This window comes from Etheostoma cragini, chromosome 10, assembly GCF_013103735.1.
Source record: "Etheostoma cragini isolate CJK2018 chromosome 10, CSU_Ecrag_1.0, whole genome shotgun sequence".
NCBI lineage: Eukaryota > Metazoa > Chordata > Actinopteri > Perciformes > Percidae > Etheostoma > Etheostoma cragini.
Genome location: NC_048416.1, coordinates 18844350 through 18988528, shown reverse-complemented (window position 1 = coordinate 18988528; position 144179 = coordinate 18844350). Strand labels below are relative to the sequence as shown.

The following is a 144179-nucleotide window of genomic DNA, read 5'->3' as shown; positions in this document are numbered from 1 at the left end:
GTTGATAGCAACACTGCAACACTAGATGGATCGATTGTAGGTGTGTTGACATTCTTTAATTTAGTTAGTTACATTGGGCAGCACACATACTCATAGAACTGAACTAACATCCAGGTAACTCTGTTCCCATTTTTACTGAAAAGGAGACAAATATCGGGCAATAATAACTGTGTTATTGTTCTTTAACAGATAGTCAGACAGAAAGCATCGATCAAGGTGAGCAGAAGGTTTACAGTGGAAAAGGCTTTTCTATTATGTGAATCAAGTGTGCCACTTTAGTTCTGATCTGGCTTAACATGAGGAAGATTTGCTTAATCCCTAGCTCAAAACACTGTAAAAGCTGGTGATATAATGAGGCCCAGAAAAATATAACTACGTTAGTGGGGTTTCAGGTTGTCCCAGCAACTATCTTTAACACAACACAACTTAATTGTTCACACTGGAAAGAGAATTGTGTATCGATGTCGTGCAAGTGAGCGACACCTTCAGGGAGGGACAGTGTGAGATGAAGGAAAGGGCCAGTTGTGGATGATCCCCGTGTGAAAATGGATCTGTAACTGAAAACCGCTTGTTACCCTGCCACACTGTTCCAGAACCTTCTACACTACAAGGCCAGTCGAGCAGCTGGTAAACCACACCAAAATGCTCTGTTTCAAGTTTACCTCTAATTTCCTCTTTTTGTGAGATAAATGATTTCATTCATTTATTCATTCATTGATGGATTGCTGATGGATGAATAAATCACTGACAGTACTTGCATTCTCTTCCACCTGCAGAGAGAGAGTCTTGTGTTCTTCCCTCATTACTGTTGCCACAGCTGTTTGTGTGTGCGTATTTGTGTGTTTATATGAACAGCTAACACTGACGAGCAGAAGTCAAGGCCACAAAGCACTAAACTGCTTCACGTTGGAGATAATTACCATGACAACATCCACGGCTTGAAAGGAGAAACGCTACAGAATGGCTGATATACAAACACAGCAATGTTACAGAAATCTTACAAATGAGGCAGTATTTCCCATGGGAAACGGGCTATTAGTGTTGTCGATACCTGTTTAATGAGGAACAATTGTAACAATTAAACATTAATTGCTTCATCATACTTATCTGCTCTAATGCCTACATGTTGTAAATTGTGAGTGGGCTTCACCTGCTGATTCATGTAAGAGTTGATCCTCTTCCAAACACAGCCGCCCATCATTCAAAACATGCAGTGGTGATTCAGTATTCACGTCAGGCTCCATGCTGTCAACATGAGCAAAGTGTGTATGCTCTTGTCTATTCTGCTGTCTTGGATTTTGCACTGTTGTTCAAAACAAATCATGGGAGTCACTTCAGCAAACAGTCTAAAATAAAAGACGTTTATCTACTGCACCTCTGCAGTAAAAACCCTTGTCAACTATGAACTATGTTACATATGTCATGGCCATATATATGCAGCAAATGGCTATTTAAAGCATGCAAGGCTGGCTTTGGCTCAATCACTGCAAAGTGCATTTTTGTTAGATAGATAGATGTTATAGATGTTATTTGCAATACAATGCAATGGCAGCAGAAATTGTATTGATGTTCAAATGTTGATAAGCACACTAAGACCCACAGTTCATTCTAAAACTAACAATAATACACTGAAAAAGTCCTACTGCTTCCTCACTCCTCATTAAACACTGATAATTACTGCCCAGTCTAAACAAAATCACACTTTACAATTATAAACTTATGTATCTTTGCATCCATTTGTCAGTTTTATAGGTCAGTTTGTAATAACACCGATGCCCTTTTCTTTACAACACAAAACCAAGCAGCACACTGGAAAGAAAATGCCACACTGCTGTACTAGACCAAATGAAATTGCACCGAGAGAGAGATTTTTGATACAGCATCCATTTTCTCATGCTATTATAGTTGTATTGCTATAGGGCCAGATGTCCTATTCAACTGAGATGAAGAGATACTAATAATAAACCCAATATCCTTAGTGCTTCATAATATTACAGAATGCAATGCGGATTGCAGCATTTGAAATCATGCAGCATGGCTCACATGACATGATGATAGCAGCAGCTCTTGTCTTAAATCACAGCCAGACTATGACCTCATCCATGGCACATGATGCAGTTCACTGGAAGTCAATATCATCTCCAGATCCATCATGGTCAGACTATGCCTCCTTTTTTGTGAAGGATTCCACAACCACCTCGATAGTCTTTGCATTTTACATAGGTACAGAAAGACAACTGTTTTCACAAGCCAAGTAGTACTCCACATAACAAGTAAACTCGAATCAGTGGAGTGCCCCTTTAACATGTTTTTTTCTTCATGAATTACATAAGATAGCACATTTGAATCCTCAAAGCTTACATTTGTGTGGATTTATGAGTTATTACAGACAGGAAGTCCTCTTCACTGCAGGCATATACTGTGTCATTATTCATCATAATGATGGTTGCAGTACACCAGTGCCCCAAATTATGTTTCAGTTGTTGTAGGTTTCTTATTCTAAATGATACATTTGAAAAAGGAGAGCTTAAAGGCCAGGTGTCCCACTTTCACATCACAGCTGTTTGCCAGAAATCTGGGGTCATGGATCCATTGTTTTGGTTGAAGGTTGTTGTTTTTTCTGCTGTTACATATGTGAAGGTTTTACTGTACATTCACACTCACACTTTGGAAAGGAAATTTGCTTTCACAGTCTGTACACAATCAAACACTTAAGTAACACTCAGAAACAGAGTATAAACAAGAACAACACAAGTCTGTGACAGTAATGGCTGAGGGCACAAACATCACAGCACGTATTAATGTCAGGACAATAGAACTTAACCAGCAAATATAAACATGCTACCACTCACAACATTTATGGAGGAGCTTAAAACTGTACCCATCATGCTCACAGACTCTCCCCACTCCATCAAGTTGTAATCGAATGCAGACTGGACTAGCCTTTGTCCTTTATATGACCTAACCTCAAACACTTTATTGTGGCTTGAAGCCATAAAACCCAGAGGGACCATACTTCCGTACATTATGCACCTCTGGTCCTGCACAATTCCCTTATCGAACTTTTCTGGCATAACTCTGATTACCAGGGTACGTCAAAAAGCCATTAGGGTCAAGTAGCCATTCTACGCAGTGAGCTTTTTGTGTGCTTCTGTCTAGTTTGCAATGTCAGTGAGCAGACAGAACCCTATACCCCTGGTAAGCTGTTGATTACTTTTTTTTATTGCTGGGCAGCAATTAAAATTTTGATTGGCGATTAATCGCATAATTTCCCTGATTAATCGCGTATAATCGCAAAATGATATAATGAATTAAAAGTAGTGTATATAGTGCAATTTTTTTATTAATGTTCTGCCATATGAACAAAAGTGCCGTAACATTTGTTCTGCAAAAACTTACCAGCATTTTGTTTATAAAGTAGCAGTTAAATAAAATGTTTTGTGTACATCTCAACTTAAACAATGTATTTATCATATCCAGAGTTGAATTCCATCTGGTTGGAACGTCTTGCATAAGCGACTCCTTCTTATGTCCACGTTCATCATTTGTTGCTCTAACTCTGCAGCCCTTACTGGACTAGGTTTAAAGTGCCCCATTATGGTTACCCAGTGAGTCGAGTAGTCCAGATCGACTCAGATCGATGTCCTCCACAACCCTACTGAGCCTGCAGTCTGTAGCTATCCACGTCGCTATGGCATTTGTTAGCGTCTCTTGCCTTTGTTTATCTAAACTTACCCACACGTTGCATCTAACATAGCATGCCGAAGCCTCGCGCCGCTGTGCGTTTCGTTGAATGCTTTGCTGGTATCAACTGTCAAGGTGATATTTCAGAATGGAAGTATTCCGGTGATAGGAAAATTCAACTTTGCAGTATTTATAAAGTCTGTGAGCAACACACTTTTACAATAATAAAGAAATAATAAAAACTGCGTTAATGCGCCATGAAAAGATTGTCTCCATTAATTAATTAATTAGTTAACGCGACAATAATGTCCAACTTGCCCAGCCCTACTTTTTTTTAATGTGTGTACGGGATTAAACTTCGTTATTTTAGGTAAAACAAGCGGATGAACAGACAGACATAAAACGAAGACACACACCAACAACACTGACACACATTCACACCTACACATACTTTAATGCTATAGTAAGCTTGCTGAAGGATGTGACTTTTGTGAAAATTAAAACTGAGAGGAGCTGTAGCAGTAAGACATAAGACATTATTGTTTCAGTTCTTCATCAGTCTATGTATATGAATTAGACATATAGATAATTATATAGATTAAAGTTAGTTAGGGACATTGTCTGGTGTGCCGTTGCTGGCTGCTGCAGAAGCATGGACCCGGCCCCAAACTTTAATCTCAGGGGACATCGTGTTTTTGGGGGGAAATTTGTGACACATTCAACATCAACACACACACACAACACATGGACAGACAACACATTTGGAGAATTTAGAGATGTTTATTTTTTCATCCAACTTAATTGAAACAATGTTTTATAACATATTTTAAAAAGATCAAAAGCTAATCAAGTTAGAGGAAAATACAGTCATTGTAACAAATGATGAATAGCACCAACAAGTCAGAATAGCTCATTTTATCTAATGATTTTGTAAACATTCTACTTCTGATATAAATACTAAACTTAAGGTTCCAGTTAATACTACTCGAAATGTTTAGTTTTAGCTTGTGTAAAAAGTTACAGTTTCATATTAATACTACTCAACATGTTTAGTTTCAGCTTGTTTAAAAAAAAGTGGGACAAGGCAACGGGTTTCCATGTGATTTGCGAGTAAAGTGAGTTAAAAGTGTACAACACACAGTGGGGCTCAAAAGTTTGGGCACTCCGTGTACAAATTTGTATTAATGTGCATAAAGAAGCCAAGAAAAGATGGAAAAATCTCCAAAAGGCATCAAACGACAGATTTGACATTCATACAATATGTCACAAAAAGTTAGATTTTATTTCCATCATTTACACTTTCAAAATAACAGAAAACAAAAAAATGGCATCTGCAAAAGTCTGGGCACCCTGTAAAGTTAATACCTTGTACTGCCCCCTTTGGCAAGTATCACAGCTTCTAAACGTTTGTTGTAGCCAGCCAAGGGTCTTTTAATTATTGTTTGAGGTATCTTCACCCATTCTTCCTTCCTTTTTTGTCACGCACTGCTCTTTTTAGGTCTATCCATAGATTTTCAATTATGTTGAGGTCAGGAGATTGTGAAGGCCATGGCAAAACCTTCAGTTTACGCCTCTTGATGTAATCCATTGTGGATTTTGAGGTGTGTTTAGGATCATTATCCATTTGTAGAAGCCATCCTCTCTTTAACTACCGCTTTTTCACGGATGACATCAAGTTAGCGTCCAAAATTTGCTGAAATTTTTTTGAATCCATTTTTCCTTGGACTCGTAAAATATTCCCTGTGCCACTGGCTGCAATACAACCCCAAAGCATGATCGATTAACCCCCATGCTTAACAGTTGGACAGAGGTTCTTTTCATTAAATTCTGTGTCCTTTCTTCTCCAAATGTACCTTTGCTCATTCGGGCCAACAAGTTCTATTTTAACCTCATTGCGCCACAGAACTTGTTTCCACAATGCATCAACCTTGTCTATATGTTCATTTGCAAACATCAAACGCTGATTTTTGTGGTGAGGACATAGAAGAAGTTTTCTTTTGATGACTCTTCCATGAAGACCATATTTGTACAAGTATCTTTTCATAGTGGAATGGTGTACCACAACTCCAGTGTCTGCCAGGTCTTCCTGGATGGATCGTGCAGTCAAACGTGGGTTTTCACTTGCTTTCTTCAGAATCTCAGAGCTGTTCTGTCTGATATTTTTCTTGGTCTTCCAGATCTCTCTTTAACTTCCACTGTTCCCGATGACATTTCTTAATTACATTCCGTAAAGAGGATATTGGCATCTGAAAACGCTTTTCTATCTTCTTATAGCCTTCTCCTGCTTTGTGAGCGTCAACTATTTTCAGTTTCAGTTTTTCACCTGCTTAGACGAACCATGGTGCTGATTGTTGGGGCAAGGTCTGATAAGTCTCGGCATTTAAAACCTTAAGATTGACATCACCTGGTCTTTCCAGATGAAGATTGAGAACAATCCATGACACTGTCAGGTCTCAGCTTTCCAAAGGGGGCGGTGCATGCTAGAAACTCTGTAGGGTGTCCAAACTTTTGCAGACATCATTTTTTTGTTTTCTGTTATTTTGAAAGTGTAAATGTTGAAAATAAAATATAACTTTTTGTGACATATTATACAAATGTTTAATCTGTCATTTGGTGCCTTTTGGAGATTTTTCCTTTATTTCTTGGCTTCTTTATGCACATTAATACATTTTTTTTTTCCTGAGGTGCCCAAACTTTTGAGCCCCACTGTAACAGAGTAGGCTTAGCAGCAAGGTTTAATGATGTAGGTTAGAAACACTAATCAAAAAAGGAACCAGTGGTTTGCTATGACTTTTGCTTTTGCTGGCCTGCGGTGTCATTATCCACAGGGGATTGTGGGTAACGCAGCTAGAGTTGATGGGAGGTGTCTTTCAGGATTGCACCTTTATGAGGAAGATGCCAAAGACATAAAATATTCATCTAATGTTTGTCACGTATCGCTCCATCTACTGCAACTGTTGCAAATTCACATTTATTATTTTAAAAAACAATATTTAAAAGATTGTGTTTCTTACAAACAAATGACTTTTGGCTGCAAAAGAGGGCTAAATATAGCACTGTCAGGCTATGTAACCACAAGGACCGTATTCCTTTGATGTCAAAGCGCAGAATGCTCTTCTTTATCCTTCCACCCGTAACCAAACCCTGACACCTAAGATTTTTCAGCATGATAATCAGATTAGGCAAAAAACACTGGAGCAATCACCACTACATCCAGCATCCTTCTCCTCTTCCCCGGCATACCTTCATAACTTCTCAGTGCCCTGCCCCCTGACCTGTGTTGTAAACAGGTCTAATGACACTCTGTAGGAGCAAAACTGTGAACATGGCACGCCAAGGCTAAGAGCAATTGACAGTTTAGCAACCATTCAATTCCTTAAATCAAATAAATCTGGAGTACAACAACTGACTACAACCTTGGGTTTGATAGATTAAATGGATGGTGGACTTTGACTGGTGGCACCCACAGAGCTGACCTTACTCCTGGCCAAAGGGAATATGTGCGCTGAAAAGATTGCTGCAATTTAGCTTCTGACCTTGCAAAAGTGTTAATGTATAGAGGCAAAAAAGATACATAGTGTGTGTGGTCCTAATGTTGAAAAATGTCTTATGCACTGGATTGTCTTTTGTATTATGTTTTCTGCTATGTATTTACCTTGTTTCATAGAATTTCTAAATCCCCCTGCACTGCTGTCGTTGTCCCACTGTCAGTATAAGTCCCTCCGTCATATCAGGGTAAAATCTGGACTGCTATGTGTTATAATTGCATTTGATAGGGTGCCAAGCTAGAAACTATTTGAATTTGAATTTAACCTCTACCAGAATGCTGCTGTGCCATCTGGGCCCCTGAACATTATTTTAAAATATTTTTTTAGTTTATGAATGGTGGAGATTTGCCATTTTAATATGGAAGGAAAATGTTTTTGGCAATCAACAGAAATAAGTCCCTTAAGCCTGTCAATAAAACAGCAATCACAACCAGTGCTTTTGTGCACAACAACCACTTTATATAAAACAGATGGAATTTCTATCAATTGCTTTATCTCACTTTCAGTATGTGTTTTCAGAAGGGATGGAAGGGATGGGATAGATGTATGCAGGTTATCTCTGTTCCCCAGGGACTAGATTCACTAAAAGAGGCAGCAATAAAAACATGTCAAATACTTTTTTCAAACCCTTGAAATGTCTTGTCATCCTGCTTAAGACAGCGATCAAATATGTTTTTAATTTGTCAAATAAAGAACAAAGGACACAAAAAACATGGCAACATATTTGAGGGATTTGAGATTTCTTTTTTTATATATTATTCAAATGTGACTATCCAGAAATAGCTCATTGTCAGCCAGTTTAGCACACTGTCATGAATAATTCAGTAAACATTTTACAGGTGAGAATGAGCTCATCCACCCACTCCTACAGTGCTGCATCAGAGACGACAAAGATGCTCGCAAATAAAAGACTATATATAGTCATCTAGGTCCAAAACCACACACAAGCCCCCATGTGCTGCATCACGTAAGCTTGAGTCACAGAGAGAATGGGGCAACCCATGCCGATCCCCCCATTTACAGAAATGCTTGCTGTGTGTGTTACCATGCCTAGAACATACATAGGCTAGCCTATAGCCTACATTATGACCTAGATAGGAGAAAGGGGGTCAGTTAGGAGACTTAAACACTTTTCTCTGTCTGCTGTCTCAGTGGAAGTGTAAGGGCCTCCTTTTCCGACACACTTAGCCACTTAATAGGGCCTAGTTGATGTGTTTGTGTGCGTGTAACATGTTAATCCTAGCTCCCCTGCCACTAGTACCACATCCACCTCAACAGCCATACTAGGTTCAAGTAGAGAGCATGCGCTTTTAAGTCAATTGCAAACATGTGAGCCCTCTAAATGCAGGGCTTCATGGGAAATTGCCTGCTGCACTCAAGCCTTCATAAAATGGGCTGGGGATGCAGGTTTCTGCAGTAGAGAGGATGAGAATCGTCATACCATGTAAAGACACAGTTCGCTGGAATTATTTTTGCTTTGGAAGGTTAAATTGTTTGAGCTTAAGTGGACTGAGTAACTGGGCTAGTCTGAACTGGTCTAATCTGGGGCGGGTTGTTCTGGGTCTTTCTGTTGACTGGCCCCTTCTCAGCTCTGCCAGTCTGTACCCAGAGGGCCTGTTATTTTGGGAGCTCAGCTGAGAAGAGATGACAACATCATGGACTGCTTAAGCTGCTTAGATTTCCTCAAGCACTCCCAGTGCACGCTGGGATCGACACCCTTGTGTTGCTACTGTCTCTGTTGCTCCACCATGCACTCACTGCATGTTAACAGGCATTGTGTTGGATGTGCACACGCAAAGTATTAAAATCTACACAGGCACACGCATGATTAGAAAAACGTTTACACTCTGGGACACAATCATGTGGAGCGATGTCATAGGTAGGCAGGTGACTACCTGATGAATGCGTGCGGATCAAGGACGGTGTAAAACATGAGGACAAGTCAGTAAAGCTTGAACGAGAGAATCCTGGAAGCCAATATAGAGGGGTGAGATGGGGTAACAAAGGAGTGAGGTGATGGGGGGATGTGTGTGTGTGTGTGTGTGTGTGTGTGTGTGTGTGTGTGTGTGTGTGTGTGTGTGTGTGTGTGTGTGTGTGTGTGTGTGTATAACAAGCATAGTTCATGTGCAAGAGCCTAGGCACATTTTTCTAATGCGCAATTAAAATAACAATGAAATGCTGCATTACTGACTTTAGACCAGGTTCTTGATGGTCAATGGCGCAAAATAGCCATAAGCCAAGAATTCACCTGAATGCAGGACGTGCATTTGCTATTTCAGCAACGAGGGCATTACACAGGAAAACTACGGTGTCGGTCTTAAAACAGCAAAGCCACTTGCGTCAGTCATTGCGCCACGCTGCGCCGGTTGCCCCTGTGTGTGTTTCTCTTCATGCATTATTTTGATGTTCAAATTTTCCTGCACTTTAATTTTACTCAGCAGCTATTACTGCTCCCTTTGCTCTCATACAACCAGCCCCTGATGCAGGCAGCAGACGGGCTGCTTTAAAAATTCTGGCCCAGGAAATGACAAGCTTGTTGGCCAGCAGAGAGACATAATATTTGACAACATGATATCTAAGCGTTGCTAAGGGAGGAAGAGGAGGAGTCGTGGCGTCATGTTATTCTCAGTTCAATCTTAAGAGAGTAATTTGAAGTGGAAGTGATGGAAAGGAAGAAGACAGGCAGCGTGATTTAAACCCTTTCTAAAAAAGGACGTACTAACGTGCCGTTAGAAGTAGGTTGAAGTGATGAAAAAGAACTAAGTGGGGTGGACAGATTGAAAAGGTGATGACAATGAGAAGAGTTTTCTGAGGGTTGTAGAAGTGGGCTTGTTACTGAAGCCTTTATATCTTCGGACAGGGTAACCTAAGTGATGATTATTCTCAGTCAATAGCTTATCATTGTAATACACTTGAATGAGACATCAGTCCCTAAATACGGCTACTCCTTTGCCAAAACTGCACTTTGTGTTGTTCTGCACAGCTCGCAAGTTTTATGTTAATAAACTACAAAAACTAAAACAAATAAATAAATAAAATAAAATAAAACTAAATGTGTGTAAACCCCTGCTCACCCAGCTAATGCTGCAAATATGCATGTATTTCTTTCTTTTTTTTAATTTGACTGGCTACACCAGAGTTACATTTGAAGGAAGTCAGACAGTGAGATCAGTCGCAGGTTATCTGTGCAGACATTCATCAGCATTCAGATTGCTGCTGGCTCAGACAGCATCCTACAGCACAGCCCGCTTCAAAGTGGGAGAGACGTAGAGAAGCGGGAGGAGAGCGAGAGAGAATCAGAGAGAAACCCTCCAACCAGAGGAGTCACATGAAGTAACCTTGCAAGACCGCATACACATGCACAGCATTCAGACAGTGTACAGTGAGTGGATTATCACGTGTGAAAAGTTCTGCATTTTAACTTTGGAAAAAAATGCTACCTGGCTTTAGTCTTATCCCTTTACACACAGTTTACTGTCATAAAACGGCAGCTCACTTTTAGTGTCTATAAAACTCTCTTCAAACTTCTCTTCAACATTCAAATGTAAAATGTCTATACTGAATATAAAATCTCACATAACACTCCAATGATGATTACTTGAAATCCTGTTGTCCTATTTTGACAGGATTTACTATTCATTTGTAGCAATCTGAAAGGTAATGCTGTGCCTTGAATGAGAATGAGCGTGTGTAGCTTATTCTGCATGTTACCACACGCTGGGACTTCTTTCGTGCTACAATATTCATGCTACAATGCATTTGCATTCAAATGTTTAATTATATACGTGTACGCCAACATGTGCATGCAGTACACACACGCACAAAGTCTTTGAATACTATGATCAAAAATTCAATCAGACGTGCACATACTCACACGTTGTCTCCAGTAATGTGTTTAGAATAAACTACAATGATCTTGCTGCTCTCCCTCTCCCTCAATGTAGTGTATCAGATGACATGAAGGCCTCATGTCAGCCTCACACTAGCAGCAGATGGGAAAGCCATTAGGTTTATACTAGCTCACACAACCCCTGCCTCTGATACTAAATGTTTGCTTTTACACAGTTTGATGTTTGGGTTAAAACACTGATCCTAATAAAAAGCTAGGACTTTCCACTGCTATAATAGTCAGACTCAAAATGTGGCCAGCTGGGATAAGCTACCTGTTAGTTTTCTATTTACTACTTACTTCCTTTCACTCTCCCGTTCACTCCTTGTCATTTTGAAAGGCAAATAATGCAGAAATTACTTCTTAGTTTGTAAACACATCATTCAAAGTTGGCCCTTACTCCACCTGGCTCAACGACACCAGAAGTGCACGTCCCCTGACCAGGGTTGCCAGAAAACAGCCCAGTTTACCACCTGCAGCATCACATATGGCAGCAAAAGTGAAAGCCAACCCCAGATTCCCTCTCGTTTCAGAACAAGCTGTTTCCGTTTGGCGTTTCGCCTTGCTATTTTAGCATTTTTTCAGCACTTTTTCTGCCATTTATGTAGCTTCCTCTTGGACGCATGCTTGCACATCCATGGGGGCCACACACCCAGTGCCCAAAGGCTGATCCTCAGAAACGTCCAAACAAATTACATACACCTTTCACATCCCTAATCTATGTGAAACAACAACAGACATACACAAGCACACACATTTAATGCTACAAAAACTGACAAGAATGGAATGTAACCGGGCATGTGCAGAATACCACCAGTGCATTTTGAGGACTGCTTGGTTCAGGACATTTCAACCACACAGAATATAGTCTTGATGTGAAACAGTTAAACTATTAAACATGGCTTTATATAGTTTGGGCCAACACAAAAAACTGCAGCAGTGGTCAGCTTTTTTAGGGAGAAGTTTTTAGGGCAAAAATCTCAACATAATCCACTTTTCCATTGTCTATCTGTGATCTCAGTGTGTTCCAGACTTTGGTTTTCCGAGAAATTAGTCAATACACTGGTTTAGTGTTGCTTTATTGGCCTCCTCAAGCCCTATCAGTATTTAGTAGGTCTAGACAATATGTCCAAAATCTTCTCGTCTATATTCAATAACCACATAGGAAAGGCTATTCTTATACTTATGAAAAATTAATACTTGACAAATGAAATGTACTGAGTATTTTGTCATTTCATTAAAACATGCAGTGCAAAATGAACACGCAAGGATCAGAACGTAAAGTGTCCAAATGATGTAAATATTGCCCTTACACAGTTTGACAGCTGTTATAATAGTGTTATAAAAGCTTTTCTTAAATGTTATTATGTTTTGATCATTTTTTTCACTGTGAAAACTTGCTGTCATGGGAATGCATTGTAATAGACACAAATTCAGGCAACCCATAGTTGCTGTTCTGATAGAAGTAAACTTTTAAAACACTTTTTTTTCAAGCTTATAGGGCATACGTGTTTGATGTAAAAAGAAAGATTTAGAGTAAAGTATCAGCATATTTACTTCTAATAGTATAATTCTAATGAATAAGAAACAACAGTGAACCTTCAGAGCACTAACACAACTGCCTGTTAACGAGCCCAAATTGGCACGATTTTGCGATGGCGTGCACTACAGCCTCTGCACTGCCTTTTAGAAAATCTGACACCATCGGGTCATTTTTCATCCATTTTTCTGCTTTCATCTCCCCTTCAGTCGGCCGGCAGGGTGCCGTAACTAATCATTAGTGAGCTGCGGTGGGCAAACAGAGATCGCTTTGCAAAGACAAACAACTTAATTAGTGGAGGCACAGCTTTAATAAGTTCGGCTCAAAATAGTCGGTTGAAAAAACGGTTGAGAAACATAACATCACCAGTACTGTAATTATGTCTGAGCTAGATTTCACATTTAGAGGGGAGGGCACAATTATTGTGGCTGAGGTTCACTGAAGCTTTTACTGTATTTATGGTGTTCTATTTATGGTGTTCTTCTGGATGTGGTGTCAACAAGCCAATGAGTGAACCAACTGTTTATATTATAATACCGTGATCTTCATTAGCTTTCAATAATATGGCATATTTTTATACTTAGCATGTGTAGCACTGACAACTATTATATGTAAGTCACTTCTGCAAGGAAAGATTTGCTTTAAATAAATCAGTAAATCTGAGGGACAAAGAAGTTGTTTGCACCTGCAATGACAACCCATATCCTCAGCTGAGTTTTGTGTGTGTACTTTTGTGTGTGCTCAGACCGGGAGGAGCAAAGACAGAAAAGCATTGTGCTTCCTGTACACTTTCAGCTTTTTATCTGTCTCAAAATCGGCTACAAAGGAGAGCAAACACAGAGATGATTGAATAAAAACACTTCCGCACCCTTACACAGCTGCACATAATGCAATTACCCCATCCACCAGGGTTATCAGTTTTATTCATAGCTGGATGAGCAGAGCTGGAGCAGCCGTCATCATATCTATCACAAGCTCAGGATGTATGAACTGTTTTTCTACACTGTAAATGGTATATTTTGGGGCCATATTGCCACAGAGCATATTCACCCATCATCTTTCATTCAATTTGCGCTCGCAATCTGCTGGTGATTAGTGCTTAATTATTAAGTAGTAGCAATCAGGGAATGGGACTGCCTTCTAACGTGCTATTTCACTGGGTGAATTAGTTTTTTTGTTTTAAGAACATAAAATTCAGAATAGAACTTATAAAGGAGAGATGCTGCATACAGACACTAATTAAGATTCCAACACATTTACAAAGGTGTGCAATAGGATATAAACATCTAAGTCAGAGGTTTTTAAACTGTGAGGTGGGCAAGTGTTGAAGGAGGACGCAAACGACGAAACATGGCGCAAAGATGAGGAGAAAGGGACAGGGGGATTGTGTTCGACAAAAAACTGGAAGTTAGTTATTGTAGTTTTTCCCACTGTCCAACCCAGTCAGCAGTTACAGGCAGCAGTGGTGGCTTCAAGACATATCTTGTGGAGGCAATTAAGGTTGATAAACTTGTCTTTGATGTTCATTGCAAACCAAGGATCCAAAAATCTGCTCAGAAATCATAGAATAAATTATGCTCCTTAATGTAACAGCAAAACTGGCCTGAGAATCATCACATCATCCCATTCGTTAAGTTTTCTTCTTAACAATATGTAAGTATGAACATTGCAAACAAGAACTACAAAAAGCTCATTTTGCATAGATTTAATGGTGCCAATTTGCCAAAATGTCAACCAATAATGGCTATAAAAAGGGTGCAATGGCTTTTATTGATCGCCTGATAAGACAAAAAAATGCACTGGCATAGTAATTCATAGAAAGTTAAATCCGTTTACTGTACTGAAGAGCAACTCATAATGTGGACACTTTTACTGTTAGTTAGATTAATTTTAAAGTTAATTCCACTGGCTTACGTATGCTTGTAATGTAATCCTGCTGAGCCAGTTGCATGTCACAGCGATAAGCATGTTGCTTTAGATTCCAGCATGGGTCAGGTCACTTTCAGCAGCAGGGTTAGTGGTTATCTCAGAGCAAGCAGCTTGGTTAGCCTGCTAGATTAAAGGAACTTGGAAACTTCCTTGTGTGTGTGTGTGTGTGTGTGGGTGGGGGCGCGGCGTGGTAGCGGGGCGGTACGGTGTGGGTGCGGTGCTACGGCCAAAACAGGATAGAGACCCAGAGCCAAAGGCAGAAACCGGTAAAGCAACTCGCAATTTGACTGAGCAGCCATCTGTCACAAACAGAACAGCGTGGAGCGCTGAGTAACCAACCAACAGAAACACACACAAACCCTACACACATGTAGCTGATGGAGCCTGGGCATTATTTGTAGAGTAGCGTGTTGTAAGCATTGAGCTACACTTCCTGAATCGGCAGAATTGGTCGTAGCTCCAGGTCCTACTCTGAACAAGAAGATCCCTCAGAATCCATGAATGAATAAATGAATGGAAAAATTTGCCAAAGTAGAAAAACTATCCATATTTTCTTTGAATAATAAGAATTTTTGTCATTCTACTACCAAAGTAAAGCATCTGCTTTGTTCATGCATAACAGCCATTTTCATCTACACCAAACAATAAATGTTGGGGGATGGGTGGAGGAATTGTGCTACAAGTTTGTTACAGAAAGATCTCAAACCACCAGTGGTTCAAAGAAAATGAATAAAGTTCAATGACCTGACAGACAAAACTGTTATTTTTCACTTTCTTGTGCTTCACAGCTAAGGAGCCATGCAAGTGCTTTTTTAACTGGTGTGTGAGGACTGATTGTAGAGCAAGTGTGAGAACTGCCGTCACACAATGTTAACAACACATTCTGTTCATCCTACCAAAAATGCCCACAGGGTCCAAATAGGTTCTTAGCAGACCCACAAGTTCACACAATGCATAAAATCATCCTAGAAACTGTTTGAGCGGTATGGATGTGTAGAAGTAATGACGTCGCTCACTGGATTGATATTTTTAGAGGGCTGCTGGTCTCAATGCTTGGTATCAAGAGCCATACTAAAATATCAAATGTCTTGCTTTTGTTACAAGGATGTTCATGTTTGGAAGGCATGCAGTAAAATTATGTGGAAATGTGCAAGTGCACGTGAGTGTCTACAGTTCACATTTCTTAAATTATTCATTCTCCAGTGTGAATTTTTGGTTAGTTTTATTACATAATTATATTTTTATTTAAGAGATATGCAGCATATTCTCACATTTGAAAAGTTGCACCAAGCTAAAGTTTGTCATAGTTTTGTCATTTCATTTTTTTGTTAATCATCTAATTGTTTAAGGGAGTAATTCTTCCTTTTGTAACACATGCTTTCACACTCACACTTGTACAAATAGACTGAATTTATTTTCATATATGCACAGTGCAGCACACAGAAGACTCACAACACAAACAAAAGAAGAAGATACAACATGGGCTATAAACAAACACCAGATGCCTTCCATTGTAATCTATAGAGTACAGCCAAATACAAAGATAGCCCTGTAAAACCCTGAGAATACACTGGCACACCAAAGAGAAAACACATAATCACACAGACACACAGACACACACACACACACACACTCGTCACATAAAGACATTTATACACAGACTATTTTGTGAAAACAAGAGCCACCTCATACTCAAAGTATATTTCTTTTGCTGACAAACTGACTCTTAAGGTTGCCGTGATATAAAGGCCTTTGAGCTATGAATAATACAACAAAGAAAAAAATATATAAAAGATTTAAATAACGTCTGTTGTGTAAGGACGGGGAACACAACTGACCCCTTGAAACATGAAACACAAGGACATGGCATAAAGGTTAGCAGTTCAAGGGCTAAACAACTATTAAGTATTGAGCAGTACTTTATTTCGACCTGGTGTACTGAAGTTCATCTTCTCTCATAAAATGACAGAGTGGAATAGAGTCAAAAATGAGTCAAAGATTAAACTGCTACAGTCAGGATCTGAAATTAACTTTCTGACTCACCGGCCAAATTGGCAGGTAGAAAATCCACTGGCCAAGCATATTTTCTACCAGCCAAAATATTTCAAATGCAGGAAGTAGTTTTTTACATTCTGTACGTCGCAAAACTTTCTGGTTGGGGTTGCAAGTTTTGCGGATTTATCCACCTTTTTCATCGACCCGCAGTTGGCACAAGGTGATTGTTAATTTCAGACCCTAGCTACAGTTACTGTAAAAGGTATTAGTTAAGGACGCACATTAAGGAGGGCAAATTACAATATTTATTGTCACCTTTAAGCAAAGTTGAGGCCTTCTGTGATTATTGCGTGTAACCTTTTCATCTCGCCTACAGCACTGTTCATTTTATTTATGGCAGCCAGATTACTGTTAGATCAGTGACTGTCATTTCTCTCTCTCTCTCTCTCTCTATTTATATATATCTCCCTCTCACACTCCCTCTGTGTCATTCTGCTTCTCTCTCCATGGCTTTATCTCTTCATCTCTCTAAAAGAACACATATTAAGGTTGTGATCTTGGTTGGCAAGAAAATACCAATTCAATGCTGACAGCAGCAGCAATAGATCAGAATGCAACAAGATATTTAAGTATTTAAAAATGTTAGCCTTTTCTCATTCTCATTAAACTCTTCCTTCAGCTTTAGCAGTGCCTCTAATAGGATTGCTGTTGGTATCTTCACACACAAATCATGTACATTGGAGCCTAAATCTTGTTGCAAACCAATCTGGGAAAAGTATAATATAACAAAGGTGAGGGGAAGTGGGTCCACCAAGAAAAAGGACATTACACCTGAACCCATTAAACAGAATACAGTTGATATCTAAAGTTGCAAGACTATGTAAAAAAATACAAATAATAGAATAGAAATAAAGGACTGCTGCCAAACACCTTTTAATCACCAGGCATCAAAAACAGACCAACTTGCTCAGAACAGCAAGCCCACAATGCCCACACACACACACACACGCACACACACACACAGCTCCAAACCCTCTAAAAACACCACCCCAGAGGACCGCCCATTCACAGTTGCTTTCCCACCCTTTATTTTCTAATCAAGTTTGTCTCTCCATTCGGACTCTCGCTCTCAGTCTCAGACCGTATGTTTGCGTGTGTGCATGTGTGACAGCGTTCACAACACTGCAGCCTCCAGCATTATCAAGAGTGTGTGTTGGGGAAGGCACCTTGGTATCCACCCCCCCATGACTGACGACTCCCATGCTTATGGGGGCTTTTCTTGCCGTGGCAGCGTCTCATTATGTAAATGATGTCTCACTGATGAGAAGGAGGCAGGCACAGCCATCATGTTCACTGCTCCAGACTGTGTAAAACTGGCTTCAGGGACCAGCGAAGGATAGTTGCTAAATTTAGCAGTCATCTTAACAATGTCTTTATTCTCAATCCTTTCTCACATCCTTGAGACAGAAGGCCCCTAACATTTACCACTTGCTTTATCATTCTCACACAGTGAGTATTAAAATATTACTGAAATGAATCCACAAGCGCATGTAAAAGCACACGCCCACATTTCATTTGTGAGGTTGACATTTATTACTTCATTTACTGTGATTTTATCCGTCCACCATTTTACGTGAATTTTCTTTTATCTTCTTTTCCCTTTTGAATATTTCACTCCAAATGTATTGACCTTCCATCCTCTGTCCTCATCAATGCTGAATGAAAGAGCTTTCTCTGAGAAATGGTCCTAGTAGCTTTCTGCTATATATCATCATATTTCAGCTCAAGCAAAGCCAATACTAAGTGCCCCGGTCATTCCAGACATAAAACATGGCCCAAAGATGTAAATCTATAGGCTACATATGTAGTATGACTTAGACCTAGTGCAGTTATTTATTTTGTCCCCTTCACAGCATCTATGTTATCTTCCTGAAGTTCATCTTCATTAGCAATCTAATACACACCTATTTTTAGTCTGTGTTGACCCATCCTACCCGTCAGTCAAGACACATGGAAGCTAAAACCAATGCAGCCTTATTTCCTGTATTCTCATCCTTTACTCTGGAGACTGAAAGAGCTATCTTGAGTAAGTGACTGACAGATCAATATGGTCAATAGTATAAACCACTGGAGTGCATGTAACATGAAAAAGGTAGCAGGGGTCAGTCAAGGCCTTAAATAACGAGCAACGACTCAAATTGCTTACTCTTTCTCAGGCCTCTCCAACTACATTTTCTTTTCCACCCAAGTCACCGGCTTGTTGCACAGCAACGCTAAACCCTATCTCTTATAATAATTACTTTAATGCAACTATCTGGCACTGGCAACAACATTTTTGGGAAAGCTTAAAGGTCCAATATGTAATATATTTACTGTAATAAATCCTAAAATTACCCCAATGCGTCATCAGATATAATGGAAAAAATGTTGAGTTGAAAGACTATCTTTTCTGACAACAATGCTAATGCCCGTTTTTATTCCTTTTGAAAATTCCATTCTGTGACGGAATGTCTGTTTGTGTTTTAGTTTGTGTGTTGTTGTCAACTGCCCAATTTGACCGCCAGGCCGGGTTGCCTTAAGCGGAATTTGGCGCTCTCATAATTCATAACCTCCCTTTTCTGCTTTGGGTTTGTCATAATTACTATAGTCACTAGAGAGCGCTGACACTATAAACGTGGATATAAGTCATAATTGCAGCTTGAACTAACTACCTATGTGGTCATTTTCCAGGTGAGGTCAGTCTTGGTGCTTCAGTGTGCACATGATGTACCCACTGTGAAAGTGAGAACAAGGTGGAGGGAAGGCTTACTGACAAATGAGTCAGTGCTGCCACATGCTCAGATGAACAGATGTGCTTTCCTTCATCTTAGATAGGCTAAAAGCATTTGATCAGCAGTGAGCCCATTAGCACTCAGAGTTGGGTTGCCCCACGCCTGGCAAAGGTATTCAGTGGCCATTTGTCATCTCCTGTATACAACGAGTGTATGAAAGGAAACTAGACAACGTCAACGTTAAAGTGTGCTCTCTTCAGAGCAGCAATGGAAAGCAGTCTAGATAAAGATACAATGAAGGACCCTTTTCTGCTGATGCTACCTTTGTCCAATTTAGCAGATAATTCACTGACAAAAACTGCCATGTCCACCACTTCTTCATCCCTGCACCAGATGAAGACTCATTATAAATGTATCATTTAGCGTTTATGAAAAGGGTTAAGTCCCATAAGGATGGTGTCAAGGCTTATGTGACACAGTTTTGAATATGCAGTGAAAAACACAGTCATTCAACTGTGAAAGATGTAATTGTTCTGGCCCTGTGGAGAAACATTATTTATTGTTATCCGGGCAGTTTGACACACACAACCACAATTACTGGGGATTATTTTTTGATGGGATTAACTACTGTGGCATAGACTGCATTACTGAAAGTAAAACTGCAGTAATCCAAAATCCACAGGTAGTAGTCAATGCCACACCTATTTGTCAGAGCACGACGTGTAGAGAAATTACATTATCATCATGAGCAATGAAGCAACATCTTGGGGCAGATGAAAATTTGAGCCAGAAAATAATATTTATTACAGTGCCGAGTCAGTGTTTTTGCGGCAATAAACTCCACTTCAACTCTGAACACTTGACAGAAAACATTGCATACAAAAAATTCTAAAATATGTTTTCTGCATCAATTTTCAGTTCATGGTCTATGGTCACTACACACTTTATAGATGGCTGGTGTGTGAGATTACACCAAACCACGTGTGTTGCTCTGTCTCTGTGTATTCCTATGTTTGCAAAAGAGCAGTGAGATTTGACGGAGAGGCAGATGTTTTAACAGTCATGACCATTTGGGTAACAAGGATTAAAACCCTTCAGTTCCTCTGAGTGACAATATTTAGAGAGGAAGCCAGATGACACGAGCAACTTAATGTCTACCAAGAAGAGTATTACCACATCAAAAAATGACAAGAATAAAAAAAAGATGAGTAAGAAAAACCCAGAGGAACAGAACCAGTGACACCATTGACATGTTTCCACTGGTTCTGCAACCTGGCAAATTAAAACCGGAGGCAGGCATGTCCCAGTAGGCATTGAGGGGACGGCTCACAAAGCCATTCACCTCAAAAGACATGTAGCTCTGTGGATTACTAGCAGCAAGCTGACTAATGCACCAGAACAGTCAGGTATTTAGAGATTGTAAGGGCAGTGCACTTCTGGCAGTGATGACGTAAGACAGAGCATGATTTCTCATTTCAAAGTCAAGAGAAATTAATAGGATGAAAAATGTGGTTTGCCTGAACATGTTGGTAGACAGGCCTATATTTTACCACTCATTGATCCATAACTGACCACTTTAATCTCAAGTTAGCCAACCAAGAATGTGGTTGGCACACTTAAAAAAAACATGAAGATAATTTGTTAACTTAGGTTCGGGAGCAGGGCCACGCCTAAACCACACCTCTAATCACCAGACAAACCTGCATATACCGTGCTGCACAGCCAGGCTTGTGTCTCTGATTGCTTGACCCACCCTCCCTTTCCCTCTCCTTCATCCATCTTCCCCCTAATCCCTTCCTGTTGTATATCTCTCTCATGTCTCCTCTAGGTACCGTCTGGGGGTCTGTAAACTATTTGCGTGAAAACTGCTTCTGAGACGGAACCCCCACTCTCAGTCCCAGACCAGCCATCAAACTACATCCACATCAATATATCTATCTGCACATTCATAATGTTCATCTGCACATCCATAATGTACATTAAATCTTTATCTAACACATGGTTGTGGTGTGGTCCATGCTATTGAAACAACTTTCTTTTTTAAATAAACAAATCCCAGAGAACACAACAGAACCAGAAACAAAAGCACCAGTCACAGGGCACTGTGTGTCACTCAGAAACCTAAATTGACAGAGGACTTAAAGACAGAGGCTTTTCTCATTCCCAAACAGCGATCAGCTTGCATGTCAGCGATGAAGAGTGGCAGATCTCTGATGCGAGGTGAACCAATATCCTCCGGGCAGTGTGGCCGGACCTGCGTCAGTACCAGGAAAGCAGCCGACAGTCAACAACTCCACCACCCTGACACTTCCAGGAGAACATGTCCTCACAAACCCCAGTGATTGATTACATGTGACAAAAGGTTTTTCTTGAGTTTAACATATATCGTTGGGAACATATAAATGACTTGTACTTTAATCGGGTACTTGAACTTGTTATTTATTTTTCTGAATTGCTTGCTTTTAGTTAGATTTTCATCTTAAGCTTGTTTCTGGGTTAACTCTACACCTTCAGTGACTGAGGACATCCATGTCCATTTGTGCTTCTATTGCTTTTGCATTGGGAATATGTGATATACTGTACTATGTTAAAATATAGTTTTTGTAATAAGTGGAGGTCCTAAAAGTTCACTATTGTGATTGTACAGTCACTAAGAAGGATGTAAATGGGAAAAGCCTGAATTTTGTAATAATATATTTGACAAAAGAAAGAATTTTAAACTGACCCTGTCAAAAAGCAGGAAATCCTGGGAGCTTGCTTGTCAACATATGCGCTGTGGGGTGTCTAGATTGACTGCTAGTCGCAGCTAAAACCTGAGACTTTGTCATCTTTTCTCTGTTAACAGTTCCAACGTATTTTAATACTATACGGATATATTTCACACCAGTAACTTTATTTCTGCTAAACAAACATTCCTGCAAAGTTCTACTACTACTGCAGATATCATTGATTGACAGTGTGGTGTAGAGTACTGAGCTGCCTGAATTGTAATTAATGAAGCAGCTTCGAACTCCTCTCTGGGCATCTATGGATTCAATTCTGTGGCTGGCCTCGTGTTGAATTAATCTGCCTGCAAATATGCAAGACTTATGCCTTCTGCTTGGCTCGGCTCTGCATTTTGTGACGGACATGAATTCACTGGCTGACACTGACACCCTAGTGAAGTCTATGAATGCACTGGAATGAAGCGGGAGAAGAGTGACAGATGTGCAGTCATCATTCTTTCCTCACAGGAATTTGGCATTTATGAACTATCTGCAAGAAATGCATACAGTTGGCCTTCTTATCCTTGAACATGTAATATGTGATGGTGACTATTAGATGAGATTGTATATTGTCATTAGGCTAAACAATACGGACATGTCTGCATAATCTATGCACAGTGCATCAACTGGCATAAGCAAGATTTAATCTAGCTGAGTTTTCTGGAAAGTTGTAAAGCTGAGAGAGTGTGTACGTCATGCTTTGACACATCACTGTCTGCACAGCTTAGCTTCACAAGGACAGGGGGAAACTAACACAACGTGATTTCCTAGTGTTGATATTAGAGCTCAGCTGCACACCACCTCCCTCTACCCCACCATGTCTCTCTATCTGTCTCTGCATTCGTGAGTTTTTCACATGTGCTGCTACAGGATGAACTACAGTCTTTTCACAGAGGAAAGAAGAACAGATTACTGTCACAGAAATGAACTGGGAAAATGGAATTCTCTCCTAAGCTACATCAGGTTTTTTTTTATGATTACAACTGGGACCGCTATAGAAAATATGTATATGATTTCAATATAATTTATTTGGAGAGAAGTAACCCCTGAGAGTTTTCTTCCATCAAACTGATTTCTATTGCGCATGTCCTGATCAACTTTTTATAACGAACAATAGATTATTGTGTCAAATAACTTTTTCTTTCTAAACCTGTCATTCAATTTCAAAGATATGCTGAAGTTATGGATTAGCCCATATTTAACCAGTAATCTGCTTTAGTTGGGTGTACATGTTCAAAGAGCTTGATGTGGGGTAAATGAAACAGAAAGCTTCTAAAACGAGTAGAAACAAAGCTAATATAATAGTGATTACATTACATTCATGTGTAATTTTAGCAGCCTTTAAGTTAGCAGAGATAACTGAAACACTCTGGAACAAGACACCGAAACGATGAGAGGATATGGGGATTACTTCAGTCCTGAATAAGCGGAGCAGTCAGGAGCTTCTGTCGGCCAACAGCTTGCAGGAAAAAAAGCTTTGGAGATGGCAGGTGGTTCCGGCTTTAATGGACTGTTTCCCTAAAATAATTTTTGGGACAGGTGGTTGCCAATGTTGGCAGGGTTGGTCTGTGCCTGCTTTTGTGCCGTGCAAAGTCTCTGATGGAGGGCAGCTGGCACCAAGTGACCCTCTCAATGATGCAGATAATGAACTGCAGATTTTTTTGGAAGGTTGCTGAACTACACCAGCTTTTGGATTTCTGGTGTGCATCTAGAAAACTAGACCGCGCTTTTCTGAACATTCTCGGTTAAGGTGAAAGATGTTTTTTAATCTTATCTAAGAGTTTGGTGACTGTGCTGCCCTAGGGCTTAAATGAGTCAGCCGTTCACACATGCCATTGATTTTCAGCAGGACATGAGAGGGAAAATTACTGTGGAGGTTAATCTTAAAATCAATTCTTTTGAGCATATTTTGCACAATGTATTGTCAGCAGAGCATGCCGGGCAATCTCTATCCTGTAACTGGTGTTCTTTTGTTTTGTTTTAGCTTCATCAGTTAGTTTTGTTACATAAACTTTTCGGGCACAACGTGCTAAATCACATACACAGAAAAGGGATGCTCTGTACAAGATTAAGCTATTAATAGCTCTGCAGTCCCAGGGCAGGACATCTAAAAAGAGTATTTTTTAAAATAATCAGGATAGATCAGACAAAATAATTGTTTTCATCTCTAAAATTGAGAGGTTTGACGCAGGTTCTTATAGATGAAAAGGAAATGCATCATCATTGGAATAAAAAAGAAGATATACTGTACATCAAACACTAAGGCCGATTATAAAATGTATGATAATAATATACGTAGCTGAAACAAATTATATATTTCAAGTACTTCATTGTTGTCCAGGCTATATAGGTTGATAATATGTATATTCTTACTGAGTGTGACTTGATATGATGGGGTAAATATTAATATCATAATAGTTCATCATGCATTGATAATAGGTGTCTAAACTGCTAGTATTTTCAAAAGGTTAATAACTAACTCTGCTATGAATTAAATAACTCTGAAGAACAACTGATGGAAAGTTTGTGCACAGTGTAGTGCAGTGGCACCACCATTACTGTATGTAACATTTATAGCAACATCAACAGGCCGACGTCCTCACTTGTAGTGCTGCCAAAATAAACCAATTAGGTTTATTGATTCGTTGTGAACACCTTAAACAGACGGGGGACCCGACAACAAGGGGATTCAATTGAATTGCTGTGCTGTAAATAAACAGGAAGGCTGCAGACGGGCAAGCTACCACAGTGTAGTGCATGTTATGTTGCAAACCATGATTATGCATTGGCCATAGAATATCTTCAGGTTATAGAAAGTCATGATTCAGACAGGGCTACAACGAGCAAGCAGTCTGATTGTTAGGCTATAGCCTATATCTTGAAATACATTTACTGTATTCATTTATTTATATTGGTAATTAGTAATTAGAAAAACGAGCACCAAGACAAGGCACAGTGTGTAATGTGTGTGCCGGTGCGTAAAGTGGCCTGTACATTCCCGGTGTAGATGGAGCGGTTCCAGTGATTCGTTTTGTCAGGTTCCTCTGGCAACCCTGTCTCCACTCCGTGTCCATAGCAATGGATAAGAAGTTTACTTCCCTTGTCGTCCGTGAGAGGAGAATGGAGCTGCTTTTTTACACCATAGGGCATAAGCTCAGGCTACGAGACCGAAAAGGCTCTGCCCCTTCATGGTTATACAGATGTGATGAGAAGGTGCGGATATCACTCTGCAGATAGAAGATGCGAGCGAGAAACACTTAGGGGAATTTCAACATGTTGCCATGGGCACAATGCGACGTCAATGTCATCATTTAAACGTGATCATGTTTACTTTGAATGTAAACATAATTTCTTTTGTTCAGGCTGTGACACTGCAGCCTCCTGCTCTACAACACTGGTACTTCGCTTTGCCCAATTGCCTCTGTTATTGACGATCACCAAGTCAATGCAAGTAAAGCATGTGATCTCAAAGCAACACATCGTGCAGCATGTAGGCCTACAGATCTCAAATAGCATGGATCCACATGCACTGTGCTGGGAAAGGCTCGCCATCCACTGGCTGCTATTGTTTTCAGTCCTAACCTGAATGGGTGATTGGAGCACCATGTAGGGATGAATGGGTGCATGGTCGCGTAACAACCTGTGATTTAGGGTCAAAGCAGTCAGTGCAAGGCAAGGCTCGCGTCTTACCCTTGGAAGCATCCTTGTCTTCTTTAGGCTTCGCCACTTTGCCGCTCATAGATCCCAGTTTGGATGTGTAATTCCCGATTTAGAGAAGAATCGCAATCCTTTTAATTGCTGACTGTCCTCAACGAAGTCCTTGCCACAGGTTGCAGGTGCTGAGATAAGGGTTCTGTAAAAAGAGGAATATTCATCATAAATGTGTCTTTAGTAACACGGTAACAGTAGCGTTTGGTGTTGAAGCAGGGCCAAATAACGAGACAATAGACCGTGGGAGATTCGGCAATTCGATATCAGTGGAAACATCCAACTATTGATGTTCTCCAAACACACTCACACGACAAAGAGGCCATATGGTTTCAATAAACACCAAGAATCCGCCTGCTGATCTTTGCACAGATTGTCTTTCCCAGCGTCTAACACCATGCTTTAACCTACCTTATCTCCTCCACGTTTCCTGCTACATCAATGCACATTTGATGAAAGGAAATGCTCCCACCATGAATCCTGGTATGTTGCATACAAAAAAAAAATCCCGACCTGCTTCAGTGTGACAAAGGAGCGGAGCAAAAAAGCTGAGAAATGGAGCGCAGGATTCCCCCCTCCCTCCCCCCCACAGATCTTAAATCAACATTCAAAAGGAAAAAAATAGAGGTCAAAGCACTCAATCGTCCTATGTGCAAACAAACGGGGGGCGAGATGTCATCCAGCGCAGCTTGAGCGACCAGATTTCCTTGTCTGAGGCTTCCCCTACTGACGACTCTGCTCCGGGATCAACAGGATACACAACGTGAGAGCGCTCTCCCCGTTACAGCGCGTATTCACACCTGGACCTTTGTTTTCTTTTTTTCTTTCTTTTTTTTTACTTCAGTAGCACCGCTGAGATGAAAACGAGTCCCATCCGTAAATGCAGTCAGTGTGTGAGCTGAGTTGTCGTTATGGTGAAGAATTAAAGCAGGAGGTTGTGCTGCATGGTGCACACCATCTTGCTGTTGCTCTCTTTCAGTTGCTTTTGCAGAGCTATGCGTCATTCCATTCAATGAGGCTACAGTTTGCGCACGTAGGCTCCCTCTTCTATGATCTGAGGTGTTGTTTTGACTTTACTAAATGCATGAGATGCCATTTCCAACAAACTGCTCGCTGGAGGCTTTATTATACCAATCAGAAGCTAAATAAAGAAAAATACATTTAGATTTTCAGTACGGGGAATTAAAACGTTTTAACGGGGGAAGATGCCAACATTACATTGAAAACGAAAATAATCAGTAAAATGTTCTGCAATTCAATAGATTCATACTATGTTATGTTAACAAGATCGCCTTAATCACTGCAAATAGATAACAAACCAAACTATGTTGAGAAACTTGTTTTTTGTTTGGGTAAGGCCAAAGCACACTTAGCAGGTGCTGAAAAGTTGTATTGACAATGTGGGACAGCAGATAGGGTTTCAATTTTAACCTCTTGTTAACTTAATTTTGTTAATATAATATTGAGCCCATTTTCTCCAACACAAAAACAAAATACATGGAAATAGGCGATTAAGATTGTTTTTAAATTAAATAATCAAATGTCATTATATAACAGAACAGAGAAATACTTGGGCATGTTGTAAAAGGACCTGTTTTACCCAAATTAAAAAAGACACAAAATGTGTAGGTTCTCCCATTTTTTTCATTATGTCAAGAAGAAAAATCCGGAATATATAATCCATAACATTAAGAGGGGTTCAAGTAGGTGTGTAATAGAAAGCAGCACATCATATCCTCATTTTGAAAACCTTTAACCTTTAGGTTTCTGATTGTGAAAGGTATTCTATACAGCATGTAGGTATAGTGTATTTGATTTTAAAGCTTGTTGGGTCCTTACCTTCAAAGAGTTAAAAGTTAAAAGTCGCACGTCATCCTTCTCTTGGATTTGCAGTAAACTGTCCAGTTCCAAATGTTGAGTGAGCAACACTTAAAGACAAAAACACGAATTTGAATCTTTTAGGATCACTATACTACTTATAATTCTAAGTATTCATTTTATCAGCTGTCCCAGTCCAATTTTTTCAGGCTTCATGTCACATCTCTTGGTTCTGTTGGTCTGTCAGCACTCAGGGGCAGCAGAGGAAAAAGACCTGCAGGTTGAGGGTTACAAGATCTATATGTTGCTATTTTTAGAAGAAACAGGACCCCTTTTAAACTTTCTTCACATGCACAAATCATCCTGAGACGACTGAAGTTTCAATGAGTGGCTCTGCCTCAAATGGTCCAAAGATTTAAAAAAGTTCAGTCATATTATTTATTTCTTTGGGGTTATTAAGACAAATTAAAATCAAGTTAAGATAATTGTAATGCCAGAAGGCTTCCAGTACTTTTCATTTTTTTATATTGTTGCATTGTGACTGTTTCTGTCATACTGTAAGCAAGCTACACTATTAAAATCGTTGAATGCATAAAATTGTCTATCTTTACTATGTATCTGGAATTTTAACTTGAACAAGCTTCAAACACATACAGACTGGTTATTACCCATTTAAAGTTCACAACATGGCATATTGTATTTTACAGTATATAAACATTTTGTTAAGTATCTTTGCATTATCTTTGTTTCTTATAGCTTAACAGATAACAGTCTTCAGTCTTTGGTTGTACACTAATGTGCATTTAGATGGTCCTTGACTATTCCTGACAGTTTTTCCACTTGTCCTGGTGCAATATTGCCATACTTCCTTTATGAAGATAGCTGAGTCCTTGTCCATTTGCCTCTTTATTGTTATTAAACCATAACTTAAAGCTCATTAACGACTTTCAGCCCTCAGAAAATGTACTGATTTATTCATATTTCTTAATCTTGAGATCTGACTGCTTATTAGACTGTGAATTGATAGGAGCTAACCATCTAGTAGCAGAAGGGTCAAGGAAGTGACATTGGGGTTGGGGGAAGGGTGAGGGTAACAATGAATGGATGTCTTCATAAGAGTGAGTGGTTGCATACTTACTTAGCCTACCAAAACTAGCACTATCACTCATACACACAACTCAAATTCAAATCATAAACACATGAGCAAAGAGCCCCATCTCGATGAACAATTTTATAAAGTAATATGAAAATATGAATGAATTTGATTTTCATTATTGTATCATTCACACAAAAAAGTGTGCCCAGTCCAAACAGGCTTACAGGACACCATTATTTTTAGCAAACAACCAGATAACATTATAGCAACATAAATATATATATACTGCATATATATACCACCGATGAAAAAGTTTGGGCTCAGTTAATTTTCACTAGACTCCATTATAGACAAAATACCTCAGATCAGTTGCATTGTTTTTTTTAACCAGGGCAGCAGTTTATTACGTGCTTACATAATTGCAAAAGGGTTCTCTAATGTTTTCTCAGTTTTTTTTTGTTTTTAAATAAAGTCAAATTAGTGAACAGAATGTGCCTTTGGAACACTGGATGAATGGTTGCTGATAATGGGCAATGTAGGTATGGCATTAAAGTTCAGCCAGCCACCCAGATCAGCTGGTATTCTGTCTAGTCTCCCCTTGCCAGATTTCTACAACGCTGTGTCAGCGATAAAGTAGCAATGTATGTTCATTTTAGTTTCTAACTTGCATGTAAACAAGATGGCACCAACATTTGGTCTAATCATAACGGGTCTGGCAACCCAAAGGCCAGTGTTTTGTTTCCAGATTTTGTGCTTATGATTTGGGGGTCTGGGGGTCCATCCTGCATTCTGATAAATTTTTACGCACCTATCATTAATTTATGTTTTACCTTTTTCTGAATCAATTTATGCTGGAAATATCTTCACATAAAGGAAAACATAGATTACAATCCTAATATAAAAACATCGTTAGTCTCCCTTAGATCAATTTTTGTAATTATATCTGAGTCCTCACACATGTAGCCTAGCATAATTTACTATTCCCTCTTTTGCATCTTTTGTTGGAAAAGTAACCTCCTTAAATGTGCATATGAAAATGATTCACCTAAATGACACATGTGCGCTGCCACATCGTTGGTGGAAACCCAAATCTACCTCAGAAATAGGGACACATCTGCCGCAGCATGCCCACAGCAGAGCACGTCCATTATAAACCTGGAGCTGCACAGACCACGGAAGGCACACTGCAGCAGCTCCGTGGCCTTTACCGCCGCTCGGCTCTATTTTTACAGCAAGAGTGGACACTAAAAGTCTGCTTCAAAGCTCCGTGTGTTTGAGTCTGACCCATAGACTGGAAACGTCACATCACAGGATCTTCCAACGTAATCATTAGTTTGAAGTTTTCCTCCAATTAGGAAAATATTGACAATGATCATCAATTCAATCTAATAATCAGGTTGACAAGTAAAGGTGTGGTTGAGGGGGAGCCCTAGTATGATCATGTTTAATGAACATGTTTTATTTTGCTTGTCATTCTAATTCTGTTATTAATGAGAAACAGATCTAAGGGCGAAACTAGAAGGACGCCCTAGCCTAGCCTATCGCCTAGCCCGCCTATAGCAATCACCGGCCCTGGTCCAGATTGTTTAGAAATGTTAATTACAGACCAATATCAAAGGCAAACCTAAGCTACTCTTCAATAGAATGCATAGAGCAATGTTAATGGCTAACAATAATAACTAGAATGCAATGAGCTATCAATTAAAAATTAGCAACACAAGGCATTTGTGTACAGTGCACAGCCTAGAAACAATAGCTATTAGAATATAAAACCCAAAGACTATCACAAGCTACAGGGTAGCTCTGAATCCCATTGTTACCTATCAGAAACCTAAATACATTAACAGCTACTAATAAACACTAACTGTGTGTAACCTAACACAATCAAACTTACCCCTTATTTCCAACAACTGCAGAACGGCTGCAGATTGGCTCTGCTACGTGTTGGCTCTGTGCTCCACTGTTCCTTGATACACGCCAGGTCAGGATTTGTCACGGAACGGCTGCAGCCATAACTGACAGCTGAAGTCACAAGGACCCACAAAATCTCGCAAAGTCACGTATGATTGCTCTACATAACAGGATGTAGTTTCTATCAACAGAACCACAATACCTCTGACCTTTTGACTTCAGGCCTGTCTCCACCATTATGATATTTTCAAGGTGTAGTGCAAGTAAAGATGATCCACCGTGAGCACAGTGTATTTTATTTGGAAAATTAACTGGATATTTTATTTTGTTTCTGTGGTGGACATCCTTTCCCGCACAATCTGCTGTGTGCTGAATTGCTGCGAAGCTCTCCAGCAAAAATAGATGCTCTGCGTATCTGCCTGCGCTGGCACGGAGTTGGAACGCAGCTGTTCCGCAGTCAGTGAAAATGCACCCATTGACTTTAATGGAAACCTATTACCTCTGCCGCCATTCCAGAGCTGTTACACAGCCATTCCACAGTTGGTGGACTAGAGAAGAACTGTCCATCAGAATTCGTCAAAGTCCAGCTGCTCTTCCATGCTTCTCATTTCCTGCTGCGTTCAGGGGTGATGTCAGTGCAGGCACACTAAATGCACATGCAGAGCGCATGATCAGGCACAGCGGCTGCACAATGGGAATGCATGCACAGCACATGGCCTTTTTTACACCTGCCACCAACTTTTGTATTCAAATTCATTATGGTTCAGCAGCATCACAGGGACAGGGGGCAGTCTGATGAGCCACGCAACTGGGCCGGTGTAGGTCTGATCCTTTAGTTGAACCAACTCAGTCCTATCATGGCCATCTGCTCCAGGTATGACGGTCTTCATAGTTCCCGCTTGCCACAGAGCGCTTGGAACCTACTGATCTACAATGAGGACTACAGTCCCAAAGGTGATGTCCTCTTCCTGAATATTCCATTTCTGTTTTGCTAGCAAGGTGGGCAGGAAGTGCTGTATGAAGTGCCTCCAGAAATGATCGGCCAGGACTTGAGTATGTCTCCACCTCTTGCAACTAAACAGTTCAGTTTCTGGGTAGACCACTTGTGGAAGGTAGGGGGGTCCGGGCCGCCTCATCAAAAAGGAGTTGGGTTTGACAGGATTTGTGTCTGCAATGTCCATGGAGACATTGCCCAGAGGCCTAGAGTTGAGGATGCTCTCCACCTCAATCAAAAAAGTCATCAACACTTCCTCTGACACAGTTTGAGCTCCTATTGTGGTGCGGAGGGCTGTCTTTATATATAGCACCTCTCTTTTCCATGACTTACCAAAGTAAGGAGCCCCAGGTGGATTGAAGCGGAACCGGATCTGTTCTGCTGCCAGCTGATCTCTGAGGGAAGGCTCCAGGGTATGCAGCTCTATAGTTCCTCCTTGAAAGTTGGTCAGATGATTGGATAAAAGCTCAAAGGGTTTCCCTTATCAGCTATGAAGCGTCTGAGTGACATTAGAAAGAAATAAGAGTCCATATTTGCCAGCAGGTCTAGGTGGACTGCCCTGGTGGTCAGACACTTGAACAGGATGCCCCATCTTTTTTCAATTTGTCTGCCTATTTTGACAAGCATACTGCCAAAGCAATCCATCCATGTTGAAAAGAAGGCAGGTCAGAAACTCAAACTTGTGGGGGGCAACGAAAACACGTTGAGAGTCCAGGGTAAAGCAACTGCTTATCACATTGCTGGATTAGGAGCTTTCTGACTGGGTGAGTGGGGGCTAGAAGGTTGTAGTGCAGAACATCCTGGCTCAGGCTGTGCTCCAACTCAGATAAGGTCAGAAGACTCATCGTATTCGGGAACAAGGGTAAGCAATCTGCTGCTTGTCGGAATGTCCATTCCTGACTTGATTAGATTCCATTGGTAGCAGGCTGAGTAGTGCTCTTGGCCGCCCCATGGAGCAACTGTGCGGTGGCTTCCAGGTGTTTCCTGACATGTGCTGAACTGCTGAACATCAGATATTGTAGGATTTGTTGTTCCTGTGAGCAGACCACTGAACGTCATCTTCCTCAGCCCATCAACTTCTTCTGTAGGGTCTCCCTCTGGTGCCTTTGACCAGTGAATGAAATGTGGCCCTTTACTCCAGCAATTCTATCCAGCAAACTGAGTCAGTGTCGTCCCTCTTGTAATATCATCAGCAGGATTGGTTGCTGAAGCAATTATAGCGCCAGGCTGCAGGGTCAGACAGCTCTTGTATCTCTGCAACTCTGGTTCCCACACACCCTTAGTAGCTTAGGCCTGGTGGGTCACCATGTTTGTAATACACTTAGCTTGCTTTTTGGAAGGAAGTCTCTGTAAACAGTTGTGAACACAAAACAGCGTTCTATTGACAGACAAGTATCTTCTCCTGGCTCTGTGTGTCTCTGGACCTGAGCTTGTAGTGCAAAGATAGCACAACACGGGCTGCATGTTGTTCCGAAAGGAAGCACCTGCCACTCATAGACCGTTGGTTCTTCATCTACTTTTATCTTGCGCTACAGGAAACGTAGGAATTGTCTGTCTTCTTCCAAGAGACTAACCTGGTGTAACATCCCTTTAGCATCACTGCTGATGGTGATTGGGTGTTCCCTGAATCATGGGAGGACTCAAAAAAGGCTAGCTCTCAATGTGGACCCTGGCAGGAGGTGGTTGTTTAGGTTCTGGCCCTTGTCTGTGAAGGAGCAATTGAAGACTACCCTGTCCTTTACGTTTTTGGTGCACCATGTGTGGGATGAACCACAAGTGGCTGCTCTTAGCCTCTGTCGGGGACATGACTGTGACATAGCCAGCGTCAAGCAACTTGTGGAGCTACTTGGAGTATGTTGCCACTTTTTCCGGATTTCCGGACAGTCGTCTTTCTGCTTCATGCAGCTGAGTCAACACTGCCTCCTTTGGTGCATGGAGCACGGGCATGGCCTTTTTTTACACAGTCTATTTGGTCATCATCAATACTCGAGAATATTTCAGGATTTGGAACAGACACTTCATGTAATATGGGTGTTCTTAACAGATCATTATAAGGACAATTTTTTTTTCTCCTTGTTGAACCAGGAATCCATCCCCATACAAATAGACCAAAATGCAGCAAACTTGAAACTCTTTAAAAAAGCAAGCAGCTCTGTCCTGAGTCTGCTGTTTAGGATCCAAGATGGATGCATCATAAAGTTGCGAATAAGTAGAGTACCCAAGGTCTTTACATACTGTAACTTTGTTTATAACAGACACAAGTGCTCTTCCAGCTGAATTGGCAAGGGTTTTAATAGCAGCTTAAAATATCTTATTTTCAAAAGATCTTCTTTTCATCATTATACTTGAGATGATTAGTAAGAGAGTAATATCATTATAAGGCTCCAGAAGGTTCTGGTGACTTCTAATTTTTCCTAATGAGATGTACGGAAGTGTGGAAGTGAGGTAGATCTCTGACTCACTGACAGGGCATGTGCATGTTGGGATTGAGGTATTGAGAGCAAGGGTTAGAGAGTGTAAATGTCAGTGGGTTGTGTTCCAACTGTGTCCATTGCCTGGGGCCCCCTTTGACCTTTCTAGCTGGGCATTGCTGTACAGGGCTACATTCCCCCCAGCCTGTGTAAAGCAAAGCCCTGCAGCCCGGTTGGTCCAGCACAAACAATCTCTTGACTCAAACTCTGTCACCTCTGATATCACATCACTGGCTGTGTCCGCCAATGCCACACAATAACTCTAAATCACTTCTGTTTGTTTGCTGATTGCAGGATTTCTGCTGGAAAATGCACCATTGCCTCACGAAACATTCATGAGAGGCATGTTACTGTAAGTAATGATTTTTATAGTACCTACTCTCCCTTACACGTTCATGTCAATTCCACAAAGATTGCAAAACCTTTGGTCAAACCCTTTCTTGATTAGTAATAGGTAGATTTTTTTACAAGTTTTTCCAACGACCAATGACATGTCTTTAACCAGAAATGCTATTTTAAGGAAATTATGTACATAGAGCTGGAAGTGTACATTCTTTTTGGAAGTCAGTACAAAATCAATGTTAGGTTGCATGGATAACAGCCATTAGTAGCATAGGATGACAGACTATCAGCCCACCAATAGTGAAGAAGCTGCTTGTAAAACGGCAGGACTAAAAATCCACCCGAGATGAGATTTTTGAGGAGCCACTATGGATGCATGGAAGGATCAGTCCTACAAAATCAGTGTGAGATTAATGCTCCAATATTGAGCTGCAGTGTCACTCGTCTGCCGATTCACAAGTTGTCATCATAAGTGAACATAACGAATATTTGCAGCAAATTCAGCATAGTAAAAGCCAAAAAATGAAAATGAAGACCACGCAAGGGTTGAAAGATGTGACAGGATGTAGTAGTTTGTCACGTCACTCTTTAACACCTCATAATTGACTCGGCTACTCCCCAGATTGCATTTTTATATCCCTCATGTCACAGAGTATAGAGGATATATTTCAGATCTGCATGTGTTTGGTGCAGCTCACACACTGCTATTTACCTCTGCTGATGAGGTCCTCATCAGTCCACTGGCTGGTGAGTTATCAGCACCTGAAACATGTTTACTATGTAAAGATTGCAAAGTTGGAATTGATTTTTTATTATGAAAAATGATTCTGACCCATTTCCACCTCCTTGGCTCTGTCCTGCATAGCTTTTTGCAAACTAATTTTTGACATTCAGCAGGGAAAGCTGTGAGCTTTGTGGGCACTTTCTGACCAGAAGGGATGAGAGCTCCACTTTTCATTAACGGTGGCTGAACATCCCCGAGCCGGCAGCGTCTGTCAGCTTGGCTGCATCATGGCTCACACAACCAGAAGTGGACTTGAGCTCTCATTTCTAAAAGAATTTACAATAGTACTGTGTTTCTGGGACACTATTGCCAATGGCTAAGTACATGTACAAACCCAGGCACTGGCTTGTTATTTTTTTAAGTCATCTTCATTTGTGATGCATGCATCCATAAATTATGCTTTTACTAATTTAGATAAAACTATGAACTAATTAGACCGACAATTACAGGGTCACTTGCCCATTTAATTGGTTAAATAAGTTTAATATGGCGCCTTTCACTGTAATTTCAGCACCACGCTCTTCTTAATCAGTCAAGTTATTTCTTCTTATACTTCAATAAAGGATTTGAGGAAGTTTTCCAGCTTATACAGGAAGTAATCATAATTAATAAATCAACCAAATATTACATTGTATATGCCAGAATAAAACATTTTCAACTACTGCAATTTCTAGTACAAACTACAAATGCATCATTGGTTTAAATATGCTTTCCTGAAAGGATTTCATCTGAAAGTCACATTTTATTAAAGACTATTGGCCTATGGTTGTGTGAGCCTGTATATCCCAACTCTACCTCTTAGACCAATTGTTAAGATGGAGTGTTTGGCTATAGGTACAAATGCAAGTGGGGAGAATGGCTGTGAAGCATCAGGCTTTTAAATTACAGAAATGACTGTACTCTGGTATAATTAACAGAGTGAGACTCTACCAAATATCACATTAATGTCAATGACTTTATCTTGATGAGGGGGTGATGGAGGGCAGCAGTCTTTTGTGGCCCACAGTGCTTCTTTTAACAGCTCACATCACAAGAGCTCCCTGTGGATAGTACTGTACAAGCTCGCAAGACTGAAGTGTAGTGAGGAACGCCTAGTAACTAAGTGTGGATTCAGTCTTTGATTATCAAACGGATGTCACGTTTCTCTTTATTTGCCATTACAGCATAGTTCCCTGGCCAAAACAGAGCTCTTGGTTGTGGCGCTGCTCCAGACAGTTGGAGATCTCATCCTGGATGTTGATAGGTGCGCCATCTTCCCATCCTCTGAGGTCCGCAACCTTGGTGTAATCCAAAAAATATCTCCAGACTCCGGCCATCACTTTATGACTCAGTGAAAGAAACCCTCATTCATGCTCTCATAACCTCCCATTTTGGCTACCGCAATGGGCAGTCCCCGCAGGATTTAGCGACCCAAAATACCTGATTTTGCGGGAACTTTTCCGGTATAGATATTTCAAAAGAAAAAGAAAACTTATTATTATATCACATTAATTATTATTATTATTATAAATTATTCCGGGCTGAGTTTTCCTAATAACCTTACCATAAAGGCTCACAACGCTGCAAATGTTGCTAAAATAAGAAAATGGCTGGTGGGTTTAGGAAAAAAAAAAAGTAGTAATTTATCAACTGAATCAAATTTGAACATGTGTGTCAGTGGTATAAATGGTCGGATACCATTTTTTGCTTCCTGATACCGATTTTAATATCTGAACATGCTTATCAGCCGATACAGAGTACTATTCCGATACCAGTGGTTCATATGTATTATATAATGTTTTAACAACTGCATGCTTCTATCCCTGTATGGCTGTGATATGATTTCCAACTTTGTTGCACAGTCAGGCCCAGGTTAAACTCTTTGTGAAACATGAACAAACAAACAAAAAAATCAACACCACAAAACTTTATTTTACTATCCAGTTTGACAGTCAATTATAACGAAAAAACAACATAAATGAAGATTTTAGGTATGGGATGTGCTACACACCTGCAGAGAATCACACACTAGCAGACAAAACACATAATACAACACGGCACGTGGCACCCACCCCATAAGAAGGAAACTTATGCGCAAGAAAAAGAGATTCTTTTTGACAGGTGGTGTGCAGCATGTAAGGTTGTCTTTTTTGCGTGAGCTGAAACATTTATTCAGCGTTTCTCCTCCACACCCGCCATCTCTGGGCTCTCAGTCACTGAGCTTGTAGATAATTTCAACTGTAAAATTACAAATGTTATTGATGCCATTGTTCCCACCAAGGTCATAGTTGTCCCTGATAAGAAAAGATCTCCATGGAGAAATGTCATACTGGTGAGAACTGAAAAAAGAGAGTGTCAAAAAGCTGAACAAAGCCGGCAAAAAACAAATCTCCTGGTCCATTATAACACCTATTAAGAGACACTTCGCATTTATGATTTGGAACTGAGGAATGCGAGGAGGTCCTTCTTCCCTGACATTATTGCCAGAAACAACAATAATTCACATGCTTTGTTTGCTACTGTTGACAAACCCTCCAGTACCAGTGGCATCTGAACTTTTATCTACCAAGGCCTGCAATGATTTTGCCTCCTTCTACAAAGACAAAATTCAGAAGATTAGACAAACAGTTAGTCCCTCGATATCAAGTACAGCATATGTGTTGTCACAGTGACCAAGCAAAACTAGTTCTAATATGACAGCATTTCATGCAATGAACCATAAAAACCTTAAGGACATTATACAACATCTGAAAACTTCCTCCTGTTGCCTTGAAATTCTACCAACAAGTGTTTTCAAAATTGTTTTGAATTGTTTGGCTTCTGATCTTCTACAGATTGTGAACACGTCTATTCTTTCAGGTATCTTTCCACAGGCCCGGAAAACTGCAGTAATCAAGCCACTCTTAAAAAAGAACAACCTAGACACATCACTAATGAGCAACTATAGGCTGATATCAAACCTTCCGTTTTTAAGTAAAATCATTCAATCAATCAAGCGTTTTTTTCAACAACTCAACCATTTCTAGTCACTAAACAACAGTTATGATAGCTTTCAGTCGGGTTTCCGACCACAACACAGCACTGAGACGCCTCTTGTTAAATCTTTAATGACATCCACCTAACACAGATAGTGGCAAAATTTCAGTTTTAGTATTACTTGATCTCAGTGCTGCATTTGACACGGTTGACAATGACGTATTACTAGACCAATTGGAAAACTGGGTTGGCCTCTCCGGCTCAATACTAAATTGGTTTGAATCCTACTTAAAGAATAGGGACTACTTTGTGACAATAGGTAATTATACATTTGAGCATACAAATATGACGTTCCCCAAGGCTCCAGTTTGGGGCCTCTTCTGTTTAACATCTACATGCTTTCACTGGCTCAGATTATGGAAACAACAAAGTAAGTTACCATAGTTATGCGGACGACACACAAATTGACACAACCTTATCGCCAGGTGACTGTAGTCCAATACAAAAACTAACTAAGTGCATTGAACAAATTAATGGCTGATGTGCCAGAACTTTCCAAAACACAATAATGTTAAAAACAACAGACAAAGCCAGAAATCTTGGTGTAGTCATGGACTCTGACCTGAATTTCAACAGCCACATTAAGACAATTACAAAGTCAGCCTATTATCACCTTAAGAATATTTCAAGGGTTAAAGGACTTGTGTGTCAGCAGGATTTGGAAAAACTTGCCCATGCTTATATCTTCAGTAGACTTGACTACTGTAACAGTGTCTTTACAGGTCTCCCTTAAAAATCTATCAGACAGCTGCAGCTGTTTCAGAACGCTGCTGCTCAAGTCCTCACTAAGACCAAGAGAGTGGATCACATCACTCCAAGTCTGAAGTCTTTTCACTGGGTTCCTGTGCCCCAAAGAATTGATTTCAAAGTACTTTTGCTAATTTATAAATCACTAAATGGTTTAAGGGCCAAAATACATTTCTGATCTTCCACTACACTATGAACCACCCAGACCTCTCAGGTTGTCTGGGACAGGTCTGCTTTCTGTCCCCAGAGTCAGAACTAAACAGGGGAAGCAGCGTTCAGTTTCTATGCTCCTCATATCTTTAACAAGCTTCCAGAAAACCCCAGATCTGCTGCTACTCTCAGTTTTTTTAAATCAAGGCTGAAAACCTTTCTATTTGATGTTGCCTTTCCTTAAATGGTTGTTCATTTCTTTAATGTTTAATTTCTTATACTGCACTGTAACTTTTATTCTTGTGTTTTATCTTTTTTTATTTTTAACTGTTTATGTTATGCTGATGTGGTTGGAGGAGTTTAAAAACTGCGTAACTGAGTGTACTACTGTGTATCTAAACGAGCAGAAAGATTGGCTGATGAGTTTACCCTTACTCATAAGGCCTTTTTTGGTAAATGTGATACGTTGACACATGAAGTTCCCCAAAGTTCAGATCTTCCAATGCGTTATGGCAGCGCTCCCTTGCATCCAAGGTCTAAAAAACTATGCTTCTTCTGTCGTAAGTCCGGTCACTTGGCTGCTAACGTTGACACTTGGAAGCGGAAGCAGCAAGGGTCGTTTCAGTAACAGTCAGGTGTGGGATTGAGTAAAACTTCTCCCAGTCCAGTCCTTAGAATCTTTAGCTGCTGAGGTGCCTGATGACTGTTTTAAACAATTCATCTTTAATGGTTTTTATGTCTCTTTCAGGGAAATCTAAGGATCAGTGTCCAGTGAAAATACCCATTCCTGAGTCAGAAAGCGATGAGCTAGCCCGAGAACATCCTCATGTGTTTGTAGCTAGTGTAACTACTAAAGCGCAGGGTCGTGAGCAGGTTCAAGAGGTTAGTTTGTCTGATTCCTTGTTTGCTTCTGTACTTTCTGGGGAAAGCGGGACCTCTGGTGGTGGATCGGTAAGCTGTACTTCAGGCGAGCTTGGTGAAAAGGCTACAATTATACTTTTTTTTTTTAAATAATATATAATGTGCATTGATCCCCAGTGGGGAAATTACAATTTACAATCTGTTTGGTACTACATACAGGCCTGGAATACACACACATCCTAACAACCTATTCATGCAAAAATGGAGAGATGTCATTAAAGCAGTCATTAAAGCATTGATTAAGTTCTTTACGACATACGTTCTGTCAAAGACCGTAAGTGTTGAAGGTGTTGAAGGAGAAGCTAGTAGGTGATAACTCTTGTGGAAATAACGTATTGGATTTTGCATCTCACTGTAGAGAACGTCTGCTCCATGCTACACGTTTTGCCAAGTAGTCACTCTCTTCCTCTCGGGTCAATTTGAAGAGACGCTTTGACAAGAAGGCAGTTGAGCGACAGTTTGCAGCTGGTGATAAGGTGCTAGTCTTGCTGCCCACAACCGGTTCTCAGGTCCATACGTGGTGAAAGGTTAAGTTACAGATACCAATTATGTTATCCGTACGCCTGAGCATGGACAGAAGACCCGCTTGTGTCACATTAACATGCTGAAATCTTTTCATCCCAGAGAGGCTGACCTGAGAGGGCTAGAGATGTTCCCAGACATTGCTGTGGTATGGGTTTCTTCTCTTGTTGGCACTCAGCCTGAGTTGGAGGCAGACTTGATGACGCCCTGTACAAGTTCATCTGTGTGGTAGGATAGCTAACTCAGAGTTCTTGTCTACAATCAACCAGCAGCTGCCCTATCTCCCTGTGCTTCACAAACAGGATGTGATCAGCTTGCTCGGCAGGTATACTCATATTTTAAAAGATGTACCCTCATGTACAAGAGTGCTGGATGCTTTTAACTCTGCGAAATCTTTCCTCTGTAGTGCTCCTGTGCTGGCTACTCCTGACCTTGCTCAACCTTACCAGCTTGAGGTGAATGTCAGTGCCACTGGAGCTGGTGCTGTGTTCTTGAAAAACAGTGATGGAAATGTGTCATCCTGTTTATTTCTTTTCCATCAAGTTCAAACGTCATCAGCTGAACTACTCCACTATCGAGAAAGAGGCCTTAGCAGTACTCCTTGCCCTACAGAACTTTGACGTGTATGTAGGATCAATTTCATTTACAGCCACTGTATACGCTGACAATAAGTCACTTGTCTTTTCAGCTCAGATGTACAACAACAATCAACACTTGATGCACTGGGCACTCGTGGCCCAGGGTTACAACATCTGTATCAAACACATAAAGGAAGCCGACAACATTGTCGCTAATGCGCTCTCCCGTGGGTGAGACTAGTTTTGGGGTGAGCTTCTGCTGGACAGTAGAGTCTGTGAGGGTGCCGATGAACTGATGGTGAACTTGTAATTTGTGATTTGTGATGATGCTCCGTGGGCGTGCAAAAAGAGGAAGGGGTTCCCTCTAATGGAAGGGGGTGTCACGTGCCATGTTGAAATATGTGCCTGTATTCGTCTTCCGTTGGGAGATTGTTTTAAATTGCCTTGTGTTGTGCAGACACAATAAAATTACCTTATTTACCGTTTGTTTTCTGTCCCGGGTTTATTGTTGTAAACTGTGTGCTTCTTCTAGACTACTTTGACCTACTACTTGACCTAAAGTAGTCTATCTGGTTATTCAGTCTTCAGTTCCTGTAATGTTCCTGACAGCAGCTCCTTTTTCTTAGACTGTCAGTGGACATATTATCCAAACTAGCTCAAAAAAGAGGATCATAAACTAGATAGAAAGGCTTGCATGTCACTCAGCAAATTTACAGATTGCTTAGCTTAGTTATAAATGAGCCCACATGACAATTTTAACATTTAAATGTAATGGCTTGAAGAAGCCCTGAAGGAACGGCTGATCTAAATAAACTCCTTCCCTATTGCCCCAAGATCTTTTCTTATCATTAACTCTGCATCATTCAAATGTCACCATTTAAAAACTCTCCAACACTTTCATTGATTTAATTTTCACATTAAAAGCCCTGTCAGCTTTAAAATAATAATTTTTATTTTGGGTAGTGCAGTTATCCTTTGGGGACTGTATTTAGATCATTGATTGTGCCTTTAAATATCACAAGATTGACTAGAAAGAATTACATTTTAAATGTCTATTTGTCCAGATTTTCCCAAATCACGCTGCTCTTGTTTAAGTTCTACAAACATTTAACTCACAACTCAGAAGGTTTTTGCCACAGGAAAACATAAGCCCTCTGCAAATGACACTGTTTCCCTGGTGAAACGTTGAGGTATGTGATGCCTGCAGCCCAGCTTACTGTGCGGTAACAATCAATAGCACTGAGCAAGCATCAAAGTTTTTACTATGTGCAAGGCCCTGACTTGATACCCCACTGTAGTGACTAATCTAATTGGAGCCGACAGAGCTTCCCCAGCTGTGCAGTGCTGACAGGGAGATCTTCGTACATCAATAGTCAGTCACAGACATATTTACTTCCTTCTATCCATCCATGCATCCAGACCGCTCAACTGTCCATCTCAACAGTCACAACAAATGGCAAAAAACACTGTTGCTTTTTCCTAAGCCCGGCCCCAGGCACACGTCTGCTATGTAGACTGAGAGATTGTGTGGAAAGTATGCCATTTAAGTTATCAAGCCCACAGCCTCCCTACATAACTCAGAGTTATACTTACATTTAGAAATATGACTTAGGGCAGTGCAGTATGTACATAGAGCAGTAGGACTATGGTTGGAATACCTATAAAAATCTTTACCCCAGAAAACTGTTCTACACACTTTAACTACTTTAATTTGAAACTCATCCTGGCTAGAAATGACAGAGAAGCTCTTGTATTGAGCAGACAGTGTTAATTACTCAAGTGAATAAATTATTCAACCTCTGAACGATTCAATGAAATATAAATGCCATATGCGGTTGCCAAACTCGATAAGACTTTGGACTCCCTCTGGGGGGATTTCATTGCCAATGATGGGTTGCATTGCATTCGCCAGATCACAAAAATAGTTCAATCCTGAGCTTGTGCGCTGAATCAGTACAAGCTTCATGTCACCCTTGACCACTCCATCATTTGCGACACTGCCTACATGTATTATTGTCTTGTGAATCACAAGAACTGCGGTTGTTTACGCCCTACCCAGTACAATGTTAAATATAGCCAAATTATTGAAAATATCTAAAATGAACTATAAATACCTGATTCACATTATACTGTACACCGTTTTTGGTACATAACCTCATCACCCATCTCCATTGCTGTCTTGTTGTGTTATGTTAAATGACTGAGGTGTATGTACTCCATCTTGTGGTGCAAAGTGCAAAGTGCATTTTATCCAGACACAACAGCTGGATTCACTGTATCATAAATAGCATGACTTTGTAATTACATGTAAATTTAGAAGTTAATTTAGGTTAATTCATTCCTCAAATATTATCAGACTAATTCAAGCCCAATTTAAACAATCAAGATATCTGCACAGATCACAATAATTCACGTTGAAGATTTAAAGGGACATCCTCAGAGTATCAGACATTAAGGACAGACAATGAAGAATAATCGAATGTATAAAACACTGTTACAAACCAAACCAAATAGTTACATTTACAGATAGAGTGAGGATTTGAAGAAAGAAATATACATGGAAATATTGAGTTCTTGGTTTGCTTGATGCATTTTTTTCTCTCATGTCAATTTGTGAGTGTACATGTGCAAACAGAGCTCTGTACTTTGGAGTGGTGTGTGTGTGTGTGTGTGTGTGTGTGTGTGTGTGTGTGTGTGTGTGTGTGTGTGTCAGGATACCAGAGCTGTTTGAAATGGCACTGGTTTCTTTGTCCGGCTTATGGGTGCTGCTTTTTGACTTTCAGCTCTGCTTTGGAGGTACGTTATGTTTCATCTTTATGATGCTCAAATATGATTTCTCTCTGACTTGAGGTTTATTTTAGTTGTGTAGTTTTTACTTGTGTGTTTACTTGTGTAGTGTTGTCGGTACATGTGCTATACCTCTATACTTTACGTATTTGTTTTTGTGGCGGATGAGATGAAGACAGTTGAACACTAGCTATGTTTAATTATATTTTCTTTTTGCTCACTCTAACCCTAGCTCCAGCCTCAGGCCCAGTTTTCTTGTCCGGTCAGGCAGCGGACAGTGTTCTACAGAGACACAAACGCTACAACAATGGTGTATTTGAGGAGCTGCTGAAAGGCAACTTGGAGAGAGAGTGTATGGAGGAAGTATGTAACCTGGAAGAGGCCAGGGAGATCTTTGAGAATGATAAACAGACAGTGGGTATTTATTTATGTAATTATCTTGTTTTTAATTAATACATTTTCGTGTTTTTGCTGGCTGTTCTCACCAGACTTTCCTCTGTATTTTAGATGGATTTCTGGGAGGAATATGAAGGTAAGAGTGTCTTTAATAACAGACTTCTTCCAAACACAAAGTGACTTTGACAGTGTCTTTGTTTGTCTAATATGTGTGTTACAATTATTTTCTCTCACCACTTCATCTCGTAATGCCGACCTGTGTTTTAGAATTGGTTTTACGTAAAGATGTTTTTCTTTTCACTTTTTTTAAATGAGTAAACATTGCTTTATAAACGTACTATACAAAATGAAGTCATTAGAGTTATTGTGACTGGATTTCTACAGATGGCAATCAGTGTAAATCAAGCCCATGTCTGAACCATGGTTCATGCAAAGACCACCTTGGCTACTACACCTGCACATGTCCGTCCGGCTTCACTGGTATGAACTGTGAGATTGGTAAGTGAAAGTCCCGTGGCTCTATTTATAAATGGGATCAAAATAAATTAGATTCTTTAATGTTACATGATCCAAAGTTTCTGAGAATACAAAATCAGATCAGATAAATAGCTAGACAGCTTTGTTCCTTCTGTTAAATCAATGGCTGGCATCCAGCACCAGTCTTGTTTTAGGTCCCAAAATTAGATTGCTTGTCTTTTAGGATGTTCTAAAAACAGCAGTTAAAGTGCCCTCTCTGTGAAAATGGACTGCATTAACCTTAATCACACATTTATTTGACTGTGTAGTACATTGTTTTGTTTGGCCCTGGACCAATGGTGGCCCTCAGAAACATTTTGTGCGGCCTCTGCACGTGACATGAAATGCATGCATAATATTTTAATTCTCACTGGTCCATTTCAACACTTTCCTATTCAATACACTATTCTGCAACTGTGTTATATTGCACCCCTCAAACAAGCGTGTTAGGTTAAGAATGACGTGTAAAAAAGTTTGGTTTTATGTGTAAACTTTTCCTGTGAAATGTAGTGTAGTATGTCATGAAACATGTCAAAAAAGTAAAGTATGTTGAAAAAAGTCATAGTATAGTATGTTGTAAATTAAAAAAAAAAGTCATATTATTAAATTGCGAAATTTGGGAAAAAAGTCACAATATAGCATATTGAAAAAAGTTGTAGTATAGTATTTTGTAAATTTTGGGGAAAAAAAGTCATAGTATAGTATGTTAAAGATTTTGAAAAAATGTCAGCTCTATAGCGCATCAAACATTTTGGAAAAAGTAATTGTATAGCATCAAAGATTTTGAAACAAAAGTCATAGTATGGTATGTTATGAATTTGAATTGAAAAAACTCATAGCATGGAATGTCAAAAAATTTGAAAAAAAATTATATGTTGAAAACTTTCTATGTCATAAATTTAAAAAGGAGTTGTAGTATAGCATGTTGAAAAAAGTCATAAAATAGCATGTTTTAAATTTAGAAAAAAAAATCATAGCAGTGTCAAAAAGTTCGAAATCAGTCATATAAGGTGCGTCGTAAATAAAAAAAAAAAATTAGAGCGTGTCTTAAATTTTGGATAAAGTTATAGTTTAGTTTGTAAAAAAAAGGCATACCATAGCATGTCAAAAACTTAGAAAAAAAAGTCATATGTGTAGTATGTCAAAAATTTAGAAAAAAAGTCATACATACAGTATGTTGAAAATTTTGGAAAACAGTCACAGTTAAAAAAAAAAAGTTCATTAAATTTCAAACAAATCTACTCAGCGAGAGATTTCTCCATTGTCAGTTGAGATGGATGGCTGTGCGTAGTATGGTATGTCAAACATTTAGAAAAAAAAGTCATGCACAGAGTGTCAAAAATTTGGAAAAGTAATAGTATAGCATGAGTTTTTTTTTTTTAAATGAAGTCGCAGTTAGCATGTCAAAAACTTAGAAAAAAGTCATATAGTTAACTGAAAATTTTGAAAAAAGTCATATACTAGCATGTCTTAAATTGTCTTAAAAATGTCAATTTAAAAAAAAAAGTCATAGTATCAAGTCATACATTTTGAAAAAAAAGGTTCTGTTAAAGCATGGCGAAATGGGGAAAAAAGTCACAGTTTAGAATGAAGAAAGAAAGGCATAGCATAGCATGTCAAAAAAGGTTATAGCATAGCATGTTGACAATTTTGAAAAAAAGTCATGTGTATAGTATGTCAAAAAGTGAAAAAATGTCAAAAAGTGAAAAAATGTCACAATGTAGTATGTTGGGAATTTTGAAAAAATTCGTAGCATAGGATGTCAAATGAATTTTTAAAAAATCACATGTTGAAAATTTAAAAAAAAAAGTCTGGGAATAGTATGTCATAAATTTGAAAAGTAGTCATATCATATATGGCATGTCGAAAAAAGTCATAAAATAGCATGTTTTAAATTTTGAAAAAAAATCATAACATAGTATCAAAAATCTTGAACAAAGTCATAGTATGTTTTATATTTTGAAAAGAAATTAGAGAGTGTCTTAAATTTTGAAAAAAAATTAGAGAGTGTCTTAAATTTTAGACAAAGTCATAGTTGTCATAAAAGTAGTTAGTATGTTGTAAAAAGTCAAAAAATAGTAATAGTGTACTACATTAAAAAAAAAAGTCATAGTATAGCATGTCAAACATTTCGAAAGAAGTCATGGTACCGCATGTTGAAAAAAGTCATACATTGTTACAGTATAGTATGTCATAAAGAGCCATAGAAAGTCATACTACAGTTTGTCATTAAAAGTAATAGTATAGTATGTCGAAAAATCACAAAAAAAATCTTAGTACAGTATGTCACAAAAAATCCTAGTATAGTATGTCGTAAAAAGTCACAAAATGGTAATAGTGTAGGACATCGGATCATCACAATATAGCATATTGAAAAAAGTTGTAGTATAGTATGTTGTAAATTTTGGAGAAAAAAAAAGTCATAGTATAGTATGTTGAATGTTCTGAAATATCATTTAGGTATTTCAGAACCTAAACCTAAGTTTACCTAACCTAACCTAAGTCAAACATTTTGAAAAAGGTATGTTTAGCATGTTGAAAAAAGTCATAGCATAGCATGTCAAACGTTTTGAAAAAATTTCATATGTGTAGTATCTCAAAATGTTTTAAAAAAAAGTCGTTGTACAGCATGTCGAAGATTTTGAAACAAAAGTCATAGTACAGTATGTTGTAAATTAAAAAAAAAACTCATATCAAAGGATGTCAAACAATTTGAAAAGAAATCCTATATTGAAAATTTTGACTAAAAACTCTGGGAATAGTATGTCGTAAATTTAAAAAGGAGTCGTAGTTTAGCATGTCGAAAAAAGTCATAAAATTGAATTTTTTTAATTTAGAAACAAATCACAGCATAGTATCAATAATTTAAAAAAAAAGTCATAGTATAGTATGTCGTAAATTTTGAAACAAAAATTAGAGAGCGTCTTAAATTTTAGATAAAGTCATAGTTGTCATAAAAGTAGTGAAAGTAGTCATAGTATAGCATGTCAAACATTTTGAAAGAAGTCATGATACAGCATGTCGAAAAAAGTCATACATTGTAACAGTATAAGTATGTCCTAAAAAGCCATAGAAAAGTCATACTACAGTTTGTCATTAAAAGTACTAGTATAGTATGTCGAAAAATCACAAAAAATTCTTAGTACAGTATGTCACAAAAAATCATAGTATGGTATGTCATAAAAAGTCACAAAATAGTAATAGTGTAGGACATCGGAAAAAAAGTTATAGTATAGCATGTCAAACATTTTGAAAAAAGTCACAGTATAGCATATTGAAAATTGTTTTAATGTTGTATGTAATGTTTAATTTTTATACATAAACAATAAACAACATTACAATTACAACATGTAAATTAAAAAAAAAAAGTCATAGTATAGTATGTTGAAAATTCTGAAATATCATTGTATGTAAGTCAAACATTTTGAAAAAATTGATGTTTAGTATGTTGAAAAAGGTCATAGTATAGCATGTTGAAGATCTTGAAAAAATGTCATATGTGTAGTATGTCAATTTCTTTTGAAAAAAGTAATTGTATAGCATGTTGAAGATTTTGAAACAAAAGTCATAGTACAGTACGTTGTTAATTTTGAAAAAAAAACTCATAGCATAGGATGTCAAAAAATTTGAAAAAAAATCACTTATTGAAAATTTTGACAAAAAAGTCTGGGAATAGTATGTCGTAAATTTAGAAAGGAGTCGTAGTATAGCATGTCGAAAAAAGTCATAAAATAGCATGTGTTAAATTTAGAAAAAAAATCATAGCATAGTATCAAAAATTTTGAAAAAAGTCACAGTATAGTATGTCGTAAATTTTGAAACTAAAATTAGAGCATGTCTTAAATTTTAGACAAAGTCATAGTTGTCATAAAAGTAGTTAGTATGACGAAAAAAGTCACAAAATAGTAATAGTGTAGTAAATCAAAACAAAAAGTCATAGCATAGCATGTCAAACATTTTGAAAAAAGCCATAGTATAACATGTTGAAGATTTTGAAAAAATGTCATATGTGTAGTATGTCAATTTCTTTTGAAAAAAGAAGTCATGGTACAGCATGTTGAAAAATGTTTTAATGTTGTATGTAATGTTAAATTTTTCCAATAACAACATTATAATTACAATGTGTACATTTTGAAAAAAAAAATCATAGTATAGTATGTCGAGAATTCAGAAATGTCATTGTATAGTAAGTCAAACATTTTAAAAAAAAAGGTATGTTTAGCATGTTGAAAATAGTCAAAGCATAGCATGTCAAACGTTTTGAAAAAAGTCGAAGTATAGCATATTGAAAAAAGTTGTAGTATGGTATGTTGTACATTTTGAAAAAAAAGTCATGGTGTAGTATGTTGAAAACTCAGAAATATCATTCTATGTTAGTCAAACATTTTAAAAAAAGGCATGTTTAGTATGTTGAAAAAAAGTCATAGAATAGCATGTCGAATATTTGGAAAAAATGTCATATGTATAGTATGTCAATTTTTTTTGAAAAAAGTCATGGTATAGCATGTTGAAGATTTTGAAAAAATGTCATATGTCGTATGTCAAAAAGTTTTGAAAAAATTCATTGTATACCATGTTGAAGATTTTGAAACAAAAGTCAAAGTACAGTATGTTGTGAATTTTGAAGAAAAAAACTCGCAGCATAGGATGTCAAAAAATTGGAAAAAGAACCATGTATTGAAAATTTTGACAAAAAAGTCTAGGAATGGTATGTCGTAAATTTAAAAAGGAGTCGTAGTATAGCATGTCGGAAAAAAGTCATAAAATAGCATGTTTTAAATTTAGAAAAAAAATCATGGCATAACATCAACATTTAAAAAAAAGTCATAGTATAGTATGTCGTAAATTTTGAAACAAAAATTAGAGTGTGTCTTAAATTTTGGATGCAAATTTTTGTCATAAAAGTAGTTAGTATCGTAAAAAGTCACAAAATAGTAACAGTGTAGTACATTAAAAAAAAGTCATAGTATAGCATGTCAAACATTTTGAAAAAAGTCACAGTATAGCATATTGAAAAATGTTTTAATGTTGTATGTAATGTTTAATTTTACAATAACAACATAACAATTACAACGTGTACATTTTGAGAAAAAAAGTCATAGTGTGTCAAAGTAAGAAAGGTGGAACTGGAGTGGATGCACGTTTTGGGCTTGCCTCCTGATTAAGTTCATTAGCACGAAAGCTGCATAACAATAATGGCATTTTCAAATATTTATTTAAGTTTGCGTGTCGAAAATTCTGAAATATCATTGTATGTTGTAAAAAGTCAAAAAATAGTAATAGTGTAGTACATGAAAAAAAAGTCATAGTATAGCATGTCAAACATTTTGAAAGAAGTCCTGGTACAGCATGTTGAAAAAAGTCATACATTGTAACAGTATAGCATGTCATAAAAAGCCATAGAAAAGTCATACTACAGTTTGTCATTAAAAGTAATAGTATAGTATGTCACATAAAAATCATAGTATTGTAGTATGTCATGAGAACTCACATAAAGTCATACTAATCTGTAATTAAAGGACACTTATCAAAACCTTGAGATCACTTAGTGTAGTAGGTGTTCTTGAAGGATAGGTTCATATTTTTTTAAGTCTGTTTTTATACAATAGGTATGTGCCCATATGCACATCCACACTTTGTGGTGTTTCCCCTGTCCATAACGGCCATCAAGAGATCCCTTTCAAATGTTCTGTGCAAAAATGCACTCAGTAATCACACAGTTGATGTTTGACATTTGGAAAACAAAACAAACCGGAATTCCTACTTTATGGCAACGAACAACAGTGTGTAATAATTAAAAAGATGGGTTTCAATCAATAATGTGTGTTTATTCTCTTCAGTTTTAGAAAAAAGGTGTGATGTAAATAACGGACACTGCATGCACTTCTGTGAATCAATGGGAACCATGGGAGTAAAATGTTCCTGTGCAAGGGGATACAAGCTGATGCAGGACGGTGTTAAATGTGAACCAGGAGGTATCAATGTAGTTTGTGTACAATTAATTACCTGCTAAATACAATGATAACTACTCTTAACTTCCACAATGTGACTCTTCCTTTCTCACATCACCAGTTGAATTTCCATGTGGCAGAACTGCCCTGACAGAGATTGGTGCAGTATCCAGAAGGTCGTGGTTTGGCAATGGAAATGCAAGCCTGGGGAACACCACTTCACTGACCAACATCACCACAATTGCATCCCCTTCCTCAACTCCAGCCCCAACCTCGGTGCCTTTTCCTCCCACAACTGACTCTGTAAAAAACCAGTCCAGAAAGAAATTACCTCTGTGGGTGGATCGTGACAGTGAAGTCCCCACTGAGGAGCCAATTAGGCCTTTTAAACGCATCGTTGGTGGTGAGGTGGTAATCCCAGGGGAGATCCCATGGCAGGTATTGTGTGGAAGTACAGTATTTGATGCATATGGGGGCTTTGTTGTTGGAAATACATAAGGGAGAAGACACAGCAGCTGAGGTATGCTCACTTTCTTGTAGCTGTTCATAGCATTTCTCTGTCTTTTATTCAGGTAGCCTTGATGGCGCGTCCCAGTGGTGAGATATTCTGTGGGGGCTCCATTGTCAGTGAACAGTGGGTTATCACTGCTGCTCATTGCCTGGTGGAGGCAAAAGGCGCCTACTTCATCAGAGTAGGTAAGATTCACTGCCATAGATCAGTTTTAGCTCTGCCAAAGAATGATGGAGCCGGTTTAAAGTACAATTGAAAAAGATGATTTATGATTAATTGTTTGAGTCAAGCAAAAATAACAAAACCTAAGTGGTTCTAGCTTTTGAGTTGTGAGGAATTGCTGGTTGTCTAAAGTGTAAGTAAACTGATTATGTTTGGGTTTTGGACTGTTGTTTTCTTAAAACAATCAATTTCAAGACATTACCTTTACGTATTGGGTCTTTTTTTTTTAAATAACATTTTCCAAAACGTACGGAACAAATGATTAATGGATTAATCAAGAAAACGATTGTCAGATTAATTTATGATTAAACAATTATTATTGCAGCCACATAGTGTAAACATTTTTTGTATTTCGGTCCTTGAAATATCAAATTTCATGTTATGTTTTAGGCTTCTAAAAAAACTTATTTTGCCATCTGTTTTTAAAAATCCACTGCATGTATTTTATTTTAGACTAAACGTATACAGATCAGTACAATGAGTAAGAAATGTAACATCTCTACCTGCAGGAGAACACAACATCTACATCAACGAGGGCACGGAGCAGGATTATGACGTGTGGAGGGAGCATGTGCACCCTCGCTACAACAGCAGTGTAAGCTTGTACAACCATGACATCGCCCTGCTGTACCTTAAAAGCCCCATCACCTTCTCCACAACTGTCCGACCCATCTGCATCGGACCCAAGGCTTTTATTGAGGCCCTAGTAAAGGAGTCTTCCCCAGCTACTGTCAGTGGCTGGGGGCGAACACGCTTCCTCGGGTTCACAGCTAACACTTTGCAGAAAGTTGAGGTTCCCTTCACAGATCGAACAGAGTGTAAGCGGCGCAGCAGTGCCAGGATCACTAGAGTCATGTTTTGTGCCGGATACTATAATGAGGCCAAAGATGCCTGTCAGGGGGACAGTGGAGGTCCCCACACAAACAGTATTCATGACACTTGGTTCCTTACGGGGCTTGTGAGCTGGGGGGAAGAATGTGCAAAGCAGGGGAAATTTGGTGTGTACACCCGGATGTCCCTTTATTACAGCTGGATGAACCATGTTATGGGCTTAACTAAACACAGGCTAGCATTTGATGTGGAAGACCCTGACCCTGAAATTTAAAGGTTATAGATTTTAAAAATATAACTGATTAACAAATGGTCAAATCTTCTTTTTGCTTTCAACTTCAAAGGATATAAGTTAGATATACATAACTAGAGGAAGCAGTCTGCATTATAAATAATGTACGGGTTAAAACAATTTTATATGGGTATGTTTAAAATGTTTTAAAGACACTCTCATGGTATGTGCTTCTCTATTAAACAAAATGAAACAAATAAATTCTTGCCATAGATACAAGACACTGACTGTGTGCACTGTTACTCCCATTTGCTGGTAAATTTATATTTTACAAGTAGTGGTATTCAGTAGCAACGAAAAGGATCTTTGGAAATCCTTACTTTAAATGATATGTGAACAAAAACTCACAAAAAAGAGAAAAGTCTGCACAACTTTATTATGTTAATTGGCTTCCATAAAAACAAGAACACATAATAAAGAGTACATCAGGGTACATGAAAAGGAACAGCCTTTGTTTACAGCCAAACGTATCACCATGTTAAAACATGTATTGAATTATTTCAATTACCAAAACAGTTATTGCTAAGCATGTTTAAGGGTTAGGGTTAGTGACTGTGACTGTCTAACAATACAAAACCTTGTTCAGTTACCATGCATTTTCACCTTAAAGAAACATTCAGCGATAAGCTCAGGCAACTTGGCTCATCAGGACACACACATATTTTAAGCAGGTTTCTTTGTTTTGTTTTCCAACCAGGAAAATCTGTGCAAAATCTGCAGTATTTTGGATTAAAGTTGCAAAGAAGCCATAGGACTTCATCATATAAGCTAAAAAATAAATAAAATGGGGTTTTGATGTGCTGTCAAGCGTAGCTCCTGTAAAAAATATAGATATGTAATTTCATTCGGAGCTGCAAAACCACATGACAGCAAAATAAATAAACATAGGAAAAGTGCAGTGCAGAGCAGCTCCTGCTGCTTTATAGACTCATTACCATATCAAACACAGCGAATCAAAAGCAGCCCTCCGACCGGGGCCTCGATTTTACGTGGTAAATTCATATAAGTCTGCAATCAATATTTAATTAAGCGTTCGACACAGAGGGTATATTTCATGTTGGCTGTGTGATCGCTTTTAATGGGGAACTTGAGATTAACTGTTCTGTAATGGTGAGTAGGAAGCAATCTGCCTTCGCGAGGGAGGGGTACATGGAGGATAAACTCTCTCTCCCTCTCTGTTTCTTCTACACTGAGGAATACATTACCATCAATCTTCATCATGTCCGCTCATGTCTTACAGTACCTTCACTGACATGTCAACTGCTGCCTGCATGCAGAGGGTTATGTCTCCCTTGTCTTTCTAACACATAATACATTCAATAATAAACAAAGGAAGTAACAGCATGACTGAGAGGAAATACACAGTAAGAGAGGTAAAGCAGCAAGAAAAGCAGACATTCGGTAGACAATAGGTGGATTTTTTGATTTTCACGTCTATCCACCTGATTAAAGTGTCTGTTGGATATCTGTGAGGTCAGGTTAAAGCAATAACAAAGTATTTGATTTTGCAAACAGTACATACAATAGGCTCCAAGAAAGCAGGAATAAAAAAGGCATTATGGCATGGCACATTTTGGCATTCTATCTCCTAGACTATACAGAAGATTGGTGACTTAAGGAATGAGATGTAAGAAAAATACAATGGACAAATGTCAACTAACTACACAAAGATGAAACACTGAGTTACAATAAATGTTAAAATGACACAGTGGGGTGACCTCTAGCTCACCCAGTAAGAGCGTTTACCCCATGTTGGCTGAGTCCTGCAGCAGCCTAGGTTCAAATCCGACTTGCGGCCCTTTACTACATGTCATCCCGCTAATCAACTTTAATAAAGAAAAAAAAAAAAATCCTATCTTAAAAAAAAAGATACAGTATATGTACAAATGTTTTTTTTAAGAAATGTTTCAGGAAAACCCTGGGCTGCTATTTATCCAGCACACAGTAAGACAAACAGGAACACACACACTCGGAGATACTACAATCCCGAACACAAGCTCAAATGAGGAAGGGTTACAATGTTTGAGAAATGACAAACTGGTAGAGCAGCAACCTCACATCCTGACTTTATGTGTGTTACAAATGGAAGATTCTCCACACCAATCAGAAAAGAGGAAGACTAATCAGGGTCCAAAAATCGGCTGTTGATTGTCCAAGAGGGCTAAACAGTTCCTGAGCCTTTGCACTGGTGCCACAGCACACCTTCACAATCAGAAAACTCCAGCCCAGTAGATTGTCAATCATAACCTGGAAGAAAATCAGGTATCTAGATTCCCACACATTTCTCTTTAATGATTGTGCTGGAGAAAGCAGACGTCACCAGGGAGTGAGGAGTGGGTGGCTGATCACTTATGAGACAGCTATGGCTCAACCTTTTCCTTCTGTTTATCCTCCACAGGTACACATTAGAATCACATTCTGTGATTTCTCCTCTACGGGGAGCTGAGCTTTCTCGGCGGCAGGTTCCGTGGGTCTACAAGAAAATATACACACTTTAAAAACAATAATGAAAGTAAAGAAATACTATGGCGCAACATTGTATTGTCATCTTGGAAGTCCATGTCTTTCCTTTACCCCGTAGTCTGGAGAAGTGTGCTCAACTGCTGTCTACTGGAATCAGCTGCAGGGTGGCAGCGGCTATGAAGCCCTCCAGTTGCCGACTCAGGTTTTTCACCAGCCTGAAAGATGAAGGAAAGTCAGGAATAGATAAGAAGGAAAAAGGGGGAGGCATTATAAATAAACTACCTGTTACCATGTTCATTTGCTTTTAAAAGTATAAGCTACATTTGCTTCTTGTACCCTTTCACATGTGGGATAGTTTGGCCGATCACTAAGCCGCATTGTCGGGCTGAGAACTCACCAGTGTCCCTTGTTGTCTTCACACTGCAGTTGGATGACGTCTCCACATTTGATGGTAATGCTGTCTGGTCCATTTTGAAGGCAGTCAGCCAGAGCTCTGTATCTGCCTGGAGACTAGCACAAAAAGAAAAACTGTCAGAAACAAGGTAAGTAATGTTGTATTTATATAGTTAAGACTGCAGGATGTTTGCTGACCTGAGAGACTTTAAAATACTATATTGACACAAAACAATATGTACACTAGTTAGAGACTTTAATGTGTAGAGTCCTTGATAGGTAGCCAGTGAGGAAAGGCCAACACTGAATGAATGTGCTCCCCTGCTGTTAATCTATGTTATCTCAATCTGAAATTGAGCTAAAGCTACTTGGCTTAGGCATAATGTGACTGTATTTATCTCCAGTGGTGTAAAGTACTATTATTTACTCAAGCACTGTACTTGTATTTGAACTTTGAACTTGAGTGTTTCCACTTTCTGATACTTTACTACATTTCAGAAGCAAAAAGGCTATTGTATTATTTTTACTTCACTACCTTGACTTGTTTTTGCATCAATGCATCAATAACTATTAATCCAGTGATATAATATTCATTATTCTAAATATAGAATACATTTGCACCTTTACGTATAAGTGTAATTTTGAATGCAGGACTTCAACTTGTGTCAGTTTTTCTCAAAACTATGGTATTGCTACTTATACTTAAGTCAAAGATCTGAGTACTTCTTCCACCACTGTCTGTCTCACCAGTTGCACCAAAACCTCCTCCTCTGTGTCAGATGGGTGGAAGGTGTCCCGACCTCCAGACCACTTCTCCAGACCCTCGCAGATGTCTACCGAGTGATGAGCTCCTGGCCAACCTGTGAAACACACATTTGGCTGTTACAGGTATTCATGAACGCATTTCTCCAAACACTACACTTTAAAGTCACCATGTAGATACTTAGTTACTATATCGATTATAAAGACCCCTTTGTCACTTACTGGGAAATAAACAAGAACGTAGAATCAAAAGCTAATCTCAGTGGTTGGACCTTTTTCCCCAAAATTCCTTGAAGTACCTGGTTCTTCAGGTTAAAGTACACCTGAACTGCTGAGGGAGGGAAAGTCAAATATCTACATCAGTTAGAGATTATAAATAAAATCAGCAACGGCGGTAAAATTCTGTGCAAAGCATGTATGATTTGCAATAATTCCCATAACATTTTCTGTGATTTAGTTTCTAAGTATCTACAGTACTTGATTGTGGCATAGATGTGTGTGGACTAGATTTACTCACTCTTGCGGTTGTGCTGGTGTTTAGGGGAGTGAGGCTGGGGGTCTGGACTGCTCCTCCCTGACTCAGTGTCCTCCGAGCTCACTGACACCCTCTGCTGCTTGCTATGGGAATAACACAAAATAACACCAAAAGGTCACCAAATGCTTAACACAGTCATCAGCAGACAAGCTCAGGGTAGATGTTATCCTCAGTCACACAATCTAGGGTCAGATTTGATCCACACCTCAAACTACATAGCTGTCCCCAGATGAGTGTTAAGGAAAAACTCTGTCCTGTTTTTGTTTTGTTAACACAGCCTTTTAGGCGCTAGCCAGACAGCAGCACAGAACGCAGATCAGCCATCTGCAAGCTTCTCTGTAAAATTATGAAGAAGGACTCACAGATTCATTGACGTGGTGTTAACACAGCATGTGTCAACACAAGGGAAGCTCTGGTCTTGATTTATCAAGATCCAAATTTAGAGATTCCTGGAAAGCAAATTCTGCTGTAGCTTGAATAGATTTTTTTTTAAACAGCCGTGTGGAAATTAAGAAAAATCATGGGATGAAAACCAAAACTCGTCTTTTTGTCTGCCCGTTGTGTTACATGCAAAATAACAAGAGCAATTGTTTTTTGATTCCATGTAAGAAATGCAATGGAGGAGCTGCTAAGACACAGGCATTTTAACATGGGGAGGGAGCGTGGGGGTCAGTTATGAACCACGATGGAGATTATTAAAAGTGGGTGCAGGTGACGATCAGTATGCAAACACAGCGGCCCTGGGTTTTTGTTCCCAAAGCCAGGCTGGGTTGGTCATGCCAGGACAAGGCGAGGTGAGCCAGGCTGAGTTTACCACTGAGCATTAGGGCAGGTCAGTGGCGCTGGGAGTGGTGGTCGGGGCGTGACCGGGGCCGTTGCCGGGGGCTTCGGGGACGGGGGCTCCGGGAACGCAGGCACAGAAACACATCAGTAGACAGCGAGACAAAGTCTAGCCCCGGCAGACAGCCCCTTGGTACCGCTCTTGACGGCCGCATGCCCCTGCAGGTGGGGGATGGGAGGAGGGGGGATAGGCAACCAGACAGCAGTGGACAGAGTTGGGCCTGCGCCCGTTCTCACACACCACTAATACACAAAGCTTCTACAAGGGCATTGTGAAATGATATCATCACTTTCACTCAAGCTGTGATCAGATAGGAAAACTCAGCAAATGCAGATATTGTGTTTTGCATATGCCTGTGTGTGTTTGTGCAACTATAGCCTACAGTCATGTACCTAACACACAACTGTAAATACAGCATCAGATAACAACCAGTAAACACTGACCTCTCAGAGAGTGGTGGAGAAAGCGGTATGTGTCCAACCATTTGGCCTTGTTGATATGCTTCATCTGTGAGAAGAGAAAGGAGCTAATGTATATTGTTTTCAGTGCAGGTTATCATTGATTTTTAACTTGAATATTAACTTAAGTTTTAAACATGAATGTTTATTCTTTAAAAGTGGCAGAACTAGAGATCATGACCATAATCCAAACTTCACATTGCTTTCATCTGGAGCGTTATCTTTTCTACCATAGCAGACCTAAATAAAATACCTCACTGAATACTATGTATAGATGTGTGTGTGTGTGTTTGTGTGTGTGTGTGTGTGTATACATGAGCATGTGTATTTGTGCGACAGGAAGGGGTTTGAATGATTGTACATGACCATCTTTCCACCATATTTGATTTTTTTGTGAGGTATGCAGATTAGCAGATTCTGAAAACATCTGTCCCCTGTTGAGAATAGTACATTTTCAGAGATTCCAACCACATCTCATGCTCTTGGGCTGTGGGATGCAGTTTAAGCACTCTTATTCCCAGATTAACTTCCGTTGTTCACAGACCTCTGAGCAGCTTCTGCTGGTTAGTCAGGATTCTGCGTAGCTCATTGAGCCAGGCCATCTTCACCTCCAGTGTAGGAGCCTGAGAGACAACAGAAACATTACAACAGACAGTCAGTGGATTACAGCATTGGGTACTGTATATATTTCTATCTACTTTTGCAGCTAAAATGTTGCCATTTCTTTTTGTTAAACCTCTATTTACTGTACAGTTTATACAATGAATATTCATTCTATTGTAGAAGCCAAACGGTACTGCTTATCAAAACCGTTGACAATTAATTTAATTTAATGTGTAAAACTACTGTTAAAGTAATAAACTATCAACGACGTACTGTATTTCAACTACTGGCAATGTTGGCATTAAACTTAAATCGACTCCTTACCTGAACCACATACACTTCCTCCCTGCCACTGTACCAGATCTCAAACTTCTTCACATCTCCCTTGACGTTCTCTGTGATGCCCACAGCAGTCATCTGCCAAGAGACATACAGTGTTTACACCGACACACACACACACACACACACACACACACACACACACACTCAGCATTAGGATGAGCAGGAGAAGACTTACATCATTTAACACATCTGTCCTGTCAGAACACAAAGACTCACACACACCTCCACTGTGCAACTGCTTCCTCCCAACATCCTCAATAATAAATCAAGAGCAGCAGCTGTTGGTGTGACACCTGCTGTGATATCCTCCACACGTCAACACATACAACAAAGAAGTCTTATAACAATACAGTACAACATGTTCAGCTGAGCAACTTACACACGTTCAAAGGTAACAACACAGATGCCGACTACTACTTATTGTCTCCAGTAGATCATTCACTTGATTTAACCTAAGTATAGATCATGTTAGTGACAGGGGTAATGAGTGATTATGTATATATACTATACTATATATATATATATACAGTATGTTATAAGTGTTATGGCAACCATTTTTGGATGTGAAAAATAGGAAACCACCATCATTATCTAGTCGTAGCATTGTGTTTTTTAACTCTACATAAGCCGTGTTTAATGACTTCCTTGTCTTCTTGTTTACTCATTCGTCTACACATTAAATACCCAATAGTGTACTCTATAGTAAGCAGTAAATTGTTTTTTTAAACGATTAAATCATCATTGTGACAGGTGCAATGTTGTATAACTGTAATTTGCACATCAAAGTCAGAAAATGGTACTGTAAAACAGTATGCTATGGACACTACATAGTGCATACATTTCAAAATTAGCATTCTAACACTAAAAATTGCAGGATGTAAGTATAGCTTGATAGGAAGCAAATTAAGACCGATTTCATGCACAACAGTAGTTTGTTCTTACGTAATCAAAACAAGTCTGAGTTTAGGTAGTTTAAACACAAAAGTAGTCCGATTTAATAACCTTCCACATGATATTTTATATTAATTTGACAAACTGACATAACAATACATAAAAATTTAGCAGCAAGAGTACTTGAATAAGTGATCCATCAAGGCCATTTGTTTGATTTTGGTATTATTGGCCAAAACCTAATTTAACATGTTTTATCCAGCAGTGGAAGAAACATTTAGGCTTAAGTAAAACCCAACATTGGCGCATTTCAGATTCATATATATTAAATTACTGGATTATAATTGTTGCTGTATAAATGCCTTTATAACTTTAATGTTGCAGCGGCTGAAATTTGGGCTAATTTGGATTACTTTAAATATTGCTGGGTAACTAAATTTATAATAATACATCATTATGTATTATTTGATTTTTATTTTGTATTAATAATCTAAATCTGCAATGTAACTAGTAACTAAAGCTGTCAAATAAATGTAGTGGAGTACGAAAGTACAATATTTGCCTCCAAAATGTAGTGAAGTTGAAGTATAAGCAGCATACAATGGAAATGTTGAGTAAATGTCCCTGATTATATTCCACCACTGATTTTAATAAATATTGGCTGATGTTCCACAACGGTGTATTCCTCTAAGACGCACACAGACAAAGACACAGACCAACCTTGAGACAGTGCTTGAAGCTGTAGCAGGGGGTTTTGTCGCATCCGTCTCCGTGCTCCTCCCTCCGCTTGCAGAAGAGCAGAACTCTCTCATACAAGAAGAGGTGTCTCTGCATCGGCTTGAAGCGAGCAAGCTCCTTCATGCGTGTGGGCCCTTTCTTATGGCTGATCCACACACTGAACGAACCCTGCATCAACACACGGCCCAGCTCGCAAATGTCACCCTACATAATGGAAAGATGAATTTATGTGTGAGCCTTTGTTGTTAACATATTCGCTTTAAAAATGTACGTTAGAGAATTTTAATTCAAGTTTACAAAATTAGAATGTCCACCTCATATCCTGTGATGGCTATCTGATGCATAGAGTCATTGACTGATTTTAACAGGTCCAGCATTGCTGTTAATGCCCCCTGCAGTTCTGAAGTCCCCTCACAATCAGGACTGTGTTTCAGAAGTTCCTGAACACACAAACAAAAGAACACAAACACAAATTCATGCAAAACCACACAGAAACACAGTAGCAATAACATTGCACTCTAGCGGTGAACACGTAAAATAAAGAGAGGAATCTGAATTAATTGCTGCATTATCGGGAGCTGATCTAATACACGTACCATTTGGGACAGCTGTTCTGAATGTTGATTTTTTTTTATTATTAGTCACAGAGAGGCCTAATAGTAGAATTAAGTATTTTAAATACACTTAAGATATTATTTGCTGTATTTGCTTATTGGAACTACACGTTTAAGGCCAATTTAATGAAAATTATAGCACACAATCTTCTGTCTCACATACTGTACATGATGTAGGCGATCAATTTTGTGCATATGTTTGTGGTATGACACCACCCCCCTTCTCACCTTAAGCAGCAGCTGGTATTTGGTGAGGCGTTGGACTGGTTTCAACAGGTAGGAATCCAGGCACAGTTTTTGCTCCAGCTTTATTTGACACTCCTTCACAGGGAAGACAAATGCAAACACAAATAATAAAAAGTTGGTCAATGACGGCTTTTTAATTGTGACTGTAAAACTACTTATCTGTATTACTCAGTTTCTATTAACAGTAGAAGTTTAGTATACAAACAAACAGTACTTGAAATACTGTACACTAATATTGCATGGCACCAAAACAGTAAACTAATCAGACAAAAATTGCTGTTTGAAAATGAAGTCATGGCAAAACTGACCTGAAAGAAGCCACAGTCTGAGAATTGTCTCCACAGGGCCTCAGAGCGTGGCTTATTCTGACAGTAGCATTCATACATTTGGAAACTCTCTTTCTGGGGAGACAGGAAAGAGAGATCTGTTCAAAAAATATGGAAACAAATGATGCAAGAATAATCAAAATATCAAGAAGCTGCGCAACACAAGAACATTTAACAATTTACCCGCTCTAGAAAACAAGCTCCCACACTTTCAGGAGCCTCCAGGCATCCTTCCAGGTCCTGAAGGAAAACCCTGGATTCCCAGAAAGGTCAAAGGCCAAGAATTAGATCTCAGTCATCTTAAGCTGAACCCTCCCATGCATCAGCCTTAACACAATAACTGGTTGTTAGGACCTTAACCAGCGGTTATTTCATATGACTAATCCTTTCAAGTGTTTTGTATGTACAAACAGTCCTTTGTTGTCATTTGTAAATTTACCTACGACCAGTCCATTCAATAAATAACTTAATTTGAACAAATCCATCTGGTTTTATGTTCTCCTCTTTCCCCTAGAGAGCTTGCTGGTTTGTGACTCTAGATATACACAAGATCTCACTACAGAGACATCAGAAATCAATTACTATCTCTCAGTACCACACACTTATTTCCAGGTGGCATGGTGTATTTGGCTCTAAAAAACCACAAAATGAGCAGGAATGTACACTATGTCAGCAAGTGTAGAAACCCAACACCTAAAAACTCCATTGCACATTTTGCCCATGTTACAAATACCCTGTGGAGTTTTCCTTGTAAACAAGTAAAAATGAAATGAAAACATATTTTATGTTTGAATCTTTTGCATACTTAACAGACATGCTTATCTTTGTATTTCAAAAAGGTACTAGGTGCAAAATCAGAAATCAGAAATAGAGAGACATTGATTACTTGCCTGCTGTGAAAGTTGTAGATCTCAGGCATGTTTCCAAAGAGGATGTCTCTCTTGCTGTGCAGGATCGGGGGCAGAAGTCCTGACAGAGCTGGGTTGTCCATCTCAGCCCTGTAACCCTGCGATATTTAATCATAGCAACACAATTAAGAAAATATAAGGTTTATGCATATTACCAGGAGTAATTTAATCAACAACAAACATACAATAGCCACAGAATTAACCATAAAGTTTGACTATTTGGGTGTGACATAACAAATAGGGAGAAAGGATGTTCTCTCACCAGCAGAACTGACAGCAACTCTTCCACATAGATTCTTTCTGTCTCTATGAGTTCCCTCATGACATGACTGTGACACACACATACAGAAGTAGACAGAGAGAGAGCCAGAAGGCATTATTAGCGCTGAACAAAGAGAATCACAAAGACAACGGCGTCAAGAGCAGTACTGAGGACAGACAGACTGATAGGCCGATGCCTTCTTCTCACCGCTTCAAGAGATCAGGGCTGTCCTCTCCATCCAGATTTTTCGAAACGTAGCTCCAGCTCTCCTGGTAGTCGTGGATCACCTCTATCTGAACACACAAAAGATCGACAAACACTAACTCATCCAATTGGATTTAAAGAAAATGCCAATATGCCAAATTACAATAGAGGGCAATTATTGGACCAAATAGGGAGAGATATATACGGAAATTGTAAGATAATTAACATTTGGGGGGAAGGGGGGGGGGGGGGGGGGTTCAATGCATATGTGATTGAAAATTAAAAAAATAAAAAGCTTTTTATTTTTTCCTTACTTTTCTAGGGTTGGGGCTCTTTCGGGAGGCTCTCTTCCCAGGCAGGGAGAGGTCAAATGTAAACTTCAAACCATCACCTGTAAAAGCCAGATAATCAGCCGCAGCAGCAGCAGCAGTTCATCAAAGCGTATGAGGCCAATTCACATACATTACTATATGATATGATGAGGCATATTGGGGAGATTTAATATATTTAAATTAAGCAGACACTAAATCAAAACAATATTTTTTTTATCGGCCACATGCACAATGCAAACATTATAGCCTCAAAGAGAATTGCTCGCCCTTCTTTTATGACATTTTTCTTCCTCAGTAACTTAAAAAAACATGAATCAGTCATGATTGGCATTTGAGGTAATCAATGCAAACTTTAAAGGCTTGGCCTGGAACCGGTATGTAAAGATCCAAAGCAGCAATTGGCACAACTGTCACAGTGCTTTTGATCCTAGCAGCTGAATCCTCAACTGAGCCCTTGCATGTGCCATGTCACATTCATCAGTGGTATGCATGCAAGTGTGTGCACATACGTACATATGTACATACATAAATACATACATACAAGGAGCAAATAGATCAAAGCTAACCCCTTTTCCCTTCATCTTCTCTCTTAAATGGCTGGTGTCCCTAGTATCACCCAGGGTTCACAATCCCTCTTGTTCTTTTTATTACTCTCATTAGTATGGCTTCATATCATGAAGAAAAAAACCTTAAAGAAATGAATGAACATAGAAAAAGCCCCAATGGGTTGAGACACATTCAATGGCTACAACAGATATGTTCAAATGAAAAGAAAACACGCCAGATAACACATACAGTATTAATTGGGTACCACTGTACTGTATATGGTTAGCTTTGTGCTATGTTCCCTTGAGACACAAAGGGAGATGAAAGGTTCTTTAATGTATAAGAACCACATATGGTTCTATAACAGCAATCCTGACCAATAGAGCCGTCAGGTACTTCCCAAGGGACTGATTATAGATTCTACCATCGCTCCAGCTTGTTTATTAAGGTGGCCTGCTAACCCCAAAGCCTATTCAAGGACACCTTAGGCCTACTGTGATGTGTTAATTTAACCATGGAAAGATGCAAGGGAAGGAGGAATGGTGCTAGGCCATGAGGGCTGGGACAAGACCCCATACTGTGCCCGGGAAACACAGGAGGGTGGTAGGGAGATGGTGAAATTTGAAGTAAGCATACTCTACATGCTACAAGCTAGGGCAGCTAACTAAAGGCAAATGTTGTTTATTCAACTGCGCTTTGGTGATAGGTCTGACAATGCAAGACTAATTCAACTGTAACAAAGATCATTCTTTCTGCAAGTGTACGTGAATGAGTTGACACAATCACTATTTCAAATATTTCTCTTGAGACATGCATGTGTGTGCATCTCTGTTGTACCATGTTTGGGGGAGAAGAGCGGGGACTTGGCACGTGGTGGGTTTTCCGGCCTGGGGGCAACCAGTTGGATCGGTCGCACATGTTTATCAGCCAGCTTTCTTAAAGAAGCCTGTCGGCTCTGGATCATCTGCTGCACTGTCGCATGCTTGTCAAGCGTTTTGCCTATCTGGGCCTACCAGGGAGAGAAGGACACAGAGGTAGGCAATTCAATTGGAATGTAAAATCCAGAAAAAGTGCTGGTATTGAAAAACATAAACACGTAAATAATTGAAGCAAGGTTATTGCGTATGCTCGAAATCTGTAGTTTTATAAACAATTTTATATGTTAGTTTCAAGGAAAAAAAAATTTTTTTTACAAGTTGTATTGCTCAATTGGATGGTCTAAAAATCCAAAACTTATTTTCAGTTAAAAAGTGATTGTTGTGGTAACTGACCTGCAGCTGAGGAGTGATGACAGCCTCGTACTCAATGGCCAGGATGTCAGGTCCTAAGCTAAGCATAGACGGAGCTCCCTCTAGAAACTGTTCTATGTCCCTCAAAGCAGCCTGGGCCCCCTCCTTAGACTGGTACTTATCTATCAGCTGATTGGCCAACAGATACGCTCCATCATCACACCAAGTGTGGGCCTGAAGATGGAGAACACACGTGTATTGCTGAAAAAACAAAATCTGTGAGTGCTTGATGTGTATTTGTGAGGGTGTACAGATACACGACCAAATACCTGTTCAAGACAAAGCAGCAGCTGGTGTGTTTGCAAAAGACGAGTGTGTTTGGTCTTTAGAGCAGCATTGAGTGTATCACAGTAGTGGCGAAGCTCGTTGCAGCGCTGCATTATAAGAGCCATGGCATAGTGGTGACCGGCTGATAGCTGGTGTCCATGAAGGATGATGATCTGAGCTCGAGACATCACCTCCTGATTGACCAACAAACAAATACAAGAAGGAATAAGTCCATTAATTTGGACACAATGTAACCACTATATCACTATATCACTGTATCTGTATAAGTGCTGTTATTTCAAATATTGCTAACACTGACCTGTGCATTTGATTCTAGACTGTCCAACCTTTTGAGAGCCTGTTCTGTTTGGATCAGAGTGTCAACAGATATGGACAGCTCCCTCTCCTGACCCATCAGATGCTCCAGACACAATTCCATCTAGACAAAAAGCACACACTATCAGATACACAGACTAAAAGGTAAAACAACACCAGTCTAAAGCCAACCTGGTGGCTCCTAGAGGCATTAAAACCTACATTAAACCTTGAGCCTGGGAATTGCACAATGCAATAGCTTATCAAATGCCCAAAATGATGATGTCATCCTCTGGGGAGTATGAAAATATGGGCACAAACACACAAAAACATGCAGTACAAACATGTTTACATAATATATGGAGTTCTTACCTCCTGAAAGCTTTGTTCGTATCTAAGTAATTGAAGGTACTGATGGAGTTTCAGATGATGCTTCTCAAAGAAGCCATCAAAGGCTGACTCCATGTCTCTGAGCTGAGCAAGAAGCCTGAAAAATAGGGTGACATTGCCATCATTCACTTTGAAGCCCTAAAGTATTTGAGGTGTACAATACGACTATAGACATGAGCATTTTCTTAAACCAAAGAGGGCAGCCTTACCTCTGTACTGTCTCCCAGTCCAGCCTCACATCCCACTGGGAGTCATCCTCCTTCCCTGAGCTCTCCAGGCTTGCGAGAAGATGTCGACCTTCCTTTGACACGGACCTGATTGCATCCTATCAAACCGAGTAATATTTACATAGCAAATGAGCAGAATTCAAAATAATACTTCACAAAATGCAACTAGTTCTTTTTGCACAACAAAAATTGGTTATCATTGCGGTAATTAAATGAATAATTGCATCTTGTATGAAAACACGTTCAAGCTCACCTTAAGTTTCCTGTACTTGTCAGTGTGAGACTCGAGGAGATACTCAATGGCTTTCCCCTCATCAGACAGCGCCGTCTCTGCCAGCTCTGTGCCAAAGCCCTGCAGCATCTGGGCAATGTCTTTGACTGTGACAGCAAAACTTTCAATAGCCTGTAGGGCAAGCAAAAAATACAGAGACCCGTGAAAGGAGAACAATCTGCGGTTCAGTGTCCTGAACATATAGGGTCCTTGGTGGATTTCTGACAGCAGCAATGCACCAAGACACATCTGTATATAGCATGAAGGTGTAGGAGGGACACACAGCACAAACCTCCAACACAGCAGAAAGGTTTAAAAACTCAGAAGATTTCAAGCAGTAGCTTAATCAAACTGGTAATATATATCCCAGTATATATATACGGAGACCACTGAATGTACAGTATTGGCTCAGTCGAGGTGAAGCTCAACACATGAAATAAAATAACAGGGAGATGGTGAAGAATTATACTGTATATTCAGTGGTCCCGGTATTTTTCAGAATTGATTTGTAGCTTACTGTTCGTAAAACAATCCAGTCACTATGACAATAGTCCAAAGTGCCTCCAAACTCGGAAGTCAGCTGGTTTTCATTGATGTAGTGCAGCAGGTCTGTGACCGAGCTCAGCATCACCACCTAAAGGTGCAGACAAGATCTGAGACCTCAAAAAGAACACTTTTTGCTTTTAGCAAAGTTGCAAGAGTGGCATGATCATGTCTTCCCCTAATTCTTTATCTAGTGTTTTTGAAATACATAATTGATTTATTTTCTTTCTTTCTTTTTCTTGAAAGATAGTTTGGGTACATCTCTTTGCCATAAAGGAGGAGGTACGATTGGTCATTAAGGGGGCATTAGATGTCCATGAGGTTGTTCAAGTTAGTCACAGTCTGCGGAAATGGCTTGACAAACATCAGATATTTTTTTTACCTATAATTCACAAATTAAAGTGCTTAGTTCATCAGAATATTAGAAAAATCCTAGGATAACCTGCTTTGTGATAGTATTTATTCAAAAGTGAAATCAACATGTGTTCTTGGCTGTGTCCACCACAGAACATTTTGACTCATGGAGATCAGGGTTGTAACAAGAACGAGGTGTACCTTGTTGTGATGTGGGACATGTTTGGTAACTGAGGAGGAGCTGCCTTACTGGCATCTTGAGCATGAAGTCCTCTTGGCTGAAGCGAAAGCCAATATCAGTAACAGTGCGGTGGAAGAAGCTGGTGGGTCGAAGCACCAAGACCAAGTGAAGGTTCCCAGGAAAGGAGGCCTTGAAGAGAGAAGAGAGGTTCACTGTCATATTGATGATGCTGCATGTGCAAGCGGATTCAGTATAACACTTTGATTTTAATATCAAGGTGCAGAGGAAGAGCTATGAGTGGAGAAGAAAAAGCATTAACAATCTCTAATCCTCCACATGTAACAGAAGAGACTTCAGGTCTTAACCATTCTGTTACTCAGACGATTACTGTCAGCCTAACAGATCCAATTTCAGTCAGTTCACCATTTACACACATGTCATTTGCTGGATTTAATCTTTAAGTCGTTTGAGGTCCTTGCCTGACTGTGCAGAAATGTCTGCTCAGTTTCCACATCAACAGACTGTATTACAGCAGTATATATCTAATTAAGCCTACTGCAGCTGTATTGCAAAAAAAAATTAAAGAATTTTTAAAAAATTAAGATTTTGATATTGATCTCAATTCAAACTGGCACATTTACATCATAGGTAAAGTGATGTAAAACCATCCTCTGCAGCAGGATTTATATGCAATATTGCCTCTTATGTATTTTGTCTTGTAATATATTGTTTCCTTGTCTTGAAATATCACCAATAATGCATGCATTTGGGTGTGACGCAACTTCTGTAATTTATTTGTCGTGACTTGACCACGAAGGGTCAATAACTCAAGCTTCTGATTTCAGGATAAACATGCATTCAAAAGCCGGACATCAGTCTGTTGAGGTTTCACACAGTCAGTCGCATGACTAAGCAGATGTGCGCTCTGCACCGCAGTGCCACACACCCCACAGCAGTCGGTGTCACTGCCGCATTCACACTGCCCGCCCAAAAACTTCACCCAAAACTCTCCACACCGTGAATCAAACTAATCAGTAGTTCATTACCGGGCTCCGGCGGATCTTCGGCATTCCCTGCCGGTAAAAGCAATCAGACATGGTGGTAGAAGCCATCTTAGTTAAATACAAGTTCCCGCCCGTCCGGTGGAAATCGGTGCAAAGCTGAGGCATGAAGCGGACTCCTGCTGCCTGACCACGGCCGCAGCGCTCCTGCTGCCTCTGGGTGGCAGCGCTGACTGCAATGTTTCCCTCCCGCCCGCCTTCCTCCTCATCCTCAGCACCCCGCGTCATCACACAGTTTTTGCTTACTCATTCATTTGCAGCACTATGCAGTACAAACATTGTTTCCGCTTCTCTTCAAACTACACAGCACATGGAACTATAAGCTAAGCCGAAAAACCCTTTGATAGTACGTACACCAGAAAATAGTAGTTTGATCTGATAGGTGACGTCCAGGTACTGCTCGTTGTTTTCAGTACCATGTACAGCGACTCACAATTAAATCTGTAGCATATGCACACAACTATTTTGCAGCTCATAAGCAACGCTCTGTCATACACATGATGTCTAAACAGATGGCCCTGATGAAATAAAAAATAAAACTCACTGCTATCCTGGCAAGTGCAGTTTTGATAGAGGCCCATGTATCCAGTCTTCGGTCTAAAATGATGATAAATTTGACTCCGGGTTGTCTGGTTCTGCAAAAAAACATTAGGGAATTGTATACAGGTGTAATGTCATTTTGTGCAATTATTGATGATTTGTTAATAAGACCAGGCATAAGACCATTATGTGATTTATAGGTGCTTAAACAACTGCATACATTAGTTATTTATCATTCAAACTTCACTGCAATGGCATGACACAATGCAAACTTTCCAAAATCTATTGGGAGGGAAAAAGAGGTTTGGACATAGAGGGCATCCGTAGGACATTTGACAATATGGAGCAGTAAAGACCAGCTGTGCTCAGAATACAAGTGCTGGGTTTTTGGTGCACTGCAGGCAGACACAGAGAGGGCGAGAATCAGACAGAAATAGACGAAAGAGGACGCACCGAGGGATGAGTGTGAGGTATGTAAAGACTTTGGCTAAAGCTTTCTCGGGAATGTCACTGAAAGCAGAGCACTCTGGGAGGGTGATGATGACACTGGAGTCTTCCCCACGGCCCCCTGGGAAGAAGATATAAACAATCAATTTTATTTTTGAGATTAGTACAGGTAGGACACCACCTGTCAATAAAGAAGATTGAGATATGACTAAACAAGGCCTCACCTGACAGGTATGCCACCTGTTTCTCTATGTAGCCTCCCACCTCCTTCAAGCTTACTGGGACAGTCACCTCTGGAAGAACACACAAATTATGGCTAAGGGAGTGGGTGTGGACTAGAAAACTGAGGGTCTCCACTATAAACCAAATTTTACTTTAATTAAAACAATAAGTTGAAGAATGTCAGTCCAGATAAGATAAATGAATAATTGTGAATCTGAGAGCTGAGTCATAGTCTCTAAAACAAACAAAACCACAGTCTAATGAAATCACTAGGCCTAGACAATGTTTCAAAAGCGTTTCCATGCTGAAGACCACACTGAAGAGTTTGTTGCTGAAGTTTGACATAAAAGTGCTCATATGTTAAAAGCTAGAGACTCATACCTATCAGTTTTAATCTGAAAATAGACTGTTGCTGTTCCATGAAAATAATCAGCAGATACTGTATATAAGCTGCCTTACTGTGCATATGTAAATCCTGCATCTGTTGCCAATTTAACAATGACTTGATTAAAATGCATTAGCTCATTTACTTTACAGCATCTGAAGGGATGTTGATGTAGTGTGAAGTTTGGTGATCTTGTCTGAGTGGCCAATAAATGTACACAGTCTCTTGTAGAGCGAGTCAATGCAGATCAAAAGAGGCTTTCATATGCGCTTTGGTGCATCAAGAATCATTCAACCACATGTGTGGAAAGACTGTTTACATGTGCTCACATTTCATTTACAGTAGATCTAATGCATGTAGGTGCAGATTCTAAGCAGAGTAAGGGACACATTAATATAACTTTCCAGTTTTCTCCCAAACAAGAACTAACAACAGACATACTGTAGGACCGAAAACTAAACAGTATTAGGGGACTTGCTAATTAAAGCCATTTCAAACTAAATGTTCAGCAGTTAATACAACAGATCAACAGGGCTGTCAATTTGCTCACAATTCATTGTTTCCTCATCCATAATAGATTCAGGTGAATTAGAAAAACACAGTCTAAAAAAAGATGACTGAGGCCAAAAGAAAAAGAGAGAGAGGAGAGGTGTTGTTTTCCAGTGTTCGTCAGGCTGTCAGGGAGTACGTAATGAGCTCTACTGATAACTGCTGAATATTTGATAAGCATCTGTAACAGAGACGAGCTGAGCCAAGCTGGGCCAGAGCAGGACCAATGGCAGTAATGTGCACACACAGACGCTGGGTAAAATTACCATCACACTGGAAAGGGTGTATAACCATCTATACCCTGTGCAAAGTTAAGAAGGGTATTAAACAATTAGATGCCATTTTGTTAACATTTTTCATTGTGATAAGTGCAATATATAATGCTTTACATTATTTAAATAAAATAAATTGTGAGCTTGCTAAATATATGTGTTTATGTAATATTAATGAGTAAGTTGCAAGCTCAAAAATAAGAAGCCAATGACTAAACAATTTATTGGAGCAGTTGATGTGAAAAAAAAATAAAAACACTGTTACACAAGCACACACACTGCGGACCTCTACTGTATTTGATCAATGATAGGCAGCCTGTGCTGCCAACTGCAACGTTGTCAATAAACGTGGAGATATTGTACTCTCTCTTCATGCTGCTTCCAGCACAGCCCATGATGGAATTCATTTAAGGACACTGCCAAACAAAATGCCTTGTAGTCTGTCAATCAAACAAGGGAACGTATAAAGTACTGTGTAGCATAAATAACTCACTCATACACAATCATTCTAAACCGTTCTAATGCTTTAGTTTTCTTTGAGCTTGCATCATGACCTTTCCAGATGTCATACAGGATGGTGTGCACAGGCAAAAGTAAAATAACCTCTTTTAGCTCCTTTTGCACTTACACTTGGAGAAAGAAGAATGTTTGCCAGTGTGAATGGAAACAGAGATTTTGTGTCAATCAGTAACAAATCTAGACTCCAATAGCAATCTTTACAGTCTCAATACAAATCAGAAGGCTGGGAGCTTATCTTTGTTGTCCAAACAGTGATAGCCATCTATACTGAATTCATTGCCTACAGCTTCTATAAAAAGCAATCACCCATGTACTTTTTCGCTTTTTATTATTTTACCCCGCTTTTTTAAAAAACATTTCATCAGTTGGGAAAAATACATTGAGGCATGTCAAAGGGGTGTGTATCCATTTTATAGGCACCATAAGACATCAATATAAATACATTGGAAGTATATTAAACCCACACATGTTGAGGCTGTTTGAATGTGAATTCTGTCTGAATATTAACTAAAGTGTTAAGACCTAAAAAGCAGAAACATGTAATCCCTTGCAGAGCAGAAATCCCCTCTTACACATAAACATGTTCATAGTACACAGAGGCCTAGCCTCATAGTGCTTTTAGGTCATGAGATATTTTGCTAAACAAAGCTTTCAATGCTGAAGGGATTAGACTGGTGGGTGGCATTCTGACAGAAAAGGGTAACAGAAAATTGTGGATTTTACCCCCTAGGATACAGGAAAACTAGATTGGTTTTAGACCAGAAAGGCTTAGATAATAAAACCCAAGTCAATAGCTTCACATATATTTGGCTGGGCAACCCATATAAGAGAAATGTGGGTTTAGAAGACATTTGGTAGATTTTACAGTGTTATTTGACACTTATGGATCTAAATATTTTGTGCTGTGAAAGGAGGAATATTTTGATTTCCCACTGCTACTGTGTGAGATATTAGCTTTTGTAGTGTTCATTTATCAACAACTTGGAAATCTTAAAGGCAAATTATGTAATTTATAAAACTCTGTGCTCATTGATGCTAAAACCTGCAGAAGCAAAGAGGGTGAACAGGTTAAAATGTCTCATCAAGTGATGTTTAAGCACTGAAAGGAGTTGAGGTGTCAGTTCTGAGAGCATTTCAAATTTCAGATTCACATTGATTCCTGTAAGCAACTGACGTATAAGGCAAAGAGTTAGTGCTGAAAGCAGTTCAACTGTCAGCTAAAAAGTAAGTGATGGAAGCTACTGAAAAGTACGTTAAAGCATACCCACTGAAAGCAGTTAAACAGTTTAAGTTTAAGAGACAACCATAGTTGAACTGTCATTTGAAAAACAACAAAAATGATTTATGTTGGCGATAGTTGAAGTGTGTGCAATGTGAATAACAGAACTGTTTGAAAGCATACACACCAGTACGTTTAGGTCATTGAAGTTTCAGTAGAAGACTGTCTAGCTAACAAGCAGACACTGAAGACAGAAAATTTCACTTTTATGCTACGGCTTTTGTAATTGACTCATAATGATTCACACGGCTTTCTGTCATACAATATTATCAGACACTGTGGTGTTGACCATACTACTGTCACTGTAGAGAAAATGTTTTTTTGTTCATGGCATACTGTGCCAGCTGAAATACTTGATTAAAGTACAACACAGACTTTAACTGATAAGCAAGGATCACACCAAAAGGGAGATTTAGACTGTACGCTTCTATTGGGTGTTGCCTAACAACACAGTCATAAGGCCCTGTGTCACGAGTAGTGTGTGTATTGTAGTTTTACTTTGCAATGCTAACATTCTTTAAAGCAGCCAAAGAAGGCTCACACACGTGGTGTAGAACGGAGAGGGCAATAGATGAGCTACGTAAAGGATCATGTGTTTTTACTTATGAAGTAAATGCTGAATCTATGGTTATTTTTTCATACAGCAGCATGTTCTTCATGCCTCCCACTGCATCCTCTGCAAGCAGATTAGGACAAACGCAGAGAGTAAGGCTCACATTTCACACAGAGAGAAAAGATAACGTTGCTTATTATGAATAAAAACTAAGCGTGGCCTTGTATCTGTTACCTACACAGCGCAGACCATGTTCAATTAACCCACATTAGACATAAAATGGCAAAGGCCCATCAATTAAACAATAACTCAAGGCTGCCAAGATCCCAAAGTAATCACATTAGCCTCTGGAGGAAGCTCCTCCATGGAGTCGTCAATCACATCAGGTGCTATTTCTGTCAATCATCTTACCTTCATTCTCCGTTTTTTTCTGCCTTTTGCAAGACATAGCTTCGTAAGGGATATGTTGTTTTTGATGATACTTACATAAATTTATCAAAATGACCATAACCCTTTCTCCTTTTTTGTATTGAATTCAGTTGCTGCTTTGGGATAAAAACTATTAATTGGCCTCATAGTTTAAAACATGACACAGCAACATCCAATGAATATTAAAAGTTGCATTATGTGCTTTGTGAAAATCCTATTTTTTTTCCGATCAAATGGGTTATTTACATCAGCAGCATGCATTTTATTTCCATCACTATCCGACTCTGATCTACAACCCACAGTTATTATAGTCAGATATTTAGGCAACAAAATATCGCTATAGATGAATATGTATCCATCTGTGATGGCTTGAAATAGCTGACATAATCCCTGCAATGGCCCAGTGTTGGAGCAAAGCTGCAGGAACTGGTACATCAATAATACTGACTAACCTAGAGGATACAGTTCTCTAGCAACCTTCTCTAATTGTTCAGAAGTTATAAGTGATCACAGTAAATCAAACTCAATGGACTTCTGCTACAGTGCGGTTAGGTTCCACTCTGCTGAAAACATCAAATTTCAAATGTAGTTGTAATGGGAAATAGTTTCAGAGCAGATACAGGATTATTATTTTAGCAGCCAACAGAAGTTAAATGAGGACAGTCAGCATCATGTTAACTCACGCTGCAGAGTGCTCTCCAGCTGGGATCCAGCCTGCAGAAGGCAGCGGTAGCCCTCCATTTCCCCCTTGGACCCTTCCTCCGGCTCTCTCTCCCCCTGCAGTGAGGCTGGGCCCATTCCCTTAGTCTCTGACACAGGATCAGGCTGGGAGAACTGATTCTGTTGTAGAAGGTTTTGACAGTAGTTCAGGCCTCATATCCTCTACAGAGTCCCGTAGCCCTGCATAGTGCTCCTATAATCGAGGAACAGGGAAACTTGTGTCCACCCGCCTCTGTGAGTCCCAAGATCCGGGATCCCGAGACGGGATGGTTCCTGCTGGATCTTCCTGACCTTGAGCTGCACAGAGGGCCTCCACACTGAGCAGCACACTTACAACATGAGATCTGTCCACATAAGCAAAAAACAGGGGGTTGCTGTCCTCCTCCAAGCAGGGTGTAATGAGCTCTTCCCCTCATACACACACACACACACACACAAACAAACACACACACCACACTAGAGCCGACAGACTGTCCTGCTCTTAGCAGCAGCTACTTCAAAACAAACTAGGTTCCATCTGGCTACTGCTGTCTGTCTCTCTCTCTCTGTTGCCCCTCCCCTCCCGGGGCTTTAGTGCGTCAGCTCTGCACCGAGCAGAGCTCAAGTCTGCTCCTGACACACGGCCAACTCCCTCCCAACTTTTCCTTAACTTCACACTACCTCATGCTCCTTTTTGCAGTTTTCAATGCCTTCAGTATAATGCTGACTGTACTACAGAAGACTGGTTTTTATAGGCTGCCATTTTCATGTCCCCACTTTATTCAGCACCACTAACATAAATGCACACAGTTTTGAATAGATCTATTGTAAACAGAAAATGAATCCACACCCTTAGCCAATAACCTTGGCCCATGCTAAGTACAGCCTTTAATACACAACAATCACATTCAAACAGAACAAATATGAAAGGGTGTCATTGTGGACATACTGATACACAAAGCCTTTCTCAACTCAACCCCCCCCCCCCCCCCCCCCCCCCCCCCCCCCCCCCCCCCCCCGCTATGCCCACAACTACTCTGAATGGGTGAGTGTTCATTAACAGCAGCGACTCAAGTGGAGAAAACAGATATATAACTGTATATAAACCTCATCTACAGTGACTCACAGTGCTTGATGTTTTCTTGATGCGAGGCCACACACTGAGCAGCGGGAGAGCAGCAGTATGCCGTCCTGATACGCAGCCATTCAGCTGATCCAGCTTAGCCTCTCTCAGCCATCTCATTACGGCACAGCATCTGCTTATTGTGGTCAAATGCACACAAACACACACTCTCAGCCACCCACACACACACATCCTTACATCAGACATAACCTGCTGACATAACCATGGGTTTAACAAAGCACTCTAAGACGTCGGTTTATCTTTAAAACGTTCTGCTTTATTACAGAAAATCTTCAGGTTTTGAACATACTAGTTTCAAAGAGGTACATTCAGCTTGGAGGTTTGGAGTGTTGAGGCTGGAGACCCAAAGGGCTGGAGGTGGCGAGGTGTACCTGCTGCATGATGCAGGGCTGCTGAGGTGCCTGAAGATGTCCACCTCCACCCCTCACAGACAGGGACAGCGTCTACAACCACAGAGCCTCTCGTGCTTTTTTTTGTGTGGACATTTTGATTTTATTACAAAAGTGGCTGGAAAAAGGTTGCATTAAAAATACAATCCATTACTTTATACTTTTTATTTAGACAGGCAAAACGTTAGATTCCAAGATATTTTTTAGCTCTGAAAATAGCATCTCTGATGTCACTTAAAGGTTTTTACTTTTTTTTTTTAAACAAAGCAGGCAGCCCCTTTTAGTGTATCCTCTAACATCTGGTGTTTCTGGCACAGTGCATGTCACAGAGTAAAGAACAGCCTCCTTTATATTCCTTACATCAGAAAAAAAAAGCTGTCTTAGTAAAAAAATGACACTAAAAGCCATGTACATTTTTCCATTTGTTAGGAATAAATCAACATCAATTTATTTTTTAAATCTCCATTTGGCCTTTGACGGCCATTCTGTAGATCAGATATTTCAGGCTACAGTCAGTAAGGTGAAATACAAGGTCAGTACTAGAAAGTACCAGAGTTATTGTTTCAGCCGGGATCAGTGAAGTAGTTAAAATCAACTTATTGACAGATTATGAAGGTACTCATCATCTTAAACAAAGAATTACGAAAACCTGGTAAAAGGAGTTGTACTGGTTCAGAGGTGGACTGTGAAATTAGGAGTGTGTCGAGGGAGGGGGGGGGGGGGGGGGGGGGGGGGGGGGGGGGGGGGGGGGGGGGGGGGGGGGGGGCTGCCTGTCTTTGCATCTATGACAAAAACTATTAAACAGGATTGGCACGGGCTCACATCAGGGCTGGATTAACACAGGCTAACTCAACTGGCACAAAGCTGACCACTCCACAATAAAAAACAAAAAGATTTGTGTCATAAAAGTAACATTTGTGAGTAAAAGTACACTTAACAATAAATATGCCAAATAGACAATACATGTTTCTGGACACATGAAAACAAAAACAGATATTGGAAAGCGTTTGAAACCATGGCGTGTTTAAATGGAATGTGTGAAGCACACAAGAAGAAGTTAAAGGAAGGAACTAAAGGCCAAACCAGTCCACTCCGTCGTCCTGTCTGTCAACGAATGTGACCAAAAAAAGAAGGGAGGAGATGGCGCATGGAGCCTTACAATGGCATTAATTATGTTAACTCTGCAGGTCTGGAGTTAATCTTCTTTACACGTCAACTGCAGCCTGCCTGAAACAAATGCAAAACTACTGTACATAATGGGTAACGAACATAAATACCTAATTTAGGCTTTAGTGCATGTGCGCATTTATGTGTATGTGTGTTTCTTTTGTGTGTTGCTCTCTTCTATTTGATGTGTGTGTGCGTGCTCAGGCATATATTCATGTGTCTTAGTGACCTTCTATGCAATTAAGAAACCAGCTTCCTTAATTATGCAGGAAAGTAATCAAGTAATCCTGGTTTTCTTGACACGCAGGCATTTCTGGCTATTCTCATCCAGCACGCACTTACGTAACACAGAATCACACACAGACTTGTCACTTTAAGGTCACACTAGTGTGGACAGAATTGTATCGCATTACGTTCATCTTTTTTGGCTTTGAGCAGATGCTATCATACGTCTCTAAGCTTTATATACAGTACAGCACATATATTAATTTACTCATTTTAAATTATCTCTGAGGTTGGAAGATTTAGGTCATGCTCCGAGCAATGTTTCATTGCTTAACATCTCTAATCTATGTCTCAATCTTGCATACACACACAAACTTTTTGGATTGAATGTTAATATGGCCTACATACATCTTCATTCAATAGAGCAGTGGTTCTCAAATTTCTTTCAACAATGCACCCCCTTTGAAATGTAAGTACCCCTGACCAACATAAAACATTTTTGGTAAAAAAGAAATGCCTAGCTACAGTATATTAAGAGGTACAATAAAGTTACTAAACAATATGTTCACATTTAAAAAATAAAATCTCAAGTACTTCCTGCAGTACTCCTTAAAGTATGTAAAACCCCATTTGAGAAACACTGCAATAGAGAATGCAAATTCATCAATTTGGAAACATATAATCATAAAATCATCTATAAACCAGAAAAGCATTCAGTTTTGGAGATTTCAACAATCTGAAATTACCTTCAGTAACTTTTCATCTAGAATCACTTGGACCCGTGGATGAGTGCATTTCCTGATTTAACCATTTATAGAATACCCGTTGAAAAGCACAATAACTGTAAAGTAGAATAACTGCTCATAGAGTAACCGTTGGAGAGAATGATATCGTCATTACTTAATCCAAAACTTTGCAGAAGCTTTCTTGTGAGCGTTCTTTCATGCAGGTGACCCATTCTTGGACTGGATACTATTAGAACTGCTTGTTAAAACACAGCAGTTCAATAGAGCGACTGACAAGGCAGCTGTGTATGCATTCATTTGAAAGCTAGTATTTATAGAAAAAAAAAAGAAAAAAAAGAAGAAGTAAAAGAAATAAAACTCATGCCTGTCATCTAAGTAGCTTTAAAAAAAATAATAATAATAATGCAGAGCGTTGCTCTGCAGGCATGCGTTGGGGTGTCGGGTGCTCCTGGGATTGGGAGAAATAGGACGGAGAGACGCTAGTCAAAAGACTGATAAACCCCTTTTTATGCATTAACCCTCAGTTAGCAAATCTCTCTTTTTCTTCTTTTTTTTTTTTCCTGCTTTTCTTCTCAGATCAGGCATGATGGTAGACGGCTCTGACCTGACTGGTACAGGACCCTGAAAGTGGCTGATGCCACCATTGTTGGGAGTCCTTGCCACCTTTTATTCGCGCTCCTTCAGCTGCTTGTAGGATAGTGGTGTTACCACTGCAATCTGAAAAAACACAAGCAGATGAATTTCACATCAATGTTTTCATTATGAGCTTGTGGAAACAAAAAGAAGGGGACAAAACACCTTCGCAATCTCCATCAATTAAGGGAATAAGCTGTGATTGGCCACGTAGCATGATTCATGAAAAACACTAATATGACATTCTCCCCGCCACCAAAGACAAGCAGAAATTAGTAAAGGCAACGCTCCCAATTTCATCCATGCCTACCAATCGGTTGAAGCTCAGCAGGGAAATTGAACAGACACAGAAAATTAAATTAGGTTTGCTTGCTGTAGTTTACCTGGATGTTTGTAGGAGGCCACCCTCTGGCAGCTATTGGGAGAATAGAAATGCGCGTTAAACAGTGAAAACTCTTGCAAAAGGCCTGCTTTTGTTTAGCAACAGATATTGTGACCCTGGGGGGGGGGTTATAGGGGGGTGTGACATTTCAGACCAACCTTCAGGGGATGGACAAAAAAATGAAAACACCAAAAAGATATTGAGATGCACTTTCACCTCAGAACACCTCCGGTGCTCTTGATATTGCAGCCATACATTAGGACTTTAAAGACATCTAATGTGTTATTTGAACACGTTTTGTGTCTAATTTGACACAATCTACCCAAGTTGTGTGTATATTTGTGACTAAAAGTGTTTAATATTAAATTTATAAAGAAGACATGAGTTTAAAAACACAATCCTATGAATACAGACACAATACATAATAAACCAAACAATTTATGAAAATAATCTGACACATTTTTAAACTTTGCTCCTTATAAAAATGTGATTTCATCCTGCGTCTTCATAATAACAATTTTTCAATTATTTATTAGTCATTTTCAGCAGTTTTTGTTTTATGTTTTTTCCCTAATTGTTCTTCTCAGTGACTGTTTTATTTCATAATGCAACTTTTCATCGCAAAGTCTAACAGGGCCAAGCCAGTTATGTGATATCTAAGCAACAGCCAATCAAATAAGGCATATTCCCTTCCCCACCTGACATATCTCTACTCTACTCTACTAATAGAAGGCAACAACAACAAAAAAGGCCCCCCAAAAAATGAACATTTCAATTTTTTTATTTGTCCATGAAAACTGCTGAAATAAATAACAATGCACTAATGTTTCATATATCCATATTTTCTTTAATCCATAGTGTCTTATTTATTTATTTAATTTTGAGTTTCCATGTTCATCTTCTAACAATTTTTTCCATTTCCACTTATAATTTCCATTAATTTGTTGCCATCCCCTTTATGTAAGGCAGCACCATGGTATAAGGTTAAGGCAATGTCACATCATGCAGTGAGTAAGGCTCAGCCATCACAAATGCATACATTTTTGGCCAGCAAAGTAAGCAGACGACCCCCACCAACACAGGATTGTACGTGCACACAGGACGAAACGACCATGACCAAACCACAACGGTACAAACAACGTACACAAATGTCAGGCTGGAGAAAGTTATAATCACAGACCAGCTCTGTTGTTTCACACTGCAAGATAAATCAATCAATCATCCAATCAAACCAACACCAACCCTTACACTCAGCTATTCCGGATACAAAAATGGACTCAAATTTAAAAACATTGAAAATTAGGGGGTTTAAAAGCACATGCGGAAGGTAATGCAAGCAGGGATTCCAAAGGGCGGCTGAAAGGAGCATGTTTTTAAGATTTGCAACATTAGGCCTAGTATGTAGAGATGCAGTCACATGTTGTGCACTATTTTAACTAAAAATGTTCACACAGGACTTGAGTCTGACATGGAAAAAGTGCATCTTTTCAGCCAGCCAATATCAGCTCACACAACACAGAAGAACAAACTTGGTCTTGTTGACTGTGACCTGTATGCCATCATGCCTTTGATTCCCTTGTTAAAATTTAAGAGTTAGGGACCAGAACTGCTGGAGAGGTTGGCTGGGGGAGCGTGTCTTTGATTGGCTTAAGGTGGGCTGGTACCTGTTTAAATGATAGTATTGGATTCATCTGAAAAGGTTCTCATAAGCAGGGGCCTGGCTGAAGACCGGGGAGACTGGTTGCCCCCCACGCTTGACTGAACCGGCTTCTTCTAGAAGGGTGAGGCAAAAGACACCAATGACATCACTACGCTGACAACCACACACTTTGCCGCTCTCTTGCACACAGACAAACATATATTCACAAACAAACAAACATACAAAAACACTTTAACACTGGACAGGTGGACAAAGAAAGCCCGTCCTGGTGCCTTTTTATCCACCGTTTCCTTGCAAGAACAATTTTGCAGAAATCGTAGATCTCTATACTAATGGCTCCCATTTAATTCAAGGCTGAGACCCCTGCACATTTTTCATAAGCACGTACGATATAACACGCACACAAAATGCAGTGGCTCGCAGGGTTTGTGGTGAGAATCCAGGATGAGGTTGTTGATTTGAGCCTCATGCAGGTAAGTTTGGGTGCTTTGACGTGCTGCATTCACCTGACTCGACATGCGGCGGCAGCAGCAGCAGGCATTGGAGCAGCACAGGCAGCTGACTGATACAGCTGGACAGACAAGAATGAAAAACTGACTGCACGTTTGGACATCTGGTCCTACTCCACACTGCTTAGGCACACACACCAGCCCACTGACCAGCATTCCTCCTAATTTAATAAACATGTATCCAAAGATAAGCACTCAAATCAAGGCTTACAGATGAGGACCTCTAAGGATAACATTCCTTATGTAGCAATTTAATCTGAAATCTGAATTGTCTGACCTAATCTATCCAACCAAGTGGGGACTGTAAAAAGTCACAGAACGCCACCCCGAGTTACTTTAGAGGGTAATAAAGGAGTCAAACAGTGGGAGAGGAAGGACAACATGTAGGAAACAAGCGGACTGGCAAACACAGAAACTCTGCAGGCAGGGCTGACAGAAAGAAAAAGAGACCTCAGTCACTCCACGAGAAGCTGTGAGAGCTAGCAGTCTGCGACAACATGAAGATAGTAGATGTCCCAGATGAAGGAAGGCGATGTTTCATCTTTAGGGAGGCAGGTCCAGAGAGGAAGAGAGAAGAAATAAGAGGGTGAGACAGGGTATGCCTTTTAAGTGCAAAAGCGAGAGTACTTGTTAGGGAAAAAAGTTGAAAAACAGGAAAACAAAAGGTCAAACAAAAAGGTCAAAGGGGCTTTTATAAAATAAAATGATGATAGAAAGTACTAGATAGTAACACTGTACCACTAATATTTACAACTGTCATTCCATTTACATACGTAGACTGCACTGGAATGCCAATTGATTGATACTGTAACGTTAACAACTGACAGATACACACTCAAACAGAAATTTAAAAAAAACTGTCAACAAGTCTAGACACTAATAAAAAAAAAGAGGGAAAAACACGGAAAGCACCCAAAAGCACAGCACATACCACCAAACATTTCCAGCTGCTTGGAAAACACATTAGCCTCATGGGCAGCTAATTGAAACGACAACATATCTGTCTGGGAAAGTTGTCTTCAGGAGGAAATTAAATGAACTAACTGCTAAGGTTATTAAAGCCTGATTTTAAAAATGCAAAAAAAAAAAAAAAACTGTGTCCCTGTGCTAATAGTACCATTATCACTTGGTTTATGCCAAATACAGTATATGTATTACTAAGAAAATCTCGACTCTCTTCCTTTAAAAAAGTAAAAGTATACTATTTGAACAGCATTAGAACATTAGCTCATGTGTTAGTTGCTAGCAGAGGGCTTTAATGGATCAGAGGTGTGTGTTTGGATGTCAGCTTTTTTACATTTCCAAAAAATGTGTTTAAGGTCTGATTTATTCACAGACAAAGCAGTTGTTGGTGGAGGCCAGCAGGCCTCTGCAGTAAACAATTGCTCTGCAAATCCAAAAGCACGCCCGCTTTAGAAATACATCAATCACGGGCTCCATTAACAACGTCAAACCACTGAGAAAAAAAATGGTTAAATTGATGTATGTCATGTTTAACATTGTAAATCCGAGGGGGAGAGAGAGAGAGAGAGAGAGAGAGAGAGAGAGAGGTAAGTAGAGTGCAAATGTGTGTCAGCCCAAGTGTGCGTTTTAGCTCTACCTGTCGAGCGTGGGGCCCACGGGGCTTGCGGAACACCACAAGCAGGATCTCTGGCAGTAGGCTGAGCAGGATGAGCAAGATGATGACCAGCCAGGCGGACACCGAGCTCAGCATGTTGGCAAACACAAAGTACAAACGTTGCTGCCTCAGGAAAGGCCTGCAGGAGAGGGAACACAGTGGTTTACACTGACTAAAAGAGCTTCAGGGGTTGAATAGAAATAAAAATGTACAGGTTAGTTAAAATAATTATGTATGTTATCTTATCCTGGGTTGTGTTCTAACCATATTATTCCTCCCCAGAAGAAGCTGAAAAACATGTAGAAAGCCAGGGAGCCCCAGATTACAAAGTGATTGATCCATGTCCAATGCCGCGTGTCGAGAGCAAGCTAGAATGGCAGAGAAGAGTCAATAAATGGGCATGTTAAATATTCAACAAACTTTGCCAAAGTCAGTGTTCTGCGAGACAATATATCTGCTTCCAACTCTCCTCTGAAACAGCTGCTGTAATGATACACCCTTTCATAAGATAAGATGAAAACAACAGGGGCATGGTTCACCTTTAGCGTGACAGTGAAGACGAGGACAGTGAAGACAATTGTTCCATAAGACCAGTTGCCAAAAACCTGGATTTAAATAAGATAAATTAGCAGGAAACCAAACTTAATCAAGTAATTTAATTATCACACGTATTTAGAGGTTGAATAAAATCTAACCTGGCCATTATCCTGCAGTGCTGGGTTACTGAACAAATATCGAACACCAAAGAAGAAGAGCAAGCCATGAAAGACTCCAAGTAGAGTCCAATAGAGGAATGGTCCCCACCGTAACATGGCGTTCTTAGCAATATCTCTACAGAAAATCATGAAAGAGAAAGTATACTGCTTCATCACATGTAATACAGTACCATGGAAACTGACTTTAGTTGACATCAATTCATTTCTGCATACAAGGGTATACATCTGATCAAAAATGCCAACAATTCAATTGAACATTTAAAAGGGCAATTGTCCAATTAGTATTTACATCAAATAGCTAATGTATGCATGTATGTAAGGCCTATTTTTTGATGTGTTAAGGAAGCAGACATAGTTAACTAAAATGTGGCTTTGGCAGAAAGCCTTTGTGACAATAATCTACAGCTAAAAAGTAATTACATATGGCTTAGCCTTCACCTTTTTAGTCATTGCTACAATTTCTTTTGGTCTTTACTCTGTGACATACTGTTTTACATTTTTACATTTCATCTTTTATTATTTATTTTAACTTGAAGACCAAAATAATAACTAGACATTCAAAAAAGTGACCTCACATGAATAGTACTCTTTTATACTTTAACTAAGCAATTGAACTGCAGATAAGTGAAGGTTCCCAGGTTTACCTGTAGAGGGTAGAATTGTCCAGCAGAACCTCCATGCAGATGTGCTGCTCCAAGAGACTGTAAGCCAGTATGGGCATAGAGGTGAAGCAGATGTTGTACATCGTCAGATAGGCTGCATCATACAAGGGCTGGGGAGGATTGGGGGAAGGCAGGGATGGCGGGGTGACCAGGGGTTAATAACATGGAAGGAAAAAACTCATACACACCATCATCCTAACACATACAGTGTGTCATACTGTATATGCAAGCTCGTAAACATCTTAATTATTATTAATTAATAATAATTAATAATAAGTATTAAGTATTAATTAATGCACTAATATGTATATGTCACAAGCTGCTTTTGAATGAACACAGTACCATAAAACACTGATAAAATACAATTAGGTCTCATTAATAAGAAAGGTGAATTCTTCAATGTGCTCCAAACTGTAATCAGGTCTAATCTATCTAATCCGAACCTAAAATTCTATAATGTATTATTTAGCCAGTGTTTAGCAGTGCCACAAAACACACACACACACACACACACACACACACACACACACACACACACACACACACACACACACACACACACCCACCCACCCACCCACACACACACAAAATTACATAATATCCACATGCAATGAACCATAGTGACAGAACATGACACATGTCTGTACTATTTTAACAGTGCTACAGTATGTAGCCTAACATATCAATCACAGCCCAAACATCCCAGGGTGCAGTGAGGGAGGAGCAATCGGAGGGAAAGAATCCAGCATTCAGGAGGACAAGGAGGTGTGGATTCAAGGGATACTGCCTCCGTTTATTTTGAACCTCAAAGGGCGCCAATGCAAACTTACTTGCTGGGAATAGCCACAGAAGAACTGGTACAAAAACTGAGGTAAGATGAAGCAAAGGTTCTGCAGGCAAAGAGAGAAAAAGGAAATTCTCACATTAATAGACACAAACCACAAAGAACATCAAATGCATTTATAAGTTTCGATGCGCTTGTATTGTAGGGACAAAAACTCATTAAATTAACCTCAGTTAAATCTAAAAAAAAACTTTAAAAAACCGTTTAATTTGTTGAAGAATTGAAGATTGTTAAATCTGTCCCACCCCATTATCGTCAAATCAAGTTAGTTTGTAAGTTTGTTTGGGAAATACAGCCTTTCCTAAACCCAAAACAAGTTGTTAGCCTAAAGAATAACATGAAGTCAATGTGGTGTCTGTTCCTCCCACCTTGTAAAAGAAATATTGCACCAGGTGTGCAATGCGAACATAGTAGAGATGCCCATGAGCCAACAAAAGTTTCTTGAGGTGCTTGAGCTTGGGGAGGGCATAATCACTGTTCCTGACTGCCTGCCGACCCTCTTTACCCTTAATACCTGAAACAACACAAACAAATATCACAAACCATCATCAACATGCTACCCTTTCCTCCAGCTGGAACAGTAGTTACAGATCCGTTAGTCAGTTTCAGCATAACATTTTCTTACCAATGCCAACGTGAGCTTCCAAAATCATACTGACATCATTGGCACCATCTCCAATGGAAAGGGTGATTGGGCTGCCTTTAGAATTCTTCACCATTTTAACTATCTAAAGATGGAGCAAGACAAATATTATAAATATTTTCGAGGAAATAATAAATATTTCCCAACGTTTTAACCAAATGTTCTGACCTGTGCCTTCTGTAGAGGAGCCATGCGGCAGCAGAGCACAGATGTGCAGTTTTGACATATCTGCAGGAACAGGTTCTTGTAGCGACTTGAGTTGGATTCAGAGGAGGGGTTGAGCACCATCGACAGAGTGGCTCCATCTATGATGAAACCATAGTCCTGGGTTGCTGAAGACCAGGTCCTACAAAATAGAACAGGGAAATGGGTTCCAGTTTAATCACAATAAGATTCAGTTTGATTAAATGATCACCCTAGTACAAGAGCAAAGTATCACACCTCTATACACATCATGAAGCTACCAACCTGGTGACGCCGCCCTTAACCGGTGGTGCATCCTGTACAGCTTTCTTGTGGTATTCAAGCAAGAGCTCATGCATCCGTTCCTCCCGCCTCCTCCCTCCATCCTCCAAAGTACGCACAGTCAGCTCCAACAGCTCTGTATTTCTCTGGAACAACCTACAAGCGTAACAGGTGGACTTTGCCGTCTCCATCTTGTCCCCTGTTAGGACCCAAACTTTAATGCCTGCACCCTGCAGAGCCTCCATGGTCTCTGCTGCCTCCTCTTGAAGCCTGGGGGATAAGAACAACTAATTAAGTCATGACACAAGTGAAAGACTATCACACTAACTCTAAAATGGTAATACTTTCACTAGAATCTAAATTTCAAAAATGTCGCCGGTTAAACAAAACCACACAAGGGTTAAATTTCACAGGAGATCTAGTGTATTAAAGCAAACGCTGAACAAATCTGGCATTTTTCTGGGGGGGGGACTGTGGAAAATGTGGGTGAAAAGTGCGACATACACATTAGTACCAACAATACGACTATTCTGACATCAACATTAGTTCTCAAAGAGCAACTTGTTCATTAAAAGAAGTATATGTAACGTAACAGAAGTATTTTTTGATATCCAGATCCTTTAACTCCAATAATTTGAGAACAAAATAATTACACTCCAATAGAAAATGTATTATAAATGAATTTCAGATTAAATGCATGGATGCATGCTAATGCAATAAAGTGTTCCATTGCTTTTTGTTTCAGTTCAAAATTCAATAGCAGTTATAAAACAATAATCTTGGACGGTGGAACGGTATTCAATGTCAACCACTAGATGGCAGTGAGATCTTTCATTTGAAAGATCTACGGAAAAAAGGTAAGACTTTGGGCTGTAAAAGTATATAAGACAAGCCACTCAAACCGGACAAAACACTACCGATATATGGCAAACAGCATGAGGCATGAGGTGTTGAGGTTGCATAAAAAGAACAGGATGTTTACGACATGCTTTTTGGTGGCATCTGCTAACTTTTGGGCTCTCCTATAAATGTTAGGTGTATTCTGAGATTAAGGGCCACTTAAAATCCTTGGTACCGAGCTTTCATGAGAGGGAGGTGAGAGGGAGGGAGGAAATGCAAGACATTTGTTAACTTTAAACGTCAGAAGGTTGATCAGCACCCACCGATCTTCTACAGCAGTAGCTCCTATTAGACTCATGCCAGTCTCCACTTGGTTGTAAACGGTAATGAGCTTCTCCTCTCTGTCCTGCAGAGACAGTCTAGCTTCCCTCAATCCTGCATCTGCCTGGGCATACTCTTCTGCACTGAGATATTTGTAGGCCACACATAGCGTCCGGTAGCCCTCCTAAACAGTAGAACACAGCACCCATTGTAGGAAGAAGAAAACACAAAATAATCTGTCTTGACATCATTGTAATATCATATTAAAACATGTCCAACCCTAAAAGCACAAAATCATTTTCAAACATAACAGAAACTAGTGGATTTGGAGAGGCAATTTGTTTTTCACCCACTGTTGCGTTTCGCTCCACATTCATGCGGATCCGTTCAACCTCCTCCTGTCTGACTCGAGGAAAGATGGAAGAGTCCGCTCCCTTACAGAAGAGCAATGTATCACCTGGACACAAACAAACACACAGCATGGTAAGGGCTGAGAGCCAACACTATTGTAAATCATGGTCAATGCAATACACTTGACAGTGGCTCAAGTTCACCTGATTTGGATCTGACTATTACACTCATTCGCCTTCTCACTGGGTCAAAGTTCAAGACGTGAAGCAGTTCATACCTTTGGGAAGTAAAAATTGGAAATAAAATAAAAAGCTGTAGTGTGAATGCAAATAGAAAAACATATGAATGAAAACTAAAAAATCTGTCTGTAAGATGACTGGCTTACATTTCAACATCATTGCTCCTGGTGAGAATTTTCATGGTTTTACTTTCGAGACCCAGAAATGTGAAGCCATACCTGCAGATAAAAACAAAACACCACAAGTGAGCCATTGTACTCATGTGCTATATGAACGAATGTTGTAATGAGACGTATACCATGTAGGATTCTCAAAATAGATTCTGTGATATTCATATTCAAATGATGTCATTGCTCTTTGTTACGTCAGCTCCGCTAATTGAATCATAACAGACCATTACCTCATGGCACCCTTGACAAGAGCAACTTCATCTGGGGAGGAGGCAATAAAGCCTGTCTGCTCCTGCGGTGAATGGGGCACCTCACTATCCACCCCAAAGCTATCAACCTGGTCTAGTCCGTCCCTTTGGTTTTGCTCCGTAGGCTCCTTCACCTGGACTGTGTGGCACAGACACAGGGCACGCAGAAACAGCTCTTCCCTCTCCTAATAACACAACATGAACATGAGCAGTGAAACAATTTTCAATGAACTATAAACTAAAAAGTTATTAATTTACAGCCACACATTGAGTCATATACAGTAGCTGGGGTTTAGATAAAGCCCTGAATTAACATTCATTGGTCTAAATTGACTTCTTATCAACATGCTTGTTGAAGTGCAACCATCTGCCAAGTGTTATCAGGCACACTTTGTGACATGCGAAGGAGCGATACGTGGGTGACCTATAAAGGGTCTTTCTGAGCAGCAAGCTATGTTCTGGCCATATGTTGCAAAATGTGTGTTACAACAGATGGAGGGACACCACAACACCTACCCTGCCAGCTTTCTGCTGCACTTTGTTCACAGGTCCATCTGTGACACATAATCCATCCAACTCGGAGTTTGCATCCCGGTATTTGTACTGAAAGCCGTCAATGCAGCACTCTATGAACTCCATGTTGTTCTGTGTGAGGGTGCCCGTCTTGTCTGTAAAGACATACTCCACCTGCAGGCAATGTGATAAAAAAAAATACATGACAGACTCCTCCAAACCCATTAAGATTCAGTTTTCCATTCAACAGATTCCAACAATAAGATTAAGCAATTACTCCCAGAAAGAATTGCACTGCATTAATTAGTTTAACGAAGCATCACCATTAATTGAAGTAATCTACTGGCAAACCAAGTGTGACTGATCTATGGCAGCACTGTTTAAGTTAGAAGTGCCATAAAAAACAGAAGTCGGGACAGCATGGCCAATCTGGTGTTATTATAAGCAGCTCATATTTTACAGAAGCAATATACAGATCAGTCTGGAGACCACATTTTAAGGGACTTGATCTTACCTTGGTCTCATCTTGCCTTTTTTTTTTAGTTTCAAGTATTTAAATGGAAAGAAAGATATCTTTTTGAGAGTGATTGAGAGCTACAGTACAAGCAGTGTGACGTATAACAATAAACATTTCACCTGAATCAGGGAAAGTCGTTCATTATGTTGTAGCACTAAATGCTGACTTTTAATGTTTTTGATTGGAGTGAGTTATGTGTAAAAAATATTTTCTTTCATTGGAGGGAACCTGAGCTCTAAGATGTTCATTGCAAACGACTGCTTCTTTGTAATTGTTGAGCACATGACGATAAAGACCTTGAAACTTGGTTCAATCAGTGTTCCCGGACATTTTGTTCTATTCTGTCATTTTGAAAGACGTTTCAATGACTGAAAGGATAGACCTCACCTGTCCCAGCTCCTCATTGAGGTCTGAAGTGTTGACCAGTGCCCCCTCCTTGATTTCAGGGTCAAAGAAGTCCTTGTCCCACGTGATGAAAAAGGATCCCAAAAACTTCTGCATCTCAACCGTCACATACATGGACACCGGAATGATGAAGTTGAAGAGCACCATGAAGGAGAGGAAGTCAGTGAACATCTTTAGGTACTGTTGGAAAAAAAATGAGAAAACAGGCATATTAGGATATTTAGTAGAGAATATTTATTGACCAGCCTACGCAGGAACATTGTCTTGTCGCTCACCAAGGAATATACAGTACTGTGCAAAAGTCTTAGGCAGGTGTGAAAAAATGCTGTAAACTAAGAATGCTTTAAAAAATATAAATAATGGTTGTTTATTTTTATCAATTTACAAAACGCTAAGTAATCGAACAAAAGAAAAATCTAAATCACATCAATATTTGGTGTTACTACACTATCCGACTAAGTTTTTGTGCATAGAGTCGGTTGGCCCTTGCTTCCATGTCGGAGGTATGGGTTTTTGGCTGCAACTCCTCCATGAAGACCACTTCTGGCTCGACTTCTCCGTACAGTAGATGGGTGTACCTGGGTCCCACTGGTTTCTGCCAGTTTAGAGCTGATGTCACTCCTGGACATATTCTGATTTCAAAGGGAAATAAGCTTGATGTGTTTTTCATCTGCTGCACTAAGTTTCCCTGGCCGACCACTGTGTCTACGATCCTCAACGTCGCCCAACATTTTCCAGTGTACCTATATGATTGATGCTGGTTTTAACGCAAACTGTAGTAACTGACTGGGATTTCGATTTTTCTTTTGTTCGCTCACTTTGCATTTTGTAAATTGATAACAAATAAAAAACACTTTTCATTTTTGAAAGCATTTTTAGTTTCCAACATTTTCTCACACCTGCCTAAGACTTTTAAGGGCTAGGGCAGAAGATAATCAGCCTATTAAATGGACCATGTCACAATGTAGGTCTGCAGTGGCCATTTTGCTAAGAGGAGTTTTATTAGTGGGGACGAGAAGAGGTTAGGGCTTGTAAAACACTTAAATACTACAAGCCTCTACATGGTAAGTATTTACCGCATGAAGACAGTTCTTCTAGATACAGTAACATTTGCAATACACATAACACAGTGTACTAATACAATGCTATCAAGACTTAATGGCTGTTCTACACCCAGCAGTGGTAATTCCTGTATGGCTTGGTTTGGGGTGCCTATCAGACCCTTAACTCACAGTTCATTGCTTGCCAACAAAGATAGGCGGGTTGCTAAAATATGCACTCACCAGATTGGTGTCCTTCTCTCTCTGGGTTTTCTCGTTGTACCAAGGCTCATCCTGCCCGGGCTTGCTTTGCCACACATACTTAAGAGTAGTGCACACTAGGGCCTTGCTCACCAATATGCAAAGGTAAACCAGAAGGAAGGCATTGATAGACCTAAAAAACATAAGAACTCAAATGAATCAGTCCCAAAGGTATGTCACATGTTTAACTTATTTACATAATTTCCCTTTTACTTACTTCTCCACAGCAGAGCGTTTCTGAGACTTGCCCTGGTAGTTGAGAGCCATCTTTGTCTCCATGCCAGTATAAACTGCAACACCTTGAGCAAGAAAAGGAGAAGAAGAAGAAGAATTAGTTGATTTTAGATAGTGAGCTATCTGCACTTATGTAAGTTATTGAAATAAAATCAATATCATTTGACTCACCATAGATTTTCTGAGTGTTCTTTAAAGTTGCCCCTTTCAGCAGGAGGTTTTCTGGGCCCAAAGACCTGCACAATCACAACAGTAGATCAAACAGTTGAGTCATACAGAAGCTGTGCAATCCACACACTCTATTCTCCAAATGGAAACCTGGCAGGCTAGCTGGCATCCACTTTAAAATGTGCAGTGACAAAATACAGTATGACTGCAGTCTGGGCTTACACCAATTCCAGTGTTCTTGAGAAGCACATTGGTATTTGTTTATATGGCCATTACAAAGCAGTCAATGATAAATGCCTGTGGGAGTGCTTCAAAAACAGTGGCTGAAGCCATGCCAGCCTGTTTTAATTTGAATGTTGTTCTGCAATAGAGGATCAATGGAATAATGAGTTGTCGATGATGCAAAGGAAAACAAATGAGTGCTTAAGAAACTATGTTTTGATTTAGCTCTTACTTAAAGTGGGCTGAGATGGTTGTGCACGAGCGCTCTCACCTTACTGCAGGCTCCTGTTCATTTTTGTAGATGTGCATACGGCCGACAAACCTGGAGCAAAACAACAAACTCAAACTCATTCAGAAGCTGAAGTTGCTTGTGAAAAAGTACATGATAATTGTTTTAAATACTATACCCAATCTGTTAAAACTAGAGTGGATTTGAACTTGAGGAATCCAAATCTATGCTCAGTTCATTTACTTTACAAAACTGGAAGTACTCAGGTGGAGTAGGGTTTGGTAGCCAGCAAATTAATGGTGGTTAGCCTGCAGCATGCTGTCAGTATTATTGACTCTGAATAGTAAGCATTTGGCGCCATGGCGTACTTAGCCCTGGCACTTCACAAACACCATTCTGATGTCTTGCTAAATGACAATAGTCCTACTCCTTAGCCCAAGGGGGAGCCAAAGGCTGTCTGGTGAATGAGCTGATATCCCTACAAGTGAATAGGCATAGACTCTGTGATGGGAAGAGCAAAGATTACTGAAGTTAACAGACCCACAATCAACAATCCTAATATGAAACAAACAAAAGTACACTATGGTTTGCCAAAACCTCTCCACTTAACAATCTGTATGTTATTATTGGAGTCATTCAGGACATTTTCAAGTGGCATTCAGTCAATCCATTTCACAACAAACCACAAGCAACACATGCTTGGGTGTAAATCTGTTGGGGACACATGATGAGTGCCTACTTGTAAAGGTCAGGCTGTGGCTGTTCACACTCGATGGTGGCGTTGAGAGAGTCCAGATCCTTCTCTGTGTCTGGCACTGTGTAGTGTGTCTGGACAAGTGGAAGAGGTAAGAGAGAGACAAGAGTGTGAGCACTGACTTGCTCAGGTCAATGTTATTTTTTAGCTTTCCCCTATGCCTCACACATGAGAGAAACTCCTTCAAAGCAAGGGTCATAAATACAACATACAACATCATCTTTGAGAAGAACTGATAGAGAGAGAGAGAAAGAAAAAGAGAGTGTCAAATTCCTATTAACTATTTTAAAAAATAAATTAACAGAAGATATAGATATCTTATCCCACTCCCCTTCTCCTAATCCTCCTAATCACATTTATGAAAACCAACAACTTTTAAGTTTATTCTTCAAAGCTAACATTTTGATGAACAAATAATTTGTACTTCACAAAAATTACAACCAAACCGTTCTATTATGAAAAAAAGGGGAAGCCGAGCAGCTAATCTTACCTTATGGTTGGACTCTCCATCCAGACTTGCTGTGGTAACAAAACATGTGTCGTCATCTCGGGTAGACTGCAGCAGTATTAAATCACAGGGAAAGGTCTCATCTTCCTCCACCTCAACAACATCTCCAACCTGATCACAGAAACACAACCAAACACCACAGTTTGCTTTCCTTTTCCTTTTCTGCACCAGATCAGTAGGATTTCCCACAGGTTGAGTGGCAGAAGTTAAACAATCACAGCTTGAAACATTTTCATCACTCGGGAGCAGGAGGACTCCAAAATAAACTTAAATGGCTGACAATTTTCTTTCAAGTTTTTGTAGCTAATTTGTTAGCAAGTAAATACCTACTTTAAGATACTGTATAGCAAGTTTGAGCAACATGTGCATTCCTGCAGGTTCTGACCATTGGTTAATACTCCCCCGTCCTTTTGTTTTTGGTATGTTCTGCCAACTACTAACAAACAAATCTAGTTATTTTGGCTTGCTAAATGTTTGTTTTTAGCTATTGTCCATTTAGCGCTAAGAGGTAGCCTGCAGTGAACATGTGTGAGCTCCTGTGCAGGACGCAGCTGTCCAAAGTTTTAAACAAAGCATCAATGTTTTGGTTTTGACAGCTGGATGTTCTTTCTCAGTGGTGTCAGCAGTACTAGCGTCCCTTTAACATAACCAGTAGTCATTTGGTTCATCTTCCATATTGGAAGATACTGTTTAAACGCATGTTTAAACGTTTGCTCACACAGTATTTTTAAGCATTTATGCGTGTTCAAACAGATGCATTTGGAGAAATAACCTGCAAACACCCTGGATAAATGAATTACCATCACACCTATGTTTGAACATCTAATCAGTTCCGCATACAAAGCATGTTCTCCCCTGTGCATATATACAAAACACAGTCATTCCAAGCTGCCAGCAGCTTCTTCCTGGCCATGTTTCTAAAGAAATATTCATCCAGTAGATGGCTAGGGAAAGGTACCTTGATCTTCTCGCTCTCCTTCCGTATCTTCCGGCCTTCCTCTAGCACTGTCACTGGGTACTTATTCACCTCATAGTCAGCCTTGTGCCGTAGCCAGTCCTCATAACCCTATGGCAACATAACAAGAATATCCGAATTGGGTTATTTGCGTACAACAGTACAACAACAACAAAAACAAAAAGGTATAGCCTGTCTCGGACGGACAGGGGATTGACATCAGTACATATAGAAGGCCCTTTCAATAATCAAAAGGGAAGCATGTAAGACATAAAAGAATGTCTGTGCATACAATATAATATTTACATTTAATATTTCGTGATTATGTGAAAAAGAGTGTGTGCAGCAGCTGAATGGAATAGTGATCATCCAGCAGTGCATTGGAACAGCATGCCATGAAATAACACTGAGTCGAGTAAAAACAAAATCATTCCTGGGGCTGCGGCAGCATAAAGCCTAAAGCAAAGAGTAGACTTCATAAGTACTTTAAGATAGTGATTGAGATAGAGGAGATGGTGCAGAGATGCAGAGGGTAGAGAGTGAAACCAAAGTGTGTGCCAAGGAAGAGCTCAGGCCAAAAAGCGGGATTATCGGGAAAGGTGACAGGAGGAGAGTGTGTCTGGTTAAGTGATGCAGAGAAAATATGCCAGGTGGATGAAAAGGGGGAGACAGGGAGGGGAGGCATTCCACGGTTGGTCAGTCGACCTATACAGTTCACCTAAGCCTGACTAATAGAGTCGGGCAGACCGTCTTGGTGACCCACTTCAAAGCCGGGCTGAAGGGGTCCCAGCGCTATCAGCGTGTCCCATATATCTATTCGGAAGGAAGCCCACCCACTATTGTGAATTTCAAAGGCCCAGCAGTACACTAACTTAAAAAGCCAATCCTAGAACAATACATCTAAAGCTGGGAAATAGAAGCAACAGAGTTAACAAAATGGACCCACCCCCTGATAATTTGTAGCTTTGTAATGGGATCTCTCTTTCTCTCTTATCGTGCTCACATTCCCCTAGAGCCTATTTTGTCTTCTCCCCAAACAGAATTCAGCAGCGGAACACATTAATACAAAACCCAAGAGAGCATTAGTCACATACTTTATACAAAAATCACAGCAAGGGAGTTATGAAGGCAAGGGGACTTATTATGTTATATGGAGAAGGATGAAAGGTATAATACAATGAGGTCCAATATGAGGAAATAAGGACATGTCAATAGTAATCAAAACATTTTATCAACACTCATAACCCTTATTAGAGAGTGTCTTACCTGCTTGATAGCGGTTACTGTAATCACAAAAAATAAGGGTAGGCCACTGGTGACTGGGCTGGTGGGGGTGTCCACTATCACCTATTGGGAAAAAAAAAGAAAAATTTCACTTCAGAAAAATGTGACGTTAATCCTCAACAGTCAATGTGACCTTCAAACTGCTACGCATTGAATACTATACTACAAAACCTCACTTGAGCACATGTGTTTATGGTTACAGAGTGAGGAATGTGTGGTAATGATATAGAAGATGGCGCAAGCCCTCTAAATGCAGGGTGTAGTCTGTTTCCTTGAGGCGATTCTACTGTTCCTCAAATTTGTTCATCAGTGTGAAACACAGGGGAGACATTTACATTTTGGAAGGGAGCGATGGAGGTTCTGGACCACAGAACTTTTAATCAAGTGGGCCAGGAGCAGAGTGCTTAATCTGCAGGCATGCCAACTCTTCTGTGTCTCTGCCAAGGCATGAAAGAAGGCCAACACAAAGCTTTGTTGAACTCTTCTTACCTGCCTGATCTGTGAGTGAGAGAATCTAGGGATACGGTATGTGCGTATGTGTTTCATTTTTATGTGTGGGACCAGTGTTCAGGTAATCCCAAACAACCAGTTTAGGAGCAGCACCTGACCAAGGCTCCCAGCTTAAACCCCAGTACACAAATGGACTTGTGTGTTTCCGTATTCCTTAAAACCATCATAAGATGGATTTGCCCAGGCATTTCTGATCCTGCAGAGCGCAGGCTGGTCTCCCCCTGAGCCGGTGTGCTTATTTCACCACGCACAAACACGACACATCCAGCTTGTTGGTATTCTGACCAAGGAGCATTACAAGCTGTCAAATAGACATCCGCTCTAGAAGCAGTCCCTGGTGTTTTACTCAACTGTGTGTAGATTGAGAATGAAACAACCACACACACACACACACACACACACACACACACACACACACACACACACACACACACACACACACACACACACACACACACACACACACACACACACACACACACACACACACACACACACACACACACACACACACACACACACACACACACACACACACACACACACACACACACACACACACACACACACACACACACACACACACACAGAGCTACTCTCCTACCCAAGCTTTACTGTGATTACAATTAACTGGAGGATAAATCAATTACATGGAAGAAATGGACTAGAGCACATCGACCATTTGGAAAAGTGCAGATTCAGAGGAGAGTTAGCATTATATTTGTAGTGGTTGGCGATTCCAGTGAACTGAGCGAAAGTCAGGATTCTGCCGCAGTAGCCTCAGGTGTACACAGCTAGAGGTGAGAGTGCTCAGTGCTTCAAAAGAGCAGTGTGTGTGCATAAGGATGTTATACTTTGCTTTGCGTTAAAAACACTTTACACCTTGCGCATTTCTATAGGCTGTGTTTCTAGTGGATTATTGGATGCCTCGAGAAAATGTTGCTTTACCCTGGTCACGTCACTGTTTGACACGGCCAGATCCTTAGAGGAAAACACTTCCCACGGATGTGATAAACACTGAAAGAAGAGGATAGAGCGCAGTGTTTTTGCCTATTCATATGACTGGATTGAAGGTTGGACGATCACAGAAATCAAAAACACCTGCAGGAAGGACTGAGGACAGCATGTTCCTTCAATGCAGCAGCCAGACCTGACAAAGGGTGACCACAGCACAGAGAGAATGCAAACTTTCAGCGTGATGTAGTTTGATTTATCTTTGGTACTTCTATGACAATTTTGATGGCTACGGTTTAATAGAGGACTATAAAAGGAAATAAATGATGGTGGTGTCATTTTTAATATCAGTTCATAAATGTTGATAAAAAAATAAAAAAACTCCTGAGAAAACAAAAACCTACAAAAAAAACTTCAGCTACTGTACTTTTGCCAAACAACAAACATTTCTTCCAGAGCTCGCCCTCGCAGTTTATCTGCGCTAATTTGCAACAATCCCGACCAAACTTCCAGATGGCCAAATACCTTTCCTCCTCTGCACCAAATGCCAAGCCAAAACATTCCAGCAATTGAGTGAACTGTTTGATATCAGAGCTGCGGAACGCAGCAGCACCGAGCCCTTCATCTGGGCTGTGAATGTGTCAGAGGGAGCGACCGACAGCAGGTCCCCGGGGGTCCCAGGGCAGCGCCGTCGGCCCTCGCGTCCTTCTACCCTTTTGTTGTTTCGTTCCCTCTCTCTCTCTCTCTTGCTCTCTCCTCACGGTTTCTCTTACCCACTTACTGCGCTCTATTTCCATTCGATCAAATTCAAGCAAAGACATGCAGGGCTATTTATAGCAGAGTGGTGCTTTTTTATCAGCCTGTGTCTATTTGTGGCACTCAGAAGTACAGATGGCTTACTGGCTACTGACGTCAGCAATGCAGCGCTGCAGAGAGATGGGTGGAATAAGAGAGAGAGAAAGGGAAAAAGAACGACAGAAGGAAAGAAATCCGATCACAGAGGAAGAGACAAAAGGCGGGTAGGACAGAGTTGAAGGGTGCATGACATTTGGTTGTTGGTAGAGCATTTTCATGAAGCCTCTCAGGGGAAGTGAGACAGCGTATTTACGTCTGCGCCGCGCAATGCAAGTGCTGAAAGAGTGCACACGGAGTCTGTGCACCTGTTTCTCTCTCATCCTCTCTCTCTGATATAATAGCAGGCTGCATGGGAAAAACAGAGTGGTTGGGATAAGGAGCCCCTCAAGAGAGGCTGGATTAGTGGAAAAACGCCAACCACGCTGCAGCTTGGGTAAACACCGCCACATACCCAGGACACCCACTGAGTCATATATCAACATGCACACGCATAAGCACGTGCACATACTTAGTATGCATTCACACACACAAACAAACACTACACTGCACACATAACACACTGATAATCCTTGTGCGTTTGTGAGAGTTATGCACATGCATGGTGGGTTACTCCCACATAAATGTACTGCATTAGCTCATGGTAATTTCACACATTAGCTCCCTGCTAACTGTTCAAATCAAGCACCTTTATTCATTAGCTAAAAGGTTCATGTGGAATTAAACCAGACAAACTGAAAAATAAAGGCTGTCCCCTGTAAATACAGGTGTAACAAAACTGAAGGACACAATACACACTGTAATTGATCTAGTATTGGCTAAAGAATGATGGAGTTACTTTGCAACAGGAGATATTTCTCAGTTTAGTACAGGGCTGGGCTTCAGGGAGCAGTCACTCTATGAGCTCATTCAGTCAGTAGATAGCACAGACCCAACAGCAGCTCCTGTTTACACTAGAGGGCTGTTTGCAGCCATAGTTTGGGTTACTGCTAAAAAGAGAGAGGTTAGTTTCCATCTCCATGGATCAGAAAACAAGACAGAGAAGGAAATAGAAGAGCAATTGCAGATGCAAGCAACAAATCTTTCTTTTTTTGTTTCCTACACAAATCAAAGATCCCGGAGAGGAGAGGTCACTTAAGAGCCCAGAGCAGGGGAATACGGATGCCAGTCAAAGAATTCTAGTCAGCGTTCTTGTCCAGCTCACAGTTTACACATATGAGGAAAGGGCAGCGCGCGCACAAAACACACACACACACACACACACACACACACACACACACACTTATCACACATCACACACCACACACATATCACACATCACAGAATTTTGAGATCAACATAAGACCAAAACATATCTGGTAAAAAATTGTCTTTTCTATTCAGACAATAAAATAAAAAATAAAAAATAAAAATGCAATGCAATACAAAAAATACTTTTATTTTGGGTTTGCCCAAAATAGAATATCTTTGGGAAGATCTGAGATATTCAAGAGAAAATTCACCTCAAAATTAAATAATCTCAAATACATATTTATCCTTTGAACCTTGTAAGCTAATTCTATGTAAACGGCGTATTCACATGTAAAAAATGCCATCTACATGCTCCTGAGTCCAGGAACTAATAGCTAATTAAAAATCCATTAATTGGTTAACACATGATCTCACAACTCTGAAGAGCTGAGTAGGAGAAGGAGTTTGCGCTTAACAATGGAATTCCTAGTAGAGTGCTAGAAACAAAATGCAATGAGATGTTCCAAAAAATGTAGCACATCTCAGAATTAATTTCAAGGTGGACAAAATACTTCACGCCAAAGAAATATGTAAAAATGTCAGTAATTTGTCCTCCTAAACTTTAAATCTGAGATGTTCTGACCTTTTTTCTGAACATGCTCGTTGGTTGGGATTCGTGTACATTTGTGCCCATGCATGAATGCGTGCAGATACGTTTAATTATTCCTTCCCCTTGATTCATGTATAACTTTTGTTCATACATTGACGTAATTTCTTTCTTTAAGAAATATCTTTCTTAAAAACTCATGTAAGAGAGCAGAATTTTAAGCAATCTGTGGGATTTGAGTCAAGTACTACATCTGTTCTCTCAAGAAAACACAGGTGTACGCTCGCATGCGTGCGCGCGTGCGCACACCCACACCCACACCCACAGGGGACACTAAAGAAATTGTTCTACCTGCTATGACTGCGCACATGTCTCAAATATGCTGTACAGTTCACACATCCAGTATCGGTTTCACACATGCCATGCCCCATGCAAATCGCCACTTTCGCACACTGTGGATGTACACTGTGATCTCAATGTCTACAGAACAAAAGTGTTGAAGCCAAGTTGGATGAGACACATTAACCCATTGAGATTGATCATCAACAGGCTTAAACCTGCTACACAATGTTGTCTGTAAAGGTATCAGAAGGGCCCTCATCACATATTAACTTGTTGCACAACACCACAGTCAGACACAGCCGGGGCCCATTTCAGGAAGGAGGTTTCACAAACTTGAGTCTAACCCTGAACCTTGAGTTGATTTACCATGTAAACTGAAACTCAGAGTTTTCAGGTTCAAAACAGCTGATTTGAGTTTCTTTAATCAACTCAGACTGAGTTCCCTCAGAGTTAAGCGTATGTACCACCACTTTAAAAAGGCAACCTGAATGGAGCCATGATACTACGATTCACAATGGCAACAACCACAAAAAAATCTGTCGCCGTACATTAGCCCTCTGGAACGGACGATGGCTGACGTTAGTGACACGAGGATGGATAAGGTTATGTACATATCTCAAGGAGTGTGAATAAAAATGATACCGCTCAAATAGGATATCTGGAAATGAAAATACATATAAGTACATCTCCCAACGCATATTTAACCCCCTGTGAAGTAATACAGCTTCTTCATCAATAGGTTTGTCGACAAATTGACGTGCCACGTTCGAGAAAACAACTTTTTATAAAGTTATTAAACCTACCCTGTTTTTTCAATTCATGCAGATGACAAAACTGCACCAAATTGCGCCTGATGCAGACTGAATGAATAAGGAAATTAAACAGCGCTGTGTCAGAGGGAGGAGACTGGGCAGTGAGTGTCACTGCCCAATGTAAGTTTAGTGCAGATCTGAGTTGTGCTTGCGTCACTTTGCGACGAGGAGCCTACAAGATGCTAAAGAGAGACTTCTGTAATATCTATACAGTAAAAATGGACCTACTTAAACAAGTTCATTCACTGCTGGCTACAAGTTACCATCAAACACAACAACGGTTGTCCGTTGAATGGCGTTTTGAGCTAACGTTAGCAATCAAACAATCATTGATGGCTAAAACGTTTTTTAAATGATTTCCATCTTTTGTTATTGTTTGTAATTAGAAAAGTTGATTATTTTATGGATTTCACCCATTTCTGTATGCCACGTTACGCCGTAAACATTTTAAATCTGAGAATGCGCAACTCACATCCGCACAGACATAGACCGAGAGAAACTCACGGTTTATGGACCTTTTTCACAGTAGACCGTTTTGACTTGTCATAGTAGGAGAAGGACAGCTGAAATTGATAACCTTAACGATGACTCAGATCCATCAAGTGTCCCAGAATGCTATTATAGTGAGTCAGCAAGCACAAGACCAGGGCCTCTCCTGAGTCGAATGAAGCCATCATCATTGGTTTTAAAACACACCTGTGCTTGTCCTCATATGGCATGTCAACATGTCTGCCATGAAAAAGGTCTATTGAAGAAAACCTGCTCCCAACCAGGTTAGTTTCACAGAGTCAGTTACTATGGTAACTGAGTCTGTGAACCTAACCTGGAGGTTAAGTTACCTCTCTTTCTAAAACAGGCTGGAACTCCTATTTATTAGGTTTCATTTAGCACCCTTTCTGAAACAGAAAACACAGAGTTTCCCTCATTTCAGGGTTAACAAACCCCACTGAACCTGCTTTCTGAAATGGGCCTCTGGCCTCCATAAAGGCATACACACTGACAAGCTTGTCCTTACCTGCACCAGGAAGATGATAAGAAAGTAGAAATTGGCAATTCTTCTAAACTGCTCAAACAGGTTCTTTGGTAGAAAGTTCCAAACTGTATACTGTGGAAGGAAAGAGAAAAACATATGCATGCACGTCACAGAGAAATAAAGTAGGTATTACAGTTTGTGCACTCCTTTTCACTCCTCCTTTCTGTATCTGTTTCCCATTGAGGCATGATGTTTTTCAACAGAACCTAGGGAGGTTAAGAAAGGCTTGGTGAGGGGAGAGATTAGAGGCATTCAATATTCACAGACTCTTGCACATGTGCATTCTGTCTGAGATGGGGATGGGGGAAAGGAAAAGGCAACCTCAATAGCATGCGAGTCTCTGTTGATACCATCGGGTTGAAGTAACATAAAAAGTGACTTAAATTCCAGAGAGAGGGCCCAACAATACGCTGTTTGTAACTTAGTTGCACACAATAAAGCACCGGGGTGAAAAACACAAATGCATGCACCTGCATGCACGCAGGCTTACACACACTCGCAGGGAATCAGCATTAAGGCATCGTTTATGAAGGGGAATGTCTGCATGGGGATAGTGTTGAAATGCAGCGGCAGCAGATTGGCCCATCTCATTTTGCCAGAGAGAAAAGAGAGTGAAAGTAATGAGAAAAGGGGGGTGGCGGCAGCGAGGGTGGTGCAGTAGCAACTAGAGCAGGAGAGGAGAGGCGGAGATTGGTCATTGCAGAGTGCAACAGGATGATGGAGAGCAGAGGCATGGAGGAGCATAAACACTAGAGCCGGGGTAATTAAAGGCTGTTTACCCTGACATACTGGCAGCAGCCAATTGATTGGCCCATCCTCACTGGGACCCACTGCACCACTATAAATCCCACTGCCGTCTTACTCTCACATCGCTTCCTTTTCCTCTTCCCTTTCCCCCTTCATATCCATTGGCCAGCCAGCCAGGATCCTGCCTCAGCCTGCCACTGACACAAGACTGAGGGGTGAGATTTAGGTGAGGGGGAAGGGGAGTGAGGTCAATCAAAGCCCAGGGGGAAATGACCGAATTGCCAACCCTGCCACTAGATTAATAGCAGCCATGTATTTCACTGTCACAGCGAGTGCTCCCCTGACAGACAAATAATCGCCTTCCTTAGGGAGCAAAGACAAGCATGAGGAGAGGCAGTGGGAGGAGGAATAAAAAAAAGAAGACACGGGAATGCTCAAGACTGTTCAGGAGTTCATCACAAGTGTTAGATAAGAGAAGCAAAATGCCAAAAGGCAGGTGAAACCTAATATGCGGAAGAGCTGGGAAACAAACAGAGGAATATGAATTTTTATCTTATAGCCTATCTTGAGCCCTGGCATGCAGGTGTGTTTCTTACCTTGGAGGACACAATCCTGTTATCACAGAACTTGGGTGGGATGAAAGCCTCACTGGGGGAAGATGACCGATGACCAACATAGATAGTCCTACTGTCTACTCTTCTTTCATCGCCGCCAAGCTAGAGAAAGGATGTAAAGAGATCAAAATTGTAAAAGACAGGACACTCTTTATGTGACCATAAAGAGTCTTACAGTCTAATGAGGCCTAAATTACACCCACTGGTCAAGAATTAAAAGATTATAGTTTCTACTGTGGTACAGAAAATAAATCAAATAGGACATGAACTATTGAGTTTGGTACGGTTGAGCACAAGAGAATCACTCAGAGAAAGGACAAAGAACAGTATGGCAAGGGTCAACCATGGGTCAAAATGGCAATTGTGCGAGAACTATGACTTAATTTCTCTCTCTTTGGAGGCCACTCATCGATGATAAAGGAGTCGAGAATACGGACAGCCAGGAGTAAAATGCTGCGCTCAGATTTATAGGTTGAGCTGCGTTGTCTTGAGGCAGAAGGCAGAGTGATATGTACGTACACACACACACACACACACACACACACACACACACCCACACACCCCCACCCACCCACAAACCCACACACACACACCACAGAGGAAAGAGGACAGACTTCTGGAACCGGGTCTGGAGCCAGAGACACGCTGAACTCCCCTCAACATGAGGTGGCAGAGGCATTCCTCTTCCATAAAAGGAAGTGAGGGTGAATCACAGAGGAAAGGCAGGCAAGCCCAGTCATCGCATTACCTTTACTTCCCAGGAGCTCTCCTTATGTAAATGTCACACAAACAACAGTATAAATGATGACCCAGAAAGGAGCTAGGGAAATTGTCAGGTAGGACCATTTCCTTTTTGAATTTCAAATCAGTTTGCCGCAGTGCGTGGAGCTGATTGGGTTCATTCTTCTGTGTGAGAAATAACCTGAGGCTTTAACAATGTCTCGCTTTTTGAGTATAAATGGAGACATTAATACATTAACATTTCCCTGAAATCTTCAAATATTTTGTTCTGGAGAAGGTAGCTTCATGGAGTGCCTTCGTTGCCGAGTGGTAGAGATGTCCCGATACCAGTATTTGTATCGCCTCCAATACTGCCTAAAATTTTGGTATCAGTATTCGGATGTACTGGAGTTTATGCCCAATCTGATACTGTGTAATAAAACCCTAAAGCAAATCTACCTTAATGTAGTCATGTTTTTTTCTGTTATAACGGACTGTCAAACTAGATTAAAATAAAGTTCTACGGCTTTCATTGTTTGTGTGTGTTCATGTTTCATAGTATCTGATCAGTACTCGGTATTGGTCGATACGCAAGTTCAGGTATCTGAATCGGTATCAGAAAGCAAAAAATGATATCGGACCATCTCTAGGTATTGGTAGATGTGTTTTGGTCCATGACTGGCCAGATGATCATCACCATGAGAGTTGAACAAGCTCTACAACCACATCTTGAGCCCACCGTGTTGCAATGATTGGCTACAGAAAGAAGAAGTCCGTTCTTTGAGCTGCTCTGACCATTGTTCTGACCGCTTTGACGGTAATCAGCATGAATGACCATGTGGCCGTCTGCACCACCACCCTCCGACCACAAGAAGCATGAAACTTTTAACTAGAGATTAAATGGGAAAATATGTATTTGTATGTTGAGTGGTGGAGAGAAAGCGCACACACGAACAAATTCCTTTTTTAACAAGCTACACTCCTTTGATGTTAACGTGTATTTCAGTTTTTCTCTTGTTCCTGCACCAAGATTTAAACTACACTGAGAGACTGGGACATGGCAGTGAAGCATCTCAGTCACAGTTAGGCATTTAAGTCAACGTAACTTTCTTCCATCAGCACATTCATGCATGTTTTGCGAATGAGTCCAAACTATTTTAATGGACACTTAGCGCACTACATTTGTATCAACATACATTTGCTAAAATTCAAAATGTTCAATTGTTGATTGTAAAAGTGAATGGTCGATCACACTCAAATAAAGTAAAAAAACTGAAGTCAGAATCTGTGTCTTCAAAACAAGCTTGTGCATCCATGCTTTTCTCTTCTATCAGTCAAAAACCTTTTTAAGTGAGGACCCTTGCAACCAGTTCCTGAATGTAGTTTTGCTCTCAGCTCAAGTACAAGTTGTGCAGCCATTACTATGCATGCACATGAATAAGGTTATGCAGGCAGGGGATCTGCTTCATTGAATACAAAGGCCTCCAACATGTGGGTTGAAGGGGCTGATTACCATGAATATCTGATCATGGATGAGCGCCAGGGAACGTGTGAATCACGGCCACCTGGACAGCAAGCTGCCCCAAAGTCTGTTGTGGACTAGAGTTTAGATCAAAGAATAGCCTCAAATGCTTAGAAGCCTAATTTATAAGTGTGGGGACAAAAACACAGCCTACATAACACAAAGTAAAGGCAGAGTTCCTTGTCTTAAATCAGAAATAATTCCAATTGTCTCTCCAGTCCAGACCAGCCAACAGGCTTATATAATGCTCCCTTATGCATGAGCAGCCATGTTCACACCTCAGTATGGCTGTCAAATCTACTATCCCCTACCCGCTCGACACACACTGACACTCCTTCAGCAGGACCGGACGGACCTGGCTGCCAGAGGATGAAGGGAGAGAGTGGGAGGAGGAAAGAATGTGAGAGAAAGGAAGTACGACAGCATCCAAGGACACAAGCCCATCCAGGTTCTCTTTATCAAACAACAGCCAACCCCCAGGAGGTGCATTTAGCCAAGAACACCCCCATGGACTACTTGGTTCATTTATTTGAATCAGACGCAGTGTTTCTAGCAGTTATCCTTCCTCTGTGTACTCAGAATGTCATCCACATCCCAACATAACTGATCCGCAATACAGAGAAGACCAAATATAACATTAGGAAACAATGTTGTTCCAAGAAAAGCAATCACGTACAAAGGGCTGTGCATGCAAAATATAAAATGCAAGTAAGGAACAATTTACAAACCAAATGAGCCGAGAGTCAAAGGGCTCTGGCTTGTACCTTCAGGGGAACAGGTCAGACTGTCAACAGTGTTAGTTGGCGGGTGTTACGGAAGTGCCAATCTTTCACCTGTGTCCAACTCTTTAGGATTGATTGATTATGCACAAGAGCAATGCTAGTGCGCAGTTTCAAGGTTGCAGGCCTTTTAGAAAACATAACCACTACACACAGTAACAATGTTGCAACAACCTACATAAGCAAGCATTGTGTCACTGAGATGATTCTCAACATTCTCAATGTTGGCACCTTCACACTTGCATAATTCATGCTGTGAATATGACTAAAAATAAATATAAATATAAATTGAGAAATTGGGGGCACTAAAGATAAGGAGAGAACCATTGATTTAGTGGTGAATTCCTTGTAAAATATAATAAGCGTCACACCATAAGACCCACTTCTTTTTTGAGCAGTTACGTGATCGCAATGCTTATCCCAAAAATAGTGAGCTGGCCAAACAAGAAATGCTAATGTAGGTAAAAATAGTACCCATTGCATTATCTATACCTCATTGTCAAAGGTCACACAAAGCCGTTCAATGACAATGATGTTAGCAAGCAAAGCAAAAGTGGCCAAGAGTCAAGTGCCAGTATGTCAATAGCTAGCAGCAGATTAATCCTTGATGAAAAAGCATCAGCTACAAAACGTGAACGGAGATCAATAAAGCAAACATCCCATGCTCAGCTGAGCTGAGATGCAATTGCTCAGTCAGAATGAAATGGTGCCTAAGAGAATTAAGTAAGTCTGAAACTTTACTTTAAATAATGCTATTAATTAAATGATGGTGGGAAAAGGGGGGATATAATACTGCATTCAGCTACAGCCAAACTCTCAATAATGACTCTGGTCTGATGACACTGCGTCCTGTCACACCGTCTCACTATTCAGTGACTATCCTGCTTTGTCACAATCTGCATGCTGATAGCTGAACAGACACAGTACAAGGCCACGTATAGTGTAATACCATCAATCGCAACAGTACAACCTCTGTGGAACGCTTTTAATCATAATTTGTGCTGTAGCCTTTCAGGACTGCATTATAATTCCTTTATATATGTAAACAAGGTTGACAAACAGCCAACAAATCTAAGATAAAATGTAAATTTTAGGTAAGGTCATATTTGTTGTATAAGGAGTAATGGGTAATAGTTGCATTACATTGAACAGGTGTGTGAAGTTCTCAAGTCACATAGTGTAAAGAGCCTGAAAGATGCACCATGTAAACCTGTCAGCACCTCTAATTAGGAAGGCTGTAGTGTACGTAACCACAGTGCAATCCACTCTGTCAAATCTAATCTTAGTTAACTCAACTAATTGGCAATAAAGACCTGGTCTAAGAAAGGTCAATGCAACATCAACTAGGGCTGTAACTAACAATTATTTTCATAAACAAATGAACCTGCGGTGTATTTTCATGATCAATAAATGAATTGTTTAGCCTAACAATTGTCAGACGACGATGGAAGCCCAAAACTGCGAAAAGCAGCAATTCCACACATTTAAGCAAATGTTGAAAAATGACTCCAACAATGTATCAATTATCAAAACTGCCAATCTGTTGTTGAGGTAATCAATTAATCTAATAACTGGTTCTGCTCTAAACAATAACCAAATCAAAAGCAAGTCAGATTGCAGTAGTAAGATTTCTTAGGATTACTCACAAATGTCATGCTATAAAAAGACCCAATACAGCTTCTGTTATATAATAAGGACTACATCAAAAGAAACAGGTTTTATTGCTTTTATTAATGAAGATCACCACTTTTCTAAGAGGAATTGTTCAGTTCTCGTGATTGGTGGAGAGTCCATTGAAGGACCCTCAGGTGACACAAACATGTGAGTCACACAAGAATAAAACAACCCATTCAATTTCCCTTGAAGTAGCCCTTCTTTGATGACATAAACATGTTGCCATTTATGGCCTGTAGGTCTGTCTGAAAGCAACGGGTCTGGCTCTCAGGAGTGCTCTGGACAACAAAGATGCAAGCAGTTGTTAAACTCGGTGTCAAGGTTTAACGGAAGCGTGGTTCTGGCAGCATACACGTGGGTTTCCAGGCAATGAGTGTTTGGTGTCAAGCAAGTTAAAACTGACAAGCGTCCAAATAAAGATAAAGGCAAATAAAGATGCTACCACGATGCAAGAAGGAAAAAGGCCAATGACAGCAGGTGTGACATCGGCACAGGGAGTGTTATTTAACCTGACACAAATGGATTTTGAGGTCAAACTAAATCAATGCTGTAACTTATTCTTACAAAAGGGCTGAAGCCAATTGAAAAAAGTAAGCCCAAAAGAATACAGTAGGTTAAAGGCTGTCTGATCCTTTGATTTTGTAACTTGGGTAAAGGGGAGAAAAACACACAGCTAATTCAGTGTGGAATGCAGGAGCTGTGTCATTAAGCTTAAAAAAAAAAAAAAAAAAAAAAAAAAAAAAAAAAAAAAACTTGTTTCACAATAAACATATTTGAAACTGAATGCAGGCATATTGTATGCTGGACCAACTCCTGTGTTTGTGCTGTCTTTGCATGTGTTTCTATCTCTCTTCATCTCTTCACTGTGTATATTATGTAAACCTAAAGAAAAAAACTAACTAATAGAATACAGGATGGAGGCTCAAAAAAAAAAATCCACTCAGAAAACTACTTAAAACCCATTTAAAGAGGTGTGAGGGAGCTGTGTGAGGAAGAGAGCGCACCGGGGACCTATGCTTGTAATTTTTTATGTCCTGCACATGTACTAATAGCACTCTACACTACACTGAGAACGACAGCTGTGTTGTTAAGTCCTTGTTCCAATTTGACCCCATTTCACGTCATTTTTTGCACAGAAATGAATCAAGCTGCATACAGTCTAATGTCTCAGTCAGTTGTACCAGTACCTGAGAAGAGTGGGCAGAAGAGTGTGGGTGGCTCAAACCTTTATCACATTACTACACTTAACAACATCCGCGTCTTATCTGTCCTATCAGGTTTTATGATGTTGCTCTCAGCTTAAGTAGCTTCATCACAGGTCAACCTTATCTGCCTCGTAATGCAGTACATATTAGCAGTTTTCCCTTTCACCACGTACAGAAAAACACATACCAGGAAAAACCCCAAGAGAAGATGGGTTTTGTTAGCAAAACTAAAATGTGTGTTGTTGTTTTTTTTTTTTTTACACATTTAGAAACGTATCCAGCATTAACAGATCTATGTACACATTTACAAATCTGATTACACACACACACACACACACACACACACACACACACACACACGCATTAAGATACAGTTACACAACTCTCCACACACATTTGCAAATCATTTTTGCTACAGTAATGATCTCATAATTTATAACCTTAGAGTAGTTGAGGCCTAAACATCAAATGATATTCTGAGAATAATGTGATAAATAAATGCCAGAGAAGATGCCTAACCTCCAGTAAACCGTTGAAAGAAATGTTGATGACAACCGTAAAAAGAGCCTAACTGCAACATAAAGTTGGTATTATGAGAGACTGAATAGAGTTGAGTGATGAATGTTTGAATGCAAGGGAAAAGAGGCATGTGTTGAGTCCATGCTGTTAGTCACTGCAGTACTCTATCTGGCAGGCGCCTCTCTTTCATGCTCTCTATCTTGTCAGCCCACTTGCCTGACTTCTTCAACCATTCTCACCCGGTCTCACTAATTGTAACTCTCAGTTTTGATTACACATACAAGTGCGCATTGGATAGGCGGCAGAAGATTTACAAAGGCTACATTATCTTTTGCAAAAAAAAAAGAGAAACATTAAAGTCAAACCAAAATTAAAGCTTTGTCACTACAATGACTTTAGCAAGTATTCACCTCTTTGTAGTTTTGCCGGTGCAACAAACAATTTTTTAAAACAGCTATTTCACACGGGCTAATTGGTCTAATTTCAGCATAACGATTCTTTGTTTTAAGGGTAATGGATAGTCAATAAACATTCAATCACAGAAAACCTGTTGTTTTCCCAGTTTAAGCGATTCAATAGGACCATAATGTCTCACGGGAAAATAATGTTAAACATTTGATACCATTAATTAAACTGCTTATTTAGGTCAGAATAAGACCTTGTGAAATTCTCATTTACATCTTTAGATTTCCCTTTATATATCAAAGAAACATCATGAGCAGGGGTGTGTAAACCATCCTCCATATGTATATTAAAATGTGTTTTAGGGTCAGGTGGCTACAGAGCTTGTCCAAACTTTGAGGATACCAATGGCGTTTTTCCACTGCATGGTACCTGCTCGACACGCCTCAACTCTACTCGCCTTGTTTGGTTTTCCATTGCAAAAAAAAAAAGTCCCTGGTACCTGCTAACAGGTACTATTTTTAGTACCTCCTCAGTCGGGATTCCAAGTGAGCTGAGTTTTCATGTCACCAAAAGGTTACGTGAAAACCTGCAGACTACTGATTGGTCGGAGAGAATCCTCACTGTTCAATGCGTCGTCATTGCTAGCAACAGAAGGGGATGTCCTGCCGTGTTGACGTAGTTAATCCAATGTTGTTGTCTTTTTTGCTGCCTCCAGCTTCTTTGGAAACTAAATTTGTCTTCTGGCTGTGGCAACAGCCACATGACAAGAATCAAAAACAACACGCCTTCGACATTCTGTGCGTGTGTTGCCTTAGGTCACGGCAGTTTCCTGCCATGACGACCAGCCACGCTCGCCTGAGATGGTGTTAATCTGCAACATAAAAAGGAAGACGGGGCACCGCGGCCAAGTCGAGCTGAGCCAAGCAGGTATCGAGTAATGGAAAAACGCCACAAGTCAAGGTAAAACAGAGCAATTGGCCCATAGTGAATCTAAAACAGGTGTTACCTCCATCATGGATCCACCAACACTTGACCTACGGCATAGTCTGCAGAGCACATATCAGAGGCTACTCATTCCTCCGTCCGCTGTTTGCACAGAATGCACATAGTGATGAATAGCCCCACAGAGTAATAATAGTCCAACTTGAACTAAGGGCTGATCCTAAGGAGCTGTTGTGGATAGGCAAAGGCTCATTGTTCTACTAGCAACCCTGCAGCTGTAGGAGACACAGAGTGTACTGTACCATGGGCTGGTACTGGCCTACATTACACTGTTTCCCTCAACAATGGGGAGGAGGGGAAACTCATCTAGACACCGTACTGGGAACTGTTTCCTCAGTCTTTTGGTCACCTCAAAATGCAACCGACTGATCGGTTTCAACTACTTTTGAAACGCTTACGGTCTACTGACAACTTTTTGAGATGTCTATCGCAGAAAAACCACTGACATTTTGTCCACGAGATGGTTTGTGTACAATGGGAATGCAAACTATGCAAACTCACTGGAAATGGCTGCACATGTGACTACAGGAAATATGTAAGAAAGTTACACAATGCTGACAGAGGTCTGCGGTCATTCATGCATGTGAGGGACACTGTTCCTCAAAATCAAACCTTACAGACTAAATAATGGAATGGAATAATGAAATGTAGCTTGAACTTCACAAAAACAAAGTTGGGAACAGGTTCTCATTTGGCAAGTTATTTTTTAACTGGTTTATAGTCTTCAGCATTCCTCTACTGAGGGATTTGGTTTTGCTTCAGAGATTATATGTTACTCCACCTTCTGCATCTTGAACTTTGCCCCTACAGCTACCATCCTCTTAGACAAGGTCAGCTCAATAAGTCCTGGAGAGAATGACAAAAGTGAATATGGCTCTTATGGAGAAAACCTCCACACTTTGTGCTTTACCACCATGAATAGTGAGCACATTTTGTGCATCAGCCTAGTCCCACTTTAATCTATAATTAAAGAGAATTTAAAGTAGTGTAGCCATAAATGGAGGATGGTTTTCCCAGCCAAGTGCACATACGCTGTGTGTCCTGTTTCTGTGTGCGACAAATCACCAGATTCAGCTTTTTAGATGAAGGTGCTTGATCTAGCTGCTTTTTCTCTGTAGGGTATGGGTTGTAACTTAACTGCAAAACACAATAGCTCTCACCCCCACAGCTGGCAGAGAGCCATGCAATACCAACAAAAGCCATTTACAGTATATCCTAATGCTGACGAGCTTTAAAAATCCCCATCTCCGCTACAGCCCCACTGATGACATTATCTTCAATAATGTAGTGAGCTTCACTGGATGTAATTGCTGTTTAATTAATTATCCTTAGAGACTGCATATGAGGGCAACGGACAAAGTACAAATGTGGCTCTTTTCTGCTTCTTCTCAGATGGCATGTTTGATTTGGGGTTGGGTTTTCTCACCAAGCGTCCAACTGACAAAAAGAGAGATTTTTCTCCCTGTGCCTGAGCCAAACCACCTGCCTAGCTGGGGGTTTGCGGTGGAGATAATCATTGTAGGCGGTTGTTTAACCTAGGTGCTCATGCAAGCGTGTGTGGGAGGAGGCACGTTTGTATGTCTTCCAGAACTCATTAAACACTCAGATGGACTTTTCTATTCCTCTTTTTTGTGTCAGTGAGAACCCTGTCATTTCCGGTGATGATTTAAAAAAAAAAAAAAAAAAAAAAACTGGTATAACAAAAACCTCACAGATGCTGGCATCTCACCTCTTCCCTCTCTACTAAGACACAGAGAGTGAGATATAGACGGGAAAAAGAAAAACATCCCCCCACACATCTCAGCATTCTCTTCACATCTCACTGCGAATGCTCTCTGGGTGATGCTAGAGCTGGAGCATGGCACATAAAATCTCTGGGATGATCCTTTATACATGTATGGATGACGGGGATGCATTTTGAGTGCAGCTTGCCTGGCAAGGATACGTGGGTCAGGGAAAGGAGGAGCGATGTGAGGAGAATGCAAAATAAATGAAGCAACCTGAATTATTTAGAGCTACAAACTGAGAATTCAACCTAGCTTTTAAAAGAAAGTGGAAAATTGCCCACAAAAAGCCATCCCTGGTCCCCTTGTATCCAACCTTACCCACCCACTCCCATGTAAGCTACTACAAGAAGCCTAGAAATCTGTCCATTAGGTGAAGAAAGAGATGGAGGTGCAAAGAGGCTAAAGGTCCACCCCCTGGTTTCACTCTAGTTTCTCGGGTTTGAGTCACGCAGGGCTATCCGTACTCTACCATTATACAGTATTTCATCAGCACGCTATCCCACCACCAGCCGTTTATTTCTTCACACTGCCTCCCTCCGCACACTACATATATTTATATTCCTGCTGTGTGTTGCAGATGATCTCCTTTGGCTGGGTTTCCATTACTGGGCAGAGTGCAGGAGACCAGATGGAGAGAGGATGGAAGAGAAAGAAATCAGAGTAAGCAATTCTGTTCACAAGCCAACTCACAGTGCAAGACTAATGGCGGCAAAACTGAGCACAGCTCTAATCCATACGCATCTCTCCTAGTCAAACAGACCTGATAAATCAAATGGCCCTACATGCCTTGTATGGTCTGTGGCCTACAGATGGCCCTCTTAACCCAACTGCTCACCCAAGAGTGACATCTCTGTTGGAGGACTCTTGTATCTCATTGGTTAATAAAAGCCCCTAATACATTTCCAACAGGTGCTGCTAGCGGACATAAAAAAAATAAGATTGACTTGAATGCAATATAAAAATCTTCACCTCTGCCTACCCATAGCCCCACACCCCCTTGCTTCTCATCTGTCCCTGAATCTTGCTTTGTTTGGTTTGGTTTAGTTGTACATTGTTTTTATTATCTTCCTGCCCAGTAAAGCAACTTTGAGTTTGTGAAAATCCCTATATAAATTAAATGTATTATTATTATTATTATCATTATCCAAAAAAACAATAGCTACATTTTACATTAAGTGCTTGAAATCCTACTCATTACCCTAACACTTGCAGGTGTGATGAAGAACTGTAATGTACAGTTGTAAATATCTTCTTTTAGGGAAAAGTGACACCGGGTTCTCAACCGGTTATGTTGTTTACTTCGAATCAAAATCCCCTAAATGGGCAGGTATGCGTAGTGTGGGTGCATTGCAACAGCATAGTTTGTGTGCGTACCCAGGTTTGTGTGAACATTACAGACCTGCGATTGCTCTTTATTGACCTGAGAAACAGGTTTACAGAGCCCTGGGGCCTTCCAAACGCAGCTGGCATGCAATCTTTCAAACATAACAACGTCTCCTGCCAGGTGAGGGCCTGGTTTCTAGTGTTTGGGTCACAGTCAAGTTGAGACAGATCTGAGATTGGCAGGCGTCACTGCATCAGCCTGCTCTAGGATGGTTAGACTGAAGAGAGCTGCAGAGGAGGGCAGAAAGGTGAGGGGGGAGGCCCCACCTAGAGAGGGGAAGCCCTGAGTGGTGCACAGGACCTAAAACAACTACATTAGCATGACAGAAAGCTACATAATGAAGCCACACCCCTAAATGGTGTACAGTACTTTTAAAAAGAGCATAGCATCAATGGTGGAAATAAACTGTGAAACTGTCAGGAGGTCACTAGAGTGTCTATGAATCAAAATCTAAACCACATGGGAAAAACTGTAGGCTAGAATCTCACCAACGTCATTTGATTAAGGTACACTTTCACATGGTATTACTACTACTACTGAGACAATAGACATTACAATACGTTCTACATCTTGTGCCTAAATGACCCAATCTTCAGGCTGCCGTTTAAATGCCGTCTTAGCTTATGGTGCTGAATAAAAAACAATTCTTCACACACTGAATGTGAATCAACAACCATTAAAAAGTCCAGCTGACTTTTCATGCGTTTTAAGTTGTCATTTTTAACTTGTCATTTTTGGATTTAGGGCATAATTATTTTTAGATTAATCATTTTGTAAATTAAGCATCCAAAAATAAAATTCTAAGATATACAGTTTACTTTCATCTAAGAACAGCAATCCTCACAATCGAGCAGGTAGAATTAGAGAATGTTTGCCAATTTTGCCTAAAAAAGGCCTTCAAAATGCTTGCCGTTTAAATAATCAATTAAAAGACTTAATGTTTCAGCACTAAATCCTCTTATTGTTTAATCCAAAACTCAAAGCAATTCCGTTTACATGACCATTTCCTGCCTTTGTGCACAGGGTCAGAACACCTGTCGAGCTTCAGTGTACTGCATTGCTGAGCAGAAGAATATTTGCTAAAGTATTACAACACAGTCAAAATCTAAAACAGAAACTTCACACATGGGAGTTCAACCGAGCTACAAAGTAGGAGGAGGCAGTCTGGTTACCCTGGTGTGAATAGATACTCAGGTGATGCCTGAATGATGGTGTTTTCATGTGTCCGTGCTGTTCTCCTAGCAGTCAAGGCAGGGGAGCTCCCACAATGACCACTATCACATTTCCGCCAGGCTCCACCTCTCTCAGATCATACTGCTGCCTTCAAGGGCTTGAGCGAACATCAAAGGCAACTGTGTGATTTTGCATTCCTGTCAGAGCATCACTACCTCTGGAGCTCCCCCCCTGATGAAAAGCCCAGCCATACTCGTATCCACAGCCATCTTTAATGATTTTCGAAAGACAGACTCAGGGTTTAGTGGCACAGTGCATCATAGTGGGAAAGTCAAGTGATGCACATGTACCCCCCGTGGGTAAGGAGAGGGTAGTGTGAATCAGAAGGCAGAGAGCGAGAGCCTCAGATAACGGCATTGTGTGCATCAATGACAATGTGGCTGGCTGCCGCACACAAAATATTATTTACAGCTTACACTGGAGAGAAATAACAGCAGCAATCATTTCCAGAAGGAGGGAAATCAGCTGACCTGGCAACATTTAAAGAGAGGCCAGGAGGAGGGTCAGGCACTATAATTATTACATTGCTTCCCCTTTTTCACCGTCGGTATCTATACTGCTCACATAGCCAGTGGGGGATTCAACCCGCTGGTGACAACAGGTATGGTGTATAAGAGGATGATAAATAGGCAGTAAAGGCGGTTTAGCATAAACCTGGCCTTGCAGATAGTTCAACTAGCCCACTCATGGCTGATTAACGTATGAGAAGGGCAATGAAAACCAACGGATGAACTTTAAAAGGGTATGCATTAAATTGCCCAATTGTGAAATATGATGTCAAAGCATTTCACGCTGGCAAAATACCAAATTCTTCTACTGAACAAATCCATGGCTGGATGCAAATTAACATTGGAGCAAAGATGGACTGTAGTGCAAATAGAAACCACTATTATGCACTCCAAGGGCTATATATTGATTATTATCAGCATTTATTAATCTGTGGATTCTTGTTTTATGTTAACCAATGATCCAAAATAAAAGATATGAAAACACTGGAGAGCAGCAAATCCTCAAATTTAAGAAGACAGAACTAGTGTATTTAGTTTTTAGCTGGTTTTAAATGTGTTGCTGATTTTCTGTAGCCTATATCCATTCTTTGGCTAATGGTTTCAACTCTAGAGCTAACCATACATTATGAGAAAAGGGAAAGGCGTATCTTTTGATGCAGGTCTTTGTGCCTTTAAATAGAGTGCTTATTTTTAGCTTTTGGGACCCCAGAGAAAAGCAGTCCAGGTCTCTTGAGACAGGTCGATGTTCTCTCAAATAGAGCTTTAGCTCCAGGGCTGTTTTACATATACAGGGGGAACTCACTGTACATTTGATGATACGGTTGTTAAGAAGGTGAGTTTACATGGTGAGATGTAAGACAGCAATTCAAGTCTGTGACCTGAAAGCCTAGCTAGTTTTATGACTCGGAGTTTAGCTAACATCAACTTGCATTTGTCGTGACTTCCTGGCTGGCAACGAACTTACCAAGCAGTTAGCTAACTGTCTCACTTAAAAGAGCAATGAAGTGAGACAACGGCTGTTTCGCGTTGCCAGGCAGTGTGAAGTAACAGTTTGTTATCAGTTTCTCACAAATTCTAGCGAAAATGGGAAAAGGAAATGACTGGAAAGGCCAGCTTAGCTACATTCTTTCAGAGTAGAATCACTGCAATTAAAAAGCTAGCAAGAACAGCAAAATGTCATAAGCTAACAGTGTGTGTGTATGTGTGTGTGGTGCCAGGCACACATACCAAACGGTTCAGTCTTCTCCGTAGCATCTTCTTGTTTTTATCTTCTTTGATTTCGCAACACTGATGAACTCCGCTTCAGCTTCTCCGGGGAATAACTTTACATGTATGTTAGTTAACCTGCTAGCTCCTTAGCTATCTATTCTCTACTCTAACGTTAGTTCTACCTATATGAAATACCGCAGCGACGCTACATCGTTTCCATTTTGTTTGATTTCGGCATCTTCGCACCATTCGCATTCTTTCCCCCTGAATATTTTCCGCGTTGCGGTGTACTAGTCGCGCTTCCCTTTGCTCAAGGCTGAAACAGTCCCTGACATTTCGCTCTGTGCCCTGTTGCTTAGACTCGTACAAATCATTTATAGCTCTCAAGTCGGCCTCCCCGTTGCCTCGCTAACTGCCACAGACACCCTGTAACTAACTTCTGTTTCCAATCCCTGTGCTGAGGTCGCCTCACCTTCCTGTCAAACAAGTATTACTCCAGACCCGCAGCAACCCAGCAGCCAGCAATCCACAAACGTTCCCACGTTCACAAGCTCCACCCGGTGAAGGTGCGGCGATATTCGCTCACAATGTATTATGGGTAATGTGGTCTGAATTGTCTGAACTACAAGCTTTCATATTTTCCTGCATGTTCCATAGAAAAGAGGTAGAAGTTTGTGATTGCACTTCATGGATCATAGTAAAGGGCAAAAGTTTGGAATCACCTTCTCATTCAATAAGTTTTCTTTATTTTCATGACTATTTACATTGTAGATAATCACTGAAGGCATATGGAACACATATGGAATTATGTACTTAACAACAAAGTGTGAAATAACTGAAAACATGTCTTATATTCTAGTTTCTTCAAAGTAGCCACACTTTGCACACTCTTGGCATTCTCTTGATGTGCTTCAAGAGGTAGTCACCTGAAATGGTTTCCCAACCGTCTTGGAGGAGTTCCCACAGATGCTTAGCACTTGTTGGCCCTTTTGCCTTCACTCTGCGGTCCAGCTCTCCCCAAACCATCTTGATTGGGTTAAGATCCGGTGATTGTAGAGACGTTTCACTCCATCACTCTTCTTCTTGGTCAAATAGCCCTTCCACAGCCTGGAGGTGTGTTTGGGGTCATTGTCCTGTTAAAAAATAAATGATGGTCCAACTAAATGCAAACTGGATGGGATGGCATGCCGCTGCAGGATGCTGTGGTAGCCATGCTGGTTCAGTATGTCTTCAATTTGGAATGAATCGCTAACAGTGTCACCAGCAAAGCCCCCCCACATCATCACACCTCCTTCTCCATGCTTCACGGTGGGAACCAGGCATGTAGAAACCATCCGGTCAGTTTTTCTCCGTCGTGTAAAGACCCGGCGGTTGGAACCAAAGATCTCAAACTTGGACTCATCAGACCAAAGCCTAGATTTCCACTGGTCTAATGTCCATTCATTGTGTTTCTTGGCGCAAACAAATCTCTTCTTCTTGTTGCCTCTCCTTAGCAGTGGTTTCCTGATCCGTGTAGTCTCCTCTTAACAGTTGATCTAGAGATGTGTCTGCTGCTAGAACTCTGTGTGGTATTCATCTGGTCTCTAATCTGAGCTGCTGTTAACTTGCTATTTCTGAGGCTGGTGACTAGAATGAACTTATCCTCAGCAGCAGAGGTGACTCTTGGTCTTCCTTTCCTGGGGCGGTCCTCATGTGAGCAAGTTTCGTTGTAGTGCTTGATGGTTTTTGCGACTGCACTTGGGGACACGTTCAAAGTTTTTGCAATTTTCTGGACTAACTGATCATCATTTTTTAAAGTAATGATGGCCACTCCTTTCTCTTTACTAAGCTGATTGGTTCTTGCAATAATATGAATTCTAACAGTCCAATAGGGCCGTCGGCTGTGTATCAACCCAACTTCTACACAACACAACTGATGGTCCCAACTCCATTAATAAGGCGAGAATTTCAATTAATGACTCTGACAAGGCACACCTGTGAAGTGAAAACCATTTCAGGTGACTACCTCATGAAGCTCATTGAGAGAACACCAAGGGTTTGCAGCTCTATCATAAAAACAAAGGGTGGCTACTTTTGAAGAAACTAGAATCCAAGACATGTTTTCAGTTATTTCTCAGTTTTTTGTTAAGTACATAATTCCACATGTGTTCATTCATAGTTTTGATGCCTTCAGTGATGATCTACAATGTAAATAGTCATGAAAACAAAGAAAACGCATTGAATGAGAACTTCTGCTCCTTGAAATCCTAGCCTGTGGGGCGATACAAACTTTTTGTTTCGGAAATAATCCTCTCTTTATTTTGGAGTACAGGTGGAATTATCATTACAGGCTCATTCAAGTAAACAGTCTTTTAAAAGTTTTCAAACATCTTTCCCTGAAAGGTCTCACTTCTTATTGGCAGAGAGAATATCACATGAAGTTTGGGAGATTGAAAAGTTTCAATTCAGATTGTATAAGAAAAAAAAACATCTGTATGTTTGGCTACTGGTGTCATCAGATATAATGTGCTGATGTGGTGGAAAAACTACTGTTGTGGCAAAAGTTGAAACAAAGACATGCAGAATAAGCTGAAATTCCGTGGAACAAGGAACAGAAAAGAACTATCACCCTAATATTTGAGGTTAACAGTGACTTAGTTCTTGGAATGCCTCATAAACGGCCACACTGAGAGTTACAATGGAAAAAAATTGATGCATGATTAAAGATGTAGATGCAAAAATCATAGGAATGTTGGTTGGAACTGGTCACTTTTGGGAAAATACTTTATGAGAATTCTGGTTGATGTCATTTTGAGTCATGAATGAGATAAACACTGAAACCTTGCATGAAAGGATTATGTCTTAACTTTTACAATACATGCCATATGAAATCAAGAAGTTGTTTAACCTACATGCTGTATGTGTCACAGACAGAAATCGGACACCCTTGTGGTTTCTCAGAGGCTAATTTGTTTTGAGTGTCACAGCATGAGCCATTCAGGCAGATATTTACATGTGTCAACAGCTTTGCATTTTTGCCTTAGTAACATCCTTCCTGCAAAAAAAAATGTGGTCATTTTAAAATATGGGACAAATAGAGTGAGAGAGGAAGTGTAGTAAAGTTGCAATAACTACCATAAAAATATAACATACATTTAATTTTCAGACATCATTCATGCTACAAGGACACCAGCTGAGTGAGCTGATGTGTGTCTATCTGGGTGAGTGTGTGTGAAGTGAACCACAGAGCACTGGGCGATCACATCTACTGCATATCTATGTGGCTTGTGGTTTATAATCACATGAAACTATTTATGGTCAACACTGACAAGACAACATCTTTTTTTGAGTCACAAAATGAAACCAAGTGACCTTAAATGTATGATAAGCAGGCTGTTCTTAACCAATACGCCCACCATTCGGAAATATATGCTAACTAAATATTCCCTTAAAGATCATTTTTGTTATGTACGTTTTTACATAAACAGTATGGTCAACAGCTCAATTATGGTTCAGTACCTCGGAGCAATGGCTGACTTGTTCTTTAGGCAAATATTTGAAATTTTTGAGCTAAAAGCTATACACTGTCTCAAAGGTTTTAGTATGAGCGTCATGTCATGTACCTCACAGTGACATTGCAACAGGAAGTAAATAGCTTGATTAACGCTGTTTTGATGAGAATACAACTGGTATACATCATTAAAACCTGGGCCAACTGTCATCTTTGACAACAACACTGACTAAGTACCTTACCCAAACCTCTCACCTGTCTCAAACTACCAAGATATGTTGTAGAAGTTGTCATCACATACTGTAGCCTGCATGTTGTACTGTACTTACTTTACTCATAATTATAAGGAATCACTATAAAGTGTGTGCAAAATACTCAAAATGTAGGATTATAGAATCTGCAGGTTATGCATGATGTGCATCAAGTATCTGTCACGCCAGCTAATGACAGTGACTAGATACATGGCTGTAATTTGGACTCTGACTCCACCATGTGGCTAAATAAAGAACTGTTTCATTTTATTTTACTGAATTTAGAAAATCTTTTCCCCTTGATCCTTTACAGAAAGGTTAACACTGTGATCACTGTTCTTGTCCTTGTTTCTCTGTATATAGCCTGTGTATAGTGTATTTGTATGCATTTATTAAATTTTGTGTACCATCAATCTGCCAGGGGGTCTGCAGATGGAAATTAGCCTAAGGCTACAATCTGGCATATTTACATTTGTGAAAATGTACATTAATATGTATTGTCCCTTTTAATAATAAATAAATAAAATAAAAAAAACACACAGCGATCTATAGATCTAATAGGATTCCACATAGGGAAAGGCCATTTGTAGAAATCTACAGCATTCAAATATATATTATTTATCTTGCATTTTTACTTTAATTACATGTTTAATTTAACGCCACTTACTTACACTGCAATATTGTTTGGTTTTTTTGTACTATGGCAACCGCACATTACTTTGCAATACCTTTATCATGACGCCACTTTACTTCAGCATACCTTCTGCTCATTGTCCATTGTTTGCCTGTTTTTCTTGTGTGTTTACCTGTTTGTTTGTTTGTTTTTTGCTTTCATTGTAAAAAATGCTGCTGTAACAAGGGAAAAGGGAAAAGTATTATCTAATCTTATCTTTACCTATAAACTCATTGCCACACGGGTCGCTTGTCGAATGTATTTTCTACCCCTATTCAGGGTTTCGTTTTGTGGGATGCCAAATTGCGAAGTAGATCTTGACTAGGTTTGTATGTTTGCCGAGACATTAACTGTTCTTTTTTTTATTGTTTTTGGCATTTTGTCCTAGAAGTATTGTTTTGCTTTGTTTTTTATATGCATAATTTTAAATAAAGAATGATAAAAAAAAGAGTGTGCTGTCCCAATACTTTAATCATATGAACTTCATTTGATGTAATATAATTAAGGTTGGGAAACTAATCTCACCACAAGCTCCATTTGGTAGCTGAGCTGGAGCTTTTCATCATATCACATGATCTCCCTCAGCATCTCTACCACATTGCAGAGGAAGATCGTGTGAGACAAAACATGAAACGCTACTGAATGGAGTTTGTGGTGAGATCATTTTGTAAACTTGAATCCTGAAGGAAAATTTAATAAGGATATCGTTAAAAAACTTAAGGGCAGCCCGGTGTCCATGTGCTCAGAAAAGCACTCCAATTTACTCTAACTAATGTGGATAAATTACACCAAATCTACATAATTGTACGGTAGAAAAAAAGACCCAGGAAAAGATTGATGGATAACACATATTACCAGAAAGCAGTCCGATTTTTCTGCTACTGTTTCTGCTACTTCATTCAGTTCTGTATCCACGTGTTGAGTGCATTCATCTAGCAACTGGTTGCTGTAATTCTATGCATGTCCACATGGTGGCAGCCCAGTAACATCAATGAGATGTAAAGAACTTGTTGCACTGGGGGAACAAAAACCTGAGCAGGATGGCAGAGCTGATTACACGAACTGAAGTTCGTTGCAGTCAAAAATCTTGGATTATTTTGTAGTTTTTTGAAGATAAAACTATTACTGTATAAGTGCTGTTCAAGACTGAAATTTAAGTAGGTAGCACATCTACACAAAGTTCTTATGCAGCTTTTGTAGTTGTTGTGTTTGGTAAAAATGTAGTGTATAAATCTTTAAGGGAAAGCAGAGTACAAGATCAACACAGGACACCAGATAAATATACAACAAAAAGTATCATGAATATAAAAAAAAATGTATAAACTAAAATGGATCTAAATAAATAGATTGTACTGTATGTCTTAATGTATATCAGTACGGTCAGCTGAGTGCTAAAAATAAAAACAGAGTACCACAAAGCAATTGCATGAAATTTATAATTGTATTTCAAAGTAAAAGTAAGGCTCAATAATGCAATTTGTTTGTTTGTGAATCTTTTCTGCACTTATAAATTTAAATAAAACCGCCAAACACATTTTAGAACTTGACATTTATTGGAAGATAACAAATCATTATCCTCAGAATTTTTCTACATTGTTATTTTAAATAATTATTTTTCTGAATAATTGAGTTATATCGGACTATTATTATATGTATCTGCTCTCCAGAGAGTGCTGCTGGTTCTGTGTTTTGGTCCTTGGTGTAGTACAGTAGCTGCTGAATTTAGTGGGCATTCCTTTACTGGTTCTTCCCCTGTGAGTCTCATTCGTAGTTCTGAATTTAAACTGACAGCCCCTGTGGAGGAGTTGGGAGACTTCCCCAGCCATCTGTCTTAGAGCAGCCCCCCTCCGACACCCCCTTCCCTCCCTCCACGCATCCCTCATTCCCACACTGGGCCTTTGTCAGCAGTTCCTGTCCCTGGACTAGGCGTGGCGTGCGCAGAGGCTGGGGCGACCGTGGGTGCTTTCAGAGGCACCTGCAGATGGGACAAAGGGCCAAGGGTGCTGGGGCTGAAGACAGATTGATGCTTTGTGCACTGGGGCTGGAGAGAGCGAGAGAGGGAGAGAGAGAGCAAGAGAGAGAGAGAGAGAGAGAGAGAGAGAGAAAGAGAGGGTGGCGGGGGATAGTTAGCTGAGAAGTTTTCAGGGACAGGATTTTTGGGGGAACATGGGTGGGTTGGGGGAGATGGGGGAGGTCTGTCACTCCAGTCTGTGTGAGTCCAAGCTTTGGAGGACCCGGAGAGATTGACAGGTTTTGTGGACTGCATCTCTGCACAATGGTCGTGCTTTAATGGGCGGTAAAACCAGAGTAGAGCTTTGGGGAAGGTTTGGAGGGGAGGTGGTGCTTGGTATTGGTTGCGATGGTGGCGGTGCGGTGAAGCTGAGGGATTGGGGGGCACAGTCTTTACTGCTTTGCTTGGTGGGGACCAATTCATGGTATTCAGTCCAAGGCTCGTTATTCACTGAATGCATCCAGTGGAGGAATGCAGCAGCATCAATTAGAATGTGTTAGCAGATAGCAACGCAGAGAAGAAAAACCTTTCTCTCCCTTTTGCTCACAGGACAACACAGTCCCACTATAGGAGGTGTCAGAGCCACAAAGCCTTTTTTGTGGGTCTCTCTCCATTACATTACCAGTGCAATATGTAAGGTGGGGACTCTTTTGATTTAAATTAAGTGGAAAAAACACTAAATCCTATTTTTATTCAGCAGGGATAATGGTGTTATACTCTATAAAGGTCTTTAACTACTTATGTGTGGCTTAAAATCTTCCCCAGCTCCCTTTTCACTCCACCTCAGTGTCTTACTCTCATTGGGGGCATTATATTTATTCAATGGTGGAGGGTCAAAGGCAGACGGTTAAACAGAGCTGCTTGTAGCCTTAACTGCCGCATCACTTCTAATTGTGTATCAGTGGGTCAGTGGTTTGTTGTGTTGTCCCCCTCTAAGAAAAGAAGAGCGGATATTAATTTAAACAGTATCTTGTAAGGCATTGTTTGGAGTGGGCTCAGGCCACCACTTCAGACTCAGAGGGCCTTTTAGAAAAAAGAGTTTTCTATAACTTTCAAGACAGTGACATAAAAGAAGAGGAAGGAGTCGAAAACACTTTGATGGTGATCACATGTCGGGGTTGACACACCATTCTGTGTTTTGAATGTAGAGAGGCCAGCCATACATGCCCTTCGAACTAATTAGGCTGCACTTAATTGAATGCTTTTTTAGGCTGCACACAGCAAACACATTCTGTATTGAGCATATCTTAACTTAAATCAGCCATGTCCCTTCGTTTTTTCTGCTAAACATTCCCACTAAATTTCCAATTCATGCTATTTGTGAGAAATTTAGAAAACAGACTGAAGGGGGAAAATGGTCATTCTGCACTGACTAACTTGAACAAACTGATTTTCAAGTTTTCCATCCATTTGGAGAGTATAACACCAGCATCCATTTTATCTCCAATTTCCTTGCTTTTAACACAAGATGATACAGATGGCATGTGTGCTGAAATGGAACTGGGAATTTTTGTTCTCCCAAGGTTTAATGAGAACTAACTGGCAGGAACCTCTTGTAGAAAGGTGTAGATTTCAATATGAGCAATTATGCTTCATTTGAAGCCAAATGAGCCAAATTTGCATCCTCTGAAAAGGGAACCAGTGTTAAACTGTATGAAAAGTGCAGCAAATTGGGGCAAACATCGCAACGTGCAGAAATGCATCTCCGCTGTAATTGTGTAATTGTAAAAGAGCTCTAAATGCACAGCCCAATTAAACTTGCTTCTTCTGCAAGGCAAAGAATTGGCAGGTTATTATGCAGGAAAGTATCAGCACATTTAAATAGCTGCCTCCCTCGTGGGTGGGGTTGGAGGGTGGGATCATTTGCAGCAAAATGGAATATCTGATCAAATATGGACAGATGTCTTCATACATGTGGAGCGGCTGTGAATTGGATTGGAAGAGGCAAGATGGATGGATGGCCTCCTCTAAAAGATAGAGCTTCCTGCCCTGAGTACTGAAGGGGCACAAGAGGAAGAGGGTGAGAGAGGGGGAAGGTTAAGCTCTCAGTGGGGGGAGACATTTCCCTGAAACACCAGTTGATGGGTTTCTCCCACAAAGGGTAGAGTGACGCAGTCTGCACTGCTGCAGAACAGCCTGGTCTCTGTCTGGATTAGGCCCTGCAGAACACAAAAGGGAGCTCAAGTAAACGGTTCATGAATGTTGATTAATTGATGCCATTTTTTTGCAGTGTGCCATGGAGATTTAGAGGGTAGGGGTGCATGAGGGAGGTTGTGAGTAAGCAGGGAGAACTGTGATGCGAGGCTGGAAACGTGTTATTGTGAGTGTATTTTTTAGATATGCAAATCTTAAATGGTTGCTATAGATCACAAACTGACACACAAGTGTGATCCATAACTTCTGCAGTGATTCCTTAATCTCTCGGACACACGAAACACATTTTCCAGTTTAAAAAAAAAGTTCTAAGAGCTCAATCGAGCTGGCACGCTGTGCCTAACTTTGGTCTCTGTGTGCTTTGATTCCCAATGTTGTTGTCAGATGTGCCCAGCTGGCACAGTGAGCAGCTCAGGTGGCAGAGGCGGCGAGGCTGTTCCCACGATGGGGTTTAGGGGTACAGGTGTGCTGGGAGAATGAGGGTGGCCCAGGGCAAGGAGGGGCGCAGCACTGGCCCATAGCCCACCTCAATGGAGGGATCCCAGGGGCCAACTCAATAGCCTGAGTTCCACTTGATGGAGAGAGAAAGGAACGTTTCAGCCGCTGCCCAGCAGGAAAGATCTGGTTGTGGGAGACCTCTTTCAGGACTCACTGTTTGTCTGAAGGCTGTCACAGCAGATGAGTACTCAGCAAACAGCGTGAACAAGGATTTGAACCAGAAAACCAACAGAGCCTTGACAATATTGTGATTGGGCCTTGTCTCTTTAGAAGGGGCTGAAAGCCGAATTGAGAGCAGTAACAAGTGCACATTCAGAGCAGGACAGGAATGCCTTTGGGTTGTGTTTTATGGTTTTGAGGCTTATATGTGGTGGATAAAACAAAATCATGTTAATCTCTTCTAACAGCAGAATGGGAGTGAACCTGTGGCACTTTAATGGCCTAACCAAAGTCTTACAAAGTCACTGTTTAGTCTTGTTGAGTCAAATGTGAATGAGACCTCTTAAATCAAAACAGAAGACAAGTTGGAGCATTCTCTAACCATGTAAACATTAGCACCACAATTACCAGTTACACTGAGTTTATTTATGTTATTTTCACTTTTTTTCTAATGAGCCTGCGTGGGACAACATGCAGAGGAGACTTTAGAGTATATCCTATTGCCCTTCAGCCTTTCAGCATTTTTCATCGTTCCAGCTCCACGTAATGGTGTAATGTAAAGATTCACAGTGCCTGTCAGAGAGACTACAAAATACTTTTAAACCAACAACATAGTTTAGGTTGCATGATACCTCTGTATTAGCTATGGAAAATATCTTTTTCACTTACTACACAAACATATGCATAAGTATGAAAGCACAAGACATTCAGTCAGTGAAGTCTGCATGCTTACTCACTTACTGTGACTCACTCACGCACACAGACTCTCACACACACAGACTCTCACACACACGCACACGCATGCACACGCAAACACACATACACACACCTTTGCTTTGTCATCTCCTGCCCAGAACAAGAGATTAGAAGAAAAACTGCAGCTCATTCCAGTGGAGAACAGGAGAAGAGGGAGACCAACCTGCTACTAATGAACTGATGTTCTCTAAATTTGAAGATAAATGACAATTAACATAGAAATACATAGAAATACCGTAAAATAATGTGTCGTTCTTATTTATTTTGTGGTTATAAAATCCACTTTGTTAATTTTGACTCATAGTTGGTTTGACCAACAGGCCTGATGATATCTATCCATCAGCTAATCACACAGATGGCAAAAGCAAGGAGTGGGAATCAGTAAAATCAGATTACACATAAAACAAACCAATTATATGCTTCGGTTTTTGTTTCCCCTCTGACTTTGTATACATGTATCAACCTATTTATCCATTTAATGGTGAGTGAGAGGGCCATACAAAGAGCAATGTTGTCTTTTGGAGGAGTTGGGCTAACTTTGAAGGTTTCTGAAGAGAGAGGCTTGTGATGGAATGGGCCGGGAAAGACTGTGACTTCTCCATTGAGAGTGGAGGGGCACGCTGGATTAGCTTGATTTGCCTGTGAATGGGCACTTTCCATTATTCTTGTTAGGGAGCTGTCACATCGAATTGAGAAAGTGAAAACCTCCTTTTATCAACCTTTTCCAAGTGAAACTGAACAGGCAATCAATAACTGAATTCAGACTCGGGGGGGAAAGTCAAGCAGAATGATATGGGGCTGTTATACAGGGGGTATTTGTCAAATTGCTAATGGGAAAAAGCAGATAACTGATGTAATTTGCTCCAGATGCTGTTGAGTATAACAGAAAACTGAAAATAAAGAAATTAAGTCACAACGGCACAAACAAAATTAGGTTCTAGTGGCTGTTTAGTACTAAAAATAAAATGGTCATTTTAATTGTATTCCAACAAAAAAATTAAAAAAATCCTATTATTACAACTGCCACCACTACTAACATGAATCAAAATAAGGATTAAGAGCTTTACATTTGTGGGAACAAAACAAGTGTTGCGAAATATTAGCTTCAACAGAGCAATAAACTTCTTCTTTTTTTTAACTTTAACAAAAATTAAAAAATAACAAACATAAATAAATCCACAAGAAATACAGCCAATCACATAAGTAAAATTTCCCTACATTCAAACTTAAAGTCAAAAGACTTTAATGAGATGATTTAACAAGCGTTTTAAGAAATTATAATCATTCATGGTATGATAATTATTAGTAAGATGTTACCACAAAATGTATTGTAATTTCTTTGACTATAAATTTATCACATCAAGGTTATGATCATTTTTGTAACAAGTTTAATATAACCCAACCACTGTTAGAAGACCAAATAAACTAGGAGAGGCTCACTTTTTATTATATACGAATGACACCATATTGTTTTGGAGTTTCATTATATTGACCTTATTGTGCCATTGTGCTTGTTCTGACACCATGATAATGCCTGAATACAGATGGGAATTATGCTCTGTATAAACAGATCCCATAGTCAAGGATCGTTTCAATTATCCCTCTACACATTGACAACATGAACAGAATAAAAACTAAAGCCCTAGTCCAAGCTGGTCTCAAGGCGCTCTTCAAACATTGTTTTGGCTATTGTTAGAGGGGCAGAGGAACATCATCAGCATGAATGCCAATGGAGAAAAGAAATACATTTATCTGATACATGAACTGCTTTTATACAATCAAAGTATTAATTGAGTCAAAAAAAGGTAGAGAAAATGTACTAAACTATATTAATAGCTATTTTAAACTACATTTGGTCTATTATTTTACTTTGTGACTACAAGTCGGTTTGCGTTGTCTTTTTAAAATATCATTTATAGTTTTTAATCCTGTTGCAAAGTCTGCTCAAAATGTATATTTTAAGTGTTTTTTAACAATTTTCTATTATATTAAATTGAACATGTTATCATGGCAAAGGGCTTCCACACCCAAACCATTAATCAACACATTTTCTCATATTGCTGCTCCCAATTTTTACACTGGATGGAGAAAATGAATCGGATCATTTGGCCTCATCAATCAATTTGGTAATTGATGTCTTAATCATTATACAGTTAATTGAGCACCTTGATTGTTGCCTGTCACTGTTCAAAGCACTCAGATACATTGCCCAGCAACCAGCCTGCAGCAGTTTTGGGGGAATTGGCACAACATGAATTGTGTTGCCTTACAATTGTAACACCACTTTTCCACATATTTAGCAAATTCTAAACACAAAAAGGTGTTTTTCTTTACTCATCTTATAAAAGTTCTGCTGTTTTGAATGAGAAACTAAAAAATAATGGTATAAGGATTTTCTTGAGTGCTCCTATTCCTGCCAATAAGAGTATGTGAGGTTTTCATCAGCGTAATTGTCATCCATCCATCTTCTGTGCACAGTGACTTGATAACAGCCTATGAAAAATGACTCATGACTGTAATGAGTGTCTCAATTCTGAGTGGTAACCACGTTAGCAGCCCTCAGCGGAACAGTAATTCCCCATTTATTCCACTTCACTGTCTTTCTCCACCTCATATACCCTTTTACCTTAAAATTTTCACATAACAAATCCCTCTTTTCTCAGTGCAACCAGTCCTAACGTTAGTTAAACACTAAAGGCCCTGGGCCAGGCAACTGAGGCTGCAGAGGCCGCAGGCTCTCATACAGACAGACTCTAGCAGGGGATAGGTGTAGGGGGGAAGAGTCCTTAATTGAGTTACAGAATACTTTAATTAGGACTGTTTCCCATATTCCTGCTCTTAACGCTTCACACACAATATGAGCCACCAAGGGGGAAAAAAACCACCCAGATCTAGCCCCGGAGTGCAGCTGCAAGGCAATTATCATCAAGCACCCCTGCATCTGTGTACAAACAATCCCACAGCTGCTGGCATTGACACTGTATATGCAGAGAGGAGCAGTGAAAGCCCAGGTTGACCCAGGGGCTCCACTATCCCCTCCAAGACCACGACCTATTCATCTGGGAGGTATTTGTGACACCTATGAACACTCGACCTGTTTACAATTTCAAATGTGCGATCACATTATGTTTACAACAGTGTGTGCTCTTTGTTGATTAAGAGCGTGGTATAAATGTTTGTCTCATTATCCAAAATGATAGAACCAGAGATCCATAGCTGCCTTAAGTGTACATTCCCAAGTCTAAGTCAGCAACTCTTATAGAAATGTTTGACCAGGATAGAATCTACGTTTACTGTAGCTACAAGCTTTAAAGTCTTGCTCTTTCTTCTCCTCTAACTCCTTACAGCACTTCCCCCCTTTCTGTCTTCTTAAATAGCTTTACCGTTGGAAACAAAATTGTATTCCACATAATTGGCAGTATTACATTTATTCAGCTTGTTCCAGCTCTTCAATGAAGCTTTATGCTGGTTTATACGTTACTACACATATTCAAACCCTAGACTCCATGTTTTGTGAAGCTGTATGTTTACATCAAATGGAAATTTTCTAGATGTAGTGTGCATCTTTGTTTACACATTTTCCAAGAACAGCCTACTTTATTTGGTATATTTGGAAACTCCAAGAACTCAACTTTGAAGGTAAATAAAATGATATGGGTTTGAACAATGTTTGCCTACACAGAATGAGTTTGTAAAGACTGAACCACCTGCAGGTCAGCAAGGTTTAAGAGATTAAGATCTAAAATATTTACTCCATCCATCAACAATTCCTCCACATACAGGACAGGCTTCAGGGTAGTTTTTTAAAACTGTAAACATGTCAAGGTACATTTACTTAGTGCTATAAGAATACATATGTGTGTTGGTAATCAGTGTTGGCACATATGTGAGAGTGAGTGGGTTTAATGTGTGTGACAAAAAATGTGAGTGGGCTAGCGAGAGTGAGTGAGTGATTGAGTGAGTGGGCCTATTTGTGAGAGCAGCGTGACTGAGAGGTCCACTGTGGGATCGAGGGGGGACGGAGGATGACTTTATGACACTGAGGGGACAGGATCAGGGGCAGAAACAGAGAGGGCCTGGGTGGAGGTGGAGGTGGTGTGGGGAGAGGGGCAGCCCTAGCTGTCAGCTCTGAGGGGCTACTGGAAGACTCAGCAGGAGCCCAGCTTGGCCCCCGGGATGCCTTGTCACCACGGCAAGGCCTTGGAATGCACAGACACACAATGAGCTCCTGGGGCTCAGAGGGCACTCCGATTTGATAACCACATTAAAGTCCTAGCAACATCTGTTGGGGTGAAGGAGAAAGGCCTACTGGCAGTCTTTAACCCCCCAAAACTGGGATCATTAACCCCCAGCCTGTGAGAGAACAGGGACAACAGCCCTCTATTTGTCAGCCGCCCTGCACAGGGCTGCGGGGGCTAATATTTTACCAAAAACAGCGTGAGAAGAGAAGCGGCCCTGGGCACCATGGAGAGTGCTCCTTCACACTTAACACACACATTAGCAGGACAGTACAGTCTGTTTTACTTACACAAAATAACATTTGCATAGCCTCCAAAGTGCCTAGTGGACACATCCATCCAGTTAGCATTTTGCGCACCATTCAAAAAGTAAACAGTAAAACTAATGTTGCAAAATATCTTGACAAATACAAAATAAATAGAAAGACAGATGGACATTGTATTATTGTCATATGTAATACATTAACCTACACAAAGATGGGTATTATTTTCCCCTCTGGGTTGTTAATGTGTAGTTAGAGGCAAGGGGGCCAAGTTGATTGAGGATGGAGAAATAACAGGTGTCCTGTCACAAAGACACGTCTCAGGCTCTAGGATGCTCTGGTGCTTTGTGGGTCAGCGCCAAGCCTCATCCACCTCTACAGGTTTCAAAGCGACGGCCACCTCTCTGTAATGAATAATTAAGGAAACAAAAGGCCCCGAGGGGGTGAGAGTGTGGGGGAGCAGGCGGGAAGCTGTGGAGGGCCTAATGCAACTAGGCCAGATGCAGCAAGAAGAGCTGAGGTTTTTGCCCCTGCGCTTCATAGAAAACATCATCCTAAATGTATTCCCTGGAGATGAGGGTCTGCAGGAGGTGCCCCCAATGCACAGGGTCTTCAAGTGCCTCCACACAAGTAATCCCATTCACTGCAGCTCATTACATGGGCAATTAAGTGTTGGGTGGAGGAGCGGGGTGGTTGGGGAGGGCGATGGCGAAGAAGTGTGTACGTGAGTGTGTGTGTGTGTGTCTGCGTGTGTGTGTGTGTGTGTGTGTCTAATTGTATAGAGGGGTAACCATCATTGGGTTTTAAGGATCGAAAAAACCCCACCAATCCAATCCCCCCTTACCCAGCGTCGCCGAGCCAGCCCCTCCCAGCTCCTTCACCTGGGCTGGGTCTCTGTGGACACCTGCTTCTCCTAATGAAGATCCATTGCTTCATTTCCATTTCTGGAGTCATATCAGAGACTGCCAAGCACAAAACAGGACTGTTTTCTCTGAAGCCTGGAGAGCCGGATAGAATGACACGGCTAAGTGCTCTGGCAGAGCAGGGCAGCTGCAGAGCCTGAAAATGGGATTTGGTTGGGGGTTCTGAAGTGGGGGGCTCGGATGGAGAGGACCTGATGTTTGGATTGGCCACAATGGCAGCCGTGTGCTACCTCAGCAGCTCCTCGGCACTAATGAGGCTTTCTGCAGAGATGGAGGAGCAGAGGAGAGGGCATGAGAAGGTGGAGAAGAGGAGAACAGAGGAGTGTACCACTACACACCTACCTCACACACCACTCTCACCTCTTTCGCTGATAACAGCTACGCTAACTCTTGAACACACCAAAGATCTTGTATAACACAATGAGTACACATTCACGACACACAAGCACAGCTGTCGAGATACAACCGTTTTTTGGTTACTTGATATTTTCCCACAAAACATTACATAAACCTTTATTTACAACATAATGTGCCTACTTTGCTCTACGTAAAGGAAACACAAAATCCGGATTACTTTAGGCAGGTGTACTTTTAAATCCTATCATGAACAGATTTTACTTGTTGATTATGACTTTGCATGTTCACGCCCAAGACTCTTTGCGTGGAATTTGTTTAAATACTGTACATTTGATCAATACCAGCCTTGAGCTCTCCCCGCAATGCCCTCTTACAACCTGTGCAGCAAGCGTGTGTGTCTTTCAATACAGTGGTGGAAGCTGTGCTTGTTAACATGTTCTAGCTCACTGAATTCTCTCAGCACCCGGGGGTAGGGCCTCATAGCTGAGCCAGGTGAGGAAGAGGAAGAGAGAAAGAAAACAAACAAGGTGACACCTCAGCCATATCACAGCTGCTCGCTCCAGTGACAGACCTGAAAGAGGTCCTGCCCAGTTTCCTCAGTTCATTTTATTCAGTTGACGAAGAATCTCGGAAAAATTAATAAATCTTAAAATATTGCCAGGAAGATACTGGCCATACAATAAACAGTGGGGCTAATATTTTGCTTATTTGAAGAAAAAAAACACCTAAAACTTGAAAGTTTGCAACAAAAATAGCAACAAAAGCCGATAAAGCAAGACAAAACAGCCGCGAGAAGCAGATGAAAGCAGAAAGATAACACTCTGTCAGTTTCCAGACACAGCTTCTGACCAGGCAAAGGAACAAAAACAAAATAGTCAGAAGTAAATGCAGATGTGAGAGAAACCCTCATAAATCTGGAACAATACTTCAAATGAAGGGCATGTCTTCTGTATCAACCATGTAAAATATTATGATACATAAATATAAAACAGGTCAGAGCACGAGGCATAAAGGTGGCCTGTTGCATGTATGCATGTAGGGGTGGAGCCTGAAGGGGAGGGGGCTTAGGTGAGGATTGTCTATGGTGTCACTTTGCAGGCCTCTCTGCACTCACCTGGAACAGAGCACTTCCCCTCCCTGAGTCTTATCAGTACTCCAGAGGAAATACCTGCCGCAGGTAAACACGACCCTTCGACCCCTCGGCCATCTACCCTGCCCCACTCTCAGCAGACCCTGTCCCTGTCCTGGAGCCTGTCTCTGTCTAAATCCAAAGATTAGCTCTACCACAAGCCTTAACACCGAGCTTACCTCTACAAACAGCCCTGAGTCTGTGTTCAGGTCTTCTGACAACCCCTGCCCCAACTACCTTAGATGTTGTTCTTCATGCACCAGTGAGAAAACCTTAATCCCCTCCTTCTCCTCCTCCTCCTTGTCATCCATCCCATCATTGCTCTGTCTCAAATTTAATCTTATCTACATATCACCAGGTGTAACCAAATATGCCTCTTATCAACCAAGGTGTCCTCAGCTCTGTTTTGCATTGTCACAGCAGTGATTTATTCATGTGGAAACTGAATATAAATAATATGTCACATGTCACAAGAACGGCACGGTATTTGCGATGGAAGTTTGCTTCATTAGAGTACGGGAAACATGATGAATTTCCAAAGTGATCACATTAAAGAATGATTGTAATTAAAATGGAGACGTAGTCTACTTTTAATGACTTTGGAGTGTAATTAATTCTTCTACAGTATCTATAACGGAGTTTCTAATAAATGTGGGGGTGGTGATTTATTTTTAATTACTTCCTTACGAATTTTGAAATAAGAGTTTTTCTATGAAATATGACATAGCCAGTGATCATGGCAGAGCAAATGCCACACCCTACTCATTTTACATATGACATACATGCTCATGGACTCCGGCAGCCACGTGAATTCACACAAGTAAATATGCATACATGCATTTTACAGCTAGTCATGGTTACTGAAATCTTATATAGCGGCAGATTTCCTAAATAACTTTTTCTTTCTTGTGCACACACAAAGAATAGAAATGCGGCTAATGAAATGTGCAGAATATACTACGCCAGAAAGAGGAAGTCTTAGTGGTGTATGTTGGAACTTGTTCTAACAGTCCTGCTGTGGTATTGCTGGGAAGATGAGGAGGAGGGCGGGCGAGGCACTGCTGATACTCCCAGAAAGGGGACTGTCTCCCAAGGGACAGCTGACCCTGTTAGAAGGAGGCAAAATTCCCACAATCCTCTGTCTGGCTCCAAGACAGAGGCCACACGGCGCTGGCCCATGGTGGCCACCCCTTCCACTCCCACAACACCCCACCTCCTCACCACTACCTCCACAGGGTCAGGGTTACTCTCTCACCCCTGGGGCACCTACATCTCCCCCTCTCCTTATCCCCTTGCCCCTCCTCCACTGTCACCTGAGCCACACAGGTAAATGCTTGACTTTATTTGATGGATGCGGTTTCCCACGGCGACAGTGATGTACACAGGGCCAAAAGCCCGTCCTCCCCCTCCCCCTGGTGGAGTCTGGACCTGGAGTGGTGATTTTGTGCTGATAACCTCCTTGGTGCACCCCTTCTCAGCCGGGTCGAGGGAAACTGGAGAGGACAAGACATCCTGTGTGACAGTCCTGAGTGTATGCCTCATCAGGTTAAAACAAAGAGAGCTCCATTGTAAAATCAGCCTATAAAGACACACGCACACATCAAAACAACGTACTTAGTGCTTGAATGTGAATGTAATATGACTGTGTAATAAATAGATACTTTATTTGGACATTAAGCTGATATGTGTTGCAGACATTTTCCTATTTCTAGGGAAATTTGCCAACTCACTTCACAAAGCAATGACATCTATTTATAGACATATTTAGCATTAGTAAAGTAAGCTTACACATTATAGGGAGGTTACGTTCTGCTCTAATCAAGTGAAGTGTCCCTAAACACACTTTAATTAACAAAAAATTATGTTTTTGTTCCTCATCAATGACAACCCCTTCCTCTATCTCCTCCCCATTATTAGCAGATAGCGCTATTTTAGAGATAAGAAGGACAATGGTTGGGGTGAAGGCCTGGATCACAGTTGTTTCTTATCTCTCACCTCATCTGCAGCCTGTGGTGTCTCTGTCGGAGGATGTTGTTAAACCAAGTCAAACATTCAAACATCCTGTGGCATCACCCTGCCTACATAGTCCACAGCCACACACACACACACACACACACACACACACACACACACACACACACACACACACACACACACACACACACACACACACACACACACACACACACACACACACACACACACACACGCGCCTCCTCTTTATGGCAGTTCACACTTGGCTGGGGCCTGACCACTGTGGACGGTTCACAGGCTGGAGATGTTGTTTGCTGAGTTGAGGAGATCCTGGATTTCTTATGGAAGGCTTAAAATATGGGAGCTTTGTACTGACTTCAAGTTAAACCCATATTCTGATTATGGTAAAGCCAAAGGATAGTCTTCATCAGGAAACGAGTAAGCAAAAGTGTAAGCAATTTTGATTGTTGAAGCCTCAGAACAGATCTAGTTCAAATAACCCAATTAATCAACTGTCAAAATTGAAATGGTGGTTCTCATTTTAGCGTGGAAATTATTAACTAAATTCAGAGCAAACTTCTGAGGATGGCTCTTTTTGACCAACTTTCATCAGCAGTAGCCCTCAAAATGCTTACAGGATTGCACTCACTCACTCACTCTTTCACTCTCTCTCACACACACACACACACACACACAAACACACACCATCTCCTCTGTGAAGGGAGGAAGCCCCGGTGCAGGCAGGTTAATATCAGGAGCACTTGACAACAATGGTGTGTTATGAGGTGCTGCAGCGGTAATAAGGTCTTTGTTGGGACTTTAGAGCACAGCCACATCACATCATTACTCATCCTGGGAGACCAGTTGCCAGTCGGCATGGCAACCGGGACTTGGCTGAAGCCAGAAGCAAGACCAGAATCTCAATGCCCGGAGAGAACGAACACACAAAGAATGTTCTAGTGGAAGGAAAAAGTTTACAAGTGGCCACGGTGACCCCAGACCACTGCCTCCGAGAAGAGAAAGAGTTGATCTGAAACCCATCAAATTTAAGAAAAGGAAAAAATTTAAGGAAAATCTACTTTAGTGTGAATTTAGTTGTTGACCAAATTGCAAAAATAAATTCCACCACATGGTTTGACTTAATGTTTACATAAATGTTCATGTCACATTTTATCCATCAACATAAACTTCAAATTAATTCAGATAAACAAGACTCAATAAATTATCCAATCAAAAGGGGTTCAGTTCAGCCCTCTTCCATTTCCATCTGCACCCATGTTAAGTATGTGAATGGACAGATTAGGAGTGGACAGTGCAGTCAGTGGAGGTATGCAGCGGTGTGAGAGTTTTATCCTGCAGGTTGTTGGGTGTGTTGGGTCAGTGTGGAGCGGTCAGCAGCTGCTGCCTGGCCTAGGTCCCACAGTTCCCAGGCTGGGGGGATTGACAGGCCGGTAATAAAATCAGGCGCCCTGGTTGGGCTGTGTGCGGCCCATTGTTCCCCCAGCAAGGCCCGCGGCTGCTGTTTACTTTCTCCCATATGCATTATTCAACGGCACAGGAGCTCCCGGAGAAAGGGGCCCCATTCAGGGATCCTCTTGCCCTTGTTTTGTTTTGCTAATTTTCAATTAAAATAAACCATCTCTTGCCAGTGCCGTGGCTGAGTGGGGAAAGAGAGACGGACAGTGTCCCTGCCATTTGTGCCGTCTGAGGAGATTAGACCAAATGTATGAATGACAATAATTTGGGATGTATCGTTCATACGGTCAGTGATATGTTTTTCGGCAGGATTTTAAATGGAGACAATTAAAGGGGTTGGTGTTGCAGTTGAGAGCATACTCTGGCCTTTAATCAATGTTAATGTTTTTTTTTCCACCAGTATGACCTCATTTTCTAAAAGTGGATTAGATATGTAAACAAAATTCAAATTTCTTCAGATTCATGTTCAGTCAGCCAACAAGTGCACTTTTGTTACACTGAAGCCCATTAGGTTTCACCCGTAAGGTTGGAAAAGGAGGAGTCCCACATGGTAAGGGAAAGTGTAAACTAATCACAAAGACAATGACTTTTCAATAATGACTCCCAAAGGTCATTAAAAGAAGACAGCCTGGACTAATCAATAAGTCTGGTGATAGCTCTCTTTTTTTAGCCGCCTCTTTCACACAGGAGGGGGCTGAGCCAACCATGTGGAGTGCAGGGACAGATGCAGTTACTGTGGGGAACTAGCAGAGTTAAAGATTCACCACACATCTGTCACTTCAGCCGGGATGGCAGCTTATAGTCAGCCCCCGCTGACAGCCTGACTGCCTGCCTGCCTGCCTGACGCCATGCCTACCTACCTGTGGCTGTGGTTGGTTGCTGAGCTTTACCATCTGCCTCTCCTTTGGGTCTTAGTTTGCTTGATTCCCTGCATGTCCATTTAATTCCTTTCCTTATCTTTGCCATTCTATTTCCATTTTCTTATTATGTAACCACACACTGACACCATTACCACACACACACACACACACACACACACACTTAAGAAACATACACTTCCTCAATCCTATATCCACCATACCTTTTCCAATTTGCGCACAAACACATGCACTCACACACACCTCTCTGATCAAACAGGACTTGGGGGGGTTCTTCTCTGTAGGACCTTCTTTCTCCTGACTATACTATACCACTGTAGTTACTGTGGCTTCCTGCACACAAACACACAAACACACACACACACACACACACCTGATGTCTCACATCCTCCTTTAAAATTGCCCCTTTAAAAAATTCCGGCAAGCAGTCGGATTGGCTGGCTCCCAAAGCCCTCACTCTCGCTACCTGTCAAATGCTAATAATTACGGAGTTTAACAGCAACCTGTTTTAGCCTGTTTCGGGTCTTACAGCAGCCAACATTCATTCAACAAAATCATTTACCACAGCATATACAGTAAACGTGTGTTATCATCTACACTGTCAGCTAAGGATCTGCTTCTGTCTGTAAAGAGAAATGGTTGGCGGTGGAGCCACACTAGCCTGTTAGTGCCTGGTGAGTGGGGATGTGAATGTGGAGGGCCTCTTGGCTTGGCTGGACACAGTCTGTTCCCCCGCTGGGTGCAGGTGAGCTCTCAATGCAGCCCTCAGCACCTGCCCTCTTTGTTCCCTTGTTGATGGCTTTATGGCGTGAAGGGGATCCGTCTGTCTGGCTCTCGTAAAGCCAGCGGCGCGGGGCCTAGTAAAAGCAACGCTGCTGCCAGGGCATTGTGTGGGGCCCCCATGGCTCCCAGAGTGACCCCACCAGCCAGGGAGGGAGCCCACTTTAGCACCCACAACAACTGATGCACATACTTATAGTGTACATTAATGTGGGCACTTACATTAATACCAAAACAAATAACATAAAACACATGCATGCACATATGTGTATGTAAAAGGAGATAAACAGAGTGGGTCCCCAGCGCTTTATAATGATCACTCTCCCAGTGTGTGATTTCAAAACAATAACTATTTACTGCGGCCCATCTTGACATTTTTCATTCTTCTTTTTTTGTACCTCACCACTATACTATGGAAAACATTACTAAGGCAGGTCAACTTGAATATGCAGCTTCTCTCTTCCCTTTTTCTCTCAATTTGCCCTGTGCACTGTGTTGACTGTCACTATTTCCTATTTCCTCTCTGCTGGCGTTTTTACTTATTCTTAGTTATGAATTTATTTTTCTTTTTCTTTTTCTTTTTTTATCTTCAGCTGGGTGGGGATTTGGGTAGCTTAGGCTTTTTTGGCTCATGCTGTGTTGTTGCTTAAACTGTCCGAAAACCCTGAGGGAAGTGTTTTGTGTTGTTATCCTATACAAACCCTGTTTAAACGATTGCTTTAGTAGAAGATAGTTACTTACTAGGCACATAGATCCAATTTTTGAAGTAAACAAAACGTAATTATTATGACGATAATAGGTGGTGGAAAGTAACTTATACCATTTAATCAAGTGTTGAACTTATGTGCTTATTTGTTTAACCCACTACATTTCAGAAGAACTGCTGTTTTTTACTCCACTACTTGATAGATACATTGACAAGTTACTTCACAGATGAAGACTTCACGTACAAAACATGCAATCATTTTATAAAATATGTGATGCAATGCCATAATTAAAATACCCAACAGCATATAAAATTAGCTTCACTACTTTCCTCAGCTATAACATAAAATGCTGCTTAAGACAGTACAAATAACTTTACAACAATATTACACAGTATACACATCATTTCCAACTTTGAGTACTTTTACATTTGATAAGTATATTATGGTGATAATATTTGTTTAATATTACTGGACTAAAATTCTAAATTCAGGACATTTACATGTAACAATGTTTTTACAAAGTAAGTAATAACGTGGATAGAATCTGAGTACTTCTGCCACCACCTAAAATCTTTTTATTTATTTAACTGTTGCTTTCCTCTCTTTTTCATACTATTTTTTTCAAATTTGTGTGTAAAACGACCAGTTTGTGATAACAGCACAGCTGTCAGTTATCATAATTGTTGTGTTATTTCATTACTTCTACACAATAAAAACTCTGTTTAAATTGATCAAATCTAAGAGTAAACACAAAGAATACCTTTGCTTTTAAAGGCTTGTAGGACAACATATATCCAAAGTTATATTTTACTAAGTACTGCTCAAGTGCAAGGCTACAGAGTGTGTCTAAGATAGTTTGGTGAAACCTTTATGTCAGTTTGAGTGACAAACACTTAGTCCAAACCCGATAGCACAGCTCAATGGCCGTGTGAGGTTAATAATGGCACAAATATAAGCCCTACATTAATGTTTAATTTATATGATTTTCCTGGATATGAAATCTTACAGATAAACTCAAGAAAATGAAGTGGCTGAAAGGAGGGCCGTAAGCAGTTTGGTATTTGAGATCAGGTCTTTGAGTGGGAGCATCTTAGAAACCAATTATCAGACAAGAAATAGATAATTATTTTTTCTTAGAGGATTTGGTTGTGGGGATGGGGGGGGGGGGGGGGGGGGGGGGGGGGGGGGGGGGGGGGGGCTAAGGTGGTTGCTAAAAGGACAGGAGGGTTTTCTAGATTGAGGAGGGAGGGCACAATAAAGACATAATCATCTACCCTCAACTTTTCCTATCCAACTTTCAGATTTTAATTTGCCGTCTGTGAAGTGGTACCTAATTTACTTTCGCCTCATCCCTTCAATGCACCATTGTTGCCGCTGCTGAGATTCAGCGCTTCCTCTCTTAGCTCACCTCGGCGTGAAATTGGTTTAATGAAGCTGAAAGGTATGGGGCTCTCACAACACTGTAGATTCCAGTGACACTGCTTGATCCACCCACCCCTTCTCTCAGTCCTCTCCCCCCCCCCCCCCCCCCCCCCCCCCCCCCCCCCCCCCCCCCCCCCCCCCCCCCCCCCCCCCCACACCAGCTCCCTGTGCACTCGCATTACGGTGACAATTTATAACACACCCCACAAAAGATCTCTATCTCACACATTACATCAGTGCATATTACTGTCCCTTTGAGAGCGCCAACTCCCAGTTGGAGGGGTTAAAAAAATAATAATAACTTACTGGCCAATCAGTTTGGGTATACTGCATGCATGAGGCACTTCAAATTATCATTCAATACTAGTATAAAATTGATCAGATACTTGGCTGGTAGGCGACAGAGATAGTTTAAAAGCGGAATAAATAAAAGGAAGTGAAGCATGGAAAGAAAAGATATGAAGAGGTGAAACTAATCAGAGAGAAGTCGAGTCATGCCTGTTTTTCCCACCTCCACCCTGACCCTGTGAAAGGTGTTCTCCTGTTACCTGTCGTCCTGGGTGTGGTTTCTGAGGGGAAGGAAGTCCTGTGGGATTATTGTTTGTGTGTGTGTGTGTGTGTGTGTGTGTGTGTGTGTCTGTGTGTGTGTGTGTGTGTGTGTGTTACATCAATATGATCCCCTTAAGTCATAAGTCATATCGCTTACTTCTTCTCTTCCCCTTTAAGGACAATCAAATGGAAATGCATCCGTAACCAAATATTTCAGTACCACTCGTTTCTGTTTTGAGGCCCAGTTTGGAGCTGGAAGTTTGTTGAGAGAGAGAAGAAGAAAAAAAGGAAGAGGAATAAAATTAGGCTACGTGAGTGTACGAGGTTTCCCACTGTGCTGGTTTCGATTGCCAGAGCTGAGGAGGAAGTATGATGAGCAGCTGTTCTGTTAAAGGATAGGCTCACAATTTTTTAAGAATGCCCTTTCAGGTTAGTCAGGTGCCAATATGAACACTGAAACAGGTTTTTCTTGCTGTAATCATTCCTCCTTGTCCTCCATTAAGGGATATTGCCATTGGTTGTGAAAAGATCCCTTAAAGGGCTTCCAATGTAAGTTTGGACAAAATCTGGGTTACTTGCCAAAATGCATTTATCTGAAACTGATATCAAGCCTTCAGTGATTTGAGTACAACAAAATAGAAAAAGAGATATCTTCCAAAGTTGTAGACTAATTTAGTAAAACTGTGTTACTGCATCTGAGAAAAAAAGGAAGAGGGACTTTTATTTGAAAAACTCTGAAACCTTTGAAGATACTCACTTGATTTGGATTTAGAGATGTTGTCCCTCATCCCTTACAGAGAAAACAAATCAGGGAGGGATCTCCTAATGGCCACTGTACACAGGAGAAATGATTACAGCATGCATGTTTTCAGACACACTTGAAAAGCTGTGAACTTGTCCTTTAATGCAGAAAGGCAGACACAAGGTTTGACAGAGAGAGGGGGAGCAGAAAAAGGATGAACGAAAGAGTGAAAAACAAGAGGAAGAGCAAGTTCAAAATCTTTAGGGGAACGAGAATAGCCTTAAGAGATCAGGAAAGGGACAGGGCTGAGTCACAAAGGTTTCCTTACACTGTAATGACACAGACATTATGCTGAACTCCGACTGCCGTAACTCTAAATAAACGGCCACTTTCACTGCTGTGGCGCTCCGGCCAGCAGCACGCACTGCTGTTTGTCTTTCAAATGCCATTGTGGGTGAGGCCACTAGTGTACGCACAAAGTGCCTGTTACAACTTTCTATTCACTGTGGGATTGTGAAACTCACAAAGGAATGTCAAATTACCGTCATATGATTTTGTGCAATTTCAAATGGCCAACATCTTGTCAGAGTTGGCAAATTAGTTTTAAACACTTTTTTGTTTCCTGGGATTTCGCTGGGGCCAGTTTTGCATAAGAGTAGTTATGTATACACATGTAGCTCACACACACGCATTTACACAGAGAGTAGTGCTAAACTGTTGCATTAAGCCTATTCCCAAGCTAAAATCTGATCTGCAGTAGACATACTGGGAAGATTACAGCTGAACAGAGCCACAGGAGTGTTTTCTTTTACAGGTAATTACTCAATTATCAGTAAACACTGTCGCTGGAGACACAATGCCATAGAGAGGATCACACAAACCGCTGAATAATACATCTCAACACCACAACAACATGTATTCACAAAGAGGATGTGAAGAAAGGGGAAAAAAAATCATTACACCAACTTGTCAGTGCATTCTTGTTTAGTGATACAAGATAAGATGTGACATGTGCACTAAAACAAATTGACTTATTTATTCCTTTGTAGCAATAAAATCAGTGCATCAGGTTTATGTAAATCCTAAAAAAAACATAAC

At 40.4% G+C, this 144179-nt stretch overlaps 4 protein-coding genes across 18 annotated transcripts in view; 1 reads left to right on the top strand and 3 right to left on the bottom strand.

Moving 5' to 3' along the window:
* fgf13a (fibroblast growth factor 13a) overlaps positions 1–27902 on the bottom strand; it is an 87621-nt gene extending 59719 nt beyond the window's left edge. For 2 of the 3 annotated variants that reach the window (XM_034883580.1, XM_034883583.1), the window contains exons 1-2: positions 26241–26824; positions 25812–25974 (exon numbers count right to left, since the gene is read on the bottom strand). In XM_034883580.1, the coding sequence (XP_034739471.1) occupies positions 25812–25860 (49 nt within the window). In that variant the 5' untranslated portion in view covers positions 25861–25974; positions 26241–26824. Of the gene's footprint in view, positions 1–25811; positions 25975–26240; positions 26825–27668 lie in introns of those variants that run through there. The other variant, XM_034883581.1, reaches the window with a different exon arrangement.
* A 15936-nt stretch (positions 27903–43838) lies between these two features.
* Positions 43839–52761, top strand: f9a (coagulation factor IXa). 2 transcript variants are annotated; one of them, XM_034884519.1, is made up of 8 exons: positions 43839–43974; positions 44198–44379; positions 44473–44497; positions 44746–44859; positions 50718–50852; positions 50950–51266; positions 51401–51524; positions 52071–52761. In XM_034884519.1, the coding sequence occupies exons 1-8, from the start codon at positions 43911–43913 to the stop codon at positions 52664–52666; spliced, it is 1557 nt and encodes a 518-aa protein (XP_034740410.1). In that variant the 5' UTR covers positions 43839–43910; the 3' UTR covers positions 52667–52761. The 2 variants fall into 2 exon arrangements, with proteins under 2 accessions (XP_034740410.1, XP_034740411.1); XM_034884520.1 differs by lacking the exon at positions 44746–44859.
* A 280-nt stretch (positions 52762–53041) lies between these two features.
* On the bottom strand, positions 53042–75504 carry mcf2a (MCF.2 cell line derived transforming sequence a). 5 transcript variants are annotated; one of them, XR_004658380.1, is made up of 30 exons: positions 74925–75504; positions 70258–70326; positions 70040–70154; positions 69591–69681; positions 68055–68174; positions 67425–67541; positions 66890–67039; positions 66619–66734; positions 66392–66506; positions 66024–66143; positions 65707–65898; positions 65420–65611; positions 64986–65157; positions 63585–63661; positions 63274–63359; positions 63067–63133; positions 62787–62902; positions 62080–62149; positions 61879–61971; positions 61553–61645; positions 61025–61150; positions 60693–60914; positions 59064–59156; positions 58681–58759; positions 58122–58185; positions 56820–56920; positions 56525–56630; positions 56288–56400; positions 55545–55657; positions 53042–55362 (listed from the first exon to the last, which is right to left on the bottom strand). XR_004658380.1 is itself a non-coding variant. In XM_034884516.1 (30 exons), exons 1-29 carry the CDS (start codon positions 75037–75039, stop codon positions 55281–55283), a joined length of 3279 nt encoding a protein of 1092 aa, XP_034740407.1. In that variant the 5' UTR covers positions 75040–75502; the 3' UTR covers positions 53042–55157; positions 55259–55280. The 5 variants fall into 5 exon arrangements, 3 of the variants coding, with proteins under 3 accessions (XP_034740407.1, XP_034740408.1, XP_034740409.1); XR_004658379.1 differs by having other exon boundaries at positions 56525–56633; positions 74925–75503; XM_034884516.1 differs by lacking the exon at positions 56525–56630 and having other exon boundaries at positions 53042–55157; positions 55259–55362; positions 74925–75502.
* A 3447-nt stretch (positions 75505–78951) lies between these two features.
* On the bottom strand, positions 78952–118212 carry atp11c (ATPase phospholipid transporting 11C). 8 transcript variants are annotated; one of them, XM_034884512.1, is made up of 31 exons: positions 117670–118212; positions 103686–103805; positions 102325–102414; positions 95985–96065; positions 94722–94829; positions 93746–93874; positions 93241–93329; positions 92544–92594; positions 92054–92118; positions 91866–91947; positions 91631–91781; positions 90330–90527; positions 89429–89599; positions 88895–89097; positions 88641–88712; positions 88459–88532; positions 88258–88361; positions 87907–88088; positions 86747–87013; positions 86447–86624; positions 86261–86363; positions 86004–86149; positions 85622–85681; positions 84774–84901; positions 84109–84244; positions 83953–84018; positions 83678–83781; positions 83396–83552; positions 82246–82336; positions 79628–79659; positions 78952–79328 (listed from the first exon to the last, which is right to left on the bottom strand). In XM_034884512.1, exons 1-29 carry the CDS (start codon positions 117694–117696, stop codon positions 82247–82249), a joined length of 3432 nt encoding a protein of 1143 aa, XP_034740403.1. In that variant the 5' UTR covers positions 117697–118212; the 3' UTR covers positions 78952–79328; positions 79628–79659; position 82246. The 8 variants fall into 8 exon arrangements, 7 of the variants coding, with proteins under 7 accessions (XP_034740403.1, XP_034740401.1, XP_034740399.1 ...); XM_034884510.1 differs by lacking the exon at positions 82246–82336 and adding an exon at positions 81291–81396; XM_034884508.1 differs by lacking the exon at positions 82246–82336 and adding an exon at positions 81291–81399 and having other exon boundaries at positions 117670–118211.
* Positions 118213–144179: the final 25967 nt, after the last annotated feature.

Excerpts from the sequence above, each read along its gene's own strand:
- mcf2a (XM_034884516.1), bottom strand. The coding sequence starts at position 75,039 with ATGGGCCCAGCCTCACTGCAGGGGGAGAGAGAGCCGGAGGAAGGGTCC. Across the intron at positions 69,682-70,039 it reads TACCTCACACTCATCCCTCG|AACCAGACAACCCGGAGTCA; the intron begins GTGCGTCCTCTT and ends GTTTTTTTGCAG. Across the intron at positions 59,157-60,692 it reads GCTTCAAGCACTGTCTCAAG|ATGACTGCTGTGGGCATCAC; the intron begins GTTGGTCTGTGT and ends GTCTCTTGGCAG.
- atp11c (XM_034884508.1), bottom strand. The coding sequence starts at position 117,696 with ATGCTACGGAGAAGACTGAACCGTTTG. Across the intron at positions 87,014-87,906 it reads GCTACTGCTGTAGAAGATCG|GCTTCAAGAGGAGGCAGCAG; the intron begins GTGGGTGCTGAT and ends CTTATCCCCCAG. Across the intron at positions 84,245-84,773 it reads GACAATTCTACCCTCTACAG|AGATATTGCTAAGAACGCCA; the intron begins GTAAACCTGGGA and ends GATTTTCTGTAG.
- f9a (XM_034884519.1), top strand. The coding sequence starts at position 43,911 with ATGGCACTGGTTTCTTTGTCCGGCTTATGGGTGCTGCTTTTTGACTTT. Across the intron at positions 43,975-44,197 it reads CTTTCAGCTCTGCTTTGGAG|CTCCAGCCTCAGGCCCAGTT; the intron begins GTACGTTATGTT and ends CTCTAACCCTAG. Across the intron at positions 50,853-50,949 it reads TGTTAAATGTGAACCAGGAG|TTGAATTTCCATGTGGCAGA; the intron begins GTATCAATGTAG and ends TCACATCACCAG.